This window comes from Archocentrus centrarchus, chromosome 1 (genome assembly GCF_007364275.1).
Source record: "Archocentrus centrarchus isolate MPI-CPG fArcCen1 chromosome 1, fArcCen1, whole genome shotgun sequence".
NCBI lineage: Eukaryota > Metazoa > Chordata > Actinopteri > Cichliformes > Cichlidae > Archocentrus > Archocentrus centrarchus.
In genome coordinates, this window is record NC_044346.1 from 23,726,984 (window position 1) to 23,847,174 (window position 120,191).

General features: G+C 40.3%; 8 protein-coding genes across 11 annotated transcripts; 5 read left to right on the forward strand and 3 right to left on the reverse strand.

Annotated features, from left to right (window-relative positions):
* The first annotated feature begins 752 nt into the window (after positions 1–752).
* smarca4b (SWI/SNF related BAF chromatin remodeling complex subunit ATPase 4b) lies at positions 753–23,256 on the forward strand. 4 transcript variants are annotated; one of them, XM_030721131.1, is made up of 33 exons: positions 753–968; positions 1,712–1,844; positions 2,667–3,209; positions 3,402–3,500; positions 4,156–4,414; positions 5,142–5,268; positions 5,407–5,580; positions 5,683–5,856; positions 5,953–6,126; positions 6,280–6,327; positions 6,785–6,915; positions 7,161–7,218; positions 7,318–7,427; positions 7,545–7,692; positions 9,880–10,043; positions 10,155–10,221; positions 10,310–10,420; positions 10,998–11,240; positions 11,332–11,445; positions 11,655–11,762; positions 12,268–12,354; positions 12,598–12,644; positions 12,725–12,891; positions 13,033–13,196; positions 13,429–13,689; positions 13,773–13,850; positions 13,927–14,145; positions 14,288–14,550; positions 18,231–18,339; positions 18,516–18,617; positions 19,027–19,159; positions 19,352–19,491; positions 19,876–19,911. In XM_030721131.1, exons 1-33 carry the CDS (start codon positions 753–755, stop codon positions 19,909–19,911), a joined length of 5,007 nt encoding a protein of 1,668 aa, XP_030576991.1. The 4 variants fall into 4 exon arrangements, with proteins under 4 accessions (XP_030576991.1, XP_030577071.1, XP_030577159.1 ...); XM_030721211.1 differs by having other exon boundaries at positions 13,429–13,656; XM_030721299.1 differs by lacking the exons at positions 753–968; positions 1,712–1,844; positions 2,667–3,209; ... (5 more) ...; positions 5,953–6,126; positions 6,280–6,327 and adding an exon at positions 6,527–6,575 and having other exon boundaries at positions 19,876–23,256.
* Positions 23,257–27,568: 4,312 nt separating this feature from the next.
* On the forward strand, positions 27,569–34,071 carry LOC115790258 (low-density lipoprotein receptor-related protein 8-like). The gene is made up of 6 exons (XM_030744031.1): positions 27,569–27,737; positions 29,746–29,871; positions 30,379–30,753; positions 31,062–31,439; positions 32,607–32,729; positions 33,120–34,071. The coding sequence occupies exons 1-6, from the start codon at positions 27,656–27,658 to the stop codon at positions 33,284–33,286; spliced, it is 1,251 nt and encodes a 416-aa protein (XP_030599891.1). The 5' UTR covers positions 27,569–27,655; the 3' UTR covers positions 33,287–34,071.
* A 4,222-nt stretch (positions 34,072–38,293) lies between these two features.
* Positions 38,294–49,561, forward strand: LOC115790243 (low-density lipoprotein receptor-like). The gene is made up of 18 exons (XM_030744005.1): positions 38,294–38,528; positions 42,677–42,802; positions 43,150–43,272; positions 44,153–44,527; positions 44,741–44,863; positions 44,966–45,088; positions 45,262–45,384; positions 45,506–45,634; positions 45,745–45,916; positions 46,339–46,566; positions 46,678–46,796; positions 46,901–47,040; positions 47,467–47,608; positions 47,698–47,835; positions 47,922–48,092; positions 48,624–48,701; positions 48,839–48,999; positions 49,123–49,561. Exons 1-18 carry the CDS (start codon positions 38,447–38,449, stop codon positions 49,159–49,161), a joined length of 2,592 nt encoding a protein of 863 aa, XP_030599865.1. The 5' UTR covers positions 38,294–38,446; the 3' UTR covers positions 49,162–49,561.
* Positions 49,562–58,302: 8,741 nt separating this feature from the next.
* Positions 58,303–67,618, forward strand: ap1m2 (adaptor related protein complex 1 subunit mu 2). The gene is made up of 12 exons (XM_030744019.1): positions 58,303–58,543; positions 61,092–61,248; positions 61,393–61,460; positions 61,655–61,785; positions 61,921–62,068; positions 63,651–63,777; positions 63,890–64,032; positions 64,699–64,770; positions 65,040–65,198; positions 65,307–65,432; positions 67,216–67,291; positions 67,419–67,618. Exons 1-12 carry the CDS (start codon positions 58,502–58,504, stop codon positions 67,442–67,444), a joined length of 1,275 nt encoding a protein of 424 aa, XP_030599879.1. The 5' UTR covers positions 58,303–58,501; the 3' UTR covers positions 67,445–67,618.
* A 362-nt stretch (positions 67,619–67,980) lies between these two features.
* On the forward strand, positions 67,981–70,640 carry cdkn2d (cyclin-dependent kinase inhibitor 2D (p19, inhibits CDK4)). The gene is made up of 4 exons (XM_030744045.1): positions 67,981–68,036; positions 68,160–68,227; positions 68,616–68,774; positions 69,721–70,640. Exons 3-4 carry the CDS (start codon positions 68,634–68,636, stop codon positions 70,072–70,074), a joined length of 495 nt encoding a protein of 164 aa, XP_030599905.1. The 5' UTR covers positions 67,981–68,036; positions 68,160–68,227; positions 68,616–68,633; the 3' UTR covers positions 70,075–70,640.
* Positions 70,641–74,565: 3,925 nt separating this feature from the next.
* LOC115785465 (volume-regulated anion channel subunit LRRC8C) lies at positions 74,566–80,829 on the reverse strand. Its single transcript, XM_030737121.1, has 3 exons — positions 80,628–80,829; positions 79,762–79,920; positions 74,566–77,418 (listed from the first exon to the last, which is right to left on the reverse strand). The coding sequence occupies exons 2-3, from the start codon at positions 79,900–79,902 to the stop codon at positions 75,130–75,132; spliced, it is 2,430 nt and encodes an 809-aa protein (XP_030592981.1). The 5' UTR covers positions 79,903–79,920; positions 80,628–80,829; the 3' UTR covers positions 74,566–75,129.
* A 2,868-nt stretch (positions 80,830–83,697) lies between these two features.
* On the reverse strand, positions 83,698–97,706 carry keap1b (kelch-like ECH-associated protein 1b). Its single transcript, XM_030731121.1, has 7 exons — positions 97,613–97,706; positions 93,241–94,476; positions 91,881–92,126; positions 90,039–90,715; positions 88,731–88,936; positions 87,193–87,369; positions 83,698–85,742 (listed from the first exon to the last, which is right to left on the reverse strand). Exons 2-7 carry the CDS (start codon positions 93,544–93,546, stop codon positions 85,531–85,533), a joined length of 1,824 nt encoding a protein of 607 aa, XP_030586981.1. The 5' UTR covers positions 93,547–94,476; positions 97,613–97,706; the 3' UTR covers positions 83,698–85,530.
* Positions 97,707–100,651: 2,945 nt separating this feature from the next.
* LOC115784309 (sphingosine 1-phosphate receptor 1-like) lies at positions 100,652–104,685 on the reverse strand. The gene is made up of 2 exons (XM_030735489.1): positions 104,564–104,685; positions 100,652–103,326 (listed from the first exon to the last, which is right to left on the reverse strand). The coding sequence occupies exon 2, from the start codon at positions 103,071–103,073 to the stop codon at positions 101,859–101,861; it is 1,215 nt and encodes a 404-aa protein (XP_030591349.1). The 5' UTR covers positions 103,074–103,326; positions 104,564–104,685; the 3' UTR covers positions 100,652–101,858.
* Between the last annotated feature and the right edge of the window lie 15,506 nt (positions 104,686–120,191).

The window sequence follows — 120,191 nt, forward strand, 5'->3', positions numbered from 1 at the left end:
TTTCAGGTTTGATGCACGCTGAATACAGGTTTGCTGTCTCTGCGCACGCATGCGCACTGCTGTGCGGCCGTGACTAGACATTCGGTCATAGGAGCTGTGGAGGGGGGGCGCTCGAGCCACGTCGGTGAAACAAATCAACGCTTGAAGGCAGATTACAAAGAGGGTGAGTAGGCTAATTGCGACAACTGCTGCATCTTCTTTCATCACCCGCAAATATCAGCTCGGGAGCGCAGAAATCCATCCAGGACTCGCAGTTCTGTTGATGCGGGTAGGTCTGTCGCACAAGCACAGTCCGCCATTCCCTTTTTTATATTTAACGAGGCACCCTTTCATGTCAGAGTGAGAAGATTCTCAGCAGCACGGGCTCTTGTGCATAATTTACTGTATTTCCCCGTGTTCAGTTCAAGTTCAGTGGTAGACCCGGCAGCTGTAATTGCATATGCGCGCAACGGGTGATTTGGTGCAGCGCAGCAGGAGAGCAGAGAGTCTGCATCTGATAGGCTGGACAAAATTCACCCCTATCCCGAAAAGATTGTGCACCCTCATCATTTATGAAAAATACAGCTGAAGTCATATCCAGACTTTATTGCCATGATTTTTAATTGTCAAATCCAAAACCTTATTAATTCTTACTTAGATGAGTAACTGGTGCATATTGCATTGCTCTCTTACTGAAATTTGTCATTTCTCTTCTTGCTTTCTTCCCCTCAGGTCCCTCCTGCTCATCTAGGAGCAGGAGATCCTGGGCTATCATGTCAACACCTGATCCCCCCATGGGAGGCACCCCTCGCCCGGGTCCCTCCCCTGGTCCGGGTCCTTCTCCTGGGGCTATGCTTGGCCCCAGCCCCGGACCCTCCCCAGGCTCCTCTCACAGCATGATGGGCCCCAGCCCTGGTCCTCCCTCCTCTGGACACTCCCAGCCAGGGCCCTCTGGATATGGCCCGGACAACATGCACCCTCTGCACAAAGTAAGGACATTTGAGCAGCAGTCCCAGTGAGACACTCTACTGCTGCTGATATTTCCAGTCCTTTAGGAAACAGCAGTGTGTCAGCAACCTCACTGCTACAAATTTGCTGTGACTCATGCGCAGAAAGGATTTAAACATAACATTCACTTGCATGAGAACGTGATGTAGATCACATGTATAGCAAAACATTAAAACATCTTCATCTGTCAGCCTCCATCTTCATTTTAATTTGCTGTTTTCTTTCTTTTTTTACATTTTAAGATATTTTATAAATATTTTATAAATATTGTTAATGGACACACATATTATGTTATTTATTCACTAGCTAAATTATTAATCACTAGCAAAACTTAAAGGGGTGTGTATCTAAAATATGTCACATAAGAAAACCATCGATTTGTTCCAGTGATTTGGGTTATATCATTTATTTCAGTCTAGGAAATCTTTTGATGCTTTTTCTAAACATTATTATACACTGAGAAGTTAAAAACTCTTGAAAAACAAATCTACAAATTACCATCTGTGAACCAAATCAGTACTCTTCTTCCATATTTGGCACAAAACATCTAACATGTTACTCTTACTGTACTTTATTTTTCAAACTACCCTTCTACTTATTTTAGGCTCTGCCTTTAACATTTGCTTTTCACTCAGTTAAATTCCCAAAGAACTTCTGCATAATGGCTTTTATTCAAAGCTGATAACATTGTTTTAACTTCAGCATTCTTTGATTTCTTCCACAGCCCATGGAGGGCTTACACGAGAAAACCTTAAGTGAGGAGAGCCGTTTAAGTCAGATGAAGGGACTGTCAGTGAGACAGGGCGGGCACAGTGGTATGGGCCCCCCACCCAGTCCTCTAGACCAACACTCACAAGGTAGGCATGCTACCTAAACCATTATTAAGCAATTTTCTTAATTCCAGCATTGTGAAAGACATGACAAAGCAGTGGTGTGACTATGTGGCCTGCCTGGCTCACAGGGGAGTGTCTCTGTTGTCACGAGCTGTGACATGAACCGTTAAAACTCTTTCATTATTATCAGAATACTGAATAATATTCAATTGTCGTAGCTCAGTCTAGCTCAGACACAGACAGTGTTAACAGCTGGGCTGCAGCTTTGTAGCTTGCCCTCGCCATACTTTAAGGACGGGATATAGACAGGCTTAACGCAGTGAATCACAGTTAACAACCTTCCAGAAATAAATAAATAATAATGCAGGATTTGATCAGAGTTAGACAATAATTTATTGTTTGTTTGGCTCTGCAGCAGGTCTTGGTACGGGGATGGGGTTTGGAGTTTTTGAAATACACTTACTAATGTTTATTTCAAGAGTTAAATGAGAAGATTGATACCACGCTTCAGAGTGGGTATAAAAGTATATGTATGCAGTTGTTTAGCTTGTCAAAAAAAAAGAAAGAAAAGGAAAAGGTGAAACAGTTACCTGCCAGTGTCAAAGATGGTATCTAAAGCTTGCTAAATAGCATGTTATGTTCTTGATAAAAACAAAAAACAAAAACAAAAAAACCCCACAAAATATGAAAATTACTAATTGGTTCTGTGGGGGTTATGTGTGAGAATATTTCTTGGCAGGTAAAATGAGGTCTTTGCGCTTGGCTTGAGAGGCCATGAGAATATTATGAAATTTTCCTGTTGAGTGATGTTATCTACCTGTCTGCCTTTCTGTCTGTGTCTTCTAGGCTACCACTCTCCATTAGGTGGCTCTGACCACTCCAGCCCTGTCCCTTCAAATGGTCCCCCCTCTGGGCCTCTTATGCCCTCATCATCTTCATCCTCTTCCTCTGGTGGTCCTGGCTCTGCCTCTACACCTTTAGATGGTTCCAGTGGAGATCAGCACATTTTGGGTCCTAATAACCGACCCGTCCCTCCAGGCAGTTCTGGACCAGGCCCAAGCCCTGGACCCAGTCTTGGTCCCAGTGTCCCTAGCCTTGGTTCTGGCCTTGATACTAGCGGCCCCACAGGAGCTGGAGGCCCTGGTGGCCCAACTCCGTTTAACCAGAACCAGCTTCACCAACTTAGAGCCCAGATCATGGCTTATAAAATGCTAGCCCGGGGACAGCCCCTGCCAGACCACCTTCAAATGGCTGTCCAAGGAAAGAGGCCGATGCCAGGGATGCAACAGCCCATGCCGAGTCTGGCTCCTGGAGCTGGAGGAGGGCCAGGAGGTGGTCCAGCAGGACCAGGGCCTGGGCCAATGGCCTCAGGCTACAGCCGAACTCACGGTAAGTAAATACGAGGAGTGTCTGGAATATCAGGTAAGTGCATCTTCCCTGAGGGGTAGTTAATGGCTAGAAGACAAATTCATACCTTTACTTTCAGTCTTCTGCATAAATCTCCCACAATATGTTTCTTAAATTTTAACAAATTCTTGTTATGAATATACTTCATATAATCTGCATTCTTTGGTTTCTTAGGAATGATGGGTCCCAACATGCCTCCCCCAGGCCCATCAGGGACCCCAACTGGGATGCAGGGTCAAAACCCCAATGGACCTCCCAAGTCGTGGCCTGAAGGTGCATAGTGCTGGTATAAGCCTTTGTGAAAACTGACTGTGCTTTAATTAGGAGCATATTCTTTGAAACCATCCATCCAGCCATTCTCTTCAGCTTATCCTGTTCAGGGTCGCGGGGGGGATGGAACCTATCCCAGCTGACATAGGGCAAGAAGCAGGGTACACCCTGTACAGGTCACCAGCCTGTCGCAGGGCCAACACAGAGACACAGACAACCATCTATACTCACATTCACACCTATGGGCAATTTAGAGTGTCCAATTAACCTAACCCCAGTAACTGCATGTCTTTGGACTGTGGGAGGAAACCCACGCAGACACAGGGAGAACATGCAAACTCCACACAGAGAGGCCTGGGCCAAGGTGGAATCAAACTCAGACCTTCTAGATGTCAGTGTAGCTGTGAAGCAGCAGTGCTAACCACCATGCCACCATGCTGCCCATTTGTTGAAACCTTGTTTGGATATTAGTGAAAAAAAAGGATGAAGGAGTGCTGATAGAAAATTAGAACCATATTATCTTACAGTGTTATTTCAGGTCTGTTATTGCAGCGATAATTCATAATTTTCTTGTACTTTAGATAGTCATCATTTGCTCTGGACTACAGTGCTGTTATCTTGATTTTTTTCTTCTTTACCAACCTTCACTTTCCTGCAGGCCCCATGGTGAATGCAGCAGCCCCTTCCAATGCTCCTCAAAAACTCATCCCCCCTCAGCCCACTGGCCGGCCATCTCCTGCTCCCCCTTCAGTTCCTCCAGCTGCATCCCCAGTGATGCCCCCACAGACCCAATCCCCTGGCCAGCCCGCACAGCCTACTCCCATGATGCCTTACCATGCCAAGCAGAACCGCATTACCCCCATTCAGAAACCCTGTGGTCTCGACCCCGTGGAGATACTGCAGGAGAGGGAGTACAGGTATATCAGTATCCCCTGTCATATTATTTTTTCTGTTTAAGAATAAAGCTAAAAAGCGTTCTCTTGTATATTTTTCTTTCTTAATTTCTTCCTTTTCCCCTTTGCTGTATCTCTCCGCCAAGTTCCCCAAAATTTGGCTCGGGTGTTTTTAATGTATTCTTTCTAACCAACAGACAAACAAATAGCAGGAATCACAGACCTCAGAGCAGTGGCTTTCAAACTTGTGTGCACAAGTCACAACAAAGTTCAAGCTAAAATTTCAAAGCACATGAGTATTCATGCCCACAAAAAGTAGCCTCTGTATCATCTGGTATGTCATCAGTTCTTTGATAGTATTATTGACAGCTCTTTTGAATCAGTCATCAGCACCCCACTACCTCCATCGCCTTCACACGGTCCCAAACTGATTTTTCGTCCTGGTTCAGATGCAGTGCTCTTTTGAAGCTTCTCTCTGAAGGGAAATTTGGTTTTCTAGTGCTTATTTGGACCCAGGCTGAAGGCATTTCTCCTTGAGTGGTAGGTTGTGTGCTGTGGTGGTTAGTTGTGGTTTTGTCAAGACTAGAAAGTCCTCCTTTTTAAACTTATTGTTGCCATTCGGGGCCTTTGATGTTCCATAATTCTCACCATCAGCAACTGCACAAACAAACTTTGACAGAATTTTTTTTTCTGGGAAAGTTTTGGTGAAATGAGCACATGAAAACTAGCTCAGGACTGTCTGCTCCTTCAGGTTACAAGCTCGTATAACCCACCGCATTGCTGAACTGGAGAATCTACCGGGTTCTCTGGCTGGTGATTTACGTACCAAAGCTACTATAGAGCTCAAAGCCCTGCGACTGCTTAACTTCCAGAGACAGGTATGCACCACAGTCACATCCTCACCTTGAAATACCTTTCCGGTTACTGTGGAGCAGAGACCATTATAGCTTGCACGAGTGTTTTCAGTGTGGGTGGTTCTGTTGGGGAGTTTACATTTTTCGTGTGCATCTCTACAGCTGCGTCAGGAGGTGGTGGTGTGTATGCGGCGTGACACAGCTCTAGAGACCGCGCTTGATGCCAAGGCCTACAAGCGCAGCAAGCGTCAGTCCCTCCGAGAGGCCCGCATCACAGAGAAACTGGAGAAACAGCAGAAGATTGAGCAAGAGCGCAAACGTAGACAAAAACATCAGGTTGAGCCCAAACTTTGAGGTTAACTGGGATGTTATTTAAAGTTGTGCTTTTGACTGATGATCTTTTATTTATTTTCTATCCTTCACCTAATCTAATCCAAGGAGTACCTCAACAGCATCCTCCAGCATGCCAAAGACTTCAAGGAGTACCACCGTTCAATCACAGGCAAAATCCAGAAACTGACCAAAGCTGTGGCGACCTACCACGCCAACACCGAGCGGGAGCAGAAGAAGGAGAATGAGCGTATTGAGAAAGAGAGGATGAGGAGGCTTATGGTAAAAAGAAAAAAAAACATAATATCACTTAATGCCACAAACATAGCGGTACACAAACCCCTCCTAAACACCCTGTATATCTGTTTGTTTACCCAGGCTGAAGATGAGGAGGGCTACCGTAAACTCATTGACCAGAAGAAGGATAAGCGTTTGGCTTACTTGCTGCAGCAGACTGATGAGTATGTTGCAAACCTCACAGAGCTGGTCCGAGCCCACAAAGCTGCACAGGCCCTCAAGGAGAAGAAAAAGAAGAAGAAGAAAAAGAAGAAGGTACGCAAATCAGGAGAGATAATGTCATCCGTCTCTACAAAGAAACTATTGGAAAGTCTGAGTACCAGTGATTGTTGTTTTATGATTATGATTTTGGTGCTAAGCTGTATTTAAGATCTGAGACTGATTAGTTAACTTGTGCTTATGATACAGGTGGAGAATGCGGAGGGTCAGACTCCTGCTTTGGGGCCTGATGGAGAGGTGAGCAGATGCAGGTGTAGACCGTAGAGATAAAGACTACTGTATCGATAGGTAGTCTGAGGCATGGCCGGTTCACAGATGTTCTATAAAAGATATACTGTGAAATGTATAAATGTGTTAAAAATGTTCAAACAAAAATTACCTGAATGTGTGTACTGTTGCTTTCTTGGGTATCCATAGAAACGTTCTTTCAAACATCATCAGGCACAAACAGCATTGACATCACATGACATGGTAACCTGCAACAGGTGACCAAACAAAAGCTTTTCGCTATTCAGAAACAGGCAAAATATCACTCACTGTTGGACTGCCAACAACATGAGAAACAGCCAGATTTAATGGCAGCAAAAATTTGATTGATGCTAGTTGTTCATTTGATTGAATAGCAGCAGCGCCAGTGTTGTAAAACTGCACCTCTGCATAGTTCAGTCTTAAACGTCCCTCTCTGCTTCTGCAGCCTCTGGATGAGACGAGTCAGATGAGTGACCTGCCTGTGAAGGTCATCCACGTGGACAGTGGGAACATCCTGACAGGGGTGGATGCTCCCAAAGCTGGACAGCTGGAGACTTGGCTGGAGATGAACCCTGGGTGAGTCTGGATTAGAAAAAGACATACAGACAATTGTATTAAGTATCAATCTTTTGGAGAAGTGATTAGGTGTAGTCTTTCTGCCTCAAACTATACATTTCTGATCCACTCATTGAAAATAAGAACAGCAATGCCTTGTCCTCATTATTTGTCATACAGCAGTTTTGTCTGACAGGGCTGCTTTTAAAGTTGAAGGACAACATTAAGGCACAGCTTTTTTTCAAAGTAAATGCATGTCTGTCCAGATATGAGGTGGCTCCGCGCTCGGACAGTGAAGACAGTGAGGAGGAGGAAGAGGAGGAGGTTGGTTTTTTTTTTTGTGAGATTCGTTTGAAGCCAATGCTTATTCGCTCTTCCAGTGGGGGGTGAAAAACAACTTTTCACTCACATGCTGTCTGACAGGAGGAAGAAGAGGAGCCTCAGCCTTCAGCAGCTCCAGTAGAAGAAAAGATGAAGATTACAGACCCTGACAGTGAAGATGTGTCAGAGGTGGACGTCCGGCACATCATTGAGTGAGTTCATGTAAAATACTTTTCAGTTCAACTTATGTGCCATTCAAACACAGTGAATTCCACCAAATATCATTAATGCCATGACTGAATATAATTTTTTTCGGTGTCATTTTACAGGAACGCTAAACAGGACGTGGATGATGAGTACAGCGGTGCAGCATTTGCTCGAGGACTCCAGTCATACTACTCTGTGGCTCACGCTGTCACAGAGAAGGTGGAGAAACAGTCCAGCTTGTTGATAAATGGACAGCTTAAACAGTATCAGGTAAACACGCATAAGCAAAATACACGAAGCAGTGACAAATCCTTCAGTTCAGACATTTTACATTTTAAACTACATGCCTGGATTGGACGTTGTTTGCTCTTCATCAGTACTGCTTCTACTTCTGGTTCTTTTTGAAGTGCAGTTCAGATTCGTGTCATGTTAATTCAACACATAAAGACAATAAAAGTCTAATTCATTTGAAGGTTGCATTAAGTCAGTGGTTTCCAGCCTTTTCAATCTGAAATACAGTGGGGGGAAATAATGATTTGATCCCCTGCTGAATTTGTAAGCTTGCTCACTTACAAAGAAATGAAGTCTCTAATTTTTATGGTAGTTTTATTTTAATAGAAAGAGAGAACAAAAAATCCAGAAAAAATACATGACGTAAAAGTTATAAATTGATTTGCAGGTCACCGAGTGAAATTATACTGAAAGTATTTGATCCACAACAACCCAGCCAGAATTCTGGCTCCCACAGATTGTAATCTGTGTGCCACATGGGCACACAGCCAATCAATCAATCAATCACAGATACTCATGATCTCAACTGTGTATATGTATTGTCATGGTTGCTGTGGCAGGCCGGAAAGGCAGACCCCAAAAGCAGGACTCAAAAAAGGTGCAAAACTGAACTTAAAGGACTTTATTGAAAATGAGGACCATATAAACAAATAAACTGGGCTGGTCTGAAAGCCAGAACTAAAACTAGGGGGACCAAGGAACAGAGACGCACACAGCTGGAACATAGACAAGGACACGACAAAGAACAGAAGAAAACTGAGAGTTTAAATACACAGCAGGTAATCAGGGCAAGAGGAAACAGCAGGGCACAACAGGTGAAGCAAATGAAACTAATAACAGGGGAAGCAAAACTAAACACAAAGCACAGGGAACACAAGACTGTCAAAATAAAACAGGAAGCGACTAACCAAGGTACACGCAGACTAGATACGGGGGACTGGCACACAGACACGGGACAGAGACACAGACTAGTCACAACACTGGGAATAAAACTCAGTATGAAACCACAGGAGGTCAGGGTCAAGACAAAATGACAAAACAGACAAGACCGTGGATGCAGGGGAGACAGGGACAAAGGGAACAAGAGCATCAAAACAAACTGGGAAATAACAAAACTCAGGGAAAATAAAGCTAAATACAAAACACTGGGCAAACGACCCAGGACCATGACATGTATATGCATACCTGTCCACCACCATGGGCAAGACCAAAGAGCTGTCCAAGGACGTCAGGGACAAATTGATTAATTCTGGTCAGGGTGTTGACCCTGACTGGTAATAATGCAAATAAACGCTAAAAATGACCATAATTTACAAAATGAGCTCCATGTTTTATTTAACATGACCTGAAATTAGCGATTGAGCCCATAAAATTATCAGGAAAATATTTACTGAGGTCACATGTCACATGTGAAAGATCTCTGGTTCGAGACTCGGTGTAGATACAAAGTGTCAGGTGCAGCGTCTGGTGTGAAAAACTGTGCCAAATCAAATATGTGGATCAGTCCTCTGTAGCAGTAATGGAACATCTGAAAGAAGCCTTTCTGTATAACCGGACGTCTTTTTGCAGCCAGGGAATCATTAAAAAAAAAATCACTACTTATAGTATAATCCATCTTTTATACTATCTATGACTGTTAGCAATATTTATAACTATTCTAATTATTTTTTCACTTTTGAATATTTGCTTATCTATTTTATTCTTTATATATATATTTTTGACTATTTCAACTATTTATTTAATTAATTTAATTTATTCAATTTATTTAATTTAATTCTAGCTTTTCTATTAGCTCTTCTCCTCAAATTTGTTCAGATTCTTTATTGTTATTGAGCCGATCTGTCCACCGTGTACCCAAAGACTGCTATAGGAATACCCCCTCGGATGCTTGTACCAGTGATTGGGAATCATTGCCATTAATGATCAGGCATTTTATATATTTTATGTATTTATTTTTTGATAAAATGTTAAGATAAGATAAGTATTTCTTTATTGCCCAAAAGAAGTTAATATTTTCTTGTTTTTTTTAATTATTTTCTGTTGAATGTTCCTTTCAGCTGATTGTTGAGCAATATGACTTTACATTGAAGTGGGACAACAAGAAGCAGATCTCATCCAAAGCAGCAATAAGTAAACCAGAAAGTAACCATTTTTTTCTTCTTTCAGATTAAAGGTTTGGAGTGGCTGGTTTCTCTTTACAACAACAACCTGAATGGGATCCTGGCCGATGAGATGGGCCTCGGGAAAACCATCCAGACGATCGCCCTCATCACATACCTCATGGAGCACAAACGGCTCAATGGACCCTACCTCATCATTGTACCTCTCTCGTGAGATAACCCTCATTAACTATAACAGTATTTTAATCCTGCGCAGCACAAAATAATGAAAAACATCTTTTTAACAAAATATTTAACTAGCAACCTCTCTCTCATTGACAGGACTCTTTCTAACTGGGTGTATGAGTTTGACAAATGGGCACCATCAGTCGTGAAAGTGTCTTACAAAGTAAGCTTTTTCATATGAACGGGTAAGTGTGTCCAAACTTTTGACTAGTACTGTGTGTATAAAGTTTTTGGGGTTTTTTGTCTTTTAGGGGTCTCCTGCTGCTAGAAGAGCTTTTGTCCCACAACTGCGTAGTGGCAAGTTTAATGTTTTGCTCACCACTTATGAGTACATCATTAAGGACAAACAAGTACTGGCCAAGGTGAGTTTGATTGCACAGTGAAACACAGACTCAGTGAAATGAGCAAACACACTGAGGCAGTCACAGGGTATTTCCTTTCCTTTTACATATTAAAAACATTTTGCTGCTTTTTATATCTCATTTATCATAATTTAATTTTGCTTGAGGTTTTGTCCCCCCCCCCCCCCCCCAAAAAAAAAAAAAGAAAAAGAAAAATTCTAAAAGGATTTGAGTCCGGCCAATCTGACCTCCCCCTGCATCTCAGTGCTCTCTCTCCTAGGTCCTGCAACACACTGACATGACCTGTAAACCACGTCTCCCACTGTCCTCTGTGACCATCATGCTGCTATGCACTCATGTAGTCATATAAGGTTCCTGGCATATGTACAGGTGGGTATTACAGTTCAGGCATGACTTTCCCATGTGGTGATTCTGGGTTCTAGCCTGGGACTGGGCCAGCTTGAGTCATGAGGACAAAGTGGAACAGAAATCGTCCTTTTAAGCCCTTTCTGTTACTGATTGGTTTGGATGGACGGAAGCAGTGACACTGGTTATTGGTACTGTGGTTTCATCCATATGCGCTCTTCTTCTCCTGCAGATCCGTTGGAAGTACATGATTGTAGATGAAGGCCACCGTATGAAGAACCACCACTGTAAACTGACCCAAGTCTTGAACACCCACTACCTTGCTCCACGGCGAGTACTACTGACAGGGACGCCACTGCAGAACAAACTTCCTGAGCTGTGGGCGTTGCTCAATTTCCTCTTGCCCACCATCTTCAAGTGCTGCAGCACCTTCGAGCAGTGGTTTAACGCCCCTTTTGCTATGACTGGAGAGAAGGTGTGCACGAATTCAGGAAGAGTTTTTAAAGTTACAGGGAGGGTATGTCTTGCCAAATAAGAGTTTGAAAATTCTCTTTCTTCCCCTCCAGGTGGACCTTAATGAAGAGGAGACAATCCTGATTATTCGTCGTCTCCATAAAGTGCTACGCCCCTTCCTGTTACGGAGATTGAAGAAGGAAGTGGAAGCACAGCTTCCAGAGAAGGCATGTTTCACACACACTAACACCATGACCTCCTATTTGGACAGCTCCCATTTACTCTTGTGTCCTTTTGTGAGAAGATCATATTGACATTTGTAGAAAATAAAATTATTGACAGCTGTAGTTTGTTTAATTGCTTCACATTCACTGCAATGGTATCATGCATGCCGGCCCACTTTCTAATGGAAACATTTTTTCTTTCTGTCCATCAGGTGGAGTATGTGATCAAGTGTGACATGTCTTCTCTTCAGAGAGTCCTGTACAGGCACATGCAGGCCAAGGGGGTCCTGCTCACTGATGGATCAGAGAAAGACAAGAAGGTAAAGGGATATATAATTTGAAGTACTTCTTCTTTCAGCTGCTTCCTTTAGGGGTCAGCGGATCATCTGCCTCCGTCTCACCTTATTCCTACTATCGTCTATGGTCACACCAACCCTCTGCAGGTCCTCTTTCACTACATCAGTGAATCTTCTCTGTGGTCTTTCGCTTTTCTTCCTGCCTGGTAGCTCCATATTTAACATCCTTTGTCTGATATGTCCGCTATCACTCCTCTGCTCATGTCCAAACCTACTCATCCTTTCCTCTCTTACTTTGTGTCCGAATTGCTCAAACTGAGCTTTCCCTCTAATGTACTCATTTCTAATCCTGTCCATTCTGGTCACTCCCAGTGAAAATCTTAACATCTTCAACTCTGCCACCTCCAGCTCTGCCTCCTGTCATACTTCATATCTTCAAGGCCCTACTTCAAAAGTCCACGCCCCACACCCCAAAATGTTCTTTTTCAGTTATTAATAATAAAAAAACATTTTATCTTATGATTAATAGGGTAAAGGGGGCACAAAGACACTGATGAACACCATCATGCAGCTGAGGAAGATCTGCAATCACCCTTATATGTTTCAGCAAATAGAGGTAACACTGACACAGAAATGCTTTGTGTACAGTTTGTTTCTGTTTGTTTTGTTACAGTTTGTTTTGTGTCTGTTTGTCAGACACAGAGTAATAAATATAATTTGTGAGGATAATAGCAACTATTTCTCACAAGGTAACTTCTGTTTCATATCAGTAAGCTAACAATCATCAAAGCTGAAGTGATACTGAAATGTTTGCGCATATGTGATTTTATCCCAAAATAAATTTTCATTGTGTTTGTAGGAGTCCTTCTCTGAACATTTAGGATTCTCTGGTGGGATAGTCCAGGGGTAAGTTCTGCTTCCTCTGCTTCCTGATCACACACACAAACTGCGGTTTTTGTAAAAATATCCTCCTGTCCCGCCCTCAGTCCTGACCTGTATCGGGCATCCGGAAAGTTTGAGGTGCTGGATCGAATCCTGCCAAAACTGAGAGCTACAAACCACAAAGTGCTGCTCTTTTGTCAGATGACCTCACTCATGACCATCATGGAGGACTACTTTGCGTACCGTAACTTCAAGTATCTGCGTCTGGATGGTGAGACACTTATTTGTGTGGCTCTGTTCTTGTTTTCCCCTCTGTGCCACTTTATATTTCTTTCCCTTTGGTCTAGTTTGCTTTATCTCCGTTTTTGAATTATTTTTTTCACCTCTCATTTCCCACCTTCCGACCTCTCAGGCACAACAAAGGCTGAAGATAGAGGAATGTTACTGAAGACATTCAATGACCCAGAGTCAGAGTACTTTATATTTCTCCTGAGCACAAGGGCTGGAGGCCTTGGCCTCAATCTGCAGTCTGCTGACACTGTGGTTATTTTTGACTCTGACTGGAACCCACATCAGGTGTGAAGCACATTAATTTTAATTTAAAAAACGACACTTTGAGTTGCTTTTATTTTTATTTTTTTAGCACTTACAGGATAAAGATTATGCAGAGCACAGCGTTTGTCCTCAGAAAATTGGCGGAAACATTTTAGGTTTCTTTACGTTATGGTGGTATTATAGTATTCACAACTTACCGACAATTGAAGCAGAAAGGTTTAAGGTTCTTTCTTCATCTTGCTGTCCTACCCAGGACTTGCAGGCACAGGACAGAGCCCACCGTATCGGTCAGCAGAACGAGGTGCGAGTGCTGCGTCTCTGTACAGTTAACAGTGTTGAAGAGAAAATCTTGGCAGCAGCTAAATACAAACTCAATGTGGACCAGAAAGTCATTCAGGCCGGCATGTTTGACCAGAAGTCTTCCAGCCATGAACGCAGGGCCTTCCTGCAAGCCATCCTGGAGCACGAGGAGCAAGACGAGGTCTGGGGTCAAGAAGTGTGCCTACACATGAATGTGTGTACGTGCACCACCAACACACAATTTTAAAAGTCTGCTTTCTTCTGCTGTGCCTGCCAATGTCTGTCTGCTGTATTCAGGAGGAGGATGAGGTGCCAGATGATGAGACGGTCAACCAGATGATTGCTAGGAGTGAAGAGGAGTTTGAACTGTTCATGGTGAGTGTCTGTTTGTTGAAGATAATTTTCATTTATGACAAAAATCGCATCTTTTTGCTGCTTCTTGCTTCTGTAGCGTATGGACCTGGACCGACGTCGCGAGGAGGCTCGTAACCCACGACGAAAACCACGGCTGATGGAGGAGGACGAGCTGCCCACGTGGATCATGAAGGACGATGCTGAGGTTGAGCGTCTAACCTGTGAGGAGGAGGAGGAGAAAATGTTTGGACGAGGTTCTCGACAGCGGAAGGAGGTGGACTACAGCGATTCACTGACTGAAAAGCAGTGGCTCAAGGTTGTTTTGGGCGAGACTGAGTCAAAGATTGCAAGAAATTTTGATTTCAAATGATTGGCTTCCTGGAGGAAAAGGCTGATTATTTGTTGGTGATGTAAACATGTATATTCTAATCTCTCACTCTGTATGATTCCCTGTGCAGGCGATAGAGGAAGGGACATTGGAGGAGATGGAGGAAGAGGTACGGCACAAAAAGACGACCCGCAAGAGGAAGCGGGACCGTGACCTGGATCTCCCTGGTCCCTCGTCTTCCATAGGGGGACGCGGACGAGGTGATAAAGATGATGACGGGAAGAGGCAGAGGAAGAGGGGACGACCACCTGTTGAGAAACTCTCACCGAATCCACCCGCCCTCACAAAGAAGATGAAGAAAATTGTGGATGCTGTTATCAAATACAAAGACAGGTAGCAAAAATTGTGGTTGTGGCAAATAATAAAGCATTTTTTTTAGCCATATACAGCACTACATTAATACATTATAAACTAGATTATTTTTGCAGAAACAGATAAAACATTCATTATGGCCTCTTTCTGATTCAGAGAAATTTAGCAACAATTCAGAGGGAGGGAGGGTAGCATGTGTCAAACACAGGCATAGATGTCAGTCGATACATTATTACAGTATTACTAGATCTCTACTTCTTGAATGACATCCTCATTTCTGTAGCTTAGTTTCAACTTCCAGCTACATCAGAATTTAGAAAGCATGTTGAACACAGTCATGCTTTATTTGTGTTAGCTGGCTTTCTGCTCTGTGCACACTCACAAAAAAGGTGGTTCACGTGTAACTCAGACCACCTGCTCCAATCAGAGTCATTACCAGAGGAATGGGTGATAAAGATCTATAAAGAATATAAAAAATATAACAGTGAAATACAACACTGGTGCTGAAAAATAAGACAGAGTGACACTGCAGAAAATTTGTAATTAGATGATTTAATCATCACAAATAGGGCTGGGCGATATATCGAGTTTTTAAGAAGATATAAGATGAGACAATATCGTTTAGCGACTTTGTCGCTGGATTTAGCCGCTTTTCAGACCCCGCTGGTGACCTTTTTTCCAAAAAGCGACTAGCGACAAATTTAGCGACTTTTTCCGGTGACGTCGACGACTTTTGAAGAGTTTTGTAAACCTGAAATCTTCCACTGTCACCGTGGTTTGTGTACATACAGCCTTTGTACTGCGTCCGTTTGTACACTTTGGCATCGGCCGGACCCCCAAGAGTACCCGGCTGCAGCCAAGATTGCGCCGCCATACCTCAACTCCATAACAGAAGTTGGTTTGTACCGTACCCATTGCTGTGATACGTCAGCGCATATGTCTACATATTTACTGAGCTGACGAGAATCCTGGTGACTGAAGGATGGAGTTTTGTTCAGTCTGTTTACATGTTTTGTTATTTGCACAGAGTACTAGATGTACAGGAGTACACACAGGAGGAAGCACTTTCCAGTGAAGTAGACTTCACCAGACTGGCTTTTTAAAGAATAAGTGAGCCTTTTGCTATTGCTATCTGTATCTTTTCTTTTACATTTTAATAGCACATCTGTGAGTCTTTTGTTATGGAGAAAAAAAGCATTCATTTATTTGTGGAGCATTATTATTTAAATATGCCAATAGTTTATTTTTGAGCCATTTGTGATTGTACATCTACAGCTGAACATTAATAAAAGTTCCTGTGTGACATTTGGGACATGTAGCTTTGACTCAGAAGTGCCTTTTTGTTTATACCTTTTGGGAAGAAAAAATATGAAATATATATATTGTATAGCGCCATTCAGCTAAAAAATATCGAGATATTACTTTTGGTCCATATCGCCCAGCCCTAATCACAAATGCATCTAGCAGTAAAATGAATAGATTAATACTGGCTTTTTATATTACTTATTATTTAGATCTCAGCTTATTAAACTTATTTGGCAGCAGGCAGAGAGCAAAAATATCTAAAAGCTTGATTTTCTCTAATTGTTATGAAAACCAGGGTAAATGAAATGAAGGGTAATGAAGGCAGATAATTGAAAAATATGCTGAGTCTGGTGAACTTGTTTCGTAATGCAGGACCCAGGTGAAATGAGGAAGGGGGAAAAAAAACCACAGACTGAAGTCACTGTGATGTCCCCATCTTGGGTAGAAAAGACTATGAATCTTCTAGCTGAGCATTTTCATTTTAGTGTTTTGAAACTGGACTAGATGAGCGAGGGATGGATCTGACTGTGGACATCCATGCTTGTTGGCTAAGTCATTAATCAATGAATATACCCTGGATCGTCCTCCTTTCTGACTCTAATAATGACTGCAATTATTAACTTAATGTTTTACTCAATATTGCCTGAAAACTAGCAGTTGAGCCAATGACGTAATTAGGGATGCGCCGATCCGATATTCAGTATCGGTCCGATACTGGCCTAAATTACTGGATCGGATATCGGAAAGAAATTAAAAAATGTAATCCGATACATTAAATAACGTTTCACTCACATTAGCTGCATTACAGGGCTCAGTCGTCTTCTTCTTCTTGTGGGTTTGCGATTGACCAAACCAGCTTAGAGCTGCATTACCACCACCTACTGGAATGGAGTGGGGGATCAGGAGTTAGAAAACAACCCCCTCAGATCCTCCGGTCGCTGCGGATTCCCTTTGACACTGAGCGATCATCGCTGACATGTTTTTCCGCCTCCACCGCTCTCTGCCTTGTTTGTGTGTTGTGCTCGCTGTGCTGAGAATCAGCTGTTATTTTTTTTCTCTACTTCAGCTCCCGGACATACTGCTAGCGAGCGCAGCTATTAGCACTAGTGACCGTCCGGTACCGGAAGAACCCCTTCCCCGTCAAAATATTTTTGATACTTTAATCCCTGATTTGTAACCAAATATAGACCTGCAGTAGAAACGTATTTAGGAGAATGCTTGTAAATATAAAGCATTACAAGATTGCGCTCACGCAGCCCCTAGTTTTTCACGTGAACACTGATGACGCAACAGCAGCAGTCAGCTGATTTATGTGCAGTCTGTCTGCACAAACGGAAAGAGGCGGAGCCGGCGCGCTCAGATGGAGCAGAAGGAAATGTTTTTCTAGTGTCCAAAAGAAGCCTTTTCGTCCCTGTAACCTCCATTAAACCTTTACTGGGAAACAGCTGGAGGTCCTTCATCAACCACCTGATCAGTAAGTGAAGAAACGAGAACTTTGTAGCTGCTCCATCCACCCTGTTTGTTTCACACAGGGAAAAACTGCAGTATGGAAGTTAAAATATGCAGATGAACTGTTAGTATGAAAAAAGTATTTCTTATCCAGTTACTTGGGTAATCAATATAAATAGAATACACAATTGCTAAAATAATCGATAGTTGCAGCCCTACTGAAATTTGCAACATGCCATAAGCATCACCTTCTCACACAGAAGCAACAGGATTCAGGTGATAGTCATTGTTGTAAGTAAAGTTTATTTATATAGCATTTTTCACAGACAGAAAAGCGCTGTACAATAATTAAAACAAAATATCACCCCCCCACCCCCAGAAAACACTATGTTAAAAACATAATAACATTACCATATTAAAAGAAAAAGAATAAAAATAAAGTCAGAAACCAGAAAGCCTGGTTAAACAGAAAAGTTTTCAACTATTTTTTAAATGATGCCACAGAGTCAGCTAAATGGTGCTGGTGTGGTAAACAGTTCCAGAGCTTCGGTGCCACTGCCTAAAAAGCTCTGCCCGCCCTGGTCCTTAGTCTTGTATGTGGGACAACTAAAAGACTTTGATTTTGTTGTGTGAGAGACTGTTGACTTATTTAAAAAAAAAAAAGTTTTTTAATGTTTTTAAATGCCTGGATCAATTTTAAATATCGGATTTATATCGATATCGGCCGATATCCAAATGTAAAATATCGGTATCGGTATCAGACATAAAAAAGTGGTATCGTGCCATCCCTAGACGTAATCAAGAAACTGTTTATTGAAGTCACAGAGTGACACTATAAATAGCCAATAGTAAATTAGTTTGAAGAAATATGATAAGATGGACCAGTATTCTGCACATTCGGATATTAAATGTAATATGTCTCACGATAATGATGTCACAACCTTCAGCACCAGTGGGCGACAGCTGAGCGAGGTGTTCATTCAGCTGCCATCTCGAAAAGAGCTGCCTGAGTACTACGAACTGATCCGCAAGCCGGTAGACTTCAGAAAGATCAAGGTAAGATCAAATGATGGTTTTCCATTAGGAATAATGTTTTCACTTCTGCAGCAGAGCACATTTAAATAAAATAAACAGCAACATTTACTGACACATTTAAAGGCTAACAGACATGCTTGGTGTGTTATTCTCTCACTTGTATACCAAGAAATCTTTACGCTCTATCTTCACTGTAGGAGAGGATTCGAAGTCATCGCTACCGCAGTCTGGGTGACCTGGAGAGAGACGTCATGCTGCTCTTCCAGAATGCACAGACCTTCAACCTGGAGGGGTCGCTGGTGAGACAGACATGCTGTATAGACATACAACTGCCTTTTTTGTTTCTATTGTATCTCTTATTTGATTTTTTTTTCTTACATATAACAAAAATCTAAATAAGAATATATGTTGTTTATGTTTATGTATTTTGGTTACTTTTGATGAATGGTGCATTACAATTGAAAGTCAAGTCTTATTAAAGCTGACAGAAACAAATGTTCTGTGGCTGTATTATGGTGTACAAGACCTCCATGGAAAATTGACCATACAGAGCAATATATCAGACATTTGATTTCTAGTTGCTGATTGGCCAGTTGCTGCTCATTTTTAGGATAAATGATTGACACGTGCATGATGCGTCGAGGCTGAACGCTTCCTCCTGCAGCTACATGACAATAATCAGAACCTGCTTTGTGTTTTTCTGAGCAGATATACGAAGACTCCATTGTGCTGCAGTCAGTGTTCACCAGCTTGAGGCAGAAGATTGAAAAAGAGGAGGAAAGTGAGGGAGAGGAGAGTGAAGAAGAAGAGGAAGAACAGGAAGAAGGATCAGAATCTGAATGTGAGCATGCCCGTGTGCAGAGGGTAGAAACTCTTCAGTTGTATTTGATTGTATCCTAACTGATTCAGTTAGTTTTGCCTTTAATCTCCAATTCTTTTCTGCTCATGGAAAACATTTTTAAAATATGTATGTAATATGTAAAAATTTTTATGATAACTCCAACACGTTCTTTCCACATGTTTTTTTTTCCAGCCCGCTCAGTGAAAGTGAAAATCCGTCTGAGCAGGAAGGATAAAGGTGGAGATCGAGGGAAGGGACGCAGCAGGCGAACGGGACGCACCAGAGCCAAGCCGGTCGTCAGTGATGATGACTCTGAGGATGAGCAGGAAGAGGTAAGTCTGTGTGTGTGTGTGTGTGTGTGTGTGTGTTGTGTTTTTATAGGTTTGCTTGTTATTTGCTTGGTGCAGCTTGAAGAGGCACAAATATGCAGGAGGTTTTTTTGTTTTTTTTTTAGTTTGCAGGATATCTCCAATCTCATTGAACATCCTGTATAATGACAATAAAGGCATTCTATTCTATTCTATTCTATTCTATCTCAGGAAACTTGTTGAAAAGTCAGAGGCCAGGGAACAATGACAGCCAAAATAAAGTCTAAACACCGCAATATTGGGCTTTTTTTCATGTTCATTGTTTTTTTTTTAAAGCTACGTACAACACTTACTTGACTCGAAGTCTTAGCCAGTCAAATAAAACAAATCTCTATTTCCTTTTTTCAGGAGCGCTCCCCCAGTGCCACTGATGAGGAGGCCTGAACTGTACTGTGGAGTGGGAGGAAGGATGTATAAAGGGATATTCCACTAAATCAAGCAACACTTAAACAGTAATAAAACATGCCTCAGTCTACTCCATCCACCCTCAGTCCAATGTTTTAGGGAAGTCTGTACATTTACAAATGTATTCACTTAAACATATGATCATGTGGGTGATATATGTTACCTAGTCTTTGTTTTAAACTTTACTTTTTTTCTGCTGCTCAGTCTAAAAAAAGTCTTAACATAAGAGGATCAAGTTAGCTTTTTAACCTTTCGTGCAATTTCAGGAGTGCTTTTGATCACGTGCACTGAGAACTTTGTATACAGCCATAAACACTTAATTACTTTAATTACTGCCTCATTGGTTACATTTCCCGAGATATAAATACAACAGTAAAATATGCGTCAGCAAAGGATGAGACAGTAATATAAAGGTATATTGTAATAAACAAGAGCAAACCTGCTGGCCACCACACAGAGCAGGAAATCCATGTTTATAATGAGCAAAGGTGGAAAAAAGTACTTTATTGTGAACTTTTCCATCAGAACTTCCTTTTTTTTTAACTATCCAAATGTGTAAAACTAAAATTAAAGACAAGTTTCCTCTTTATTTTTTGTATTCCTTTGTAAGATATTTGATTCCTATTTTAATTATTACCTAGCTATATTTTATGTGGTGACAGTGGAAACCCATCTTCAGATATCCAACAAATGCCCTGAAGCCTCGTGTGAGTCAAATTTTAGTCTGAAAACAAACATTGTCTGGAATATCACTTTATTTTAAAAGTTTCCTTGTTTAGGTATTAGGTAATAAAAAGCTATATATAAATATTTAATGAATTATTTATGGCCAGTATAATATGATGCAGCTCATACATTTTTAATATTGTGCTGTGACTATAACATCTCTATGAAGGCAAACTTTGATTTTATTGCTATGTTTGACTACACTGCCATCCATTGTGTCTTTGCAGCAGCATCCACTTAAAGGTGCCCACAGGAGTTGGCACAGTTATTAACTAGAATGGCGCTCAGTAGAGCACATACCTCCCCCAGCATAAATTTTATATGTGCCAATAACACGCTGCAATAGATATCACCCAAAATTTGTTATACGCTATCATAAATTACTAGATCTCAAAGACTAGAAATGATGTTCTTGGCTTTTAAAAATTGTAAAATTTGATTTTATATTTTTATTTTAAAAATGGGATCCATGTAAACAGATGATGCCGTATATAGTCGGGATATATTTGACTCAGTTTATATACCCTAATAGCATCTTCTCAAAAATCAAATGAAGAAAAGGAAAAACAAACATTTCCCGAGATATAAATTGCATATGTGTATGTGATTTTTGTGTAGGATTTGTAGTTCACTTTGCATTATCGTGAGTATTTTAATTCAAAATAGAAAAAGAATGAATTATTAACAGTAAATGTTTATACTTGAGTACCAAATTTCATCTTGATAGATGAAAAAATCTCTGAGATATGCAGAGGTGGCAAAAGTACAGACATTCTGTACTTAAATAGAAGTACAAGTACTTGCATTAAAAACTACTCTGGTAAAAGTTGAAGTTCAACGTCTTTACTCAAGTAAAAGTAAAAAAGTACAGGCTCTGAAACATACTCAAAGAAAATAAAAGTAGCACTTTGCAGGATGTTTCTACCAACTATTTTTCTGTGACACTAACTGAACCTCATTATATATTATTGTAATAATATAAAGTAGTACATGAGAATACAAATGTTATTCCAATCTAAATTTTAATTCTAATGAATGCGCTCATCATGAACCTGTTATGTAGGTCTGTTTTCTGTGTCCTACATAGTAGAGGGTGACTGTGCCTCCACACCTAAACACAAAAATGAGGATGCTCAGGGGTTACAGTGGGATTCAGAAGGTTGAGGAAACCCTAAGATCAGTTGTAGTGGCTCCACATGGGGAGAAGAATCACAACTTTCTATTTTGAAATCCAGTAAATTATCTTGGTGTACAGGCTGTGATCGGCTGACCTGCTGCTGCTCTCTTCTTCCTCTCCTTCCTCTTTCTTACATCTTTCTCCATCTGAGTGAAGTTATCGCTCATTCTTTGCTCTCCCTGGAAATACAGCAGCTGTTCCTTTAGCTAGCAGACACACTGTGTGACAAACTGCATGCACTTTTTGTGCTGATATTTGTTGAGCATTTCGAAACGTTGCAATTAAAATTACGTGCCACACATTACTCCCTTTATGCTTGCTCCTCTTCAGTAGCGCCAGCTAAATGCTGAAGTACTGCGAGCACAACTTACAGACATCAGCCCTCGGTCCGGCCCACTGTAACCCCTGATTGTAGCGCTATAAATGATACATTAATTATACGGTTTTGCCTCTGTAATCTCCTTGTATGCCATAAGCCCCGGTGATGGAGGATGAGTATGATTGTCTCTTGTGTTATTATTCCTCAGTTTAGGCTCAGATCGTTTGATGTTTGACGGCGCACTGACTGGAAAGGCAAACCTTTCTCAGACGCGTTAAACCTAAAGTAACGAGCTTGTTTTGAAAATGTAAGAAGTAGAAAGTACAGATATTTGTGTAAAAATGTAGGGAGTAAAATTAAAATGTAGTCAGAAAAAAAACTTAAGTAAAGTACAAATACCTGAAAACCTTTGACCTTTGACCTTGAAAATGAAATCATATGTTCTTGAGCCCCCAAGGAATATTTCCACAAAGTTTCATCCATTTTTGTTCAAAACCTTTTGGGTTATATTGCTAACAGACAAATAAACATATCCTCCCTCCACCTATCGGAGCGCGAGGTAACACACATAAACACAACTATGTAAACTGACTGAGGTTTGATGGAGCTGAGGCTGTTGTACTCCACTATTGTACAGCATAAAAAGACCCTACTTTACCTTGCTGCTGCTTACCTGTTACACTTCCAGTATAAGCACTTAAAACTGTTGATTGTAGACTTAAAGAATCATGAGGTTGTAATTCATCAATGAGTACTGTAACTTGGATTGTTTCTTCTTCTTCTGTTGTTGTATGGTGATTTTTAGGATTTCAGAACTGTTTCATCTTCTTTGGAACTTTTCTGCTTTTGATTTTTAAGACAAAGGACCAGAGGGACATTAGCTCCTCTCTGTTTGTGAATGCCTCATGGCTCTATGGTGTTGGATATACTGTATAGAGTATTTTCAGATTATAATATCAATGCATGTATGTACAGCTTGCAAATTCACTACTGTACTTTTCTCATTAGGTAGGTAACCAGAGTGAACCAAAGCATCAATGTTTGTGTCTCTGTTGTGTTATTTCATTGTGGCTGAAACTGAAAATAAATTATTGACATTGTATGATGTAGTTCTGTGTTTCACAACAAGCTAAGATTAATCTGTATGTTGGTAATTGATCATTTGAGTCGCCTTGTAGCTCATATATGAGGACATGTCTTTTTGTTGTGTGTTAAATGAATCAGTTGAGTTTTATTTGTATAGCTCTATATGGCATATGGGAGTTCAAGGGGCTTCAAAGGCATAAAAATATATTAGGAAAGTAGGATTAAGCGCTCTTAGACTAAAACCTTTTTCCAATGGGGAGCTTAATTGAGTCTAGTCTAGAACTAGAAACTAATGGAGTTAACGTTAATGCATGCATGCATGATGCCAGTGTGGACTGTAGTTTGTAAGGGTTTCAAAGTGCAGGAGGCAGAATTCATAAACAAAAAGCAAACTATTAATGCTCAAAGCCAAAATCGATAAAGTCCAGGAAAACAAGGGACAGAAATAATTCAAGGCACAAGATTACAGTAGGAACAGGACTGAGCAAACATAAGCAAACAATGTGACAAGAACAGAGGGAAAGTGGGACTATAGATGCTCACCTGCAACTTTTTTAGGTACACCTGTTAGCTGCTTGTCAGCCAATCAGCTGTATTTATGTTTTAAACAGCTAGAGCCCAAGGAGGAGAAATAATAAATTAGTTTGACTCAAAGTTTTTGGCGTTATTTACATGTTTTAGTTTTGAGTAGTGAGAAACATCTTGTTTCAGACTCTTTAAATCCTGTCTAAAAACTATTAAAACTGCTGCAGTAGTTTTCAACTTCATTTCAGCATATTTGCTTTTAATTTGTGTGATGACCCCATTTCACCGCAGAGAGGAGGTCTCATACAAATAGAACAAATGTTTTAGGCTCTACCCAGTGAAGTCACATTTGTATCCTTTAGACCTGTCAGTCTCTTTAAACCTCATACACCAAAAGAGCTTTCTTCGATGAGTTATCTCATTTATAATTTTTTCTCTTAAATTCAAGTGGCCAGAGCATAAGGTAAAATTAGCATTATGTCGTAATAGTCTCGCTCTAAATATGGTCATGCCAATAAATCAAAGCAGAAACTCTTTATCCAGATGACAAAAAGCATTGCTGTGCCTCTAAAATGTATGTTTGCTCAAGAGAGAGAGATTCTGAATGTACGGCATGCTTAGAGGAGCGTGCTTGTCACGTGCTGAGATGTGCAAGTTTTGGGGTTTAAACTTAAGCTTCACAGTGAGTTCAGTGTTTATTCATAAGGAGACGAGGGCGAGGGGAACAAGCTCATTTTTCTGATTTCGGGAATCCTTACACTCCCCCTGGCCATCTTTTGTGCAAATTTGGTATGAATCAGACTGGTAGTTTTGCAGCAATGTTGTTAACAAACAGACAAACATACCAAAAACATTACCCAGTTCCCCCTTCTGGGGGCAGGATAAAAATAACATTATTTAAGGAAAATGAAGCATATTTGAATAGCTTGGACCATCAGAGCAGAGCTAAATGAAAAAAGGTGCTGCTTGACCCCTCCCCCCTTAGCAGATGTTCATAGTTGGTTTTAAGTTGCTGAAGGGGGAGTGTAAGGATTCCCGAAATCAGAAAAATGAGCTTGTTCCCCTCGCCCTCGTCTCCTTACAAACAAACACTGAACTCACTGTGGAGCTTCAGTTTAAACCCCAAAACTTGCACATCTCAGCACGTGACAAGCACGCTCCTCTAAGCATGCTGTACATTCAGAATCTCTCTCTCCTGAGCAAACATACATTTTAGAGGCACAGCAATGCTTTTTGTCATCTGGATAAAGAGTTTCTGCTTTGATTTATTGGCATGACCATATTTAGAGCGAGACTATTTCAACATGATTACAGTACGAGTTTGAATCTCCCAAATCCAAGCAAAACAAAGTGTTGCCTCTCTGTGTTTTAACAGTGACAGTAGGTACCGGGCCAGAAGAGAGGTACGCACAGACCCAGAGCATAGCAGATAGCTATGTGGTGTTCTGAGAGAGACTAGTGCTATAGTGAACAGTTGGTGCTCCACTGATGGTAAACACTGTGAGGCGAGTCTTATTATTGTGTGTGGGGAAGAGTTAAAAAATAATTTTTTGCAGTTTTCTCTCATCCATGAGTGCTACACTGGTTCCCAACATTCCTCAGTGTTGACCAGGATCGTAGCTGCACTCTTCACATTGACGGAAATGACTGTGATATAGTTAAGGCTGGATCAGGTGACCCTGAACCCTGCCTTAGTTACACTACAATAGGCCTAGGCTGCTTAGGGGTTGCCATGATGCATTTTTTTTTAATGTATTTTTCATTCACCTCTTCTCACTCTGTCACCAATCTGCATTTAATCATTAGTTAATATTAATCTCTTGCGCTCTTCCACAGTGTGTCTTTTGTCCCTTCAACCCCAACCAATTACGGGAGACGACTGCTCCTCCCTGAGCCTGGTTCTGCTGGAGGTTTCTTCCTGTTAAAAATGAGCTTTTCCTTCCCACTGTCGCCAAGTGCTTGCCAAGTCATCAAGTCGCCAAGTCGTTCTGACTATTGGGTTTTCTCTGTAACTATTGTATAGTCCTGATGTGACTGTTGTGATTTGGTGCTATACAGATAAAAGTGAATTGAAAGTAAATTCAATTCTGTGTCTATCCCTACTTGCCTCGTCTCCTCAACACCACTGTTAGCGACCTCCTTGCTTAGGCCTCAGGTGATGGTTGAACCTCCCCCTACTCCAGCCATAGCCCCAGCTGCTGTGATGGCCTTTGATAGGGCCAAATTCTTTTACACCTTACCTTGAATACATGACTGCCAACATGCTTGTGGCTTTTTTTTGGCGTCTGCTAATAGGGCCCACACTCTCCCTGTTCTGAATGTATTTTGGATCTGTGGAAATGATAAACTGCATCAGCTTCTCTCCATTAACTGGACTGGTCTGTGTGCTCGTGTTACTTTGGTCTCTGAGGTGCATGTTGCGCTGCAATCAGCAGCAGTTCATTAATTACATGCATGATGCACTGAGAGGATTAGCTGAGCAACTCTCTGCCACTTCCATGCTCTCCTGGTAAAATTGTATGGCCTTAGACTTGCTTCTTGCTGATCGTTAGGGTGTCTGTGTCATGTCTGGTGAGTTCTGCTGTACCTTCATCACTAATAACACTGTTTCTGATGGGTCTGTGGCCAGAGCCTTAGAAGGGTTGCATAATCCGGGAAGAGCTGGCTGCAAATTCTGGAATAGATAATGGCATGTGGGACTGGCTGGAGTCCATGTTTGGATGATGGAAGACTGTTATTGTTTCTGTTGCTTTAGGCTTGATAAGTGTAGTTCTGTCTTTTGGCTTGTGTGGCTGCTGTGTTATTCCATGTCTCTGAGGTCATATTCAGTGTGCCATAGACAAGAGTGTCTCTCATACTAGGCTTTGTCTTTCCCCTGGCTCATTTGTTTGTGTTCTCCTTCAATAGTGTAAGACTTGTTTGCCCCATCTGCTGCTCCATATATCTTGTTGAACTGTGCTTGACATGTGTAGTGCAGTTTTCCAACTGAAAATTGTGTGTGCAAACTGCAGCTATCTCTTATCCTTACACTGAGGAGAACCAATGGTAGCTAGACAGGTGCTACACGTGGGATTTCTTCAACTCTGCAACATGAGTGAATTTCTTTCTTTTTATTTTAATCCAAACTTGAGTTCTTCACACACTACAAACTGATCAGTTTCCTGCTGTATGAAGAACAACATGCAGGGAAAAGCAGGATTCACCTTTCTGAATAACTGGATTCCATGTTGGGGGATTACATCAAGCAGCATCAAGGGGAGGGATGGGAAAACAGGGAACAAAATTTTTCCAGGGGGAAATCAGAAAAAATCTGGCACCCAGAATTTCTGACTGATTCTTCCAAATTGCAGCTTTTTCTGCAGCACTTCATCAAACAAGTTGTATCACTAATAAAGCTGTTACTTTGTTTTGCAAATGATCTGCTTGATATTGACCCAAATATTGATCCTTAACTTGACCCAGTCAATACACAGATGTAAGTAAGCTATTTTGTCTGATTTTAAACTATCCAGAAAATTCAAGGTATTCTGATCAGGTTAGTCTCTCATGCGATTAACATGCTAAAGGTCCCTGGCTCACACGTGGTCTTCCTTTTTTGTAATGTATAGGACTGTAGTGTGACTGTGGTTTTAACACATCTGGTTTCTTTTGCAACATTATAAGAGCTGATATCAGTGTTTTATTGATTTGGTCTGCCACAGTTTTCTCTTCCTTTCAGACTCTCACACACAAAAGTCAGTGGTTTGGGAGGAAGATATATTGTTTGATGGAGGAGGAGGGATGGAACCAGCAGGCTCTACCCACTCACCGCTGCTTGCTTTGACCCCCCCAGCCACTAAGAAATTGTTCAGACTTCTTTTTGTAGCAGTCAAAAGAAGAAGAAAGAGAACATGTCTGGGATAAGGAAGGGAATCACTGCACTGTCCGCTTTCTGGTGTCTGTTGATGCTTGTTCATTGTTTGTGTCAAACGGGTGAGAAAATTGATTTATCAGCACTTATTCTTTTTTCTTTTCCCCGATTTTTCCACCTCTTGATCGATGCTTAGTAGTATTGTTACTACTAAGCATCGATCAAGTTACTACTAAATAATAGTATTGTTTCTCGGTTTACCACATTCTCCAAACTACTTGTTACTCGGGGTAATATGATCTAAACTGACGCTGAGCAGTTCTAATTGCATTGCTGTTGTTATTTTTGTAGTGGTGTTCACTGGTTGTTTCTGGAGTTCATTAAATGTACCTGTGACAGCCGATCACTGTAATCACTGTAACCACAGCGCCACTCGCTGGTGGAAGACAAAAAAAGAAAGCTGCAGGCGAGAGTGAGCAGGAGATTTGTACGAGCGTGAGAAGAAAAAACCTCGAGTGAGAGAAAGAGATTAAACAGCTGAGCAAGTTGGGATCGGATGCATTTTGTTTTCTATCTGTGAGAGTGGTTGTGTTCAACTTCGCCCAATATGGCTAAAATCTGTTTTGATCGAGTTCGAACTTCCACTGAAGCTTTCCATTCCTGCTGGATCCAGACATTAGGAGCTAAATATAGACACACCGGTCCACCGTGTCAGTTACACGCTTTGCGTGGTACTGTGGTAGGACTACACCATAATCTTTGTTACTGCGACACGCAGTGGACTTAAGAAAGGATTACACATTGGTTGGGAATTCAAATAGCTTTCTCTTTAAATCTTTGGACTACTTTTCATGATTCAGCTCTGCAATTCCATTTATTCTATTGGTGCAGTACTGGTAACTCGTTAAAGTGTTAGAGTATTTCTAACCAGTCTAGTGGGTGAGGTCCAGTGAGTGGAAGGATTAGGTCAGGGATCCTCAAATCCAGGCCTCGAGGGCCTGGATTTGGATGTGTCCCTGATCCAACACACCTGAATCAAATGGCTGAATTACCTCCTCAGTATGCAGTCAAGTTCTCCAGAGTCCTGCTAATGACTTCTGTATTTGATTCAGGTGTGTTGAAGCAGAGACACATCTAAAACTTGCAGGACACCGGCCCTCGAGGCCTGGATTTGAGGAGCCCTGGATTAGGTGAACGGAATCTGGCCTAATTAAACTGAGATGTTAGAACTGAGTCGACTCATATTGATCAGAGTTAGAACAGCAGATAAAAGAAATCTAGATCAACCCTAAAGGAACTAATACAGGTTAACTTGTAAGATTAAAATCAAACCTGAACTGGACAGGTAGATTTAGTTTGCTTTTTGTTTTATTCTTTTATGTATTCAATTCTTCGATTTGGGTGCATAAATTAATGTGCGTGTAATGTGCATGTGTATTCACCTTCCGCTTGTGTCCCTCGTTCACACACATTTTCTGTCTTGCTTCACCTGACTTTGATTCCTCTTCTCTCCAGAGCATATCTCCACCTCTCCAGGCTCTCTTCCACTTGCTGCCTACTCTCACTACAGGTGTTGTCTGTGAAACTCATTTTCAGAGAGATTCCTGCCTGACCTCATCTGTCAGCCTGTCCATTATCACTGCAAACAAGAAGGGTCTCATAGCCGACCCGTGATGTAATCCCACCCCCACCTTGAACCCACTCATCACTCCTACTGCACACCTCACCACTGTCTCACTGTCCTCATACATGTCCCGCACCACCCTCACATACTTCTCTGCTACTCCTGACATCCTCATACAGTACTACAGTTCCTCTATTGACACCCTGTCATATGCTTTCTCTAGATCAACAAAGATGCAGTGAAGCTTCTTCTAACCTTCTCTATACTTCTCCATCAACATCTACATTTGCAAATATTAATTCACATTTGTGACACTTCTAAGACTAATTTCTCTCCATCATATTTTATTAATATGTTGACACAAGTTCACATTACTACAACATGCTTAACAAGGTATGAATTGAGAGTGAAGTACTGATGAGAGCTTGTGATGTTAAGTGTAAATGAGGGTGTCAGTTTGTCCTCGTGTCATACTGAACCTCAGTTGTGATTTTGATCATTCGCAGATGCCGCTTTCATATGCAGCTCCACTCAGTTTAATTGTGGAAATGGGAGGTGCATCCCAAACAGATGGATTTGTGATGGAAATGATGATTGTGGTGATGGAGCTGATGAGCTGCCTGCTACCTGTGGTATGTTGTCACAGAGGACTGAAAAAGTAAAATGTACTGTTAAAAACAAACAAACCCACTATCGTCACAGTATAACACAAAGCCAGTTAGTGTCCAGGTAGTCTGAGAATATGGACAATATTGTGAGACTATCCAGCCACTAGCACAAACCAAACTGGAGATTTGAACCAAGCTGCAGCTTATATTAAAATATGGACTAATTGTCCACAGTCTGGCCTTCTAGTAATGAACATGGATGCAATAGCAGTGCATTGAGGCAAATAAAAACAAATGAAATGATATAAGAAAGTTAAAGTAAATAACTGAATACAAAAACTGGACTTGATTAGAATTGTGTTTTGTGTCTCCAGATGGCAGTAGGATGAAGTGCAGATTTTTGCATGCAATCTTGGAGTCAATTTATTATATAAAAATGTGTTTAAAAGTAAACAAGTGTTGCTGATGTCACATCTGATCCATTTCTTATTGCCACATTAACTCCTTTCTCCCTCACTTGTCTCACCCAAGCGGCCAAACAGTGCAGAGATGATGAGTATCGTTGTGCCAGTGGCAGGTGCATACCAAAGAACTTAGTTTGCAACAGTGATGATGACTGCTTAGATGGCTCAGATGAGGCTTCCTGTCAAAAACCCACCTGTAACCCAAGGGCCTTCCAGTGCAACAACACAGTGTGTGTATCGTTGCTTTGGCTCTGCGATGGAGACAGGGACTGCACTGATGGGTCTGATGAGTGGCCAGAGAACTGTGAGAGAAGGCAGTTGGAGAAGAAGTCACAATGTAGCGTCCACCAGTTCCAGTGTGGGAGTGGGGAGTGTTTCCACAGAAGCTGGGAATGTGATGGAGAGTTTGACTGCCAGGATCGTTCAGATGAGACTAACTGCAGTGAGTTTTTTACTTTAATTTATTACTACTACTTTCATTCAGCATATTTTTAATCATTCTCTCCATTTCCTGTTGCTTGAAGATAAAAAAATAGATACCACAAACCACCTGGAACATATGATAGCTTGGTTAAAATAGCATGTGGTTGGAAACATTGAGTTAATAATTTTAAAACCTTAAAATTGAAAACACCTAACAAACCAACTGCAGGTTTGATAATGATTGTTAAGCTTTACAGTACAGTAGTCACAAGCTGTATCTCTCTGTTATTAAATGAATTGAGCCATGCTTCATGTTTCTCTTCTCAGACCTTAAAACCTGTCAGGAGTCAGAGTTCAACTGTGGTGGTCCCACTAACCGGTGTATACCAAAAAGATGGCACTGTGATGGTGACAACGACTGCTCAGATGGCTCAGATGAGGCTTCCTGTCCAAAACCCACCTGTAACCTTCAGTCCTTCCAGTGCAACAACACAGTGTGTGTGCCATCGCATTGGCGCTGCGATGGAGACAAGGACTGTCGTGATGGGTCTGATGAGTGGCCAGAAAACTGTGAGGGAAGGCAGCTGGAGAGGTCACACTGCGGCATCCACCAGTTCCAGTGTGCGAGTGGGGAGTGTATCCACAGAAACTGGAAGTGTGATGGAGAGTTTGACTGCCAGGATCGTTCAGACGAGGCTACCTGCAGTGAGTTTTTTTTTTTACTTTAATTTATTCCTACTGTACTTTAGGTGCTTTGCTATCAGCAGCCTGTCACAAAAATGGAAGAATTTGCCCCTATAAGGCCTATAAAACTATATACAGCACATGAACAGTTTCTGAAAGTCATGACTTTTAAAAAACAAGAAAAAATCCAGCAAAGACCTGACACAGGACCTGAAAAATGCATCTACTGTTTGCTGAAGTCTCATTAGAAACGGTCTGAATGGAACGGTGACTGTGAAGAAGCCATTTGTCAGGAAGGGAAACTGGAAGAAAAGGCTGAGGTATGCTAAATTACACAACAACCAGACTGAAAATCAGTGTCAACAGTTCTTATAGAAGTGATGAATCCAAATTTGAAGTTTTTGGTTCAAATCATCGTCAATCATGTGTGGAGATGGTCAGGAGAGTGGTACAACAGTGTGTGTCTACACTACAACCATCTGTAAAACGCAGTGGAGGCTTTGTCATAATTTGGGGCTGAATTTCAGCCAGTGGTGTTGGGGGTCTTGTCATGTTTAATGAACATAGATAAATACAGTCAGATTTTGATCCACCAATACCATCGGGAAAGCACCTGATTGGCACTGACTTAATTTTTGAGCTTGACAGTGATCCCAATTACACCCCCAATGCAGTAAAACACACAGTGGAACACTATCAATCAGGGACTGGCCTCCACAGAACTCGGACCTCACCATCATTAAAGCAGTGTGTAATCACCTTGATATAGGATAGAACAAAAGACAGCCAACATCAAAAAGAGAGCTCTGAATGTCTTTCATGAAGCCTGGAAAAGTATCTCTGAAAACGAATTAAAGAAATTACAAGAAAGTCTCAGAAAGTTCAGGCTGTGTTGAAGAATAAAGGCGGTCATGCCAAATACTGATTTTTCAAGCTTGTTAGACTCAAGACTTTGCATAGCACAGTGCTTAGCTCGATAAGTAAATGTGTGATATGTGAATCAAATTCTCAAAACAAAATAATGAACCATTCACTCAGAATGACTTTACTTCTCATAGCACAACAGCAGCACCACAGAAAGTCAGAATCACCTTTTTAATGCTGCTGTAGAACAACTTTACACGATAGTCACAGGAAATCTCGCTGTTATTGTGCGAAATGAGTCGTCCTTCATGTTTCTCTCTTCAGTACGTAAACGCTGTCTGGATACACTGTTCGACTGTGGCTCCTCCACGCAGCAGTGTATACCAAAAATATGGCGCTGTGACGGCGATGAGGACTGTTCGAACGGCGCTGACGAGAAAAACTGCAGTAAGTTCTTTGTACAACTTTAAACGTTTAAAACTTAAACAGTGAAAAACTGTTTTTCCATAGTTTACCTGAAATGTACAAAGCATTACTTGTAACACCTGCGATGCTGCAGATGAAACTTTTTAGAGTGCATAAAATAGTAAGAAAAAGTTTTGCTATATAGGTGATAAACAGCTTGTTGCTGAAGAGTGGAGTTGCTGAAGATGCAGTGTTAAATAGAATAAATGTTTTGTGTGTCATTTTTTGATGCTGTCACCTATCTGAACGGCACTGGCCATTGATTGATTGTAGAACAATACCAATACCTTTGAATGAGGGAGTTCCCTGTCCTCTAAGGATTTGCTTGTCGTGAACATTATTTGAAAGCTTTTTGCTTCTTCGTCTCCACAGAAAACAATGCGTGTTTGATTGGAAACGGTGGCTGCTCTCACTACTGCAACAGTCTGAAGACTGGCTACAGTTGCTCCTGCCCTGATGGATACAGACTGAAGGAGGACAACAAAACTTGTGAAGGTGACACTGCTCTGCGTGAACATGCTTGGCAGCTACAGGTGTGAAGACGATACGATTGACCCTCCATTCAAATAAAAGTTATATATTAACAGTTAATGAATTGGCATTCATGACCAATATCTTACAATGTAACTTGCATATTTCTATTGATGTTGCTTGATTAGAATTTCTACATGAAGACATGCTATTACTTTAGTACTACATTTTACTATACTGCCATCCACTGTCTGTTTAAAGCAACACCCACGTATGCATGTTAACAGGAGGATGCATTAACAAGTATATGATTAAACACAACTATGTAACACTCACCGAGTTACAGAAAATGTATTAAATGTGTGTGTGTTTATGGCAGGGGGCGGGTGTAAATCTTGCCATCAAGACTTACATTATTAAAGTATTAACTTTCTCTGAAAACAATTATTCAGATTTTCTCATTTTTATGACACACTATAAATGAGTCCTTAAATAACCTAAAGGGTGTGCTTTACTCAGTACTGTTTCATGGTTTTTTATGAAGTGAAGCTGTTACCTGACCTTCCATATATCATCTGGACATACCTGGTGTTTCAACTCTGCCTCACTCTGATGATGTCTTGCAACGGTCTCTGGACCCTCTTTGCTTGCTGAGGTGTGTGTACACCCGATGTTTGTGACTGTTTAGTTTGGGAATCCAGCCAGCTGCACACGCAGGGTGTTTCCAGACTTCTCCGAAGCTCTTTAGAAACACACCTGAGGTATTTAACTGAGGTTTGATGGAGCTGATGCTGTTGTACTCTACAGCATAAAAACACCCTACTTTATCTTGCTGCTGCTTACTTGTTACACTTCCAGTATAAAAACTTATAACTTTTGATTATACTTAAATAATCCCGAGGTTGTAATACACAAGTACTATAACTTCATTTGTTGTTGTGTGGTGATTTTAGAATTTCTGAACTGTTTTGTGTACTTTGGAACTTTTCTACTTTAGATTTTTTTAAGACGAAGGACCAGAGGGACATTAGCTCCTCTCTGTTTGTGATTGTCTCATGGCTCTGTGGTGCCATTAGGCATTCATATGGTATTGGATATACTATATAGAATATTTTCAGATTCTAATGTCAATACATGTATGTACTGCTTGCAAAATCAGTACTGATCACAGTAGGTAATGAGAAAAGTACACATATATGGACATATGTACAGTATCCGGTTACCTACTCTAACACACACGTACAGTTGTGGTCAGAAGTTTACATGCACTCATCATGGGCATAAATGTCATGGTTGAATCTTCCCTTCAGAACTTGATTCTTTATGGCACAGAACCAACAGGGTGCTGGGAAATATTCCTCAGAGATTTGATCCATATTGACATGATAGCATCCCACAGTTGCTGCAGATTTGTCAGCTGCCCATCCTTCACGCAAATCTACCACTTCACCACATCCCAGAGATACACTTTTGGATAGAGATCTGGTGACCGTGGAGGCCGTTTGAGTACAGTAAACTCAGGAAACCAGTTTGAGATTATTTGATCCTTGTGACATGGAAGCAGCCATCAGAAGGCAGAAGACGGTCATAAAGTGATCGACATCTGCAGCAACAATACTCAGGTAGGCTGTGATGTATAAATGCTGGTCAGTTGGTACTAAGGGGCCCAAAGCATGCTGAGACATGGATTAAGCATAGTTTTAGATTAAAGACATTTTTCACTGGAGCTCTTTTTTTCTTCTTTTTGTGTAAGACTATAAACTCGACCTAATCCATGTCTATGTTAGCTGGCTATGTGTATTTTATACTATGGACTGTAAAAATGCCTTTTTTTAAAAATAGTCTAAGTATTTAATTAGAATTATTGACACATTCATCAGACCTTAAATTATTAGTTGTTGATGATGTCACTGCATTATATTTATTATGTCCTTAGCAGCTGGAACCCAAAGCGAAGAAATTAGTTTGAGTTAAAGCTATTGAATTTAATTATATGTTTTAGTCTCAGAAGTAAGGAACACCTCAGTGGAAACTATTTATTTTTTCTTTCCAATAAACAAAATTGCCATTAGCAAAAACTGTAGGGTGTAATGACCCCATTTCACCACTGAGAGGAGGCTCTACCCAGTGAAATCACTCATGCCCTTCAGGTCTGTCAGTCTTGTTAAACCCGATACACCCAACGAGCTTTCTTTAGTGAGTTATCTTCATTTTTTCTCTCCAAGCCCCACATTGTAAAAATCAGGTGTTTTTCTAAGCATTTAGACTTCAGATGCTCTTATTCTTACTGTAGCCAGAGTGTCCACAATAATGTAAAATTAGCCTTATGTTGTGATAGTCTCACTTCAAATATGCTCATACCAGTAAATCAAACCTGAAACTCCTCATCCAGATGACAAGAAGCAAAAATTTATGTTTTGGGGGTTTAAACTGAGGAGCAGCAGTGAGTTTAGTGTTCATTCATAAGGAGAAGAGGGTGGGGGGGGGACAAGCTCATTTTCCTGATTTCTAGCAACCCTTGGACCCCCCCCAGCAACTTTAAACTAGCTGTTAACTGGCAGCAATTCCTGGAAACTGGAAAAGTAATTCACTGTAATTTTGAGTTTCTTCTCCACATCAAAACAATGAATGCACACGTCACATATACAGCACACACATCTCGTAGCGTGCAAATATGTGTCGGTACCCTGTCTGAAACAGGAAAACACAATGTTAGACCACACGTAGGCTTTGAACAAGTCCAAGAGCAGAGTTCCTGTACTAGTGTCACAAAGGAAGTTCCACTGCATTCACAGGCAGCACAGATGCCTGCTGATTTTTTTTTTTTTAAACAGAAAAACTGGCTGACAATTTTATATGAATCTGGTCTGGCATGAGTCCCAGACTCAAATACAAATGTTCAGAGACAGACTTGAGTTAGTGTAAGACCACAAGTTGTGAAAATTTCATGCAACAAAGACAGGGAGACACGCCCATGCTCATGGAAAAAAGCATTAAGTTTTATTTATATAGCGACAAATCACAACAGTCACCTCAAGTTGCTTTATATTAAATAATACAAAGAAAACCCCATCAGTCTGACCACCCCCTCGGTGACAGTAGGAAGAAAAAACTCACTTTTAACAGGAAGAAACCTTTGGCAAAAATTGGCTCAGGGAGGGGCAGCCATCTGTTACAACCAGTTGGGGGTGAGGGGTTGGAAACAGGACAACACACCCATGAATTACACATACATGTACACACTTATCAGATTTGTTGGCCCTGAGACACTCACAATTTTCACAATTCAAGGCATTTAGTGACACTGTGTGTCTCTCTGAGCACTGTTCTCTCTTTAGTAGAAGAGTGTTGATAAGAATTCAAGGCTGCTTGAATTCTCACAGTGAGGAAGATTTCAAATATTCTGGAAAGTAGGAAGTGGTCTGTTATTTATGCCATCTCTGATTTCCCCAACTATTAATGTGTTTGCAGATGGAGAGAAGCAAAATAACAATTCAAGTTGCCAATCAGTTCTTGGCAATCTACGGTGTGAACATATAGCACTAACACTGTAGATCGGGGGACTTGTAGAGGCGGTACTCGTCAGGATATGATGTTGGCTATGATATATAATAATGCTGGCTATAATTCAGAAAGCTGCTGATTAATTATCTAGATTACATTCCCACTCATAATATAGTTCACATATGTCAAAGAATAAGAGCATGTTAATGGCAACCAAGCAAGAGAGACTGCATGTGGTTTAACTGAAAATAAGCTCATACAAATATGTTGTATGTTCACATAAAAAGAATTTGTCTCATCCCCACAGTCACAGTGTCCGTGCATGTTTCAAATCTAACAATTTTATTATTGTCCACATTGTAAATAAAGAGGAACTGTTGTGGTTTGGAAGTCATTATAAAGGCCTGTAAGTCCATTTCGTGGCTTACAGGCCTTTAAGGAAGGAAGTAGAGTTGATGTTTTACTAAATGCACAGGCCATGATTCAGCCCTGTTTAAAGTGTACACACGGAGTTTAAGAGTTGTGCCTGTGTGTGTGTGTGTGTGTGTGTGTGTGTGTGTGTGTGTGTGTGTGTGTGTGTGTGTGTGTGTGTGTGTTAACAGTGATGTGAGTGTAGTAGAATATGTAATCCAGCCGCTTTTTCACATTCCAGGAATACCTCCCACAGAAGGAAAAGCTGAAATCCTTTTTCTGTGTAACAGAACTCTCCATGTTTGGAAATTAGATCAAGCAGCATTAAGGGGAGGGATAACAGTGATGCAGACCACTTTTCCTCAGTGAAAAATTTTTCCAAGGAAAATTAGGAAAAATCTACTAGCCGTCTGACCCCCTTTTTGTGCATCTCTTATAAAGCCGATATTTTGCTTTGCAAATGATCTGTTTGAGCTTAAAGGTGGAACCGTGACTCTTGACATAAATAACCTGATATTTTAGATTTGCATTTTCCTGGTTAATACGCAAAGCTAGTAGAAGCTAGTTTGCCAATTCAAGGTATTCTGATGTTCTCATGTTGTAGTGAAATTGATGGAGTTTATAATTATGATCATTATAAAAAATATGTAACTGACATATCAGTGCTGCATTTGGCCCTTTATTGTTAATTGTTTATTATCATAATTTTATTTTTGCTTTTCCAATCATCTTTGTACTGTAATTTGTTCATAAATGGCTACGTATTAATAAGGAATTACTGTAAACGAAGGAGAAAAAAAGCTTAAAGTTGCAGATGGGTTTTTTTCTTCTCCCTTTTGTAATGCATTGTCATCGCAGTCAGTGTGTCTGTAGAGAGACTGTGGTTTTAATACCTTTGGTTCTTTTCTTTGTTAAATCTGATATCAGTATGTTAGAGATAAATTCGGAGTTTAATCATGCTTATAGACATATACGTTCAAGCACACACGCGCGGTTTGGGAGGAAGAGATGAAACCAGAAGGCTCCACCCCCCCATCCACCCCCCCAGCGCAGCTCACGGCCAAATTCAAACATCACGCCACTGCTCTGGCACCGCCCTCTTAGCTGCATAGAAAATGGTCAGATGTGACACGGACCCCTTGATATTTTTGCCGGCACCCGTCATTTACGCACCGCCGCGGCTGCTTTGTGACTCTGTCTCAACCGGAGTCTTTTACGCACAGATACTACCGTGAACTCTCCTTCTTTCCCACACCTGTGCTCACAGTTCTTTTTGTAGCTGTAAAAAAAAAAAAAATAAGAAGAAAAGGGACATGTTTGGGGTTTTGAAGGGAATCACCGGACTGTCCGCTTGCTGGTGTCTGTTGATGCTTATTCATTGTTTGCCTCAAACAGGTAAGGAAATTGTTTTTCCTGCAGATGTCGTTCCTTTCTTCCGTGTTTCGGGGTGTAATAGTCTGATTCCTTGCATCTATGCAGCTTTACATAAAGTTGTCGGGTACATTTCATGTATCAGTATTTATGTTCGCTTTTTGGTTGCTTATAGGCTGTTACAAATTTAAACGTTTTAATGAACTCTTCCGCTGAATGAAGCGGAATAAAGGTATTTCTCATTTTGAAAATGACTGTTAATTCTCGGATTAATGTTGTAATTCATATACCTGCGAGAAATAGGTAGATAGGGAATTAGTATCGGCCATAATATCACGAAGTGGTTTATGATTCCGGCGTATATGAATGAATTTACGCACAGCGTTTTGATTGGTTCGTTTCGCTGTAAAATTAAACAACATCCAATCGTCTTCGCCAATTCGCCGGCCGGCTTTGGAGTTTCGGATGGGCGGGGCCCAAACAGGCGGTTGTCAACGAGTAGTGCGGGTAGTGGTGGAGGGTGCGGCTGCAAGACGTGGCTTCCTCCCTTCAGCGAGATTCGGGGAATTGGATGCAACAAGGTCTGCATTTTAATTTTAGCTGCCAACACTCAAAATATCAGAGCTTCTAAGAACTTTTACCAACTGTATAAGTAGTGAATTAATGGATGAATGAATACATGAAGCACTCAAAGGTTTTCCAGGTTCCTGACACAAGACAGGATGTAGTCTACATTTTACACAGTGATGCAAAAATTAAATCAATAAAACAATGTAAAATAAACAGAATTAAGTGAAAACAAAGTAAACGGCAGCAGGGAAATTCAGATTAAATAATATATTCTCTAAATGCCCCAAATTATATATTTAATGTAAGATGGACATTAAAATTCATTAATAATTGGATGAAACAGATTATATTGGCTGATGTTAAAATCTTTATGAAATGATGTAATATTTAAAACGTGTTTAATTTTAACCTTGCATCATTAGGATCCAGGTTCTCGTGCTGTCTGAGGTGCTATGCCCCATTATTGTCCCAAGAAAATGAGTGAACTCAATGCCCTTTGAGGCCCACAGTGTTCTGCAGCCCCATTTTGCCCCCCTGCTTCATTAATCCCCTCTAAAATCTGCACTCTCCAACAAGAGCTTTTCAGATGAAAACTTGGGGTTTTCCCAGTTTGTAGTGCTCACACCTGAGTGCCTCAGTCTCAGTGTCTCTGTGTGTTATGTCTTGTTTTTTTTTAAAGATCTGGCTCTGGTTTGTTTCATGAATTCACTTTGTGTTGAGCAAACTCCTGAAATGAGGCTTAACCATAAAGGGTAATAAAAACCTCTTGCCATGTAGTGACTCTCAAAGAGAGAGACACTTTATAGTCTCACCTATGTATTAGGTAGAAATACCTCCAGCTTTAGAATATGTCATCATTCACAAAATAGTCATTGCATAAGATACTGAAATGAGGACAGGAAAGCATTACTAGATTCACTATTCCACAGAAAGCGACCTCATTATCTTTGAACTTTTACAAAGCATGTTTGAAACTTTATTTCACCCCATTACTAGGTTGCAGTCCTCATTTATTACACAGTGATTCAGGTGGATTCAATAAAGTGCAGCAACATTATTGGACTAATCATCATAAATCGAGACACAAAGCAGAAGTGAGTCCTGCTGGTCCTCGTGATGAACAGCCATCCAGGTTATTAGTTAACTGCTGGGCGTGTGATTGAATAAATAAAGCCACCTCTTTGTGAAGGGTTTCTTTGTGTGTGTGTGTGTGTGTGTGTGTGTGTGTGTGTGTGTGTGTGTGTGTGTGTGTGTGTGTGTGTGTGTGTGTGTATTGCAGACATGTATGACAAAAAAACTGGAATGCACCATCAGAAAATAAGGGATCATTGTTGTCACTCAGCATTGTGACCACCTGTCTAACTCCTTGAAAGCCAGTTTCTGCTGTCAAGCAAGCCTCAGTTTAACTACATTTTGAGCTGAATCATAGCAGTCTGATATGTGTTTAAGGTAGTGCCTGAATAGCCTTATATGGTAGTGTTATAAATGTGAAGCCTGGCTTCTTTGAAGGTTCACACTGTGGGTGTAAGTAGTATCTGGAGGAGAGTGTACCTCCAGTTTGTGGCCTTAAATCGTCAATGGAATAGTGATACTTCTGAACTCTTCAGCTTGTAGGCTTTTACTGGAAGTGATACAGATCAATTTCTAGACGAACTTCAGTGGTTGGAAATATGCTTAATGACGTGTTCTGGAAAAAGGAGGCAAACAAGGCAAAACAAATATTGGGGATATTTCAACAAATCTAAAAAATTTAAAAGGCAAAACAGAGGAAGCTTATATTGCCCTCGTAAGTCAGGCAAAAGCTGTACTTTTGTCTTTGAGAAAGCGTTACTGTACAGGGTTAAAGGAAACCTCATTTTACTGAGCAGTCTCAATGCAGGAATCAGGAGTATGGGAAACATTAGCAGTGGAAAATGAAAACATAGGCCTGGGAAGTTTACATTTTCCACCCTAGGAGATGAGATTGGAAATGTGAAGGTCAGGAAGAGGCAGCTTTTGACCTACTTTTGTTCCTCACCTTTTCCATGTATTAAATGGAGTCTTCCTAAGAAGGGGAAATAAGTGAGAGTTCTTAAAAAATTGCTGTAAATTAATTGCAGCATATCATGAAAAAAAAAAAGCAAAACAAAACAATAAAAAAGTGCTGGCATATACTCTGGAAACTCTGTTACTGGAACTTCTGCTGGCTGTTTGCCAGGCTTCATCCCCATGTGTGCATGACGTGGACAGGAAGAGGGTCTTTTTTTCCCTGTAAGGGAAACCCAGACTCACTCCAATGATCCCAAGAATAACAAGACAGGAGACAGAGTCCATTTCTCAATTCTGTATTACTTTCCACAGTTTGGGAGGAGCAGGGTGATAACTTGGCAACATACCAATTATTGAGAAAGCCTGCACTTATGTTATAATCTTCTGAAACACACCACATTATCGCAATCAGTCAGACTTGTTCTGTTTCTTTTGTTGTGTCATCACTCACTCACACTCCTAAGGTGACAGACTTCCTTGTGTTTAGCCTCGCCTCCATCTGTGGGTCACTTTAGTGATGCTGTTACTAGGAATGTCACTCTGGGACCAATCAGAAACTGGTGGTGTGATGGTTCAACTCCTCCCATCTTATTGTCTTAAAGGGATAGTCTGACAATGTCCTCAGGTCACAGGAGGGACAGGCAGTGAGGAGGTGATGGAGGATGACATGTGCAAACTGTGTTAGTTTCGCTTGTGCCACGGTGTTTTCTTTTAGTGGCTGGTTCAGTGAGGTGTTATCGAGGGTCACGCCCTCTGAGTCTAAAAGAAACCAAGGTCAGTTTAAGGTTGTAAAACCTTAAACTTTTAAAACTTAACCAGAGCAGTGAAGCTGTTGCTGCCTGCATGCCCGCAAATAACATGCCTATATACGTTTTCATAGGTAGTCGACTCGAAAGCACATGTGAGATGTTGCAGAAAAGACAATATTTAAGCTACATGAGAAAAGTCATATAGGTGATAAACAAATAGACATATAGGTGAAGATGCAGTGTTAGAGTGAGTAAACATTATAATCCACGTCTTGGCACAAAACTCTTTTATCATTCTCCATTTTATGTTCACTTGTGCATCCTTGGAAAAGGTTGGTGAAGATTTGGGCTTGCATGTGACTGTCTTGGAAGAATAAAGAAAGACAGGACTTTCCCACATTCAAATACTTAACATTAAAGTCACTATGAGTAGTTCTAATATGAGTTGTGGGAACCACACAGTGTTGATAACTTCTTTTGTTAATTTCCTGAGTGAAGCAATGAGCAAAACGTTTTTTTTTTTTTTTTTTTTTAAATGCAGTGTCACTTATCTGAACTTCACAGGCCAGTAATTTTCAGATACACATTAATAAAACTTCCTGTAAAACAGCAGCTTTGTGTGTGTGTGTGTGTGTGTGTGTGTGTGTGTGGGGGGGGGGGGGACTTGTGTGTAGTTTTCAGTCATTCATTAACTACACAGTAATAACCACCCAGGTGTGAACTGATCGATAAGTGCTGATAACAAGATTATGTTAACTGTAAACCAGGGTATCAGTTTGTGCACACATCAGACTGAACTCCAGTTATGATTTTTATCTTTCACAGATGCCGCCTTCATATGCAGCTCCACTCAGTTTAAGTGCGGAAACGGGAGGTGCGTCACCCGCAGGTGGATTTGTGATGGAAGTGATGATTGTGGTGATGGAACCGATGAGCTGCCTGCTACCTGTGGTATGTTATCACAACAAAGCTGCAGCTTAAATTTATGTCTTTATTGCTGGTTTATCTGTGAGTATTTTTGTGCTTTACTGAGTTATAGATATTTTTTTTACAATTTACAAAATTGTAAAAGCATAGCAATTACTCTAACTTACAATGCAAAGCAAAAATATTTAGTTTGGGATCATAGATGATGACGAAAATGATGAAACTATCACTACAGCGAATCAGAAACAGATTAGCAAAGCTACTGCAGCTTCCATAAGTAAATGATTGTTAAGCTTTATGATACTGTAGTCACGAGCTGTATCTGTCTGTTATCATATGAAATGACCCATGCTTCATGTTTCTCTCCTCAGCACTTAAAATCTGTCGGGATTCCCAGTTCAACTGCGGCGCTCCCATGAACCAGTGTATACCAAAAAGCTGGCACTGTGACGGCAAAGCCGACTGTACCAATGGTGCAGACGAGAAAAACTGCAGTAAGTTTTCTACCCGAGTCAAGTTTATTTACTTTATCAATAATTAGAAATGTGTCAAATCATTCACAAACAAGAAATTAAAACTGAAAGAATTAATTTTGTTAAAAAAGGGATCACAAGAACAGACTTAAAGGCCAGTAATCTAAAACAGCTAAACATTTTTTTGAGCTTCTACTAAACAATATGGCTACAACAGCCACGCATTGAGGCAAATACTTATAAATGAAGTTATTTATGTTAGCATAGATAACTGAATTAAAAAAAACTGGACTTGATGACATGCAATCATTTATATACATCATACAGACAAAAGTACTGGGTCACCTATACATTACAGCTGCAGGAGCTGCTCAGCTATGGAAAACCATGCCATGAAGCTCCTTTTGTGCAGATATTAACTCCTTGGATGTTTGGAACTCTGCAGTTATTGAGTAAACAGCAACTTTTATGTACTTAGTGACTTAGCTTTAGCTCTATAACTTTTATGAGGTCTGCCACTTTATGACTGAGTTGTTGCGGTTCCTACATGCTTTCTCTCTGCACTAATACCACTTACAGACTGTGAAATATCTAGAAGGGAAGACATTTCATGAGCTGACTCATTGCAGGGGTGGCATCCTATTACAGTAACACACTTGTGCCACAAATGTTTGTAAAGGCAGACTGCATTACTAGGTGTACAGCTTTGGCGATGGGACTAAAAACACCTGAATTCAAAGAGATGTGGCCCAATACTTTTGCCCATATAGTGCATTTAAAATCCTGAAGTCTAGCTAAACATGCTTTAAAAAAAACAAAAGTAAAACAGTGTTGATGTCACATCAGATCAATTTCTACATTATCACATTAATTTGTATCACCCTCTCTTGTCTCACCACAGCGGTCAAACAGTGTGACAAGTCTGAGTTTCGTTGTGCCAATGGCCATTGCATATCCAAGAGCTTTGTTTGTGACAGCGACAACGACTGCTCAGATGGCTCAGATGAGGCTTCCTGTACAAAACCCACCTGTAACCCTCAGTCCTTCCAGTGCAACAACACAGTCTGTGTGCCATCGCTTTGGCGCTGCGATGGAGACAGGGACTGCGCTGATGGGTCTGATGAGTGGCCAGAAAACTGTGAGGGAAGGCAGCCAGAGAAGAAGCCACGCTGCAGCATTCACGAGTTCCAGTGTGCGAGTGGGGAGTGTATCCATAGCAGCTGGATGTGTGACGGAGGGTTTGACTGCGAGGATCATTCGGATGAGGCTAACTGCAGTGAGTTTTTGAAAAGTTATTTAGAGTTTTTATTCACTTCACTTTTGTGAGTCTAACAGCCTATTTATGCTTGAGCATACAAAGCCAACCTGAGCATCAAAATAAATAATAATAATTTCTGCAGTGATTTTTTTCTTCTTTATTCTAATCTAATTCTCCTTCTCCTTACTCCCCCTCCCTTTATGTTCTTATCCATTTTCCTTCTTTTTCTAGCTCGTTCTACATGTCGCTCGGGTGAGTTCCAGTGTAAGGACGGCACATGCATTGACAAAAGCCTCCAATGTAATGGAAAACATGACTGCAGGGACCTGAGTGATGAGTTTGACTGTAATGCAGGTATTAAGATCTAATTCAGTTTCACTCATACTCTACAAACTGTACACAGAAGCTTCTTTCCCTATGACAGTTCCCTTCATTCTCCCCTGGTCTCTTCCACAGAAAACATATGTGAAGGGCCAACCAAGTTTAGGTGTCACAATGGGGAGTGCATCAACATGGATAAAGTGTGCGACAAGAACAGAGACTGCACTGACGGGTCTGATGAACCAGTAAAAGAGTGTGGTAAGTGAAATCATCTTGTACACCATCATGGCTACGAAACTGTAGGAAAATATAATTAGAATACCAGTCTTGACCTAGATAGCATCTGGTTTGACTGAGTGAGTTCCCTGTCGGTTAAGGATTTGCTCATTGTAATTATAATTTGAAAGCTTTTTGCTTCTTCGTCTCTGCAGGAAACAATGAGTGTTTGACCGGAAATGGTGGCTGCTCCCACAACTGCACAGATCTGAAGATTGGCTACAGTTGCTCCTGCCCTGCAGGATACAGACTGAAGGCGGACAACAAAACCTGTGAAGGTGAGAGAACAGAGACAATTAAAATTCTGCTTTTTAAGAACCATGCTGTCATAAGCATGTGTGCATTAGATACTTAATTAAAAAAAAAATCCCAATAAGTCAACTTCTTCCTCTTCCATAGACATCGATGAATGTGCTGAGCCAGACACTTGCAGTCAGATCTGCTTGAACCTGCCTGGCAGCTACAAGTGTGACTGTGAAGAGGGCTATGAGATTGACCCTGCGACCAAAACTTGCAAGGCTGAATCAGGTAACATCTGAAAGAAAGCCTGCTTAAACCTATTCAACACTTACTCCTCAGAGATCATTTTCAGACTGCATGCCCTCTTTAACTAAACTCTCCTCTTCTGTCTCCACCAGGCATAGTGCCCACCTTGTACTTCACCAACAGACACGAGGTGAGGAAGCTGACGGTGGACCGCAGCGAGTATGTGCGTGTGATCCCACTGCTGAAAAACGCGGTGGCTCTCGACATGGACATGCCAAATAAGATGATCTTCTGGTCTGACCTGTCTCTGAAAAAAATCTACAGGTTAGACTCTTCATCTGTGTCCTGGTAAAATGTACACTTGTCGAGTCCTCTATCTTAAACGTATCCAGACAGAGACCATATCTGTAACTCTGTAATAATAGAAGACTCAGTTAATAAATTAATTTAAAATTAATCCAAAAATTAAAAAAAAAAATTGAAGGCCTAAGTCAATGTAGTAAATATGGTACAAATTGAGATTTCTGCTTTTAATTTGCTCCTCTATTTATATTAACCTTTGTATTAAATTGCCCGTTTTATTTGATTTTTTTTATTATTCTATTTTTACATTTCTTTATGCATTTCCTACATCATTTTGCATTTTATGAGGTGGCTTTTGTTCAAGACCTAGGATGGACTGCAATATCTGCAAGCAATATCTGTCTCTAAAATGAATCTCTCCATTTTTGCCTCCCTCCTAACAGCTCCAAGATGGATGTGGCCGGCGACTCTTCTCACCACAATGTGGTGATTGGCAGTGGGATTGAGGCCCCAGAGGGCATTGCGGTTGACTGGATCCATGGCAACATCTACTGGACTGACAGTGTTTTGAAGACTATTTCTGTGGCAACAACAGATGGCAGTAAGAGGAAGACCCTCATCACTGAAGGCCTGGACAAGCCAAGAGCAATCACAGTCGACCCAGTAAATAAGTAAGTGTTTCAACAGACATCTCAGCTTGTACATTTATTCGAACTAGTTTGAGTTTGAGGTGAACTGGTGCATTTTGACTTTATCCTCATGCAATTTCTTTTGCTCTTTAGTTTGATGTACTGGACAGACTGGGGTGAGGAAGCTAAGATTGAGAAGAGTGGGCTGAACGGTGCGGGTCGCATTGCTTTAGTAACAGACAACATTGTGTGGCCCAATGGCATCACCCTAGGTAAGCACAACTTTATGAATACATTTTAACAGTACATTTTATTTACTGTTAAATGAAAGTACAGCAGTGATAACTGTTGCTTGTGTGTTTTATTTTCCTTCCAGACATGGTCAGCCAGCGTCTGTACTGGGTCGACTCCAAGCTGCATTCTCTCTCCAGCATCGATGTGAATGGAGGCACCCGACACAGTCTCATCATAAATGAGGCAAAACTATCCCACCCGCTCTCCCTCACTGTCTTTGAGGTTAGTAATGAAGTTTATTCCCAGATTAAATTTGAGGCTGTGAAGGGATCGAATGAATCATTTGGGTCAGAATCAAAATAGGAAAAAGACAGGAAATGCAAACCTCACTGGTTTATTATCAATATGCACTGCATTTTTGAATTGTTACCAATATACTACACTACTAAAAAGCGAGCCAGTGCAAGCCTAATCCAGTTGGTGGGCAGTTTTCCAGTTGAAATGGCTTAAAGATTAAAGTCAGAGCTTTAATTGCTGAATGCAGATTTGACATCCTCTAAATTGGATCAGTACTAATTCTTAATCAGTTTCAATTTTGAATCCTAATTTGTGTTGGTGGGAACTGTAGAAAATTGTTACATAACTAACTGAACAATAGCTTGTTACTGAACTGTTTAACTCAAATGGCATTTTTCTTAAAAAAAACAGGAGAAAGTATTTTGGACAGACATGAACAACGCTGCTGTGTTTAGTGCCAACCGCCTGACAGGGGGGAACATCACCGAGCTGGTGAAGGACCTGAGCCAGCCAGAGGACATCGTATTACACCACAACCTCAAGCAGCCAATTGGTAAAAAAAACTTGTCTACATTAGAGCTATAAGAAAAACCCAGTTCAATCAGAATCATGTTTTCTAATGCCGATTCTGTTTTGTTTTAGGCACAAACTGGTGCATGAATGGAGGTTGTGAGTTCCTGTGCCTACCTGCCCCTCAGCTCGACCAGCAGTCTCCGAGATACACCTGTGCCTGTCCTGATGACATGATCCTGGGACCTGACATGAAGAAATGTGTGACAGGTAAACGTCTCGTCCTCATATCACCAAAAACAATGAGTTTTTAACATCAAATCCTGACATTAACCATTCTATTTTTTATTTCACAGGAAGCACAGCTGCACCTCCTGCTAAAGATAAAACTGCTGCACCGCTGCCACCACAAGGTCCCACAAAACCTGCTACACCCAGGCAACCTGTCCCAACCACCACAACTACAACCACCGCCAGAGCTACCAAAAAATCCACAACTACCTCTAAGTCTGTTGCCACTGCTCAAGGTACAGGGAGCACTTGCTGATACCTGTGTTAGGTGACTGTAAAATACATGCAAAGGAAAAGTTTCACAGAGTACAGTTCTTATCCTAGTTATGTGTGTTTATGCTCAGGGTCACCAGTGAGGCTGATTTTTTTTTTAATGTTTTTTTATGGTAATCAAACATTTGACTGATGCTGTTTTTAGCATCCTATTATATGATTTTTTTATCTCTAAGCCAAATGGAAATTATTAGTCTCTGACTGATTGCCTACAGTGAAATTAACTGGAGGCAATCCCTTACAGACACTGTTAGAACAATATGTTAGCCTTTATTGAAGTTGTTCCAGAAAGCTAATTACTTCATACTTAAAATGACCAGTAGTAGTTTTACTGGGATTTTATTGGGTGATATATCATGTAGGGCTGGTTCTTCAGGACTAAACGAGGCTAAGCTAATTGTCTTCTGGCTCATGTAGAACAAGAGTGGCATTGTTCTTCTCATCCGTCTTTAAGGGATTATATAAAGAAACCATTTTTTTCTCTGCTTTTTCAGGTGACAGAAAAGCAGTTGTGCAGCCTCAAGAAGCTCCTGCCTCCCACCCTCTTGCTCTCTACGTCGTGTTGCCGCTAAGTAAGGCCCACATTTAAGCTCTTCATGGCTCTCTGTCAAATACAACAGCACGGCTTACTCACACTTACAGTGCAAAAGGCTGCTTAATCTGCTCTCTTTTTCACTGAATAGCCTTTAACTCTCCTGATTCTCTGCAGTGATCGTGGCCCTGCTGGTCTTTGGAGGAATGTACCTTTGGAGAAACTGGCGTAGGAAGAACACCAACACCATCCACTTTGACAATCCCGTGTACCAAAAAACCACCGAAGATGAACTACACATCTCCAGGAACGGCTCTGATGGCTACGTGTATCCTGAGGTATCTTAACTTAAACTCATTTTGGAAATATTATTTCTAAAAAACAAAAAAAAAAAGGAAGAGATTATACAGTTTTAAAGCTTTGTTCATACAATGTTGCTTTTTTATTTTTATTTTTTGCAGCGCCAAATGCTGAGCATGGATGACACAGACATGCCCTGACCTAAAAATGAAGAAAGTTTTATTTGAAGTGATGGAAACAAGAACTGCTGCTCAACAACCCCATTCCCTTCCCCTAGTAACCTCATTTTGTGGCTTATGTTTCCAACCTCAGCACTGTGCCGTCCAAGCCTGCAAAGGAGTTGAAAGAAAAAAATAATCTCTTTTTTTTTTTTTTTTTCCTTGGGTCCTCAGGAAAGTATTGACAGGTGCCCTGCTTCTGTGGATAAACAGGTAGCAAGCTGAGACCATCAGCTACAGGGTGACACATCTGTCACCTGGTATTGGTCCAATACATCATTAGTCCCTTTTTTTGTACGTGTGTGTGTGTGTGTGTTTATGAAGACATGCATCTGATCTTCCTCAATATCCAAACCCATTCAAACACAGCAAAATGCAAAAACAAGCAGAGACAAAACCAGGCAGTTTTGTTTCTCATCCAAGTCACCAGAGTTCAAAATCACAACACAGAGCAGTGATAACAAGAAGCAGTGGACACCTACATGCAGGGAGGTCTCGGGCATAAAGAAGTCCGACCACTAATTTAATACAAAATGAAGGACTAATGGATAGTTTCAAGAGATGATGTTCTTAATCCTTGATCCATGATTCTTTTGATGCTATCTATATATTTTTTAGGTGTTCTTGCTAAGATGCAGATTGTTCCACCACATCGCCTTTGTGTGCCGTTTACCCAACACAAGCTTTACTTGAAAAGCCTAAAACATATTGTCTTAACACACCTTCCAGCCACATTCTGGTAGTTTAGTGAAGTTTAGAGATGCACATACAGTAAATGCCTTATTAATCCCACTCCACTGATGGTCTTCACACCATCATATTATGACCTTCTGTTATCCTACACAGAGAGGCAGACATTCAGTCGTTTAGCTTGCTGTCATCTCTCAAATAAGAGACGAGTGTGGTGGATTACAGATGGTTTGCACTGTAAATCAAAAGAGCTGCTACATTTTCTGAAGTTAACCAAAATGAAGAAAATGCTTGAAAAACATTTTTTTTTTTAATGAATATAATTAAGTTAAAAGTGATTGTAGTTGATTTCTATCACACATCTGTGAACTGTAAATAGTTTCTGTAAATATTTTGTAAAACTTCCTTAAGTTCTCTCTTGGTTTTGTCTTTTTATGTTTGTAAGTTTTAATCAAGAAATACTGTAAAAAGATAATAGATTCTGTTATTTATTTATGGAAATGTAAGTGCTAGGGGTTTTTTGGTTGTTGTTGACTGGCTGTGAATGCGGTACCCACGACATGTTAAGGGAGGTGTTCTAGCAAAGGCAGGGTAACTTTTACATTGTGCAGCTGTTACTTAAGTTTTGTCAGTCAAACCTTTTTTCTCCTGCTCTGCTGAGTACGGGAGTTCACTTATTAGTCATTTGTTGTTTCACAGCACCAATGAATGAAGAAATTGTTTTTGTTCCTCACTCCGTTGTTTGTTTACTTCAGTCATGAAGATTCAGAATCAGATAACTTATTTTTTGCTTTGTCTTTTACTGTAATAGTTTGTTTTGATTGTGGCATTGAGGGACACAGAGCTCAAAGAAGCATCATGTTCTCATTCAACACGCAATGTATGCACGAGTCTGCTTATTAAATGCACATGGCATTGTTCATTTTTGGTTGTTGGTCTTTTTTTGAATAAAAAAAAAAGAAAATATAGCTAATGTCTCTCTCGGGTCACTTAAAAAAATTCGAATGACTAATTCTAAGCAAAACATTGACCCTATTTTCACAAAATGCAGCACAATAAAATGTGGAAAGTTCTCACAGGAGAAAAAAATCCTAAAGTTATTATATAAGCATCACATTGAGTGGCTCCACAGTGTGACTGATTTACACATTTGCCTGACGTGGAAAAGATCCCCAGTTCAATCCTAGGAGAACGACAACAGGCCAAAATGTGTTAGTCAAATAATAAAGTTCATACCACAAGTGTTGCTGGAGCTTCAACCTTCTTCAGATTATTGCTCTTCTCTGTGAACCTTGGACGTAGGTGAAGTCGTGACAAAAATTTTCGTCGCGTTTTAATCCCTGGAGGAAACGCAGGTCTCTTCCCGGGATTATGTCAGAAAGAGCATCTGGTGTAAAAAAGTGTCAAATCAAATACTGGAGTGAGCCTTTGTGAATAGGGAGCAGCTGAAAGTAGCTTTATGAGGATTGCATTGGCCTCTTTATGTTAATAACATAATAATTAAATGATATCAACGCATTAGCACCTTGCACCCTGGAGGTACTTGCACTTGGACCAAGAACAATCTGAGCTATTTTTGAAGGTTTCAAAGTGTGGCATATTAATTGAAGAGGTTCCACAGTGGATGAATTCACTAATCCCATTTTTAATAAGGCTGTAATTTGAAGTAAACATGTTTTCAGATGCCCTGCTCTGATGATATTGTAATTTAAAAAAGTGTCGTTTATCCACAGAGTCTGCTTTTTTCAAGCACAAGTTTAAACAGACCACCTCACTGAATGTTTGCTCTTCACTGACAGGGCTAATTATTTAACACAAGATATAATGGATGGCCATAAAATCATTTTATCCTTATGTTGGCTGCCATTATTTCCAAACACAATAACATAAGCACACACAGTGTTTGATTGCTGCAACTTATCACCATCAAACTCTCCACCTGCATTTCTGTCCTTTGTATTTTTCCAGAGAACAACTGGGAACCTCGTGCCCATAAGCAAACATAAACAAATCGTTTTGATCTTATTTAAATAAATGGCTGGTTTCACCTGTTGGTTTTTGCTTTTACAGAGAGGTGCAGGGTTGAAAACACTCAAATGAAGAAAGGCCACTCTTCTTTCTCTTTTCTTTCTCATAGATACATACATTATCAGAGAATAATGTATGTATCTATGTATCTAATGCTTATTTTTTCACTGGGATCTTAATAGCTGTCCTAATTTTGCAGATCAAAGGGGAAGATTTTACTAATGAGACTTAAGTTGGTGGTTTATATTCTTGGCATGTTATTTAATGACCTAAAATTGATTTAAGTTTGAAAACACTCTTTAATATCTATTCTTTTGATGATTTCTGAGTAGAATTTCTTCCTAATTGCCCATAAGCAAATGGGCAAATAGGAAGAAATTCTACTAAAGATAAATGGTCATACGCATTTAACCTTAATGCCCTGTGGCCAGGATACATCCATAATTCAACCCCAGTCATTGAAGGCAGAAAGATATCAGATACTGTTCAAAAGGCAGCACTGTCTGAAGAGTCTGAGTAGGCCTGATACACCCATAAAAGAGAGCAACCAGAACACATCCCCTCACAAATCTAATAATCCCCCTACATAACTCCGGTTCTCCTAAAAGGTGCTCAGTCTGCTGTAGTGCAGAGAGCAGTAGTGATGGTCACTAAGGAAGTAATGATAGAGCTTTCATAGCAACTAAAAGCACCATGAAAAACAATCTGCTGAAACCTGCACCCTACTCTGCTTAACTTGATTCTATAGTTGGAGAAAAGATGAAAGTTGAAAAGGACAAAAAGAAACAAAAGATCATTTTACATTTCACAAATATTAGTAATAGTAAGTAATAGACAGGACTCTGGAAGTATTTGTTTTAAGACACTGGTACTTAGAAACTGTAAATGAACAGTGAAGATGCAAAAGTAAAGAAAACTGGGAAGATTTGTGAAAGCACCATCAGCTTATAACACTAGATTGTTCCTGTGGTAAAAGAATTATTTTAATTTTGTATTTTTATTAGTTTTTACTTTTATTTTGCTTTTTGTTTTGTTTTCAGCTGGTTTAGTTTCCAGGGTGGGTTTGGTATTGTGTTGTAAATGTATTGTAAGGAGAGTGTTGATCAGGCAAAGAGTGGCTGTGGCACAGTTTGTTAGTGGAGACAGGACGGGCAGGATTTGGCAGTTCTCCAAGATCTCAATAAGGCAGTGCCCAAGGGAAGGAAACAAGTTGAGAGGAGATCCAAACAGGGGTGGAGGAAACCCGTTCCAGCAGGATAGTTGGGATGTAACAGCAAAGGGCCAGGACTCGAGGGGAGCAGGCAATGGACCGGAAGACCTCGTGGTTGGAGCAGTGGGGGGCTGAGCCACACCGGATTAAGTTTCTTATCCGGTCAGTCTATGATGCCCTCCCCAGCCCAACCAATATGTTCTCCTGGGGCCTAGCAGAAACCCCCCACAAGCCTGCTGTGCCAGGGAAGAGCTAGAGCCAGAGCACATTTATGCAGTTGCCCAAAAGCCCTGGGATAGAGGCGTTATCGGTGGCACCACGACCAGGTGATGAGAGTTATTTCAGAGGTTATCAGCACAGCGATCTCCCTCTGCAGGCAACAACCAGCAAAATGCTCTGTTGCTTTTGCCAAAGTTGGAGAGAAGCCACTACAGCACACAAACCCAACAGGGGGCTTCTCACAACAGCCCGGGTCTAGCAGATCTAGGCCAACCTGGGGAGACAGCTCAAATTCCCTGACACCATAGCCGTGACCACCATGGTTCTACTGTTACAGTCATCAAGGCAAGTGGTTGAGAGTTAGAGGGTCAAGTACAAGAAGCTCACAGGTGAATGCCAAAGCAAGGGATAGAAGAGCCATTACTCCTCCATCGAGGTCAGCTGCCAAAGCTTTGCCGGCTAGTGACTCTACTGGGCCCTCAAGTTGCTGGGGCTTGGCGGATTGCGCAGCAAGAGAGCCATCAGGCATATCGCTGATGCAGCTGAGAAGGCATCCAAAGGGCCAACCTGTTGTTACACAAGCTACCTAGACACAAACTGGGGACGGATCACTCCTGAATGGGTTGCCTGGGCAAGTGTGGATGATGTCGAAAGACCAGATGACCCCAGAGTACATCCCTGATGATGTGTGTGATAGGGTGTGTGTTAAAACAACATTTTTGTAACATTTTTATTTATTCATTTTTTATTTTTTAAAATATAGTGATATTTTTCAGGAACAAGATTTGAGGAGTTCAGAAAACAAAACAATACAAACGCAGCACTTTGTAAAGGTAACTGACTCACAGTTACACTTAATTTGCAGTATGGGGTCATATTACTTTTCACACACCCCACACAAGAGTTTCTGGAGCAGTCTTTTTGTCTGCACTGTAGTGGACTTGATTCACTATTACCTTCCTATCAGCTTAAAGCAGTCTGGTCATTCTCCACTGATCCACTGACTTCAAGAAAGCATTTGTACCCGCTCACTGGATACTTTCTCTTTTTCAGACCATTCTCTGAGTTGTGTAAAAATCACAGTAGAACAGCAGTTCCTAAAAAAACTCAGACAAGCCCATCTGGCACCAACAAGCACGTCACAGTCAAAGTCACTTACGTCACCTTTCTTCCCCATTCTGATACTCAGTTTGAATTTAGGTCATTGTGATCATGTCTACATGCTTAAATGCTCCAATTTGATGCCATGTGATTGGCTAATTATATTATATTAGTGGAAGATGTGTACCTAACAAAGTGGTTGGTGAGTGTAACTCAAAACTGCAAAAATCATGGTAGTAAAGATTTGGAAAAATGAGGGATTTGCATGCTGGGTCGTGTTTTTGCAAATGTTCACCTCAAAGGACTGAGAGAGTTGTCAAAACTCTTTCATTATGTCACTGTTTTCTAAAAGCCTTACTCTGATCTATATATTTCTCTATATAGAGGTATTTCTATTTATATATTATAGAGACATGTCTCCTCATGACGGCACAAAGCAAACCATCATAACATAAAGTATTTCAAAATCTGAGACTCGTAGGAATTGGTTTGTGACTGTATCGGTGACAGAGAGCTGAAGCATGATTTGACTTCACATACGGGCCCTGCTCGTATGATGGTACACACTGCACCATCCTCATCATGTTGACTCACTGGGAAGCTGTGGTATGTTGTCTGTCAGGAACTGGGATCCACATTCCACTCAAAGTTTCCACACCCAGCAGTATCACATGTGATCACAGCCAAATGCCATCTCTATTTTTTGCCCAATCGCTTTTCTTTCAGCTTGTGTTTGCAAATTTGATGAAAACGATTTGGCCTAAAATTGCATCCAGAAAGATAAGCCTTATTTTTCCAGCACCAGCAGCATCACTGTTGACAATGAGTACTATTGTCTGCTATACCCATGAGATAATAGATACCCTGAAGGCTCAGGTGACTAATGACACCTGTACCCTGCTATGGCTGTCATCTATATTGTCTAATCACCTCACTATTTGCAAATGTTTGTTGTCTTCCGATTGGCCCGATGGCAAAAAAAAAGGGTGACGCTACATCTCACACCACTGATTCGTAAGCAAAGGGGAGTGTCCTTGAAAATTGGCAGTGGGAGGGGATGGGTGGTGGATGGAGGACAGATATCCCCTTGTCAGGTTACTAAACAGAGAACCACGTGTCCCGGTGGCAAGGTAACAGCAATAACCTGTTTTGCTTTTGTTTAAAAATGTGGAGGCCAAACAGGTTGGTTATCTCTGCACAGGAGAATACAGCAGCTGTAAAAATTTTGTTTGTTTTAAGGTACTGTAAAATGAGAAGCTTCCATCAGATGAGGGGAAATGTGACAAAAGTCATGTACATCTCATGTACATCAACATGAAGTCCAAAGCTTCGCAGCCTTCATCAAGGCACGTTTCACTGGTATCTCTTTCACCCTGACCCACCATGCTGAGCTGAACCGCCCTTATCCCAGCAGTATCCTTTTGCATTCACATAAAACTGATAGCATCATGATATTGTTTTACAATTTATCGCGTATGATGCATACCAAGATGCTCTGAGAAACTGGCCGTCATCACATCCAAGCTTCCTAACGTCTTTAACACCTGTGGAGAGAGAAGGATTGAGTTATCTTTTGGTATGATACAAATCTTGAGTCAACATAAGTAAAATTTGGACTCTTGGCTTAGTTCATGCTTAAAATTTGGTGAAATATAATCTTAGTGAGTTTCATCAGTCAGGATACAGATTTTGCAAAGTAAAAAATACCACCCTACTGTATCATGAAAGCATCCTGTAAAATAACTGGTAAATTACTGTATTTTATTAACACTCATCAGCATGATTAAGTAGTTTGAGTGTCAAATTGCTGAAATGATAATTCATTTAAATTGTCCATCTCCTATTGCTATCAAGCTGCCTGTATAAAAATATTGTAGATTTTTCAAGTCCTTACTCTATTATATATGAATAAATGTGCTCAAAATAAGTATTACTTCAGATATTCTTGGGCCTCCAGGTTTTGCCCCCCAAATATCTCCTGCTGATTGCACTGTGGAAACTTCTGCTTTTTGGGACTGCAACAAATAATTTTCATTGTTTTAGAGTATTCTGAACACATTGTTCTGTATAAAAAACTTAAAATGAGCAAATCATTTTAAGTTCTATTTTATTTAAAAAAAAATTTTTTGGACCAATTCTCAGATAAGAAGCTGGGACCTTAGATTAATTTCCACTTTAGCTAAAATGTGGGAAACAATGAGCTGGAATATTGCCAAAAACTTTCTTGTAGATTGTCTTGAATGCCTCACTGGATTTGAGCTTCTGTGGGACATCTCAGGTGAAAAACAATTCTGTTTCAGTGGACGAAAATGAACAAAAAAAAAAAAAAAAAAACTGGAGTATTTCTATACAATTAGGAGTGGAAACCTCCTGTTACTATTCCAGTAAGTTAAATGTGGAATTTATTTTAGAACTGCAGCTGTACAGGAAGAATATGCTGGGCCTTGGCCACAAAAGGGGAATACAGTTGTTTCTGTTTTTCTCTTTCTTTTCTGTATAATGCAGATCACATAAACAAATAATGATGTACTCAGTATTACATGTTGCTGAATGTTAAGGGCAAAATAATTTTTTTATAAACAAAAATGTTTTTGTGTTACCTCAGAATCATTTTTGCAAAGAAGCTGACATCTGAAACTTTTCTAGACCTCAAAAGGAAAAAGCAACGTGGTGATGACTTTTATTAAAATGCATCAGATAAAATGAGTGATACCATGATCCACCAGACTGTTTCGAGTAAGTCTTACTGTAGCTTATATGTTGTGTGAATGCAACATGCCTGAGGTGTGGCTATCTTATTTATAGCTCAAATATAGTCATTTATCATTAGACAAACAGTGACGAGGGGAACCAAACCTATATTGTAAAAAGGAGTGGGATACTGGAAATGACTGATGTCCATCTGGTGCCCTGATGCAAACATTCACACTCGCATGTTATTCTAAGGCAAGCCTCTTTACACACAGATGATAAATGGAGGCTGAGATCTCAAGCATAATACCACACAGAGAGGCCCTCAGGGGTTTTCAGCCTAGCTCTCAAAGCACGTGAGCAGCAAATGTTTCTACAAACCTGAAGCCAAAGGCAGCACGCCACACTCGCAGATAAAGTTAGAGCAGGATTTTATCTTTGAGGGATTAATAACACCTTACAAATACACTGATATGTTGTTCATTGCAGGTCTCATCTACAGTACCAGTCAAAAGTTTGAACGCACTTACCCATTCATATGGGTAAAAGCTGGATTGCTGGAGGGATCCAGAAAAGATATCAGCCCAGGCAGAAGAAGCAAACTTTAGGTAGAAAGACCAAAGCTGAGCAGAAGTGACTGGGCTCAACCACTGCACTGCCAATCAAACAAAACTAACAAAACACAGTTTCAAATCCCCAACATACAACATGTTTATGCCAAACTTAGCCAAGGGGTTTTCAACTCAGATTTTTATCAAAATATAAAACCATTTATTGACACCAGCGGGTTTGACAACTATTCTGTTTGCGCTGTAAAAATTATGAGTATTTTAATCAAATATTTATAGACATGGATGGAGGTTTTGCACTGGGTTTTGCATCTTGTGTTTTTTTTTGAGTCCCTCAACTTCATTTTAATTTTATCTTGTTTTATTTTTTTTGCTTTCTGTTTGAATTTTTCAACTTTTAGAGTAGAGTTTTTTTAAAGTACTGTATGAATAAGGTTTTTTCTTCTTATTATTTATTTATTAGTCTAATTATAATTACCTTGGTCTTTATTCTCAATCAAAAGAGATCATGAGGTCACACACTTCTGAAAGTCCCTGCTATGATTTGTGTGTTTGTGGCGCACTCTGGCGGATAAAGCGGGAAGCACAGCCTCCTGGCATTCATTTGCTCAGGTGAGCTAGTTAATGTTTCACCTGCGTGCTGTGACGTCACTGGACCTCCAGGAAAAAGATACCGTGGATTCCGTGATCACCCCCAGGCTGAAACGTTTCTGTCATTTTACGACAAAACTGAGACGAAGTCTCGAGTTGAGCTTTAAGCTGAGTTTCGGTGCTTCGTGAAGGATCACGCTGTTGTCCTCAGGGTTCACACACGATGTCTGCCTCCGCTGTCTTTGTGCTGGATCTGAAGGGGAAGGTAAGCGCAAATCCTGAGCTAATTGTAGACAACTTTGAATGACTTATTCCCGCATGCGTGGCAGGAATAATTAACTGTCAGTTTTTCCTTTGGCTGTTGTGTTTGAGTTTTCGCTGCTTCTTTAACTGTTAAACATTAAACGCGTTGTTAAAAATTAATGACAGACCTTGCAACAGCGTCTTTCTTTGACCCTTTATTTACTTTTTACTTCCGGTTACATGGCCAACCTAGAGCTGAGTGTTGGAGGTGTCTCAGTTGTGATTGGCACATTAGCTCTGCTCATCAAAAACTTTATTTTACACTCCATGCAATGACAGGCACCTCTTCAGACCAGTTATTGTTTTTGTTTTGTTTTCCCCAGACCTATTAAAGCACTAAATAATATCCTGCCATTAATGTTACCTTCTCATGCATTTCCTGGGTGAAGTAGAGTGTTGTTATACCTGTCATACTACAATCAGCGTCCCATCAATAACTAATAGAAGGATTTATGGATCCTAACGTTATAAAGAGCTCTGCAGTAGATTATCCTTTTGTTCAAGGGTTCCACTTTTTAATACATTTGAAATAAATGAGAGAGAGAGACAGTACAGGGTTTATGATTTCCATTCACAATAGTCAAGCAATCACTTCTATGAGCAGGAGTAGATAGAATATGGCAACAACACAGAGGTTTTGTGCATGTTACAGCTAGAACTACTACTGCTACTACTACTACTACTAATATATATTTAGTTATACAATAGTTTAACTGTATAAATTGCCCTATTTATACAGGGTTTTCCCTTCCACTATACACTGTTTTGCCAAGTATATGCTCATCTGCCTTCATACACACATAAACTTGAATAACATCCCATTCTTAATTCATGTGGTTTAATGTGATGTCTGCCCTTTGCAGCTGTAACAGCTTCAACTCTTCTGAGAAGGCTTTGCACAAGATTTACAAGTATTTATGGGAATTTTTGACCATTCTTCCAGAGGCGCATTTGTGAGGTCAGACACTGATGCCTGGCTCTGCTCTAATTCATCTCAGTGGTGTCAGGTATCAGGCTGAGGTCAGGACTCTGTGCAGACCAGTCAAGATCTTCCACACCAAATTTGCTCATCCATGTCTTTATGGTCCTTGCTTTGTGCACTGGTGTGCAGTCATGTTGGAACAGGAAGGGGCCATTCCCAAACTGTTCCCACAAAGTTGGGAGCATGAAATTGTCCAAAATGTGTTTGTATGTTGAACTAAGGGGCTGAGTCCAACTCCTGAAAAACAGCCCCACACCATAATCCCCCCTGTCACCAAACTTTACACTTGGTACAATGCAGTCAGACAAGTACCGTTCTCCTGGCAACTTCTAAACCCAGACTCATCTATCGGATTACCAGATGGAGAAGTGTGACTTGCCACTCCAGAGAACACGTCTCCACTGCTCTAGATTCCAGTGGTAGCATACTTTACACCACTGCATCTGACGCTTTGCATTGTGCTTGGTGATGTGAGGCTTGGATGTGGCTGCTCAGCCATGGAAACTCTCTATACACTGTTCTTGAGCTAATCTTAATGCCACGAGAAGTTTATAAGTCTTTAGTGACTGACTCTGCAAAACGTTGGTGACCTCTGTGCACTATGTGCCTCAGCATCCACTGACCCTGCTCTGTGATTTTATGTGGCCTACCACTTCATGGCTGAGTTGTTGTTGTTCCCAATTGTTTCCACTTTGTTATAATACAGCAGTTGACTGTGGATCATTTAGTAGTGAGGAAATTTCGCGACTAGACTCGTTGCACAGGTGGCATCCTATCATGGTACCACACTGGGATTCACTGAGCTCCTGAGAGCGACCCATTCTTTCACAAATGTTTGTAGAAGCAGTCTGCATGTCTAGGTGCTTGATTTTATACACCTGTGGCCATGGAAGTGATTGGAACACCTGAATTCAATGATTCGGGTATGTGAGTAAATACTTTTGGCAATAAAGTGTATATTATGATTTGTGTATTGGACTCATCTCTTGTCATTTGTAATAAAGTAGAGGAGTCCGCTGCAGACTTGGAGCTTTTAGAGGTTCATTGTATCAGCACGTGTGGCAAAATGTGTTGTCATGTTGGTGGTTAAATACTTTGATTTTCTGCTATTATTAAATATCATTGCATAAATATTATTTTCCTGTATTTGTAGGCGTCGCATCTTTAGACAAAGTCATTTGCCAGTTTGATTGTAATTATCAGATAATCTGAAAGTACTTTTCTTGTTTGATCATCCTCCTTCACTACATCTATGAACCTCCTCTGTGGTCTTCCTCTTTTCCTCCTGCCTGGCAGCTCCATCTTCGTCCAGTTTATCCACTATCCCTCCTCAGCACATGTGCAAACTGTCTGAGCCATGGTCCTGAAGGGGACCCGAATTGAACTTTTTTTTTTTTAACATTTCATTGCCTCCCAGTCTTTAAAAAAAAAAAAAAAGATACTAGCAGTTGCTCTATAGAGCAATTCCTATATTAAATTTACCATATAGTTGTCTCATAACCACGTGCTGGTATTCTCCCTTTTTCAGGTGCTGATTTGTCGGAACTACAAAGGCGATGTGGGCATGTCAGAGGTTGACCACTTCATGCCTTTACTCATGCAGCATGAAGAGGAAGGACTTCTCTGTCCTGTAATTTCACACGGCAACATTCATTTCATGTGGATCAAACATAGCAACCTCTACCGTATCCCTGTCCTAATTGTTGTACATGTATATAATGACATACTTTGCAGAAATGATCATTGGTAATCATTTGGAAAGATGAATCTTTGATTTTTATAGCAGTGACTTTAATTTTAGAACATTCCTTGACCTGATCTGTGTACAGTTGTGGCTACCACAAACAAGAACTCCAATGCCTCCCTGGTTTATGCATTTCTGTACAAACTAGTTGAGGTGAGTGATGTCCAATGCGGTGAGTAATGTAAATATTTCCTGTTACCTATGCGTCCTGTCTCCATGGAGATGTTTTTGTTTTTGTGGGTTGTGAGTGAAAGGTGACGGTCAAGGTTGGGCGTAATTCAAAGTGAAAACTGGCAGTTACCCAAATCCTCCCCAGATAATGACGATGTTTGCATGTGCCAACGCAGGTGTTCACAGAGTACTTCAAAGAGCTGGAAGAGGAGAGCATTCAGGATAATTTTGTGGTTGTCTATGAACTGCTGGATGAACTTATGGACTTTGGATTCCCTCAGACTACAGACAGCAAGATCCTACAAGAGTAAGATGCATATATATATATATATATATATATATATATATATATATATATATATATATATATATATATAATTTTTTTTTTTTAAGTAAGCCTGGTGTTGCATCACAGCACATCTTCACTTCTCATTTGCTGCAGGTACATTACTCAGGAAGGTGCCAAGCTTGAGGTGGCGAAGAGCAAGGTCCCAACAACGGTGACGAATGCTGTGTCCTGGAGGTCAGAGGGTATCAGATATAAAAAGAATGAGGTCTTCATTGATGTCATTGAGTCCATCAATGTACTGGTAAGAAGAACGATGGGGCTGATCATGCATTTAACAAATTAGCATTTAGCATAGCACCTTACTTGAGAGATAAATTTCAATTTTTCTTGTAAATATGCATCTGTTGTAATTTGTGGGATTTGGACAGATTTCCTGGGAGCTCTCAAACTAAATATTATTGGTTCAGCTCAGTTCAGTTCAGTATTGATTCAATTCTGAAGCCTTTTATTAGTTAGTTATCAGTTGTATTGGTGTGCAATTGCATTTGTCTGTAATAAAATGTTTATTGTAGGGAACACTGAACTCACACGTCAGATTCTGATGAATGAAATGTATTCAAGTTAAAAATCTTTACTGACATACATTGTATAATTTGTTGATAATGAAATGATGTAACAGTGGTCAGTGGAATCTCATCAATCCTTTGAGGGCTGGATTCAAAATCACACCAGAAACCAAAGTTAAAAATGGAAATCACAGGCTGGTGTGGCCCCCACATTTGGTCATGCTCCTGTGGCATCTCCTCTCAGACCTGGATCGGGTCATCAGTTAGCTCTTGTAACAGTCTGTGGTGCTGTTCAATGGTGTTGGATGTGCTGATTTATACTTTCCCAGTTGTTCTCAATTGAATTAAGGCCTGGCAAATGTGAGGGCTAGTCAGTAGCATCAATGCCTTCGTCATCCAGGAATTGCCTACACAATTTTGTCTCATGAGGTGGAGCATTGTCCAGCAACAGGAGTAAACCAGGGTCTACTGCACCAGTGTAAGGTCCTGCAGTAGGTCTGAGGATTTCTTCCTGGTGCCTGTCAGCATTCAGGGTAGCTCAGTAAGGTCTGTGCAACCCTCCAAGGACATGCCTCCCTGGGCCATCACTTACCCATTGTCAACCCAGTCATGCTGGATGATAGTGCAGGCAGCATAATGTTTGCCACAGTGACTCCAGACTCTTTTACATCTGTCACATATGCTCAGTGTGAACCTTCTCTCATCTGTAAAGAAAACTGGGTGCCAGTGGTAGACCTGCCAATTCTGGTGTATCTCCACTGGGTATCTCCGCCACACTCTTGAGACTGTGCTGGAAGATACAGCAAACCTTGTTGTGATGGTATGTACTGTATGGATGTGCCCTCCTGGAAGAGATAGACTGTCTGTCAGACCTGAATGGGTGCAGGTACTGTCCCATGCTTCTAGCAGTGACAAGGACACTAACAAAAAAGCAAAACTAGAGAAAAATCAGTCAGGAGGGATAAGAAGAGAGCAAAGGTACACTGTGACCACCACATTCCAATCCATTCCTTTTTGGAGGATGTCTTGTCGCTGCCTCTCCATCGTACCTGTTGTCACTTTCATTTGCATCAAAGCAGCTGAAATGAAACTAACTGGACAGATGGATATCCCTGAAGTTATACTGCAATGATAATTTTTTTAGCAGTGTGTTAGTAAAGCCAATAATCTCTTTGTCAGTTGAAGTGATAAGATGCTTTTTGAGAGTCAGTGTTTTTATTTTAAGCATTTTTCCCCTTAATATTTGTCCAAAATGACAAAATCAATTGAGTTAAAGTGATTTATTTGATTTAAAAATATATAATCCATTTTGTTCAGGTAAATGCTAATGGCAGTGTGATGAGCAGTGACATCGTGGGCAGCATCAAGCTGAAGACCATGCTGTCAGGGATGCCCGAACTGCGCCTGGGCCTCAATGATCGAGTGCTCTTTGCCCTCTCTGGACGTACGTATAAAACTACTGTGTAACCATTATTATGTGTTATTCCAATCTTATTACACAACATGTAGGTGCTGTTTATTTTTACTTTAAATACATCGTGTTGGTTTATGTTCAGGTGACAAAGGAAAGACGGTGATGATGGAGGATGTGAAGTTCCATCAGTGTGTCCGTCTCTCACGTTTTGAGAACGATCGAACAATCTCCTTCATTCCTCCAGATGGGGAGTCTGAACTTATGTCCTACCGCATCAATACTCATGTACTGCCCAGTTCATTACTTTTAAATTCATACCAAATTCAAATATTTGTTCAATTTATCAGTTTTTTTAATAGGTTCTTAATAGTATGTTAGATTGTTAGATAGCAGAAATTCATTTGATAAGGAAAAGAAACATCATATAGACTTTGTTGTTACACTACAATGCACACTACACTTTATTTCAGTTTATTATTTATTAGATTTTGGATATTGTATATTTCTTAAATTACACTGCACCTTCCCTTCCCAGACCTGTATTGTATATTGTGTATTGTATATTGTATAGCATTTAAGTTAAATTATAGGACACTGTATAATACTAGAGAGACACCATCAACCGGAACCAAATTCCTTGTGTGTGTAAACATACTTGGCCAAAATAAACCTGATTCTGATTCTTTAAAAGGCTAATTAAAGTGAAAGAAACCAAATTTGGAGAAATTATAAAAGCTACTTATTTAAAGTACAGTTTGATAATTACATGATTTTGGAATTTCAAATATCTGTGATCAAAATAATGAAGTCATGGTGAACGTTACAGTAGTATACATGTTAACATATGGATTAAATTTACATTTAAACTGAATTATTTGCATGTTATGTAGATACAATTTTTAGCTTGTGAAGACATTTGTATAATTAAACACTACCCATTGTATTTTACAGGTGAAGCCTTTGATATGGATTGAATCGGTCATAGAGAAATTCTCCCACAGTCGAGTGGAAATTATGGTTAAGGTACTGTACAATTTTAGCTTTTTTTTTTTGTTTTTTTAAACCACAATTATATTTATTTCTATTGTGTAACTGGACTCTGAAAATTGCCAACAAACTGTTAGAGTAAAAAATGATTTCCATTGTTCATAGTTGCCAATAGTCTTTGTCAGCTTGCAAAAAAACCCCAAAATCCTTACCCTGCCTGTCCAATGACAGGGTTGGTCTCCCTTGAACAACAGTAAAGAGTTGGTTTTTATAAGATATCCCACTATAACATGCTCTCTTTGTAGGCAAAGGGACAGTTTAAAAAACAGTCTGTGGCAAATAACGTAGAGGTGAGGGTCCCTGTCCCCAGCGATGCTGACTCACCAAAGTTCAAAACCAGCACGGGAAATGCCAAATATGTGCCTGAGAAGAACATGGTGGTGTGGACCATCAAGTCTTTTCCTGTAAGCAATTCACAACATGTTCTACCTACTGCAGACTGCATGGGACTAAACATGTGACATTTGCATGTGTTTAACACATTTTGTCTTTGTGCACATCCATCTGTACAGGGAGGGAAAGAGTTTCTCATGAGAGCTCATTTTGGTTTGCCCAGTGTGGAGAGTGACGAGAAGGAAAGCAAACCTCCTATTACCGTCAAATTTGAAATCCCGTACTTCACAGTCTCAGGAATACAGGTGTGTAAGTTTCCTTTAATGCCAAATAACCCAAGTAGTATGACTGAACTACAAGCAAAGTATCTTTATGGTATATCTTGTAATTTGTTTGTATTATTTACTATTTATAAGGCTTTAAATATTACCCGAGAAGTTTTCTATTTGGCTTAGGGTGTTTGCAGTTTGCAGCATGTTCATAATTAAGTCAGAGGGGTACAAATGAGGTTCAGCATAGCCAGGCTTTCTTTGTCTTTGCTCGCTTGTCGTAACCTAAAACCCCAGTTGGAGATCACGAGTATCATGATGGTGGTTATCAATTTTCTCTTTTAGGCCGGCCTTTCTGCTTCAGGCTCACAGGTCATGTGACTTTTTCTGCACAAAATGATCTCTATGAGTGTCAAGCATTATGATGATGATAATATCCTATTAAAAAATCTATAAAGAACAAAATTATAACAAACTGCAAGTAAGACAAAAAATTTATACTACAGAAAATCATTTATTTTACCCCTCTCAGTAAAATAAACATTTAAATTCACGTTAATAATTTTATTGCTGAGTGCGCACTCAGTGCTGCTGTTTATTTCTAAGGTGATGGCTGTACATTAGAGCCCTGAAACTTTAAACTGGATACATTTAAATCTTAAATGTAATTGTCCTACAGCCTAATAAAGGAAACGTGGAAATCACTGTAGTTTGCCGGCAAATTGAAGTAAAATTAATTTTATTGATAAGTATTCTTGGTGTGTGTTCTGTGTTCTAGTTGCTGCAATTCCAGCAGTGTGAAAGAGACTTGGCAGCAGATTAGAATCAAGAATAACAACATTTAGACATTTTCTGTATCACCAATTTAATACATGCACATTGCTGTGACAATGCAATCCACAGTTTGTGCTTTATTTGGTGATTTAGGAAAGTACCGCTTAACAACTTGCACATATAAAACTTATTCCCACAGCAGTCTATAATGCACTTAAAGCATGCTGTAAATAAAAGAATAATTGAAAATGTGGCACTTCCACCCCCTATTTTAAAGTGGAACTCTGAACATAACCCTGCTCCTGACCAGGTTATATGCTCAGCATAAGCTACCGTGGTGATTTAGTCCGGTAAAAAGAGAACCACATTCATGACTGGGGGTTTATGCTTTAGCGGAAATCTATGCAGTAACCTGATCAGCACCTCCCAAGAAAATGTAAGTACACATAGGGTCGACGGAGCCCGTAACGGTTGGGATTGGCCTGTTCAGCACCGTTGATACCTCTATACTATTCACTGTAGTTTTTGAATTTATCAGTGAGAGAATAACAAGCATCATCTCAGTATGGGGAATAATAAACATAGTATCAATATAAAGACTCACAAATGTCAGTAGATTCCTGAAGGGAGACTGCAAAAACTATTGGAATGTACAAAGAAGTGGAAAACTAGAGGGACCAATATGTTTGCATCCGAAAAAGAATCGCCCATAACCAAGAGCGAGGACCCAGGAGGGAAAAAGGTCCCAGCACTGGGACACAACCACACTGTAATTAACATATAATGCACCTTGCACAACCATAAATGCCAGCAACTACGTCAGCCACTCTACAAGGAGTCTACAAAGATTCAGCGCAGAAGTCTAAATCAGGCCTGACACAGAAAACTCAGAAGTTCACTAAGCCATTAATCTCACTTCGTAGTGCACCCCTTTGGTCCTGTTGATGTACTGATTGTGGGAAGTTGGATTTAATTTCATTTGACAGTACAAGTCTTAGGTTTCTTGCCTCAACACTTTGTATGTCTTGCTACGCTTATCCATCAGGTGCGGTATATGAAGATCATAGAAAAAAGTGGTTACCAGGCTTTACCGTGGGTCCGCTACATAACACAAAGTGGAGGTACATTAGTAAATTTCTATTACACTTCTATTGCACTATTGAAGCAAGAGGGGATATTCATACAGATGTAATGACTGAATCAGATTTTAACTTTTCAGGGTTTTGTATCTATTGTCTTTTTCTGTAGATTACCAGCTGAGGACCAATGTGTAACCTGTGGAGATACTTCACTACATTTTCCTCACTTCCAGGACTTCCAGAGGAGCATAAATGATGACTTTAACTGGACTAAAAGAATGTCTTTAAATTTTCACCTACTCTGTGTAATGTTGATCTTGTTTTATGAAATCTGTGTGCAGTTTGATTTTGAGGTTTTTATTGTGTGAGCACTGCAAATTATTTAATTAATAAAAAAACTGAATGATACACTTAACAGTTTGTAATCATTAACCACTGCGTTAATAAAAAACATTTTCTCATGTGTTTCCAACAACATACAAGGTGGATTTTGCCATCGTATTGTAGTAACGCATTGTGCAATCACAGTCGCTAAATTCCGCCCAAAATTAAATACTTACACCCGCCTTTTTCCACACTTGCCTCTGGAGAAATACAGCCAAAGGTTAGAAATCTGAATGAACAGCCTTTGAAGACATCGGCGTATACGAATAGCCCGCTTTCTTCGCCGTGTGCGCTGATTGGTCAAATGCTGCTGTTACCACAGTGACAGCGTAGTAACACAGTTGTAACTCCTCCTCATTTACCATATATGGACACCAACACCCTCTGGGCGAGCTGCGATTGGGTAACGTGCGTTCTCTCCAATGTTTGTAAATTGTACTCTTGAGACGCCGCTGTGTAGAGCTCAGCGCGCAAATGTATTTTGTAATATTGATAAACTTGTCTTGTCCTAATTACTTTTAAAAAGTACTGGCTCTTAGCGAAAGCGGGGTCGAAAATCTTTGCGACGCGTTGGATCTTGTGGAAGCAAACGAGGTAAGCTTAAAAGCGCTAGTTTTTTATTTTTTTAGCTCTCTTTTTAATGTTAGCTGTTAGCCGGGATGCTAGTTGTTTGTGTCTTGCCGTTTCAGTTGACTCGCCTCTGGCGGGGGAGCAGATATTTGTGTTGACTTGTGCTGTTCAGCAGTACGCTTTGTTAAATCGACCGGTAGAACTACGAATAGTAAGCTCCGAGTCAAATAACATGGCGTCAGCGGGGAACTACAGCTTACGTTAGCCGGATGCTGTAGTAACGTTAGCCGTAGACGACGATAACTTGGCAATTTTGTTTTTTTTTCTTTTTTTAATATCATGTTTGTTTTGCCTTCACGAGAAGCCCGTGGTTGAGCTTCCTTGTAACTGTGGTACGTCTCTCACCGAGCAGGCAGGTAGGCAGACTATAATGGTCCTTAGTCAGATGGATGCCGGCAAAGCTCTGACGGCGGCAGCAGCCAAAGGGAACACCAGCGAAGTGCAGAGGATCCTGGAGGAATGCAGAGTGCATCCTGATACTCTGAATGAGTTTGGCAGGACAGCACTACAGGTGAGGATCAATTCAAATGTTCAAATAAAATCTGTATGCATATACAGAAATATTAACAATACAGCTTTCATTCGGTGGAGAAGCGTAGTTCGTCCTTCGGTTTCAGAGTAATCTGCTTTTGTTCTGGCCTGCGGAAAATGACCATACCTTTCTTTCGATTATGTTTGTAGCGCCATGTTTTTATTGTTAGAATAAAGCGTCCGAATCATGGTGTCGTGTATAGCAGGATACTGCAGTGGAAACTGATAACAGGAAGGTTTCTAACTTCATAGCAATAGACCCCCCTTTCGTTTAGTTTGTGGCGTATATTTAGCGTTATAAACATTTTATAGACAGCAGTGCGTAGCAGTGATGCCTCAGACTGGAGTCTTTCTGATATTTTGTTCTCATCATTTATAAAGTGACCCTGAATATAGGTGTCATCCACAATAATTATGTAACAGTTATTGATGTTTACTTCACTGTAGTCTATAAAATGTTAAAATTAGTGAGTTTTCCCTCCGAATTTCTCAAAAGTCAAGGTGATGAAACCTTGAAGTTTGAGATATTTAATATATTGTAAAATACACAAAAATCTCATTTCAGACGCTGGAATAGAAGCTGTTTGGTATTTCTCCTTTAAAACAGACTTGAAGGATTAAGTGTAATAGTTGATTTTAACTCATTTTAAAACAGTTTTAAAATCACCTAAATCCAAACTCAATTAGATGAATGCAACACATTGGTGTAAAATTTGATGTAGGGCTGTTGTATTAGACATAATTACTTTCACCTGTGTAAATGTACTAAAGGTGACAGATGTCTATAGCCTTTCCTCTTCATTACAGTGAAAAGGGTCTCTGTGGAGATGTTTGACATGAAACTGTTAAAAAAGTCTCAGAATTACACAGTGGTGCTGAATTCGAGAAGGCACTCTCCTCACCCTCCCCTCTAATGTCTCCAACAGGTGATGATGATGGGGAACTCCAAGATTGCCAGTTTGCTGTTAGAAAAAGGAGCCGAACCCAACATCCAGGACAGGCATGGGATAACGCCTGTCCACGATGCAGCTCGAACAGGATTCCTCGACACCGTGCAGGTTCTGGTGGAGTACGGCGCTTCAGTAAACATCCCGGATCAGAATGGAGCGCTGCCTATCCACATTGCCATCCGGGAAGGCCACCGGGATGTTGTGAAGTATTTGGCACCACTGTCTGACCTAAAGCACGCCAACATCAGCGGTCAGACAGCGATAGACGTGGCCCGAGCTTCGTGTGTGCCAGATATGATTGACTTGCTTTTTTCGCACGTTCATAGTTAGCCTGAAAAGTGGGTGCATTCTGCCTAACCCTAACCTCACACTTTGTTTTGCTTCAGACCTGGTAACTTGATTTTGTTGCTGTGTAAAGGATTTTTTTCTTTTGTTAACAGTGGCTCAGCATTATTATGTGACGGGACATATTGTCTTGGCAGCTTATTTTCAGTGGATGGGTGGCTATATACTGTAGACACCTCTTTTGCACAGTGCAATTTAGGCACCTTATATGAACATATACATATATATCTGTTTTCCCTATAAACTGGGAGTGCACATTTATAGATAGTTCTCTCCCTCCCAAGTGTTTTCTAATTATTTCCTTTGTGTACGAATTGTAACAGTTGTATGTTTTTTAATTTACAAAACTTGACATGGTGCACCCTGATTGCTTTGCATAGTTGTTTCTATTAATTAGATGTAGTTAGACTTTGAATTTACTCCTATTTATTGTTGGAATAGGACTGAATATTTGTCTTTGTAAATAGCGACCCTTATTGTGATTTGTTGAAATGTTATTTATATAAATACTTTTAAAAACCTAAGTGAGATTATTCACTATTTGAAGAAGAAAGCACAAAATAAAGTGTTGAACTTGAAGCCATGCTGTCTTTATCTTAATTTGTAATCTGTGGTAAGAGCTGCTGCTCCTGGGTTTCAGCTCACTGGGATCACTCAGGTCATCCTAATTATTTATTTTATTTTTTTTCTGGGAATTTGTGGACACATAACGAAAGGCTAAAAAGAAAGTGATTTACTTTGGTTTTAATTTTTATGCATAATGAGAGCCCAGTTTGATTTCTGATTGTAAAATTTCATAATGACAAAATGGAAAAAGTGAGATACAGTTGTAACTGCACTTATTTTTCCTTCTCAGGCTGGAAGATTTATTTCAGGTTTAATGTTTTCACCAAGCACTTCTTAACACTTAGGGAAAGTTGTGTTTAATAGGTTATTATGCAATGCTTTTACTGGTATGGCCCACTTAAGATCAGATTAGACTGAATGTGACCCATGAACTAAAATGAGTTTGATGCCCTTGATTTAGACAATGAAAGGGATAAAAAAAAAATCAGCAAGGTTGCAAGAGGATTTAAATGTACATGTTTACCACTGTGCAGTAAAACAAGAATTTTAAAAAAAAAATCATTAAGGGAACTTTTTTGGGCCTTAACCATTTGGAAGTGGACTGGCATTTATATCACGCTTTCCCATGCAAAGTGCTTTACAAAGCTACATTCATCCAGATATTCATACCAACCCTTTATTCTACCCTCCATCTGTTGCATATTCACAATAAATTTAAAATCAACAGTTAAAATCACCAAGATATGTGTGTTTTTGGACTGTGGGAGGAAACCAGAGCACCACGAGAAAACCCACACAGGCACGGAAAAACATGCAAACTCCACATCAAAAGGCCCCAGGAAGGTTCACATCCACAGTCTTTTTTTCCTGTGAGTCGACAATGCACACCGACACACCACACACTTGTTGGAACATAGAGTCTACAGAAAATCTTTCCTTCACTATCTTGAAGTTCACGGCTGTGTCCTTGACTCACACGTTTTTCATAGTTTCAAATCTTCACAGACCCAGTAAAATGAAACAGATTAACATCACAGAAACAGGAATTTAATCAATCGCTGTGTGCACTTTCTTTGCGTATTTTCATGCAGTCTAAGTGCCCAGAAGTCCTTATGGTGATCCGTCAAGGGCATTTGGAATAACTCCACACTGGAATGCACAGTGCGGTGAAAAGCCTCACAAAGGTCACAAAGATAGCTGCATTGAAACCCGACATGAATGAGGGCCCTGTTTTGTTGGAGCTTGTAGGTAACAGTGGCACAGTTTGCTGATGTTTGTGCTCAGGGTTCTTGTAGCACAATGGGTATTTTGTTTGCTTGTGTGCCACTGGCCAACTTCACTTGCCGAGAAAGGAGATACAGCTCAAATGCTTCATTGCCAGCTCACTATGCAAACGTCTATGATGTCACAGAATGATTATGTACACTTCGCTGTGTTTTTCATGTACATTTCTCACAGTAACAGCATGCCAGAAATATATTCAGAGAAAATTTCAGAAGTTGAATTATAAGTATATTTTACTGATACATGTCTACTTTTTAATGCAGAACTTTTAGTCTGAGAGGATTATTTTAAAATTAAATTAATGTGACTTTTACTCTGCAGCCATAGTCCGGGCATGGGATCTGACGTTTGAGCAAACTATGCTGACCAACTCCACCTAAAATGCTTACTTGCCCCACCCATATTTTCCCAGATATTTAGCAACTTTCCGCTAAGAGGTCTGCTTCGCCACCACACCCTCAAATTGCGTAATCGATATTTAAGCATATTTTCTCACCCTAACAGCTAAATCGGCCACAAAAGTGTGATGGTTAAAAATACAGCCTAGCCACTGGCTAAAACTCAGTGACTTCACTGACGGGTTTAGTCTGCAGGTTAGGAGAGATCTGCTGTAACAAGTTTACAAGCAGCACAAAAAATGTTGGAAGTAGACAAGAAAACCCTGAGTCAGCTTATTGGTTCAGTCACATGCAGATGTGTGTGAATTAAGATGACGACACACACACACACACACACACAAAAAAGATGTAAGAAAACATTTCACACTTCTCGTTTTTCTATTGTGGCTTTATTAAACAGTGGAGAGCTGCAATGAAGGGTGAGAGAGCTCACAGGTGTTCCAACTTCACACTTCTCCACAAAAGATACCCCTTACCTGTTTTAGAGCTGTGTTATGTTGCCAAGAAAAAAAATTGCACCTGCTTTAACTACTATTTTGATCATTTGTTTAAGCTGTTTTTAAAGCAAATACATTAAATACTACCAAAACAAATTTGACGAAATCACGTGGAGCACCATTTTGTAATTGTGCTTTATTGATTTCTAGACCAAACAGTTTATTATAATATGTCAAATAATCAATAATGAAGATTATGAGTTGGTTGCAGACCTAATCTCTTTCTTTTACAAAATGTAATAGCATTCAAAAGGATTTAGAGATTAGTTTTATCTTTAAAAATTCTCTCATGCTCATGAACCCAGCTGTGCAATTGTTACTGTACTGTAAAATGTGGTGAGCAGTAAATCAAATGTGCACCCGTCATTGTTTTTAGTGTGAAACTGTTATTCCCCCTTGACTGTTTGGTCTTGCTAAGGAATTTGGTGAGATTCCAAATGATGCGTCACTGTAAGGCTGCAGGAAATCACAGCCTGCAGGAACTGAATCTTAACATTTATCAGAAACACCTCTAGCTGAAAGACATTTAATAGAATGATTTAAAAACAAAACACAGGAGTCAGTCGGGGGCTCTCTGCATACTCCTCATAACCGAAAGCAACCATCTTGGAGACGTGACATGCTAGCTATTTCCAGTCAATTATTATTTTAATTTAGTTAAAGCTGGTAACACACTTGACTGCTACTTCATCTGAGAGTCAAAGAAACTGAGAAATGATTGACAAAAGTATTTTCTACTCTGCAACTTATTTCCCCTTTTAACAAGTGCTAAATTCTCCTTAAAACCACCTTAAGTCTAAATTATGACAGAAAATAATGCGAACACAAACACACACACAGACACACATTAGTCCTTGAGGTCAGTGCATGACTAAGTAAAATGGATCCAGTTTAAAGCATTTTAACACCTCAGTCTAGTCATTCAACTTAGCAAGTCCTTTGTTTCTCTCATTTTTTTTTTCAACAGTTCAATTTCGGCACAATTTACAACATTTTTGTTAATTTAGTGTCTTACTATATTAAATTCTGCTACCTAGAAGTCACCTCGTTTCCTCAGTATTTAGCTGTTATTGTGCTGAAGAATTAGAATAAAATAACAGCTATCACTGCTGCCACTCATACAAATCATCTTCCTTTTTATGGTAAGTAATTTATTACTGTATCCTGTTATGCACACTGAATATTATAGAGAGTTGATCATTCTCTGATTCATAGACCTTCATGTATTCTTTTCACCATTTGACTGAATGTGCAAACAGAGAGATGGACACCTTTTATCCAGCTACTGAAAGGCTTTTTCTCCCTCCACACGTTTTGAGCCTGAAATGGAGCAACATGAGCCACCACACCGTGGGAAACACGTATTCATGCTGTGTAAACCTGTCCAAGAAGTTACAGTGCAAAAGTCTTCAGTAAACAAAAAGAGGTGCTGTCCCAGAACATTTGAAGGTTAAGGCTTGTTGCGGTTTTATTTGTGTATAGTACTGAGCTCTTATTTCATCCACACATACAGTATTAGTAATCTGATCCTGAATTAGAATGTCTTTTGTACAACTTTACATTCCTATGTGATCTACAACAGTAAAAAAAAAAAAAATCAAGTTTTGTAAAAAAAACAAAACAAATGTAGGTGTGCATTTACACCTTTCAACTTAGTAAAATATGCTTTTACAATAAAGCTATTTTTAGGAGAAGAATAAAAAAAATTTCAAAAGTGAATGTCTGAAAATGTGAAACACATTTTGTGATGATTGCTTCTAAATAGAGTCCTTAAGTCTTTTTTATGGATATGCAAAACTGGAACACTTAGGATTTCCACAGTTGTTGGTAGATGTGTTCTCACTATTGGAAATACTCAGAGTGATTTAAGCTGCCTGGAGAGAGCATGCAGGAGGCACCATACTGTACATCCATTTGTTTGCTGTCAATACACTGTGTGTGCAATTTGCATATTGGCACAATCTGACATCCCATGGACTCTATGCTAGGCAGCTGGCAGATTAAAGTCTGTCCAATCCAACTGTGTTAGACATTTGTGTTCTTACAAGCAGCTCTTCAGGCAAGTCCTATGAAAGTTCAGTGCATGTGTGACAACAGCTTTAGAGTTACTTCTTCTCTTTTAGTGGTCAGCCATGGTTTGGGTTTTCCTTTTTCTTCTCTATCAAAAATATCATCCTAGCTGCATGGATTAATATTCTGTCAATAATCCTTTTTTTCATGAAAGTCAGAGCAAGATTACCCACAATGCTACAATGAGAAAAGGAGAGTATGTGACGAACCTTAGCACCACACACTCAGCTTTTATTTAACTTGCTTCGTACATCTAATGGCAGTTGATCCAGCAGGCTATCTTCTGCTATCAACCCACTCTGTCTCAGCAGGGGACAGTCCCCTATCTCCAGAGGTAAATGCTCCAAACGGTTTCCTTTAATATCCAGCCGGACCAGCTGGGCAAGGTTGGCCACTCTCGAGCTGAGGTATGGAAGGCGGTTGTTACCAAGAATCAGCATCTTTAGCCTTTTACAGGAGAACAGCTCCTCTGGCACTGTCTCTAAAGAGTTGAACGCTGCAGAGAAGAACTGCAGGCCCTGCAGGATGTTCACTTCAGAAGGGAGAGAGGTGAGTTGATTGTGGGATACATCGAGGTGCCTGAGTTTGGTGCAGTAGAAGAGCCGAGAGGGAAGCTTTCCTAGCTTGTTCCAGCTAATGTCCAGAGTCTCCAAGGAGTGCAGCTTAGCTATATGGTCAGGGATGTATGAGATTTTATTGTGCCATAGTCGAAGTGTCACTAAATGCCGGCAGTGCTGTAAGCTCAGAATTTCCTCCACAGTGGTAAGTTTGTTTTCCTTCAGGTCCAGCTCCTGCAAATTGTTCAGGCTGAAGACAGCGCTTGGGATGCGCTCCAACTCACAGCCCACTAACACCAGTGAAAATAAGTTGGTTAACTTCTTCAGGATGCTTAAAGCCTGGACCTTGACATTTTCATTGTAGATACACAACTGCTGCAACTGCAACGCAACATCCGCTATGTTGGAAGGGATCTTTGTAAGCTTGGAGCGAAAAGTGAGGACTCTCAAAGCTCGAAGCTCTTTAAGGGAATCCAGAGTGGGACTTTTGGACACCTCATTGGTTAAAGGACCATCCAGATGGAGCTCCTCCAGGCAGTGTAAGGTGTACATCCACACAGGAACCTCTTCTAAACTCTCAAAGGTTAGATGTAGAATCTTTAAATGTTCTTTGAGGTGATTTAGGGCAGCCACTTGGAGCTTTGCAGGGCAGTAGATCATTGATAACTCCTGAAGGGACTCTAGCTTTGCTACACTAGCCGGGATGGTGACATTGTTCATCTGCTCGAGTTTGAGTGATTCCAGTTCAGGAATCTCAAAAACTGTGTCAGGAAGCCCCGGTAACATTAATAGATGGAGCTCTAGCCGGTTATTGGCATTCTTGGCTAGACGTGTGCGCAACTTTTTGTCAGTCCACTCATAGTTCAGGTTAAGCTGGTGGAGGTGGCTCTCACTGACTTCAGAAAGAAAGACAGCAAACCTTTTAGAATAAAGAGCATCATACTGGTCCACAAGGTGAAGGAGGAAGGCAAAATCATTCTTCACATCAGGTATGTCATTAATACCCGTTTCCAGTCTGACCTGCTCAAAGTAGTACTCCTTCAGAGGACGATGGAACAGCCAGTAGAGAGTGTAGATGCACAGAAGTCCAAAGACCCCCACAAAGCAGATATAGCAGTAGGCAAGCTTGGAGAAAAGATGGGCTTTGTTGTGGTTACAGCAATAGACATCAAAACCAGTCAGCTCAGGCGGAACCAAACAACGCACAACTATCTCAATGTTTGGTGCCAGCAGTGCGGTGTAGATAATAATTAAAAGAAACTTTATGACCTTTACTGAAGTTTGCAGCACATACATGTGATACAATATGTCTCTTTCCTCTACATGCATTCTGAGCTTCTTCACCTTTTCAAATAGAGCTTTGGCTTGCTCCCCTTCCTTCTTATCTAACAAAGATGGGGTAGACTTAGGTTCTGCACTTTTCTTTTCTGGATTAGACTTAACAGAGGAGGACCGAAGTAGGCCCACAGTCTCCTCCTCATCTATTTGTTGCTCTGTGGAGCTTTTTGTCATGGTGTTCCTCCTCCAGCTGACCAGCTTCTCCTCTCCTCTTTCCTCAGAGACTTCACTCAGGGCTCTCGTGGTCCAAGGTGAGTCAAAGCACTTGTCAAGAATGTTGGCAAAGAGATCAATTTTAGAAGATGTCCCAGGAAACTTGAACCAGAAGCTGCTTGTTACCATGAAGATCACGGTGTGGATTACCACGAGGTACGGGAAGTACTTTGCATACCAGTGGACAGACCTCTCATAGCAATAGTGGTTGACAAACACATATTGATGAATGTCCAGACTGTTCTTCCGACCAAACACCTCCACTATCATGGGGCTCGCAGAGCTCAGCACCGTGTGCTGCGACTTCTCATTGACCTTGTAACTGCTGATGTTGCTGCAGCTGATTGCCTCAGGTGTTGGGCTGGTGAAGTGGATTGGCAGACATGCAATCTTGTCTTGGGTGAGCTATATGTATATAAATAAAAAAGACAATAAACAAGGTGGGAATGAGAGAAGGAAGAAAAATAATATAAATGTATTCAAATGTATTTTGGTAAAAACACAGCCCAGTACTGGTACTCAAATATTTCTGACTGGACAGCAGCCATACCTCTACTGTTTACAGTAAACTAACAGGTGGCAACTTGCAAGTAAAGCCTAAATTCACAAGCTGAAGAAAAATGGAGATGCTTTTATTAACTAGCATTTGGTGTTCCAGTGCACATTTGGGCAACAACATAGAACTTAAAATAAATTACAGCAACTATATTCTTTATTTTTTGTTTATGAATTTTTATTTTTTAGAAAATCGTTACCGCATGGGGGGATTTTTGTCGTTTAACACTGAAAAAACAAAAACAAAACAAAAACCCTACAATGTCAGCAGACTTATGTTTCTGAAACAGATTTTCCAGAAAACTTACTAATATGATCTACCATGAACTTAAGATATTTTAGCCTATAATATAATGCTTTGATCAATCTTCAATCTATCCCTGCTAAATTGTTCTGGTCCCATCATTAATCATTGTATGGTCTTTACCTTACAATACCTTTGTTGTGATTTGGCTCTATATAAATAATACTGAATTGTATTGAATCCCCAATGGAGAGGTATAAAAACATAAAAATTCATCCTCCCTTTGATGCATCTTTGAACAGTCTACAGTGCAAACAACAATCACATCTTTAACGAGCCGTAACAGTAGACATGACACTTTGCAGGGGGATGATCAGACAGCACAACTGACCTAATAGCACTAAGTGGATTTGATTCTGGCATGCATTGTTGCATTTGATTGGATCACCTATGTCTGACTTGTGGATATTAATAATAATAACTTTATTTGTATAGTAATTTTTTAAAAGACAAAGTGCTTCACGGTTTGGATAAAAACACGTTAAAGTAAAATTTTACTGGACACCAGTGAAGTGAGAACCAAAGACAGGCTAAGAAGAACTGAGAGAAGCACGTGAAAAGTGAGTTGCAATAACTGAGACGTCAGAAAATTAAAGTGTGTACTAGAAGTTTTACATTATAGGGTACAGTTTTGATTTTTGCACTGTTTCTTAAATGAAAGAAACAAGACTGGATGAGCTTTGAGAAGAAGAAGAACTTGATTGATCCCAGAGGAAAATTCATATGTCTGACATAGCTCATCTGCTATTTGTATGAGAACTGAAAAGCCTGATGGCTGTGGGTAAAGATGTTATAAAGTGAGTAATCAGAGTTGTTCAGGATGGCTCATGTGGTTGTAACTGGTTACGCTCCAAGTGGTGGTAAGACAGTAGCTCTTTAAGCTTCTTTGACACTTGGCGTACAGCAGATCAAGAGTTTTATTTTCTCTGGTTGGATGATTAACTAATTGTGTGACTGCAGTCAGGTGGGAGGAGAGAGAAACATGATTGAAATCTCATGAAATAAGAGTGCCTCTGGATGTTTAGTTAAATGAAATTTTAAATTTCATTTTAAAAAAATGTTACAATATTTTTGTAAAGGCAGCGGTTATATGTTTAATTGTGTAGTTGAAGTCCATAATTACTTTATAAATGTAACACTGACAGCAGGAATAAATACGCCATCAGTCTTCGGCGTATACAGGGTCCTCTGCTTTCTGAATTATTTGTATGGATTCAATTTTGTCAAACAGACCCGAAGACACCCTGTAATCAGAGCTAAGGTATCAAGACTATTTCTATCTTTAGCTTACAAGTTTTACCTGTATTTCAGTCTTGTTTCCGTGTTTTCTGTGTGATTTCTATCTAGTGACTTGGTACAGTGACTGAGACAGCTACTTCACAGAACAGTTCTTTCCATGAATGCTTCCCCTGTACTGCCCCTTTGTTGTTGGTGTCTATGCTTAAACAACAATTTGGTATAATTAGAGGAATAAACTTCCCTTGAAAAAAGTAACAACTAGGAAACAAGCAGTAAACAAGCTGTGGAATTTGTTCATTACTATAATCACTGATTGCACTGTAGTCCTTTTGCTTTACTTCTGTGCTATTTTAATATGACACAGAAATGATAATCATGTGGCGAGAGACACATTCAGCAGCCAGTTAGTGATCTGAATGTACAGAAAGTGGGTCAGAAGAGACATGTTAGTTCAGCTGTACTGTGTGTGTTTTTGCATGACTGGGATATCAGATAACGCAGGAATTACCATGGCATTTACAATGGGACTAAATACTCCCTCAGGCGATTCTGATATGCAGATTAAGAAAATGTTCTTCCTTCACCTCACAGGTTATAGGTCAGTAATGATTAAACTGAAAACTTATGAACACAAAGTGTAGACACCTTACCTGCAAGGTGCACCCAAAAACTCCAATCATCAGCATAGCAATGCACAGGTACTCTGAGAAAACGTCCCACCACGGTTTCAGGACCCGATACTTTGAGCTGATATCAGTGCCGAGGGATCGGAATTCACCCACTGGGATCATCCTGGCTGCTGCTCCACACTGATGAAAGGAACGGAACAGTGACTTTGAGCAGTGAGCCTAGAGCAGGATTTCAGTACAGAGTAGTCTCCAGAGAAAATCTTGTCAAAGGTTTTAAAGTTATATGACACACACACACACACACACACACACACACACACACACACACACACACACACACACACACACACACACACAAATGGCCATATGAGCTTTAGGTGTTTATTATGGTTTTGAATGAATGGCCCCTCCTGCTCTCAGACGGGATTCAAAGAGGATAAACTAGCCTTACAACAAAAAGTATCTCTCTCTCTGGAAAGAATGGAAGAAATTTTGTGTAATAAAAGTCCACAGGCAGAAAAAGAAGTGCAGAAGCTCAACACTTTTAATATTACAATGAAATCAAAATGAGTTAGTTCACATTATTTTCTGATGTTTGCGCCTGGCACGAGTAAACAAATACAAATCATTGCAACCGACTCTTAGCTGGCTGATTCCTTCTCAACAGTGCTGCTTATGTTTAGCTAAAAGTGGCGCTTCACCGCTTATCACCAATTTAAAAAGTTCAAGTAAGAGGTGACCTTGGAAGGCTACTTCAGAAATTAAATATAACCTTTATAACATATCTTCCATTAAATTTCAAGTCTCGGATGAAGTTTCAAATTATCTCACCTGTCAGCCGACACAGTAAAGTAGAAGAAAGTGTCAGCAAGGTGAATTCTACATACCTGCGCGTAAGAGGATCCACTACTGTCCGGTGGCAATCGCTTCAGTAATTTTTTTCCATCACTTTCAGAAGAGCGCACCGGTGTGAAGCTCGTGAGAAACCACGCGACATCAAAACGAGCCTTTCAAAATAAAGCACTCTCAACAAGCCCGTTCAACACTGGTCAGTGCTAACTTTACAGAGGCACGCTTCATATAGTCTGTAGGCCTATAGTGCCTGTAGTTAATGTATATTTTCATATTTTACTCCTACAGCTGCAATTTTTCTGGTGTCTTATTATATATATATATATATATATATATATATATATGGCTCCATCTCTCTCGATGGATGCTTAAATTTAATAGTGGAAAGCGTATAAATTGATATTAATTAAACTATCAAAATCTAAGATTTACCCCATCGAATAACAAACCATAAACCTAACAAAAAACAAGCGCTGCTCTAATCTCATGTGACTTTCAAATGGTAAGAAGTTGTGTTTAATAAATAAGCCCGGTGTCACGTAAATCAGTCATTATTTTTCAGCCACGCCTCGCATAGTGTTGCGTCACATTTTTCAGCAGTTTCATACTGTGACGGTATTCAGGAGAAGGGATGAGAGGAAGTTACCACACTGACTTTCTGCTTAAACTGTTATTATTGTATCCGACATGTAACACCGAATGCTAAGCAACACATTTAGAGGCCTATTAATTTCATAAGATTCCAAATGAAATATTTTAAAGATATACTTTCTTCTTATAGTGAATAGATGACAGCTCTATATCTTCATTTTTTTTTTTTCTTTTTCCATCTAGGGCTGTGGTATCTCTTTGTTTGACAAGTCTTACTATTCTTGTAAGTCCATGTAATTCTTCTCGGTAGTATAAATAATGGTCTACCTTAGCCACCTTCCGGATTTAGCCAGGAAATTAGATGTGCTGCCAGGTATTATGGGTGGTCGGTAAATTACATACTTGCTACTTGTTTTGACTCACTGAAAAGTACACTAGAAACATGAGAAAAATGTAACTTGACACGTCAGTATCTACCCTCACTGGACACTTTATTAGGTACACCTTGTTAGTAGAGTTGGACCCCTTTTGCCTCCAGAACGGCATTATTTCTTTATGTTACAGATTCAGCCAAGTGCTGGAAACATTCCTCCAAGATTTTGGTCCATATTGAGATCACACAGTTGCTGCAGAGTCCTTGGATGCACATCCATGATGTGCAACACCTGTTCCACCACATCCCAGTGGAGGGACAAGTGAATCATGACCGTGGAGGCCATTTGAGTTCAGTGAACTCGCTGTCATTTTCAAGAAGCCAGTTTGAGATGCAATCAGAAAACACTGTGGTCATAAAGGGATGGACATGCAGTCTGGCTATTCTCCTCTGGTCTCTGGCATCATCAAAGCATTTTCACCCAGAAAACTGCCGCTCACTGGATATTTTCTTTTTTGGACCATTCTCTGTAAACCCTAGAGATGGTTGGGTGGGAAAATCCCAGTAGATCAGCAGTTTCTGAAATACTGAGACCAGCCGGTCTGGCACCAACGACCATGTCACGTTCAAAGTCACTTAAATCACCTTTCTTCTCCATTTTGGTGCTGTTTGAACTTCAGCAAGCCATGTTGACCACAGCAACTGCATGTTTTTTGTCCTGTCTTCATACCCTCACCCCCAACTGGTCACAGCCGCCCTCCCTGAGCCTGGTTCTGTTGAAGGCTGCTTCTTGTTAACAGGGATTCTTTCCTTCCCACTGTCGCCAAGTGCTTGCTCATAGGGGGTCATTTGATTGTAGGGTCTTTGTATTGTAAAGTAAACGGTAAATTAATGGTAGAGCCTGTATAAGAGCTGCATGACCACAGCCACCCGTCTCCCTTGGATGGGTGTTCTGGAAAGTACGTTTTGTTGTATACATGTGTGTACAATGATAATAAAGTTGAATCTAATCTAATCTAATCTAATGTGCCTTGCGGTGACTGTTGTGATTTGTCACTAGAAAGTTAAAATTGAATGGAAATGCCTAAATGCAATCACTTGCCTCCATATGATTGGCTGATTAGATAGTTGCATTAAGGAGCAGTTGAACAGGTGTACCTAACAAAGTGACTGGTGAGTGGCCATCTTTAACAAAAACAAAAACTGGTAATTTTTAATTGCAGAAATAAAATACAATTAAAACGTTATGAAGGAGCTTTACCACCCTCTAGTGGCCACTGCTGCTTTGAAAATCACATGTAATTTTAACAAATCCTCAGGAGGATGTTGTTAAAAGGTAGGGGCGGGGGGGGGGGGGGGGGGGGGGTGTCAATATCTATATAAGAAATTAGATTATTAGATGACTACAGCAGTACAACAAACATTTTACTTTACAGTGCATTATTATACAAGGTATTTGTTGCTGGAAAAAAATGTACAAAGCAGACAGCAGACCTCAAATATCATCTCCAATCCAACCACTGTCTGGACAGTTTAAAAAAAAAAAAAAAAGTCCCTTTCAAGGTGAAGCCGCTTTTCTTCTTTCTCCTTTCTCTTAAACATCCAAAATTAGTATCAACAGGCCAACAGGCATTCCTAGCTCATTACAATGCATGCTAGTTTTTAAAACACTACACCAGAGTCCAATTCAATAGAAAGCTGAAGTCAGGTTAGAGGAACAAGAAAAATCACAAAGGACCTGAACAAATAAATAAAAAAGTGAGCTCTGAATTTCTGTACAAGACTTCCTAGAATATCAATGTACAAAACATCACTTAAAAACTTTTGTAGCTTAAACCGCTGTTACAAATACACTTTTCTTAAGCAGTTTTTTTTTTTTGTCATTAGCATACAACATTTGAACACTAATGCACAAACATGGTCATTTTATGTTTCTGAGGTCTCGAGGAGGTGAAAACCCAAAAAAGTTTACTGCAGGTGGGAGGTTCTCAATTCTGTAAGTAATTAGCAATTACTTACAGAATTGCTATAATATATATATATATATATATATATATATATATATATATATATATATATATATATATATATATATATATATATATATATATATATATATATATATATATATAAAAACACATTCAGTGAGATGTTTGAATCCAGGCTTTTTAAATGCTACAGTATTATTTCCTCTAAACACAGTCCAAACTTATTTATTTCTTCATTCTGTTGGCGCTTTGCACTCCATTCACACCGGACGCCCGAGGACAGGCCATGCTCGCATTTTCTAAAGTTTCACATTTTATGCAGTCAGGGAAAGGACACATTTCTTACTACACAGTCGCTGTAATATCCTGCGACTCTTGTATCAACATTTGCGGCAATGGGCTTCATGCAAGAACCACTTGCTTAAACAGATCTTTTCTACCATAATCTCAGGTGACAATTTATACAATTCAGCAGGTGTATTAACATTTTTCACACTCACACAGCTGCATAACAACTACAGCTAAAGGAATACAAATTTAGTTGCCAGTTTATTATTATGCACACTTAACTAGAGCTAATGCTCTATAATATTGCATCCTGCAATAAATCCTACTTATATGTGAAGGTTGTAATTTCTGGTGGAGCCATCTCATAAAAAGGTGGTAATTCTGTGGAATTGTTATGCACTACAGTGACAGGTGTTTATTATTTTACCTTAAAAATGATCACTGAAAGTCAGGCAAGAAATCCACCATGAAAGTCTGCTTTCTTGCAGGATTGTTAGTTTTAGCCGTGCCTACCAAATAAATTGGCAACTGAGCATCAGGTAGTCATGTGAGAAAGGCCAAAGCAATTTTTTTTATTTATTTTTTAGAATCTAATGGCATATGCCAACATGGGTGGTGTTACACACGAAGGATCAAGCCACTTCCCTCTCCAACAACTGTGCAAACTGCTGATGATGCAGCTGATTGGATGAATGCCTCGCACAGGCAGTTTGTGGCTGGATTTCAAACTGGAATCATTGTGGCAGCTTGCTTGTAACTTTATCTTATATTACAAGAATAATCCAGTAATCCAATATGGTTCTGAAAACATTTAATGTGGGATATATGCTCTGCAGTGGCAAAATCTCTCTCTAGTTTAGATCAACAACCAATTATCTTTAGTGAGCTTTTAGAGGCATCCCCATGAATGTTTACTTTGCATAAAACTAGACTAGAATTAATCTTTATGCCAATAAAGAGAGGGCGACATTAAACACATGCATTTCTACTAAAATGAACTGCAGGGCTGGCTACATGCACAATAACTGGCTCCTGTGCATTTTTTGGATTCTAAAATGACTGCAGATACTCATGAGTTGAAATTCTTGTAATGGAATAGTTTTTGTTTTAATACTTGCAAATTGTGATTTTCCAAAGAACTACTAGATTAACTGGAGTAAGAGGCCCTGTATAACTGCATGTCAAACACCAAGAAAAGGTTCTTGCATGAGCTCCACTGTTATGTATGAGTTTCAACTTGTGGCTGTCTGGGTTAACGCTAATTTCCACACAGCAAGTGGTGACTCAGTCTGTGCCTTCCCACACAAGCATCTCAGGAGAATATACTGTTAATGCCCACAGGCACTGTAATGGCACTTTGATCTCTGCCTATACAAATACAAATGCTACGTTTTGTTTATATAATCTGATCATTTGAAGTTTTCCTTCTCCTGTCAGATTTAGTTTGCACTTTAAATGCAATAAAGAGCCCCTGATGACTCACTGGGCCAGTAAAATGACCTTTTTAGTATGGAGCCCTTTTCTCGAACTTTAGAAATGATGATCTAGCTGAGGGTTTTAAATGCCACATTTGAGCACACAGCTGGACTGCCTGGATGTTATAGCGATACTCCGTTAAAATGACCCATTTTCACAGGTCAGTTTTGGATACTCGTCTGTGCATGTGTGTCAGTGTGTGATCGGGTCCTGCTGTGATCTTCACGTGCTTTTGCTGAAGGGCCCGCCGTGCCACTGGCCTTTCTCCCCCTCACACCCCTGACACTGCGACAGATCCTTCTGGCAGGGCTCCATGGTGACCGCCACTCCCACGCCGCTCCGCCCTGAAGTCATGTGCGTCACCTCTGACCAAGCGTCCTGTTCCGGGTCGTAACACTCCACACTGTCGAGGAAAGTGCTGCCATCGTAACCTCCTGTAAGCACAGCATTGATGTTTTGTTGTGTCACTTTGAAGTGTGCACACACTGCTTATAGTGAACAACTTCAGTTGTCAAACACAGAAAGTTGATAAAGTGTAGGCCCTGTGATGACGATTACATCTTGAGCAGTTCCACAATATTAGGAACAAATGTACGATGTAAGTTCAACGAAAGAGTGACAGTTTCCCTATATCTCAAAAAGCAAGTTAATCTGTTGGGATTACCTGCATTTATATATAAATTTGTCTTAAAACATGACCCAGTCTTTACCACAAATTTGAAATAATACCTCACCCATCATACTCAAAGAGCCAAGCTAAATAGAGTGAGTAAACAGGAGTGGATTATTGCTACTGTGACTCAAAAAAACAAAACAAAAAAAACCCCTCAAATATTTAGATTTTCCTAGTCACAAAAAGCGTGTACAAAGGTGAATCACGGTTTGCAAAAGCAGACCTAAAAACTTACTGTACAAAGAATCTGTACAGTCACGTGAAAAAGAAAGCACACCCTCTTTCTATTTTTTTTTTTTTTTTTACTTTCTAGGTAAATACAACCTCAGATGAAAAACATCACGTGACATATTACATGTGTCATTATTTATTTAGCACAAACTAAGCCAAAATACAGAAGCAGTGTGCAAAAAACTAAGAACACCTTTACTGCTTCCATTAGAATTGAAAGCGCCAGCAGCAACCAGATGCTGATGATCAATTAACTGATCATCAGCAACTGTGAGCACCTCTGTAAAAGCAGATGTTTTGGTGGTCTGGAACGTTCAGATGTGTGATGGACAACAACAACTGCTTCTCTAAGATCACTGCTGATGTCTTTCCTCCTTGGCATTGTGGGAAGGATTATAAGGCCATTTCCAAACAATTTCAAGTCTGCTTGATTGGGAGTCCCAGCAAATTAACCCTAAGGTCAGACTGTGCAGTCCTCGGACAGATTGCAAAAGAGACTCTACAGATCCCAATTAGCAAGTTCAAGGTTTAAGTTCATGACAGCACAACATCTACATTTTGTTGCACTATACTTGTGGCATATGCAATGGCAATAAATTGAAACTAATCAACCATAAACTCCTCTGTTTACTAAAGTATTCAAATGTGAGGCCATCTATCCGACAGCTAAAGCTTGGCCCAATCTGGGTCATGCAACAGGACAATAATCCCAAGCACAGAGGCAAATCTACAATAGAATGGCTGAAAAAGTCAAGAATAAAGCTGTTGCAATGGCCCAGTCAAAGTTCAGATTACAACCTGATTAAAATGTTGTGGTGAAATGCTGGTGACCTAGATGAATACTGGCTCACATTCCATGATTGTAAATGGGGAGAAACAAAAAGTTTGATATATCAATACAATAATTAAAATGTAATTTGTAAAATCAGATAGTGCTTTTTTTTCCCCTCAACAGGCTTTTTCCGAGTTTCCCTACTCACCCAATACATAGATGCGCCCATGTAGTGCAGTGACTCCCAGAGCACTGCGTCTGTGCCTCATGGAGGCAGCAAAGCTCCATGTATCAGTTTCCACATCATAGCGCTCCACCGTGTTCAACTGGTTGGTGCCGTCGTATCCACCCATCACAAAGATGTAATTGCCCAGCGCGCACACACCTTTAAAAAATAAAATAAAAATAAAAAGGAACCAATTGTCAGTTTATTCAAATGCTTTATCTAGATATGGGCACAATCACATGCCAGAGCTGGCAAAACTCTGACTGACACTCATACAGAATAAAAGAGTATTTTCTCTATTACAACAGGTACCTTTGCTATGATTGCCATTATATAAAAAAATAAATAACATTTTTTTTTTATATATATAAATAAAATAGAAGTGTATGTCATAACTCCAGCCCAAACGTGCAATTAAGGCTACATGAAGACATATACACACTGCATCTGTATTCCTCCTGTGCTGCTACTACAATACTAAACTACAGATAATGCTTCCATGGTGTGAAAAGTGTTATTTATAATATGCATTTCTTGACTTAGAAAAATTTGACCATTTATTGATACTGTACAGAGACTGACAACATATCATTGATTGTACCCACAATCAATGATATGTTTGGTTATTCTGTGAAGTCCTGTTACGAAACCTCAACCTGAGTGTTTTCACTGTCTCCATCTTGGTATTTTGAAACCAAAGGTGGTGAGCGAGGTGTGAATCTGTGAAACCAACAACTCTGCACACTCAGTGGTTAATGACTTGTTATTTGCAAGATGTTAGCCAAGGAGCATACCGTGGATAATCCTGCTCTTTGATTCTGATACTACCCAGAATTTACAAAGAAATTTTCATGTGTGATTCAGTCTGACCTGAAACTCGCTCAAAAAAGTAATTAGGAAATTGTTTGCTGAGAACAAGGTTGCTGAGGGACATTTTCCCATAGGCTTCTATAACAACAGAAGTCTTTTTGCAGCCAGACAAGCATGCAGGTTTAAAGCACTTCAGAGTTGGCTTCACTTTTTAGAACCAGAAGCTCCATCTTACACTGATGATATCATGGCATTCAAATGACATTTAGTGGTGGAGGAATGTTTGAGGCATGTTACTGAAGTCTGATGCATGTGACGCACACAATCACTGAACTTCACATATGAACCAAGGAATGGCATTTGATTTTTAAAAGTGAGAGACTGGCCGGTATGAAAGTACTGATAAACACCAAGACAAACAGCACCGCTATTGATATTTGTGCAAAGATTAACATTCCCCTAATAAGGAAGCTTCAGGTGGAGCGATAACCTTTGACATTGCTGTGTGTTTGCATCCTGCACTCTTTGGTCGTGACGGGGCATACTATTTAAAGAAAAATATGGACAGAGAAATGACTAATATTGATACCTGGCTGTATATATCTTTATTTAAAAAAAAAAAAAAAATCAGACTGAAACCTGCATGGGCAGTTGTGTAAACTGCCACACTTTTTTAATCACTGGAAAGAAGCTTTACAATTCCTTCTTACCAGCTCCAGAGCGGACAGTGTTCATGGGAGCCATGGTCTTCCACTCATCCTTCTCAGGGTTGTAGCACTCACAGGAGCTGAGCCGGTTGGCCCCATCGAACCCCCCCACAGCATAGAGCAGCCGGTTGATGACTGTCACGCCCACACCGATACGCCGTGTTAGCATCGGGGCTACCAGCTGCCACTGATCCTTTTCTGGATCATACCTGAGGAGAACCAACACACATTGAGAAGGCTAAATAGTTTCATAACAAAGTAAATAACAGCTTTATCGCCCCATTTTTTATTAGCAAAACCAGTAAGATTACTCAGTTTACTCACTGGGTTTCTAAGCCACAAACACAGCCAACTGTCGCAACACATCATCCTAATAAATGAACAACTGCTGGCAGTGTGCAGCACAGATTCATTAGTTTCATTCTTCAGTATCTGTGGTTAGCCATTCTGCTACAGTGCGTCATGCATGCTTTCTGATGTTAGATGATCATTCAGACAGGTTGGGCATGTTCCTCTTTCACTGAGACTTGGGCTGTCTGTTTAATATTTTCTATTTCAGGAACAAAGATGTATCAAACTGCTGTGTTAAAAGGGCAGCAGTGATAAAATCTGATGCAGGTTTATGTTGAGGTTAGAGTCACACCTTCAGAATACAACACATACAGCACATCAGACACTTCTCACGCGACTTGCTGCTATCCTCTCCACTTCCATTATTTTATTGTTCATTAAAATTTATGATGTTGCTTTTTCTCTGTTCGGACCAACCACCAAGAAGCACCTAAACATGCAGGATTATCTCAAAATGTTAAGCAATCTGAGAAAGAACAGGCATTGACGCTTCTTGATCTAATAATGCAACAATGTTAATGCCAGAGTTTTACCTCAGACTTAGATTGAGGAAGGGAAAAAACAAAAGATGTTATTTTTCTCTTTTGAGCTGTAACTAAGTTGTGTTATACTAAAATATTTCCCTGTACACTTAAACATCCTCATAACAGCTTTGTGTGACCTAAAATAAATTGCAGGAAGTGAAACATTACCAATTTCCAGGAAGTTACCTGATTCCTTTTCTTGGCAGCCCTTCCTATAAATGCCTTGTGCTGGACATTGGCCACATACTGTAATTGCCACTTGACTATTAAATCAGTACAAGACTGCGGATTTTTAAAATACATTTAAACATAAAAAAAAAAAAAAAGGATACATTCACCACTGGTCTTGGTCTATGTGATAACACCCCCCACCCCCACAAAAACAAAACCAAAACAAATTAAATACCATCTTCCATTACTTGTTGAGTTTGCTTACCTTTCCACACTATTATGATGAATGCACCCGTGTGATCCACCAACTGCATATATCATGCCGTCAATGACTCCGACTCCGATCCGGTTCCTGGGTACGCTCATTGGTGCACACGGCAGCCAGCAGTTGTTCATAGGATTGTAGCAGTCCAAAGCATTTGAGTCCATGTTGCCATCAGGTGCATTGTTTCTTCCACCAACCGCATAGAAAAGTCCACTGATCACACAGGCTGCTAGGCCGCTGCGGGGTACCTGTAGGTCAGCGAGCCTCAACCAGGCTTCTGTGCAGGGGTTGTAGGCCTCCAGGTAGCTGAGCGACTGCCGGAAATAACCCCCTGCTGTGTAGATGAGCTGCGGCACCTTGGGAGTTCTGCAAGAAATCACTTTGGTGGGTTTGTGGAGGGTGAGGTCCTGGAAGATCTGAGCCAGGTAGTCCTTACACTGTGGGTCCCAGTCCAGAGACTGAAGCTGGGTCTGCAGGAAGTTGGGGGTGAGGGAATGGCAGCGGACAGCCTGGAGTAAGGCTTGGACGTACGGTCGCCGGTTCTCCCGGTCGTAGCGCACCCAGGCCACACATGCCTGGAAGACTTCAGACTCACAGCGCACGTTGAGCTCGTCACGGCTGATGAGGTTGACCAGCTGGCAGTGGGACAAGTTGAAGAATTCCTCTTGAGTTGCTACCTGGAAAGCAGGAGTAGAGGTTTGTAATAACTTTTCATGATACATGTGCTGAGCACTTACTACTTAAACATACAGAATGAAACTATCTGGTGTTAAATAATTACAAACAGGAAAGATTATTTTCTCAGTTAAGCAACTGATCAATACGTCTGAGGTAAAGGTTTCCACACAGCTGGTGATGTCTGCATAAAAGTCCAAAATCCAAAGATATTCCATTTATGATTGCATGCAATCTAGACCAGCAGCAAATCCTCACCTCTGAGCTAAAGTCACAGCTGGAACAAGCAAGCTGTGCACATTTTCTGTTCCAAAACAGGAGCAGATTCATATCAACTTACAGATCAATCCAATCTGTATCCATTTGTTTTGCTTATTTTGATGACATATAACATAACAGTGAAGATTTCCAAAAATAATCTCTTGCTAACACAGGAAAGCTGGCTTCCTGCTTTGACAGCCATAATATATCTAAAATGAAATCTTTTGGAGAGGAATGCATTTGCTGAACATTACACCATTGATCCCTTTTAGAGAAATTCTGACCACTGACAGCTATGTGACACATCTTTGTCACAAGCTTGACCTACATTGCAGCTTATTTTGTTATATTAACTGTGCTTTCATTTCTTGTACTGAACGGTACCATCATCTTTTGCAGTAAGGAACGCTTCAACTACAGGTAAACCCACACAAGTCATCATGACTCATAGCTCGCATTCTCATCAAATGAAGGCAAAAAGAATGCAAGCTGCTTGTAGTCACCAGCAGAAACCACAATGGAACAAGTGAAACACTATTTACTCAGACCTTGAAATGCAGATTTCCTGATTTGTAGCTTCATCTACAATATGTTTAATCCATATGACGTAGTTTACAAAAGCATTACTTAAGCTGCTCTAACTTTAAGGAGGAGCATGTGATTGTTCCCAAATTAAAAGAAACCAATTGAAAGGAGTAGCTCTAACTGCATGTGCAGCCCAAAATATACCACGTACATGTATGTTCATAATGATGGGCAGGTAGTAAATTTTTACTGAATGATGATTTTGTCTTTTTTCACACTGTAAAAATATCCGATAAAAGCAAAAATGCCACAAAAAAAATTATATATATATCTCTTATTGATTTAGATGAAATTATATTATAGGCGCTTCTTAAAGCTTACCTGGCTGAAGTTCATGTAGATGTATTCTCTGGCCTTCTGGTGGAGCTCTGTGCAACCAATCTGCTCTGCAAAGCTGGCAATGCCAATAGCGTTGCTGGGGTCAAGCTGCTGGACGAGGAAATCACAGCAGGCCTTGACCACGCTGTCTATCTGATACATGACGGCGCCATTCATCACATGGATAACACACTTCTCGCCCACAGAGATGCTGGCTGTGTAGGCAAACTCTATCAGTCTGTCCATAACCTGAATTGGTGAGAAGGAGAGTGTGTGTATGTGTGTGTGTGTGTTAGATTGGAGATCACAGCACAGACGAGAAAATTAAAGAGAAAGAAGATGGAGAGAAAAGATTATTTAATTCTATGCTTACTTCTGCCAGGAAGGAACACAGATTAGCATCTTACAAGCAACAAGTCACAGATACTGACTGCTCTCTAAGTGAATTTAGTAAACATCCAAAACAACTACAGGAGGTTAAACTAAGACTGCTAAGCTGCTGCGTACACCTCTGTTTTACAGACTGAGATCTTACTTTAAAAAAAAAAAAAAGCACTTGAGTCACAAATACACTGGAAATTTTTCATGCACTTCTGCATATGACTCATAATTACTGCGAACATCACAAAAAAATCCACATGTACCTAGATAGTCCTGGACATAAAATATACATGAGTACATACAATACTGTATACAGTATTGTACAAATGTTTTAAACAATTTAGATGAATAGATTTTTAACAATTATGAGGTGTGACATAGAATCCAAATATACAGTCGTACTGAGACATCCTCAGCAACAAGAACAACGAGGAGTCCTACAATAGATGAGTCAGTCAACATCATGGAGTCAGTCGAGGATTACAGGATGAGACAAGAGCACCTTAATAAACTCAGGTACTGCCACAAACTCTCCAAGAGGCTTGGAACAACCTACCTAGTTAATAATCAGTGTCATTTAAAGCTAACAATCATTTAATTTAGACTTTTTTAATTGCACCTGTATAAAGGTAAGCAAACAAAAACAGCGGATGTCGTTGTCTGTAAAAGGTAAGATCATCTGAAACTGCTTTTAAAGCAGTTCTGACCCACATTGTAATAATTCCAATAGGGTTTTAAAATTACATATCCCATAAAACCAGCATCATTATTCTTGTAATAATGATGCTGGTTTATACCAGAAAAGGAATAACAGTATTCCCTTTTGGTGAATTTATTTTTGTGACCGTTGCTCTGAAGTAAAAAAAATAAAAAAAATAAATGCAATGATGAATCTGCATTAGATGTTACACATAAGCCCATAAATTACATTTGATGACATGCAAATCAAACAAAAACTTTAAGCGAGTTAAAAAAGACTAACCTTGGGGTGAATTCCTTCGATGGGCACCAACTCCATACCGCACTCCTTCAGGCCGTTGGTGAACATGGCCCTGAAGACCGGGGACGAGGAGGCCAACACCACCTTGTGAGCCACGAAGTCCACCGCCTCCAGGTCCTTGTAGCGCACACGCAGTGTGACGTCGCACAGCTGCCGCTCCAGGCGCAGCTCGTTCATGATGGCGAAGGCAGCTGATGTGTGGCTTTCTAGCGTGTAGCTGAAGACCCGGTGACCATTGCGCGTGGACGGAGTCACCAGCGCTTTGCATTCTGTTAGGCACTCTGTCATTTCCTACCCTTTCTCCTCCTCTTTGGTCACTTTCTCAAGAACAATGGACAGCGTTATGGGGCATCCTTGCACCACATGCAGGCATTGGTTTAAAATAAAAGAAGAATTTAATTTGAGGAAGTTGGCAGATGGCTACAAAGAAAGCTCCACTCTCTCCTGGGTATGCCTGATTTTGTTTGAGTTTAAAGAGTTAGGCCTGATTTATGTAGACATGGGGATTTCCTTGCTCTGTTCAGTACTTCAGTCCAGGCATTCTGCTCATTATGGCATTACTAGAGCCTTGAATGTGAGCTGCCATTCATGGCTGTGTGTATTAGTATGTGCTGCACTTCCAACATAATTAAAATGTTTTGAATTATGAGTCCCTTCGGATTTGTTTGAAGGTTAATTTTCCAGAAAAGAGTTAGAAAATAAGCACGAACTGCTCCAGACTCAGTTCAGTTGTTTGTGTTGGCAACACAGTTGCTTTTCTTTCCACTTCACTATGATTTCAGCAGAAACGCATCAAAAGTTTCCAGCAATAAAAAGTAAGTTTGCAGTACGTTTCTGTTGTCTTGTCTTCTTCTGAGGCTTCTGTTACCAAATTAATGTTGATTGCTCAAAAGTCTTCAATCAAGCAATTCAAAGCCTTGCCAGATTCAAGCGGAAAAGATCAGTCTTGCAAAGTGATGACTGTAAAATGGAAAAAAAATTCCAATCTATTGCTTTGTTATCAGAAAAGGAAACAATTAAAACTGTCTTCAAAAAGAGCTGTGCAGAGTCTGATACTGCAGATGAGGCAGCTGAGAGCCAAGGTTTAGGTGTGACCTGGAGCCTTTGGGAATGAAGCGGTAGAGGTGTTTGGTTGCTTTCTCTGGAGAAGCTTTCCTTGCGGATGCCCACCTATGTGAGTCTGTTTATTTACTAGGAAGCAGTTGGTTCAGCTGACAGCTGGGAACAGAAAGACAGAGAGAGCACATTTGTATCTATACTGATAAACTCTGCCTCTCTCTTCTGCGTGCATACATACATACATAAGTGTTGAAACTGCGTCGCCTTACGTACCAAGTGACTCAGCACTATTCTGTCTCTGAACTTACACAACAAAGCTTTACTAATGCAGACACACAGGACGCTGTCATGCCTGTCCCAGCCCATGGTGGATTCTTCCTCATGCATTTCACTTACCATTAAGGCTTTATCTTTGTAGTACTGAGTATGTAGGTCATTAAAAACAAATAACATCTTCTGGCTTTATGAGTCTCAATCTCTCATTCTCTACTAGTTGCTACTACTGATGGACCGATCCAACTTTTTTTCGACTCTGTTATCTCATCTTCAGCTATCTGCTCATACTGGGTACCAATCCAATAATAGTGTTTAATTAAAACACTGTATTCTTATCTATGAGGAACCGCCCAGAAATCATTCTTTTATGTGTAAATCTGCATCAGGCTTGACTTAAACACTGCTTTACTAATTTTATGTGAAATCCATGAATATTAATTTTAATTTAATGAATATGTTGATCAACACGTATTGGTCTATTTTTTTTTTACCCCTGCAAACATGCAAAGAAAAGCTATTGGTGAGGACCTGAATTGCTGTGCCTGTCGGGTTTAGACCTATACCCAGTTGGTGCACTTATTACTTCCACTTCATTTAAAAGTAAAACAAAGCCTACAAACGTCCATCTGGAGAGCCTAATACTATCAGCAAAACAGAACAAATAGGGGCATAAATGCAAGTGAGCGTGTAAGGACCAGCTAGGGAGTACTGCTCATTTTGAAGGACAATGCTGTGACTTAAATTAGGCTTCAATTTAACAGGCCAGCATGACTGAGTGTGTTTTTGCTCTGCCCTGCTGCCAATCCAGTGGGGGCTTGAACAGAGGGAACAGTTTGTGCAACCAACAGCAGAATCCAAGTACATTCATTTCAGCGTCTTCCAGACACGTTTAAACAAAAAAAACAAACAATTTTTTTTTTAAATCAGAGTCAAGAGGTACTTTTACTGGCGGAATCCAATGCAGGAGATGACTCTGCAGACTGGCTTACAAACAAATATTTCTACATGGAATATGTGGGATCAGGTTCACTGCTGCATACAAATGAGTTGAAAATTTAAGGCCTGTCTTTCGTTCCAATCTCACTTCTTCTTTTCAGAACCTGAACTGCCTGAAACAGTAACATTACAATAGAAGGAACACGTGGTTACCGCCCACTGGAAGCGCTCTGATCAGGAAAAGTCTGAATTACTCAGCAACAACACTGTTGTGAGAGTTCGGTTATATAACAGAGCACCCATAGGTTATGTGTACACACACACACACACACACACCGCACGCACACACGCACTAATCGTTACATGAAGCAATGATAAAGAGGACGCAGTACAAAAGGCCAAGTTAAATGGCCTTGCACCTTCTGCAAGTAGGTTACTGTGTTCTTTGTAATCATTAATGATTAAGGAAAAAAAAGAAGTTTCCCAAGCCTGAGGGTTATTAATTTGACCAACAGATGGTGACACGTCAGTGGCTGTCATGGAACTCGTCATGAGGAAGTCAGCCACTGTAATATGAAACATTCCCATTCACTGCTGTGCTTTTTTAACACCCCACCCCCCACCCTCTGATTCTGGGTAAAACTGTTTGACAGGAGAACATATTGCACAACTCTCCTGCTTTCCACAGCAGAGAAACAACTCACTGACAAACAGGCTCTGCAAGCCCCAATCTGTACCTGCTGCATTTCTCTGATATTTCATCAATAAAAGCTTTTGTTTTGGGGTATGATGAACGGTAACAGGCTGGTGTAACTGGGTCCAAACAACTCTAAACATATCATCTGTTGCTGGGATTGATCAACTGACAAACACTGGATGTATTTGTGATCTACTAAGACATTTTATTAGCTATACATGTGGGAGATCCGAAGGCTCCACATGCCATTGCTAAATTACTGCAACTATCAAGAGAAAGCCGTCAATCACAGGTTTAAAAAGTGCAATTTAATGTCACTCGTACATGACACTAAACAAGGAAGCCTCATGGAGATGAAAGCAGTAAATCCTAAAAAGTGACAAGCTCAAACGAAACAGAAACCTAGTATGTTTCTTTAAAAGATGACCTGAACAATAAATCAACGAGACACATTTTCTCTTAGGCTGGTCGTCCTTCATGATTGTTTCAGCTCTAGAAAATAAGCGGCAGGTTTTGCTGATGCTGCTAGATCTTCAGCTGCAGGTCCAATCTTGACAAGAAATTTGGATTATTAATCATCAGTGGCTACAGTCAAAAAGATGCCCTATGCATGCGCTTTCACCCTCATTTGTGCACCACTTTCAGGCCTGTAGTGCTTGGATGCCTTTCAGCGGAGCTGCACAACAACTGAACAGACTTGTACAAGTTTAACAGTTTGGTCTGAGGTACACCTACAGCTGTGTCAGCGATTTTTTTGTACTACAAAGCCAGCAAAAGCTGTCGAGCCAGGAGAGAAACAAACACAAGGCAGCGCGTTTCACGGGCATTTTGGCAACCAGCTCTCCTCGGTGACTCATCGTGAACTCTTCACCGAGCAAACAGTGGAACTGGATGTACCAAAACATGACCCAGAAGTGAAGTCGGTCCTTACATAAAGCCTGACGGACTTAGATTTCGCGCCATCTACCTGACACGAAGAGCACACAAAAAGCAATCGTGTGCCCCCATCTACGAGGACCGTTTCTCATCTTATTTTGATCAAAAATAATCCAGAGAACTGGCATGCAAAGGCAAAAGAGAGCAAGCAGAATGGGCTAAAGGTCCTGAAGGGTTTGCAACGAGGGTGAACTCAGAAGGTCCCTCGGTAAAAGAGCCGTAATCCCTTAAAACAACAAGTCAAACGTTTCGGAAACAGAGCTGACAGCAAAATAGGCTCCTAATAATAGACAGTAGAGTAACGGCTGTGAGCCGACCCCGCAACAAGCATGCTAACAAAGCCGTGTCAAAATATATTTCTGCTAACACCCGCGCACAAAATTCAAATCCGTCCAGACAACTGGCATTAATCGCTAATGACTGCTTAAATTTGTAATAACAGAAAATTACCATGGTCTAGAAGAATTCCTCCATCGCGTTCTGCCGAGCTGTGAGCCGCACAGAAAGGAGGGGTAAAGCTGTAACTCAGCGTGACTAAGCATTGTGCCGGCCTCATCTCGCCTTCACAATAAGAGTTTGCCACCAAAGCGCGGGCCCGCCTCCGATGACGAGTAACGGCAGACAAATGCGTCCCGCGGGAGGGAGCTTTTATTGAGAAAGAATTCTCAGAATGAAGGAAAAGCTAGGCCAATTTTTGGCAGGGAGCCAAAAACACTGAAGCGTTGCCGACAATCAGCATCGGACTCAAATACAGCACACAAGATAAATCTGTGAAGGATGTACTTTTTAACAACATAAAAAGGGACCTTTCGCTACTACAAGTAATGGTAAATGTCATTATGGGGAAATAACTAAAGTAATGCAGTAACACCATTATAAAACTGCATGAATGATTGTTGAAACTCCAGCAGGAAATTACTGAACTAGCACTGTTTAACGATAACGGTGTTGGTAAAGCATAATGGTGTTTCAGAGACGTGGCTGTAATTTTCCTGCAGTTACCGTACTTTAGTCATTTCTATTTTATAACATGAATGGCTACTACATTACAAAACAGCTTGAGATGCGTCTGTTTGCAGGCAGCAGGTGCTGGCACACCACTAAGTTTATTATTTTTTTCCTTCCCGTCTTACAAAACACGTAATTCAGGTCACAGAATTTCATGTTCTACTAAACAGTCATAAGGTGGCGCCAAAAGCTAACTGTGGGATTGCAGGCATAAACACTTACTCCTGAGTTATCAGCTCAGACATGAAAAATGACTTAAATCATGTGGAAATGAGCTGCTAGTATATAACAAAGACCATTAAGCCCTGCAGCCAGAATTCACAGCTCATAATACGTCAACGTCAGCAAAACGAAGGAACCGATCGTGGACTTCAGCAGGAAGCAGCAGAGGGACTACCATCCACTTGTCATCAGTGGTGCTGAGGTGGACAGAGTGGACACTTTCAAATACCTGGGAGTGACCATCTCACAGGACCTGTCCTGGAATCATCACATAAACATCACTGTGAAGAAGGCCAGACAGCGTCTCCACCTCCTCAGGCGGCTGAGAGACTTCAAGCTCCCACTCAAGGTGCTCAGGAACTTTTACACCTGCACCATCGAGAGCATCGTGGGTGGGAGCATCACCATCTGGATGGGAAACTGCACCGAGCAGGACTTCATGGCCCTAAAAAGGGTGGTTCGTTCAGCTGAACGGACCATCAGAACCACCCTCCCCAACCTGCAGGACATTTACACCAAGCAGTGCAGGCTGAGGGCCATGAAGATCCTAAAACAGCCCAGCCACCCCGGACACTCTCTCTTCTCCCTGCTCCCATCAGGCCGGCGTTACCGCTGCCTGAGGGCTAAGACTGAAAGGTTGAAGAAGAGTTTTTACCCACAAGCCATCCGTCTGCTCAACTCTGAGCCCTAACTGGACCATTATTGCACAATGTAAATATTATAATTTATAATCTATAATTCCACGTAAAAGTGTGTATAGTGTATAGTATATAGAGTATAGTGTATAGTGTGAATTACTTTTTTATTTTTATTCTTCTTATTTATATGTGTGTGTATATATGGTTGCAGGTACAAAATACATTTCACTGTGCATTGTACTGTGTATAACTGTGCATGTGACAAATAAACACTATCTTAATCTTAATAATAAGCTTGCATCTATATACCTTGGGGTTAAAAGGACTTACAAATCCTAGATGTGAAACGACAAGTCCTGCTTCATACTTCACTTATAGACTCTGCCGGGTCTCTGTAAATATCCGATAAGAGGAGATTGCTGAAGTAAGCCTTGAGGCACCAAACTGGCACTCCTAGATGGATGCTTTTTCTTCAACGAAGGTTAAGACCGCATCTACACCTGTACTATCAGTTCCTGAGCTCTGATTATTTCCAAAAGTCTGCAAGTAAAAGTGCAGATTTTTCATCTGGACCCGTGGCACACAAGGACAATCACTGGTGGTCATGACCTGTAACCTGTTGAGTTTGCTGTAGCAGGAAGGAAGCTGGAGGACAGGAAAGATTCCTTGACTTGTTGACCTCTATCAGCAGGCACAGTGCTCATGGATACAGCAAACATCTGGAGAAACACCTGCACTGTACAAATCATATCCAAGATATTCTAGTGCCATGAGGCAAGGGTTATTGGACAGTATGTCCTTAGGTCACTGAAAGTTACACTTAAAGTAAATTATCTGCTATCTGTCACACTAGGCGTGCTTTGCATTACTGAGAGATTTTTTTAAACAGTGATCTGATATCTAAAAAAAACCCCCTGAAAAACCACAGAGTCGTTTAGCTTTATGCAAATCAACCAATGAATTCATCACGAGATTTGCATATTAACATTAAAAAGCATGTGTTTTCCTAACTGGAGCTTTGGAACTGCATTTTAAGACAAATTTAGACATAGATGCAGGTACTAAACTTATTTTTCTTGCCAAAGAGGCTCAATTAACTGGATACGTGACAGCTGGATAATTTTTCTCTATTTTAACTCGAACTGGTGAGGAGGACAGATCAGAGTGATGGGGTAGTCACTCTTCACCACAGGCTGAGAGAAAAAGAAAGTCTGAGTGTTTAATAAAAGGTGCATTGTCTGGTGGTTAAGCCATGCTGGGACAGGCAGAGCTTGATGTATGTAGGCCAATGCCATTACCAGATGTGAGGCAAGGGGGCTGACTTCCTGTGGTACTTCTTCTTTTAACCACAGCTACACTAACTAATACACACTGACACACTTATGAATGCTGTCAGGCACTAACAGTGAAAATAAATTGAAAAACCAGCTGAAATGTTTCAGGAAAACATTTTATTTCTTTTATGAAAAGAAATTTTGCTAACCTTTTCTTGTTACAAAATATATATAATTTACAATACAGATATATATATATAAAAAAAACATGTTCACAAATACAGAAAGTTCACTGCTTACCTTTAAGTACACCCCCCCCCCCCCCCCCCCAATTCAATCAATGTCTGGAAAGACTGCACTCTTTTTATAATAAAAAATAATTCAGTACCTTAAACTATAACCAGAAATGTTGTGTTATCCTAATGAACAGTGAAAGGAAGGAATAATTGTTTGGTAATTTTATACCAATTCAGCATGACCTGTAGCTTACAAAGGCAGGAATGTTTTTATCCATAAAATCTGTGATGCAGCTGAATGATGAAGGTTAATTGCTTCTTCTTAACAGGCTTCTTCTTCATGAGCTGGAACATAAATCCTTGAAGTGACGCAATGGCAGCTGATTTGGGTTCAGTTGGAGTTAGGTTATCAGCCAGTGGAAAGTAAGCATTATCTGTGACATCATCTGTCAGTTAATCCCATGGTAGATATGCTGACATTTTGTCAATGTAGCAGTTTTTACTGCAGATGTCAGGCTGACATTTCAAAAAATTGGACACGACCCCAACAACTTTCCACGTCTACCGCAGTCAGGTTAAGCATCTGTCATTTCAAAACTGTGGGAGGTTTAATTCTGCGCCTCCTCTCCCACATACTATATATGCATGCTTTACCAACAGCGCCACCTCTTTCCTGTTATCCTAATTCCTTTACATCACGTACACAGATATGTGTTGGGGTAACCCCACGTTTATCTGTGCAAATCTAGCACACCATCAGTCTTCGAACCAGCGAAGGCCAGGTATGTGCAGATGCACAGATTATACACTGCAACTGTTAGGAGTGGTTATGCTGACTTTAAGGCATTTTAGGAAACTGCAAGAAGAGAAAAATTAGCCTCAGTATTATTCCAGCGAGTACATATTTTTCAGTATTTTAGTCTTTGAGTTTATAGAAGTGTCCTTCTAGGCTTCACACAAACTACAGAGGCACAGGAAACTGAATCCAACGATGCAGATGTCAGTGCAAATTAATAAAAGAGACTCATTGCTAGCATCATATTCATAAAAAAAAAAAGCGTTGCTTGTTCACATTTGAATTGCATCCTTTCACCTTTGGTTTGGTCTTTTTATCAAAATGAAAATTGTTGATTCAGTTAAATTGTCATAACTGCACCACATGTAACCTGTTAAAGGTGAGAAATCATCTTTCATACGCCCCCCTGATTATAGCTATTTGAAAAACCAGAACTGTCTGTCTCTACAGGATGTGCTACATGTCCTCTGTTCAGTGGGAAACCCATTCACACATTTTTTTGGACTCAGTCAGTCAATGTCCTTATGACTTGAAGAGTTTAGGGTAAAGGGTTTTAATTGGAGATGGTGTGGTGATGATGTTTCCAGAGGAAATGGTGGTCTCCAGCCCCGGTTCTAACTTGTGGGAGGGCACCTCAGTTTTACTGAAACTGCACTCCAGGAAGGGTATCCCAATCTTCTTCACCTGCCCATCTTTGGTCATTAGACACGGCCGACAGAGCAGCCTCAGAATGGCTCTCCTCATGTCCTTACTGGTCAGTGTATAGATGATGGGGTTGAGGAGTGAGTTGAAAATGGCTACCCCCAGGAAGTAATCAGCCTTGTAGAGCACGGAGCATTTGGAGTCAGTGGGGCAGAAAAAATCCACCAGAAGGAGAACAAAAAGTGGCAGCCAGCAGGCAATGAAGACTCCCAATACAATGGTGACTGTCTTGAGGAGAGCAATGTACTTCTCTGACTTCCTGGCTAGGCCCTTCCTCATGCTGCCTGACAGGCCGAGGCGCTGGCGCTGTGTGTTGGTACGAACAATGCGGAAAACACGCACATAAAGCACCACAATGGCCAGGAGCACAGCACTGAACACAGACACACAGCACAGAATGTAGCTTTTGGCATAAAGTGGGAGCACCGTTGAACACTGGTCCAGTCTGTGGATGCAGTTCCATCCCAAAATTGGGAGTACTCCCAAAAACCCTGCCAGGGCCCAGCTTGCACCAATTAACGCCAACATCCGTCCACGCTTTGCCCCATGGTATGGCCTCATAGTCACCATTGTGACATGGCGTTCAATCGCAATTGCTAGTAAACTAATAATAGAGGCAGCCAGAGTGATAAAAACCCCTCCCTCCCTGATGAACCACACCAAGGGTGTCAGTTTTAAAGTATTTTTTCCCGACATGAGGATATTGGCCATGTAGGTAATGCCAGCCAGCAAGTCTGAAAAGGTCAGGTTTCCCAGGAGGTAATACATGGGCAGGTGGAACTTTTTATTCCTCCAAATGGCAATCAGAACAATAGCGTTCTCCAGGATGATGAGGACACACACTGCCAGGAACACAATGCTCTCAGGCTTGAGCCCATCGCGGTTGCTCAGCTTGTCAGTGTAGTTGTAATGTTTTTCAATGACAGATTTTTCCAGGTATTCACAAAAGAACTGCAAGTGGCATGAACATGATGGGATAGAAGAGGTGGGGGCTGAAGTTGGAGTCCATCCAAGAGAAGAATTTAAAGCCTTCATACTTGATGTTGCTTTTCTTCTGTTCTGGGTGTCAGTAGCTACAAAGTCATCTTTGGTGACGTGCTTTCAGCAGTAGAAGTGGTGAAGAATTTATCAAGTGGATACACACAAAAAATGCCAGCGCTCCTTCAATAAATGGAGGGATTACATGCAGTTTATACAGTGTAATCCACCAGAGTCCCCAGATGTGTTTTTTTCTTTGCCAGAAGACGGTGCTCTTGAGCTCTGCCTGGTTACAGCGCCCAGACACACACTGCAAAAAGACAAGAAAATAAAGCATAAAAATGATGGCAAGATGAGATGCAGAATCATTTAAAATTCAGGTAACTGCTTGAAAATGTCACTTTTTTAAATGCTAAAATGAACGTTTGCTGGTAAAATACACCAACATTTAGCCACATAAGGACCAATGCGTCGAAATTGATGAATCACAATTCCACAGAAACCACAAAATGTAGGCTGACTAAATGACATTTATAGCTGCATCTTCTGACACATATATGCACAGACAGGTATAAATGCACACTCATTTTCATTTAATGATAGCAAATTGCAGACATGACCTTTTTGATAGTCTTTAAAACAAATGAGCCCAAGTAAATATTGTTGTTTGTGTGTGCTGGGCTTAATGAGATGCAGAGAGCAGAGGGATAGTGTTAATGTCACACAGACATTTAGCTTTTGCAGCTGTGTATGGGGTATGTGCCAGTTACTATAGGGTTGTTAGACAAGAACCTTCACAGCTTTTTGCATTTAATTTAACACACATAGCTGCTCCTTTTCATTGTATACGTGAGGTATGTTTGAAGCCAACTTCACATATGCAAATGTACTTTAAACTCAATATTTAATACAGAAACTGTATGTCTGAAGCTTACAGCATTGGCAAGCTCTAATATAAACACACTGATGGATTTACCCATTAGGCTGGATACAATCAGGGGTGATTAAGTTTACATTCTTTTAAATCTCTTTTTGTGTGAAGGAATTTTTTCCCCCCTTTTCTTGAGTCATGTGTTACCATTTAACAAAAGGTCTGGAGACTTGAACCCATTTAGCTTGTTGGCAAGAATTTGGGAAATAAATGCAACATGGCCATAGTGGCTGTGTGTTAACTCCCTCCATTCTACAGTTACAATCTACATCATGCATAAAAATATGAATGGAGATCATAAGAGTATCAGGATTTCTGTTTCAATCAAGTGACGTGACTGGGAGAATTTGTACATCGTAACTAAAGTGTTTTTTTTTTCTTTCAAAGATTTCAAATTGCATGTAAAAAAAGAAAAAAAAAGCAGAAAAGGTCTGTTAATATGATATAAATACATTTGTACACAAATCAGGAAAACTGTAAAACCTGCATTCTAAGCTTCATACAGAAGCCACAACTTCAACCAAAGTGAAAAAAATATCTAAAGGAAAAGTTGTAATAATGCAATCGCTTGCATTTTGAATCAGACATGTAAATCACAAAGAAAGGAAGAAATTACCTTGGAAATATTGTTGAATTGCTCTTATCCTGCACTTCATCTGCTGTGCAGTCATCAGAATCCAAACACGAGCAGCAAGTAAGTCACAGTCAAACTGACAAGGCAGAGGGAGTGAAGTGAGACCTTAGCTGAAACATGCAACAGCTTAGGGGGCTGGTCTTAACCAAAAACTGTCTCTCCCCCTCACATTCCCTCTCTCTTCCTCTCTCTCACACTCTTGCACATTCATACAGATAGTGTCTTGATAACTGACAGATTAGGACACGCAGAGGATCGTTATTCAGTAAGATCAGTCATTGTATTTAGTGGCTAAATATCCAACAGCTGTAGTTTTGATTGATGAACAGGCAAATAAAGATGTGTGATATTAACTGAATCTTCCTAATTTAATTATAAAGCTCTTCCCTCTCTTTAAACATAGATAACATGACAACATAAGAAATGTTGCTGGGTTTCCTACTGAACTCTGAACTGCCCTCGTTTCCCTTGAAATTAGTATTAGTAATTAGTAATTTTAATCATTTTCAAGTCATTTCATTTTCTCATAAATAACTGATACTTTCCAAATTTCCAAATAAATTTCATATTAGTGAAACTTTGCAGTTTTTCAGAATAACACTGGAGGAACCAGTTTTGAACAGCGCAGTGAATCCAATCCTTCTTTGAGTCAAGTGAAATATAGACACTGAGCTTTTGTTTTTGTGAAGTTCCACAGAAATTAGATTTATTTCTCCCACGGTTATCAGATCTAAAAACTCTACTTTTACACCGAGGGAAGTGAAGTGAATCCGATTCACATGGTTCGTGCCCACAATGACATCCTAATTCTAGGAGCCTGTCAGTAAGATTGTAACATGCTTTGACACGCTTCAGCAGATTACCTGTGAAACCGCCCCTGCAGGGCCTGCAGATGGTTTATAGAACTAAACAAAGCAGGGGAGGGTTGAGGGTGAGGGTGAAGCTATGTAAGTCAAATAAAACTTTTGTTGGTTCGTTGTGCGTTTCAAAGCCGGTGCTTGGTGTGGTGCAAATACTTTCCACGACTGTTCATATGCACACATTGCACTGTAAATACAGAAACACACAAAGTGATTAAGTGCGTCTGAAAAAAACTGTGTGACTCAAACAACTTTCCCTACCCACAGGTTCTGACAGTTGGGATTCCTGCTCTTTATCCGGATCTTTATCCGTCACACCACAGTGTTCAGACCCAGGCTTCCTTCTACTAAACCTGTTTGGTGTGGTATTAGCTGGTTTAGCTAAAGGATCTGCAAGCTTCTTTGTGTATATCTGTGTCAGCATGTGGGGAGTGACAACACATTATGTGTTTGTATATTGATAGGGTTAAGTGCCTGCCCTGATACAGACTATTAAACATGACTGCTCACATATTGACACACATTAATGAGCCAGCGATCACTCCAAGGCAGCTTTTAAAAAGGCCAGTAGAAACATGATTTTATTTCAGCTATAAACCACGAACTTCATATTTCACAAAGATGACTATGCTCTATTTGAGCATGTGCCTTTGCTCTTTGCTCTATTGCATCTTGTTGATATTGTTTTTTCTGTGTTTACACCTTTTATCTGTTTATGGGGCAAATAAAATGTAAAGTTGTTTCTGCTCTTGGTGTTTTTATGTGTTTGTGTAAATGTTGCATATTTCACCCACACTCCCTGCTGTCTGCACTGCTGCGCATGTGAGAGATCATTAAAGAGTAATATGTGGGTGAAAGCACATCACAGATATGAGATCTGGGTCTGACACGTGGGTCTAACACAGTAACAGGACTTATTACACAGCACAGGAAGCAGTCTTATCTACATCTTTTTTCTGTCTCCGTTTTGTTTTCAATATCTGCATATGGTTGTGGTCAGAAGTTTAGATACAGTCATCATGGGCATAAATGTCATGGTCATTCTGGACTTTTATGATTTATTTGAACTGCTCTTTTTCCAGGGTTGAATAATTGTACAGCTGGCATCTTTAATGACCTTAAAAAATAGTATTGGGTGCACAAGTTTGAATTTATTCCTATACACATAGATTAGAGAAAAACAAACTTGAACAAACTTGTGCACCCAGAGATGTATGCTGTACAATCATTCCACCCTGGAAAAAGAACAGTTCAAATGAATCATTAAAAGCCCAGAACGACCACGACATTCATGCAGATGATGAGTGTATGTAACTTCTGACTACAACTCTTATCTTTCATATGCTGCAGTTTTTATATATCAAGACTGGAAACACACTGGACCTTCCTTTTGACGCGCATGGTATTGTTAATGTATATTTTTGGCCACACACACACACTGTGATGCTGCCTTCCTTTAGCTGAGCCAGCTCCACTTGGGTGTGGATTTAATGTTGACTTACGTGACCACGAGGACCTGTTTGTGGTGTTCAGGGAGTTTATTTCGGTGGACCACAGCCACCTTACTTACTTGACTGTCCAAGGAGTAATGGCTTCTCTGAGTTGGCAGCGCTATGTTTCAGCTGTAGTGGTAATATTTTAATGTGTTTGTCAAAAGTAGGTGAACACTTGGAAAATCCAGGAAATGAGGACCACCAACAGTTTGAGAGCTGGGAAAATGCTGTAACTCTTCCAGCGCCGTAATGCATATTTCACCTTTTGAAGGTGAATTGTGGCCTACACATGAACCTGAGCCATACTTCTTTGCAGTGCAATAAAACTTTAAAATATCCCAGACGTTATTTCACAGCTTCAGGTTTTGCTTGTCAGGCATTCAGAAGGGCTGGGGATTTGATTAGCTAAAAGGCAAAGATATGAACATGGCGTACCGGGTTTTAAGAGACTATCTAAATGGTCTTTGTCTGCCAAGATGCTGAGCTCTTTCAGAGGCTATCGCACAACTGACCCTCTTGCAATCTATCACCACTCAGTCCTCAGTCCTAATCCACTGATAAGTTTTTCAAATCAGGCAAACCAGATCAGGTCTGTAATGATAAGAAAACATTCCTTCATGCTTGCTATTGTGCCCCTTTTTCTTTTAAATCCCAGCATTACTGATATAGACGCACACAGAAGCAGACTGTCTCTCTTCTCTTAAATTTTTCATCCTTCTCTTTCCATATTTTCATCTCAATATATTATCCAATATATTTCCATATCCAGTCAAATGATGATCTCATTGCATGATCTAAGACAGTTCAGCCTATTCATCAGTACATTGTTTATTTGGTCTTTCCAGCCAACTTGCAGCGGTTTAGGGGCCACTGAAGGGTGAGGAAGATCTCTGCTCTTTTGAAGTGGCAGCAGGGCCCAGTGGCTTAAGAAGGAGGGATTTGTTGAGGGATGGGGGATGGTTGTGGGAAAGTAAGCGATCTGGTCATCTTCAGACAGCAATAGTGAGGAACAATGAGTCATCACAATTACGATCCTGTCTTGCAGGAAATGACCACCTAGTGCTCCAATTACAGTGATAACAGCAGATAAGATCTCCGAAAAAAAGAAACCAGTGCTAATCCCTGCACGTGTTCATGAATGTATACCTCTGCTTTCTGCGTATGTTTCCAGACAACATCTAAACCCATCTGCAGTTTTCATGCAGTGGTTTCCATCCTCGACTGCAGGTCACCGAGCACTCCTTTGGTGAGCCAGAACGTTTCTCTTGGGTTGGCTGTGTGTCAGTGCTGAAGCTTTGTTGGGTGAGTGTGGCTGCTGTCTGATTGTGTTCAGTCCAGCACCAGCCGACTGCAGGCCTAATGAGATCCAGATTTGAGTGCTTTCTGGGTTTAGAGTGAGATACTGACACCCTCTTGGCTCCACAGGGCTGTAACCATACCGCTCAACCATCAAGATGATGTGTTCATTCCTGCAATGCCAGAATTAATGTTCAGTGCCAAGTGTGGTTTGCTTCTCGAAATGAAAGTGTTTCAGCTTTTGTCAGTTAGACTTTGCATGCTCGCACTTTCACGCATGCACATTACACATCTCTCTCTTCACAAAAGGAAAATGACTGATTTTGATGTAACTGTGAAATGCTAACTTAAATAATGAACTTGCAGACTTCTCAATCAAAGACCTAACTTTACCTGCTTAAATGGTAATTGTTACTAATTTTGAGCCTAAAATAACCATTTATTTTACCCTAAACTTCAGAAGGCAATAATCATAAATGATGTTTGCCCGTTACTCCCGAGATGTGTTAAACTAAGAAGACACAACTATAGTGATCATTTATAGAAAGCTGGTTTCATTGGTGTTAGAAGGAATAATGAACCATTATAATTTTTTTTTCCCCATTCATCCATCTATTCGCTTCTGCTCATCCTGTTCAGGGTCGCGGGGGGGCTGGAGCCTATCCCAGCTGTCACAGGGCAAGAGGCAGGGTACACCCTGAACAGGTCGCCAGCCTGTTGCAGGGCCAACACAGAGAGAGACAAACAATGTTTCACACTCACATTCACACCTATGGGCAGTTAACCTAACCCCAGTAAGTGCATGTCTTTGGAATGTGGTAGGAAACCCATGCAAGCACTCCACACAGAGAGAAGGAGAGGCCTGGGCCAAGATGGAATCGAACCCAGACCTTCCACATGTTATTCTAACTGTGAGGCAGCAGTGCTAACCACTGCACCACTGTGCTGCACCCATTTTTTTTTTTAACCTTCAAAAAAATTACAGCATGTAGTGTGAAAAATGGTGCTCACCGAGACAAAACTAGAACTCATCCACCTCTGCAGTTTGGCTCAGCACATTATTGTCTTTCAGCTTTTGTTTTGGTTCGCTCTCACTCCTCACATCAGCCCTGTCCCTGAAGCAGCTGTTCTCACTGGAATAGCTTAGAAATCTCTTTGTACCATCTGCCTTGCATCAAAGCAGACCTACTAAAGAGCCTGTGTTGCATTTGTTTGTATAGCTTTCTGGGATTATGGGTATTCAACCAAAGCAGAAGCTACTGAGATACATTTGTGTCTTTTAACAAGCTCATATTGTGAAAAGTGACACAAATACGAACACAAATAGCCATCATTTTCCGAGTTGTTCGACATGTTTTTTGACATTGCCCCCAAGTGGCCGTGTGCCATGCTTTGTAGTGCAATGCTATGCCCCTAAGGCCCATTTTCTGTATATTTCAAGTAACTCACACTATTTCTCACATTGTTTTTTCTTCCATATAGATAATTCAGTAAAGTTGGAAGTCAGAGGTAGACTGAGCTCCCTGGATTCGTAGCAAAGTTGGAAGAATAGTGAATTCTGGATTTACATTCATTGGGTGATTAAAAAAAGTAAATGAATACAAACGTCCTTTTTCTGAGAATGTGTGAATAAAGTACAGTTGTGAGTTGACTCTATCAGCTTTATGTGGTGATAATGCTCATTTTACAGGTTTATCTTTATAACACATGCATAATTTAACACGTTGCTTTTCATAGAAATTTTTTAAAGTTCATATTGAACTTGCAAAATGTATTCTCACGTTGCAACTGCAGTAGAATTATCTTCCAAACATATTTCACAAACACGCTCAAACTCATCTTTTCCAACACACATGAATGCACACGAATTCGGCCCTCATGGATGTCTCCAGAGACTTGATGGTAATCAGAGGAGATGGGCGGACAAAGACATTACAACCGCACGGCAGCCATACGGATCCCTGTGGGACGCTCATGCTTGGATTTTGTTGCTCCAATGATTCCTGCTCTGTTTCTTTTAGGCCCCTTGAAATTCCATCTTCTTGAAGAAAATAGAAAAAGAGCGGGGAAAGCACAAACCAGTAAGAATGTAAATGAATGCCAGATATCCAAGTTTTGGCCTCTCTCTGTATCCTGAAATCATTTGTAAGAATGCAGAGCCAAGGCGCTGATAAGGTGAGAACAAGGAGAAGGGCTATGAGACAAGCTCAGGCCTGAAAGCGTTCTTCTGCTTTTTATTTCTTTCTTCCTTTTTTTAATCTCCCTTTTCATTTTTAATCTTGACCTCAATATACATCCTTTTCACAGCAGCTGTCTCTCTGCTCTTTTTAAGTCTCCATTCAAAAGGTGTTTTATAAAGAGGAGAGCTCGGGCAAAATGGGCGCAGTACCAACTCAGTCAACCAGATGGTAAAGTTAATGTGACTGGAAGCGATTTAAAATTAAATCTGCCTTCCTCTGCTTTCCACCAGTGTTTGTTTCTAAAGTGCATACCACTCAACTCACCTCATGAACTAGCACCTCACATAGTCAAAAAAAAAAAAATCACGCCAAAGTGACGTTGACAGCAATAATTCTCTTTTAGTGTTTGTTCTTCAGTCAGTATAATGCAGCCAAGAGAAAAACAGAGTAAATTTGAACCAGGCTTCAAACAGCTGACATTCACTAAAAGTTTGACATGTTTGGAAATATGTTGATTTCCTTTCGGGAATTTATGGAAGCTTGTTTCCCCCACTGAAAACAATCTTAACGTTTTAGCACACACAACACAAAATTTTACGTTAATTTCTTGAAATTTTGATGTACTCAGAAGCAACTTGAAATTTTGAGATAATAAGTCAAAATTTTGAGATGGATAACTTGAAATTTCCACTTAGCTCTGCCCGGAATTTTTTTTTTGACAGAAAAAGGTTCCACATAAATTTGATGACAATCTATTCAGTAAGCTAAAGTAGAACAAGGGGGTCATGGCCAGATGTATTTATGTACAAAGTAAACATACAAGATGCAATAAATCAAGAGATTTCGAGGTGCTGGTCAGTGTGTTTTTAAACTTTAAACATGGAGCCAGACTGATAGATTTCTCCTGTTTAGCATTAGCTATGCAAAGCTAATCATGTCCAGGAGCTCTCATGTCCCATTTAGTAACTTTCAGAAATTTTATACATGTATTTATCATATCTTCTCTGTTTGTGACATTTGCATTCTCTTTTTTCTGACATATTTAGAAAATTATGGGCACATTGTATTAGCTCCATATGAAGCATCAGTAACTAGGGGTTTATGGCTCAGGGGGAATTCAATGCCATAGGTATAATGTAACAGCAAAACCCCTCTTTTTTCTTTTCTTTTTTTTTTTTATCAGTGACAGAATAGCAGACATTGCCTCAGTATGAGGAATATTAATCATAGCATAATTTTAAGGACTCACAAATGTCAGAAAATTCCTGGAGGGGCACTGTTACATCTTTCAGAATGGATGTGAGGGAATGAACAAAAGACCTTAAGGGATAATTATTTTTGCCTTTGAAAAACCTGACCATAACAAAGAGAGGACCCAGGAGGAGAAAAAACTATATTTGTTTATGCCATTGCCGGCACTGCATGTACCACACTGGGACAAGGCCACAAAGTAATTAACACATAACACACCACACACAGCCATAAATGCTGGCAAGGACATCCGGCCACTTACGTAGGTTGATTCGTAAGTTCTAGGAAGCTTGACTGCAGAAGTCTTAATCAGGAGTAATAAGAGTCCCGTATTACTCAAATTCAACCCACAAGTTCATAAGAGGATGGCAGCTTGAAAAATATTAGCTAATAATGAAACTAGTGGTGAAGGTTATGCTTTGAAGTTCAATAAGAAAGATCTGTATTTACTTATCTGCTTACATTTATGCTAGTATATCACCTCCCATGCTGGCAAACTCACTTTTTTTGTCATCTCTCTTGCCCCCATTTTCTTGTTTGCCTTCTGCTAATCAGTCCACCTCTGTTCTGTGTGCTTTAAATCTTAGTGCTCATCTGTCATTCTGCCTTTCAGGCTCTTATTCATGTGACCCTCCTCCTTCCCATCTCTGCCTCTTCCAAGTCTCCACCTGCTTCATCTCTGCCTCCGCCAGGGTCTACACTCAGAGGGATCCTGTTCTACTTCCTGCCATTGTTGGATTCTGCTCTGCTATGTAGCTTCATCTGAGTCTAATTACCAAACAAATTGCTACTTAAAAGCTTTACTTCTATAAATTATGTTCAGTTCTTTTGAATAATCTCTCCTTGTCAAAAACTAGCAACTAGTTGTTGCTTTGAGTTGCTGAATGTCATTCTCTGTTGTTATCTGTGTGGATGCCCCTTAAGAGAACAGCTTAGAACATGTACATTGGCCCTTATTTATCTTAATAAAAGCAAGTTGCTGACGGGATTTGTGTAACAGTTTGCTTCCTGGTTGTTCACATCGTTCTGTTCCTGTTTAACCCAACTTGTAAAGCGTAAATCTTGAGGTGCGTGCGCCAAAATGCTAATTCAAAGCATTGTTGTATGACATTTTTGCCAGAAGCAAAGCAGCAGAGTGCAATAACAAGCTAAACTCTTGTCCCAGATCTGATGCTGTTAATGTATTTGGCATTTTGCCCCCTGATTCATGTTATTTTGCATACACACAAGAATTTGGCTTGTTCAAATATATAGTGGGAAGTTTAATTAGAGGAGCTGTCAATATTTCCCCCTCTCTAAAATATCTGTCACAGCTTTCACTCCTGGTTTTCCAACTGATGCCTGCATATGAGTCAGATAAAAATTAGGAGGAAAAATAATAATGAAAAGAACTCAAATTAAAAGAAATCTTCATGAAGCCTGTATTGTATTGTATGTGAAGCTTCACGTGCACTCTCTGATTGCCTGGTTTCTTCTGAACGACATCACGGCTCTTTCAGTAAGCCCATTAGTGAAAGTCGATGCTCTGATGTCATTCGGCTTCTGCAAACAATTACTTGCGGTTCAGATAAATTCAAATACTGAAACTTAATGTCTTCCTTGGTTTCTGAGCCTCCACATCTATGTGCCAGTCATTCGTGTCCTTACCCCACCCCCCCACTCACCATCACCACCACCTCCCCTCCTACAGAAACCAAATTTCCAAGCTGCTTGTCCCATTGCAAGCAATTAGATGTCAGGTCACAAGCACACCAGCAGCTGGGTCGTGTTTCAGCACAGTGCAACTTCAGTACAGGTTTCAGTAAATGGGGGTACCATGAGTACATCCCCAGATTGTGCACAGATACAAACCAGCTGGACTGTGCAGCTAAACTGGTCTATGGTGAAAAGTAAAGTGAAGGGAATTTGAATTTATTAGAAAAGTGTTCTGAATGTATGGACATGTACATACATAAATTCTTCCAAAGCCATGTTGACTCTGCATATTTTAGGCAACCCATCTCCTTGTCCTTATGCTTTAGTAGATCATAAATAGACTCTACTGACATACAGAGGGGACAGAAGAAATCTCTAGAGAAATAAAGTTGCCAGTCAAAGTTTCCTCTGTTGAAATTCTGAGGCTTCATCATAGATTTAACTGACTTCATATTAAACTATTTTTTCATTTCGTTCTGAACCACAGCCTCTTAAGGAATCAAGTTACTTTGTGTCCAGGCAAATCAGTTTCTTGCAGTTCATCTGTGAGCTGCATGCAGCTGCAATCAGAGTAGTCAAGTGAGGTCAAAGCAGGGGTTTCAAATCAAGCATCAGTCCTCGGGTTCATGTACCTAAACTAAACATGTTGGCCTTAGAAAGATGACTCAAACAGTTTGGCGGGCCTGTCAAAAGCTTTGCTCAAACCCACAGAACTTATAAATTCTGGTCAGGATGCTAAAGTTTCCAAACACATGAAATAAGTCATGGTGAATTACAGAGGAATGTGTATAAAATGATGCAGAAAATGTTAAAAAAAAAGAAAAAAATACAAATACAAATACGAGTTGCAAGAAAATCATGTTATGTTGAAACTATGTCTTATCTCATTTTGAAACTAGTTCAGGGGTGATGTTGAGAGATATGTGTAGAACAATACAGTTGAAATCCTGTATTTATTATTTTGTCTGCACATTGTTGGGCTTCAGTACCAATCAGCTCTGTGGGACCGCAGAGATCAGAGGGTCACTGCGAGTTTCAGCTCCATGTCTTATTTTGGTGTTTTGTTTGGGTGCTTTTCAGGAAGGAGGGTATTTTAGTTTTCCCAGTGACTGATACGCCTCGCTGTTTACAGAAGCACAATTATATGAGTGACTGCCCAACATACTGTTCAAAAATGGCTCCCTAAGGTCCCCATATAACTGCTCAAGACTCAGTGAAAAGGGAGCTAGTGCCTCTGCTAGGTGCTATAAACCATTTTACTGTTGTCTAACACTGTGCACACTGTGCTCAGTCCGTCTCTGCAAAGTCCTCCATGTTTAACGTGTGGACTGAGAAGGATTCATAGAGGCAGAGGAATTTTAACATGTGGTGGGGAAGCTGCAAAACTAGCCAATGGAGATGCATTTCACAAATTTCCTGATCGGCCTCTGACATTCCCAGTGGGATTTGTCATCGGGGACTTTCTCCTTTCCTCCTTCTAAAAGTAGGATGTCAGGAGGCATCTAGCAAGCTCCGAGGGCAAAATAGGAAGGGGGGAGGAGAGGCAGGGACAAATACAAAGAAAGTCCCTTTGAAGAATAGAGGAAGCTAAAGCTGGAAAAAGATAAAAAGGTGAACACAGACAAAGATGAAGGTATACTGATTTAAATATAAACCACTAGCTCATTACTTTTCTTCTGAGTCAACCACAAAGGGCTTTAATAAAAACATGGGAAAGAGCTGTGATCGTGTCTCTCAGTGAAAAGCCAGGAATATGCCAGTGCCTGAAGAGAAATGGCACTCTTCTTTAAAGCTTGTTTAGACTAGAGAGCAAAAGAGCTTCCATAATTCCTCATGCTGTCATTTGATGTCTCCCTCTACAACCTAAACCTTCCTCTCTTTCTGATCAGCCTCTTCTCTGATTTTTCCCTCTCTAGATGGAGTTTAGAAGTGGACTGTCTGCTTTTGCGCATCTGTGACTGTTTAGTCTGGAAAACACAAAATCCCCTGCAACACTGAGACGACAGACTTTGTACAGAACAGGGACTAACGAGAACTCTTCGGGCTTTTTGTTTGATTTGAATTTGTATATTTTGTCTGTATTTACTTGTTCTGCAGCAATTTGTATTTCTGCCAGTTCAGAGGGACATCAACATAGAAATATTGAGTAGGAGGAATAGGAGGAATGGACTGGATGGGGACGCACTATGATGAAATGCAGTCTGTTTAGTGTGTGTGTGTGTGTGTGTGTGTGTGTGTGTGTGTGCCCCCAGTTGGAGATGCTGGAGGGTTGTTTACCCACCAGGAGTGGGGGATGTTTATTTACTGCACAGTCCACTATTTTCTGCTTCCGTTCTCACTAAACCTTTCCTTCCCACTTTCTCATTCAGCTTCACCAAATTCATCCTCTTCTCTGCTGCTTTTCCTCCCTCCCCCCTTGGCCCACTCTTTCCTGCAGCTTCCCCTTTCCCTTCAGATCAGGCTCATCTTTTCCCTTCACAAATGCTTTCTCATCCACCTCACCCAGCTTCGTCACGAAAGCCAGCATCAGAACATAGACTGTCTGTTTTTAGGCCCCCTTCACACAAAGTGCTTGCTAGATCATCAAACAGTGAAACTGAAACCTTCTGCATGACCCCTATCTTCCCCCTTATTTTGGGGGATGGTGGTAAGGCATTGGAATAAGAGTGCCAAGACTGCATGTGGCAATTTTTGCACAGACAAAACAACAAGCATGCGCACTTCACATGGTGTTTAACCAGGTGCAGTCATGTGAAAACAAAAGTTTTGAAAAGTCCAGCCTGACTGTTTTCATTTGGATAAAGATGATAAGCAGCAGCCATGCTGCTTATCAAATGCACTTGATCGTCAGCGAATGTGACCATCACTATAAAAGCAGAAGTTCTTGGAGTTACTGGTCTGCAGTATTCAAGTGTTTTAACGCAACTTAGGTTTGCAAAATTGCATCTGAACAAATCACAAGACCAAAGTGGAGATGTTTGACATAACGCACCACATTTTACAAAACCAAACACAGCATATCAGTGCAAACACCTCATACCATCAAGCACAGGGGCAGAGGGCTGAAGATTAGGAATGTATTCTAGAGTCAAATGTGAGGTCATCTGTCTGGGAGCTTGGTTGAAATTGGGTCATGCAGGACAATAATCCCGAGCACAGCAGCAAATCTACGACAGAATGGCTAAAAAAAAAAAAAAAAAAAAAAAAGAATCAGTGTGCTGCAATGACCATCTCAAAGTCCAGACCTTAAACCAATTTAAATGCTGCGGCAGGACTTAAGAGAGCTGTGCATAAATTAATGCTTGCAAACTTTAATGAACTTGAAGCAAAGCTGTAAAGAAGAGTCACAAAAATTCCTCCACAGTATGTGCCAGATTGATAAAGTGATACTGAAAATTATTGCCTCAAGTTATTGCTGCTAAAGGTGGTTGCCTCTAATTAAAGTCTTCCCTTTCTTCATGACAGCCAGATTTTCACCTTTTCTAAGCGTGGTGTGTTTATAACACTAATAATACTTTTGCATTCAGATAGCATCAAACCAGATGACAAATGCTCATTTCAAGAATACTCCAACTTTTTCTCCCCAGCTGCACTTACCCTTATCATATACTTATCATATCATATACTTAGATTAGCTGTCTTTCATAATAAATTGAACACAGCAGTAAAACAAATAGATGTATGGAAACAAAACTGGTCAACATATATTCAGAATATAAGCATGCGGAACTGAAGCCTTATGATGACACCCAAAAGGAAATTCAGTAACAGTATAAGCTATCTGTTTCATTCATTTCCAAAAGAAGGGATTACAGTTTTCCATCATTAGTATTTCTCTGTCCAGCTCAGTTGAAAGTGGCATTGGGTGATTGGGTGGATACGACTCTTATGGAAACAGAGAGCAGATGAAGGCCAAATCTCCTTCCAGGCTTTTGCCCAAAACTCCAGTTCTTTCAGGTCAGCTGGAAATTTCATGCCCATTTCTGGACATCTCTGTAAGGCTCTCTGTTTATTCTTCTCTCTCAGTTCAAACGCTGCATTATGCAGACATTGACTGTGAAACTTGCCATGTATTAAAACATGGGCTCAGCATGCATTAATGAGGCATTACCACTTACTGTTATTCTCCACAGAAATGTCAAGGCAGAAGGACATGGAAGGGCAATTAAGTGATTAAAGCAGATTACATCGCCAGGGCATGTTTGTATAGTTTTCCAATTGGGACTACTTGTTTTTCTTGGTTCTGGTTCAAGCACTCCCTAAGTGCGGATGCGATTTTCCGATGTCTCTTAACTGGTTTATAAATTTCTATACTTTGCTGTTGCTGACCTCACAAGTTCATAAGGAAATTGTAGAGAGGAGGAAGTTGGGGGTTTACTGAAACCTTTGGCCCACTTATGGGCATGTGTGTTTGAATATGTTAAGGCATGTTTTCTTCTGAGTGTGTGAAGCTGTAATACTGCCCTGGGGCCAGAGAGACAGGTAGAGTTATTTCGAAAAAAAAAAAAAAGCTCTGTATTCTCTGGAAACATAATTTAGCAACAGCACCTGCCAGCGTTCACCTTCCACCTTTAAACAGCATTCTGTGACAATGTGTTCTCACTCTTTACGTTTACCACATTCCCACCCATTCCTTTTCCATCCGTCGTCTGACCCACAGGTCTCAGTGTTACTTTTTGTTTTCTTCTGTAACTCGCTGATTCGGCTCTTAAGGGCGGCATTAACATCAATTTACCCAATTAAAACCAGAATGCGTGAAGATTTAGCACGTTGCAGCTCTCGAGCCAAATATGTAATTGAGCTAATAGCAGCTGTTCAAACCGGATCTTATAACACATTCACATGTTCCATTAGGAGCAGCACTTGCGAGCCAGCGGTGGAGTGACTGGCTCCAGATGTTCTGCACAGTGTTGAAAACAGCCTCACAGGATACAACAGGAGAGATGAGGCGATGTGTTTTCTGTCACAATAGAAAGATGAGAATCTTCCTCTGCGATTTTTAAAGACCCTAAAAGGAGTTCTATTTTTACCTGCTCTGAGCTTATAGGGCTGCTTTTAATCAGAAAGCCTTTCTTTGGTATAGAATAGATTCTCATGAGCAATCATGCCCCCATTAGCTGTCCAAGTGATACCGCCTCAGAGATTCTGTCATCATATTTTGGCTCTGAGAAAGGCTGTGATTAAATCGCATCAAAAACAAAGCTGATTAAGGAAAATTCTGCTTATGTTTCTCTGCCCTGGCTTCATTGTTACATGGATCTGTGTTTGTACTTGTTTCACAGATGTGTCCTGAAGTGTTTATGACAGTGTTTGTTTCTGCCAGTAAGAAAGATGTCTATTGTTTCTGCAGAGAAATTGGCATCTTATTAGCACCGTGTACGTAAACTACTGTTTCAGGGTCTACTGCCAGGAAACCTTCCCAAGACCAGACAGCTGCGTTCTCAGGGGAAAGTTATTCTTGTTGTTGCTCTCCTCTGGTGGTTTGTACAGAATCAAACCTTTCAAACTTTTCTTTCATGATTGAGGGTTTCCCCATTTTGTCTGTCAGTCATTTTATACTCATTAAATCTCCATCCAAGGTAAAGATGATCATTTATGTATATTAAGTATTACTAATCAACTGAACTCTTATTTTATTTGCCTCATGACTTGATTATTATTAATGTAAAATGCTGCAGCTGAGATTCTTATTATAGTAATGAAGGTTTTACAGCATTAGCCATTAGAATTTCTGTTGTTTGAACTCTTGTCATTGCTTTTAGTGGTCTGCATTTTCAGTAAATTGCTTATATCAGTTAATTGCTTCCTGGTAGGGCTCCTGTGAGGCATGGGAAATCAGAAAAATTGTATCTAAATACCAAACCACTTGAATGGGTTTGAAACCTCAGCAGTTATTTTAATTATGGACAGACCTCTGCCCCAGTAAACATGCTCAGGAGATGTGGCGGCCCTGATAAAATTTGAAAGAAAGAAATATTTCAATCACTTACTTACATTAAGTCAAACTAGCAGTACCGGCCTACAAGGATACTCCACTGCAAGCAAAAGCCATGTATTCATAATTTTATTTAAGTTAAAGGAAGTAAAGTTACACAAAAGGCTAATGCACCATTTCATACGGGTACAAAAAGGCATAAAATAAAATGGAATCTTGGTGTCTTAATTTTTAAGCGGTATTTTAACGGTGTCGGTCAAAAAAGTGCCAAAGTTAACAGAATTTGTCTTGAAAACCGTGGTCTGAGTAACTGGCAACTGTTGCCTGTTGAAATGTAGCTGTGTGGAAGAAATTAAAATGTTCTCAAAACTGCAATTAAATACTTTTATTTTGGTACTTTCAGCCTCAGAACAAAAACGCAGTGAGTACAACTCGATAGTGAGAGTTAAAAACCTTAAACCTTAAATACTGAACACGTTTTTACCCAACGTAAAGGTTACACAGTAGCACAAATTAAAATCTTAACCTAAAGAGGGCCAGAGAGCCCTTTTTCACCATGCGCTGGTGTGAAGGTTTCGTCTGCGTCAAGCAGCGTGTGTTTTACAAGCTCATCTTCTCATCTGTGCTTAGTTAACGCTGGTTGTGTTCTTCTGTGGTATTGGTTTATGTGGCTCTGATCGCTGCAGCTAAGTGCTCCTTAAGCAGTCAGCTCAACTATAAATCTCAAATTTGAATCTAGAGGAGAATTTTGCCACATCGTGGCTTAAGCAGAGGGTAATTGGTGTCTGGGGAGTTTTAATGAGGGAGTCATTAAGGTTGCTTATGCTCTTAATGATACTAACGTGGTTGACATCTGTTTGCACAGAGCGTAGCACTGCATTAAAGAGAAATGATTGCACT

Bases quoted from the DNA above. Each gene is read 5' to 3' on its own strand.
- smarca4b (XM_030721131.1), top strand. From the start codon at position 753: ATGTCAACACCTGATCCCCCCATGGGAGGCACCCCTCGCCCGGGTCCC. The intron at 969-1,711 runs GTAAGGACATTT...TTTCTTCCACAG, and splicing joins ACATGCACCCTCTGCACAAA to CCCATGGAGGGCTTACACGA. The intron at 10,222-10,309 runs GTAAGCTTTTTC...TTTGTCTTTTAG, and splicing joins TCGTGAAAGTGTCTTACAAA to GGGTCTCCTGCTGCTAGAAG.
- LOC115790258 (XM_030744031.1), top strand. From the start codon at position 27,656: ATGTCTGGGATAAGGAAGGGAATCACTGCACTGTCCGCTTTCTGGTGT. The intron at 31,440-32,606 runs GTGAGTTTTTTT...TTCTCTCTTCAG, and splicing joins TTCAGACGAGGCTACCTGCA to TACGTAAACGCTGTCTGGAT. The intron at 32,730-33,119 runs GTAAGTTCTTTG...TCGTCTCCACAG, and splicing joins CGCTGACGAGAAAAACTGCA to AAAACAATGCGTGTTTGATT.
- LOC115790243 (XM_030744005.1), top strand. From the start codon at position 38,447: ATGTTTGGGGTTTTGAAGGGAATCACCGGACTGTCCGCTTGCTGGTGT. The intron at 38,529-42,676 runs GTAAGGAAATTG...TATCTTTCACAG, and splicing joins TCATTGTTTGCCTCAAACAG to ATGCCGCCTTCATATGCAGC. The intron at 44,528-44,740 runs GTGAGTTTTTGA...TTCTTTTTCTAG, and splicing joins TTCGGATGAGGCTAACTGCA to CTCGTTCTACATGTCGCTCG.
- ap1m2 (XM_030744019.1), top strand. From the start codon at position 58,502: ATGTCTGCCTCCGCTGTCTTTGTGCTGGATCTGAAGGGGAAG. The intron at 64,771-65,039 runs GTACTGTACAAT...CTCTCTTTGTAG, and splicing joins GAGTGGAAATTATGGTTAAG to GCAAAGGGACAGTTTAAAAA. The intron at 65,433-67,215 runs GTGTGTAAGTTT...CTTATCCATCAG, and splicing joins TCACAGTCTCAGGAATACAG to GTGCGGTATATGAAGATCAT.
- cdkn2d (XM_030744045.1), top strand. From the start codon at position 68,634: ATGGTCCTTAGTCAGATGGATGCCGGCAAAGCTCTGACGGCGGCAGCA. The intron at 68,775-69,720 runs GTGAGGATCAAT...TGTCTCCAACAG, and splicing joins TTGGCAGGACAGCACTACAG to GTGATGATGATGGGGAACTC.
- LOC115785465 (XM_030737121.1), bottom strand. From the start codon at position 79,902: ATGATCCCAGTGGGTGAATTCCGATCCCTCGGCACTGATATCAGCTCA. The intron at 77,419-79,761 runs GTAAGGTGTCTA...ATATACATATAG, and splicing joins TTTTTGGGTGCACCTTGCAG to CTCACCCAAGACAAGATTGC.
- keap1b (XM_030731121.1), bottom strand. From the start codon at position 93,546: ATGACAGAGTGCCTAACAGAATGCAAAGCGCTGGTGACTCCGTCCACG. The intron at 92,127-93,240 runs GTTAGTCTTTTT...TCACCAATTCAG, and splicing joins TCGAAGGAATTCACCCCAAG to GTTATGGACAGACTGATAGA. The intron at 90,716-91,880 runs GTAAGCTTTAAG...CCTGCTTTCCAG, and splicing joins TCTACATGAACTTCAGCCAG to GTAGCAACTCAAGAGGAATT.
- LOC115784309 (XM_030735489.1), bottom strand. From the start codon at position 103,073: ATGAAGGCTTTAAATTCTTCTCTTGGATGGACTCCAACTTCAGCCCCC.